We start from the raw sequence: 137,099 nt of genomic DNA on the forward strand, positions 1-137,099 counted from the left end.
TTTGTTATTCAAATTGTTTCCATAATTTTATTATTTTGTCTATCACTTTATTCGACATTAGTAGCATTGAGATTATTCCATTTTGAATCAAATAAAATTCATTCCAATTTTATAATGTCATTGACTTGACTTCCTTCAAAAGGTTTTTCAAAATTCGATTTTAATAATAAAAATCATTTTGTCTATCAGTTTATTTCATATTAGTAGCATTGAAATTATTATATTTTGAATCAAGTAAAATTCATTCCAATTTTATAATGTCATTGACTTCCTTCAAAAGGTTTTTCAAAATTTGATTTTAATAATAAAAACAATATAGTTAATTATTTTTTATTTGGTAAAAAAATTCACAAAATAATATTTTATTTTTGTTGCTGTTTTTTTTTAAAAAAAATAATATCTTTAATTATTCACGAAATTTTAGTGTTTAATCTAATAAATAATTGAATTTTTTTTTCTATATTTAGTAAAAAACATTTTGGAAAATTACTTCTTATTCAAATTGTTTCCATATTTTGACTTTTTTTGTCTATTTGACTTATCACACATTAATATCATTAAATTTATTCCAATTTTATAACATTCTTGATTTTCTTCGAAAGCTTATTCAAAATTAAATTGAAATATTATGATAACATTTTCGGCACAGGGACGGGGAGTATCCATTTATTTAGAGTTTTGAAACTCCACAAATATTTATTTGTATGATATTTTGAATTAGTTGTCAATTGCATAATAATTAATACATGTTTTTCGGATGAAAGACACATTATAAATGTCATAATTTTATTCTAAATAATTGTATATAATAAAAAATAATATTTCTATTTTGAATAATTGTATACTATTATTGCACTGAAAGAAACAATAAACATATAATTTTTTTGGTAATTAATAGTCATAATAATACTTTCTATAGCAAAAAAAAATAGTAATCATCTATAACAATATATAAAGGGGATAAGGGAGTTTGTGCTGGATTTTTTTTGGTCCATTTTGCCCTTAACTTCCTTTATGGTTTTTTAATTATTCCATAATTGCCCTTAACTTCCTCTTTTTTTTTATGGTTTTTTCATCTATATCTATTCTATATTATAATATATAAAAAGAATACATGAGTTTTGGGGTAGAATTTTCATAATACCAACATTACCCTTGCTTTTTTTTTAATAGCAACAAAAATCTTTTATTAACAAACTCACCATAACATAAGGCGTATCTTTTTTTTTTGGGTACATAAGTTAGAGAGTTCTTCATTACTGTCTTCATCGCGTAACCACCGCAAAGGGTGCATCCTTCTTCGTCCATCCGCCATTGAAGCTTACTGCTCATTCTTATACATGAGTAATTTCCGTCTCCAATTTTTCAGAATTTTTTTTGTTCTTGGGATTAAATTTCTTTAGATTTTAAGAAAAACTAATTGATTATTTGAATATAAAAGAATTTTGTACAATTAAACAACTACAAGAAAAGAACATGGGCCAATTCTATTTTGCTCAATCATTGTTATTTTCTCCTTTTGCCGATCCACTTGTTGACACGGCGGCGGAAAACCCAGAGAGAAAGAAAAGAAGCTACAAACAAGTCACGTGATATTTTTGTAAACTGTATTATTTTGTTAAAATATTTTAAATGATATATTTTTCAGCCGTATGATCAATTGATTTAAACGGTTGAGATTTGGTGTCAAACTAATGTTTGACACCTGGTGTCAACGGATCCTGACTCATAATAATAATAATAATAATAATAATAATTTTATATACACGTTTTTCTTCTTCTTCTGATAGTAATAATAATTTGTCAATGAAATAATATTAATTTAATTTAATAGTAAATTGATGGACATTATATGATGACTTCTGCCATCATATGTCAATGTCAAGGTGCAGATTGATATACGTTTTTTTGATGATTGATTTCTGCCATCACACATTGAACTTCAAATAAGCCCTAAATTGATGGACATTCTATTTCCATTCACTTCAATCTTCATGGTTGACCTCATTAATATTTCCCATGATTTTCGATTGTGAATATCTGCACCATATTAAATCAAATATTCAATCAATGACACCATAAATAGTTGACTTCTAATTCTGGCAGATACTTTTGAAATTAAATTTTAGCGCCAAAAAGAGTGTCACCTCGCATTTATCATAATCCATGTGGCAACTTGTGAGAACATCTTTTCCTATGTGGAAACCTTTGAGAAGATCTTCAATAAAAATTATGTGTGGTACTCATATAAGGAATGTTCTTTTCTTTGGTGTCCTTTTCAATCAAAATTTAATGCTAATTCAAAAATAATTATTCAAAAGGAATTTTTTATTAGTTGAATTATCGATGTAACTATATATAAATTTAACACAATAATTATTTTAAATGATTAAATGATAAAAAAGGTTAGAGTTGCGACTGGCAAAAAAAATAACATGGGAGTGAAAGATCACTCTCCACCCTGCTTCCCTTTTAAAATCACTAAAAAAGTATTATTTTTTATATTTAAATAAATTACATTAAATAAAAAAATAATTTTATAAATAATTAAAAAATCACAAAATGATAAAATTTTAATAATTTATATTTTCCATTGAACATTAACTAAGTTAAACTAGGAAATTATTTTGATCTCTTATATTTTTAGCTATAAATAGTGCTCTTGATTCTCACACATCTCACACCATTTTTGAATCACGGTTGAGTTTTTCAAAAGTTTTCTTTAAATTCTATTTTTTTTTCTCTTTGGGTCGTTTGCATTTTGTTGATAGTGCGTTTCTGAAGTTGTTGCAAAGTTATCAATATTAAGAACAGTTTCGTTATAATTTGTAATTTGCTTCATATTATTTTTAATTGTTATTGTAGTGAGTTAGTCATTTAATTTGTTGGTTTCAGAATCATGTAAAAGGTTCATAATATTCCTTATTATGCTATCTATTAAGAAGTTCGCTAGATCATTAGTTCTACATAAGTATTCGCTATTTTTAAGCGAAAGATAATATATTGAGGAAAATCCTAATATGAACTGAACCTAAAGATAATATTCACTATTTTGAGTAAATTTTAATAATATATTGAGGACACGTAGAGGCAAGAGTAATTCTCTTATTCATTAATTCTATAAAAAAAAAGCTCTCTAATTTATTTCAACGAGAAAAAAAATAGGATTTTTTAAAATTTGCACATTAACAAATGAGATATGTTTAAAAAAATTATATAAATTTTTTTTGTGTCAAGCAAATGACAAACAATTCTACTGTTCATTACTTTTAAATAAATAATATTAAAATTAAAATCGCCCCATTTTGCTTCTCAAATGTGAAATTTTTTCACACGGGGACATGAGATAATTATACTCCTGAAGAAAACAAATGTCTAAAGGAGAGAGATGACGATTAAGAACAAATATATTAACCGTTAGATTAGTTTTTGCATAATGACATTTTTTTTATGAAAATAAAAGAACAAATATATGAACATGTGAGTTGGAAACGGAGAGTGGAGTATCACTCTCCATTATGTCATTTCTCCTTAAAATCTCCAAAATTTGGATCTTTTATCATATTTAAATAAACTATTACATTAAATATAAAATTAATTTTACAAATAATTAAAAAAATCACAATATTAAAATTTTAATAATCCATATTTTTCATGTGTGAAAAAAAATGATCTATATTTTTCATAGAACATTAACCCGGGCGATAGCACGGGTAAGTTATACTAGGAATTTATAGTAGCGCAGAAGACAGTTTCTTTGGAAATCATAATACAGTTTCCCAAAAGTGAGTTTGGAATATGCTCAAGAGCATGAGTGGAGTAGTGCACTACTACAAGAATTAAAACCCCAACTTCTTTGATTAAAATACAACAATTAAGGTTGTATTCGGTAACACAAATAAGCTAGTTTATAGCTTATTATATCAGTTTATAAACTTGTTTAAAAAAATTAGAGGTGTTTGGTAACAAACTTTTTTTACTAGATGATAGCTTTTTTTCAGATGCTATTTCAAGTAGCGTTTGAGCTTATAGTTTATAGTTTTTTATACTTTATTCCATTTTTACCCTTTAATTTAATAACTACTTATTCTAAAAAAGAAACTACTCACTATCAATTATGTCATTTTATATTTATTAACCACTTTAAAAGCTAATTTTATCAAACACTTCAATTTCAATTAGCTAGTTTTTCAACTATCAGCTATAAGCTAGCTTTTCAGCTATAAGCTACCTTATCAGCTATCAACTAGTTTATAACTTATTTTTACCAAACCTAAAGTACAATTTAAATAAGATAAACATTTTTTACAATTGATTTTTTAGCATGTTATGTTATTTTATTTTATTTTTTATTTATTTTTGCTTCCAAAGCAGAGATCTACCCCCAAACAACATGAACAAAACGTAATGTACCATGTCAATATTTCTCTCCCCTTGGGACCTAATCATGATATACTGTTACTATTAAGCATCCATAGCAATTTTAGAAAAACTTCCACACAATGCGATATTAAGTTACATGTTCTCAAGGATATGGCTATAGCTCATGCAAAGTGAACTAGTAGTATGTAAAGTACATTGTGATCTTAAACTACTAAAGCATAAGGAAGACATACTTGTAGATTTAAGTTTTAACAGAAAACTGAATGACCCCAAAACCAATATTTTTATTTTGGTCTGCTACATCCATGACACCGGTTTTTAACTATAAATTAAATTTGTGTCTGCCTCGAGTAGATCTTGATGTTCAAAATTAAAAATGAACCAAAGCAGATAAAAATTATCAGGATGATAAACAATGCACCGAATTTCAAGAAGAAACTTCAAGCATTGTTCTTATTTATACCAACACTAGCAAATATATCAAAGATTTTTGGATAAACTTGGTCGGCTTTGAAGGATTTTGCCCTTTACTTTATAGTTGGGCTATGATTGGACAATTAACATCAATTGATTTTATGTAATAAATTGTAGAGTCGTTATCTTCCATTGAAATTTCCTTACAAAATAACTCGAAAGAGTTGCCCCGGAAGGAAATTTCAATAGAATATAATGACTCTATAGTTTATCACATAAAAACACTTAAGAGCTAGAATTTGTTACTCAACTCTAGAAAATGACAAACAAAAGAATAACAAAGATTTTTGTTACTAATATTTTAATTGGATAAACTTGGTCGATTTTGAAGGATTTTGCCCTTCACTTTATAGTTGAGTTATACATTCATGATTGCACAATTAACATATCAATTGTTTCTTATGTAATAAACTGTAGAGTCGTGATCTTCCATTGAAATTTCCTTACAAAATAACTCGAGAGTCGAGTTACCCTGAAAGGAAATTTCAATAGAACATAACGACTCTAAAGTTTATAGAGTAAAAACACTAAGAGCTAGAATCTGTTCCTCGACTCTAGAAAATGACAAACAAAAGAATAACAAAGATTTTTGTTACTAATGTTTTATTTGGATAAACTTGGTCGATTTTGAAGGATTTTTCCCTTCATTTTATAGTTAGGTTATACATTCATGATTGCACAATTAACATTAATTGTTTCTTATGTAATAAACGGTAGAGTCGTTATTTTCCATTGAAATTTCCTTACAAAATAACTCATGAGTCGAGTTAACCTGAAAGGAAATTTCAATAGAACATAACGACTCTATAGTTTATCGCATAAAAACACTTAAGAACTGGAATTTGTTCCTCGACTCCAGAAAATGACAAACAAAAGAATACCAGAGATTTTTGTTACTAGTTTTATTTGGATAAACTTGGTCCGTTTTGAAGGATTTTGCCCTCACTTTATAGTTGGGTTTTACATTCATGATTGCACAATTAACATTAATTGTTTCTTATGTAATAAACGGTAGAGTCGTTATTTTCCATTGAAATTTCCTTACAAAATAACTCGTGAGTCGAGTTAACCTGAAAGGAAATTTCAATAGAACATAACGACTCTATAGTTTATCGCATAAAAACACTTAAGAGCTGGAATTTGTTCCTCGACTCTAGAAAATGACAAACAAAAGAATAACAAAGATTTTTGTTACTAATGTTTTATTTGGATAAACTTCGTCGATTTTGAAGGATTTTCCCCTTCACTTTATAGTTAGGTTATACATTCATGATTGCACAATTAACATCAATTTTTTTTATGTAATAAATTGTAGAGTCATTATCTTCCATTGAAATTTCTTTACAAAATAACTCGAAAGTGGAGTTAACCCGAAAGAAAATTTCAATAGAACATAACGACTCTATAGTTTATCAGATAAAAACATTCTTAAGTCAATTGTGCGAAGATGAACAGGCAACCTTGCCATAAAGTCAGTTCAACAAGCAAAACCATTCAAAGCCAATCAAGCTTATCCAAACAAAACATTAAAACAACCAAAATCTTTATTATGTTTTCGTTTGCAAACTTAACATATATTTTTGTGAAATGAATCAGCTTCTAGTGTCAAGTTCATGCAGATAAACAAATCATGCATAATCTATAACCTAAAGAAAGTAATCAACCATGATCTAACCAAAACACACACACAACTATGAGATGCTAGATCTTAACCGGAAGTAACCGCTACTTCGACAGGCACCTACTACAACCTCAATGCATAGCTGTATCTGCATTGACCCCGTGTAATAGCAATCAAATCACTGAAAAAATAAAGGCTAAATAGTTAGAAAAACATGATATTAATGAACAATATCAACAATTAAAATGAAAGCTTGATTCATTGAATCAAGGGTACAATAAATCAAATGGCATGCATCAGAAATATGATATCAGATCTAAATTATATGCTATTGTGATGAGAATTAGTAAGAAAATCAAAGTTCAAAGACATAAACAAAGCTAAAAGAAAACATTGGATATACCTTAGTAGATGAAACAGTATGCGGCTGTGTTTGCATTAGGGTTTCTTCCATGGTGTGCAACTGCAATGAGTGTGGCTATTTAACAAGGTAGGATTTGCCGCAATAGGAAAACAATAAGAATAAAAAACTGCATCTCACGCGTTTGGGCTTTGGATATTGGTGTGTTGGATTTGGATCATGATCGGGTTATTGTCATGGTTGTCAAGCTAAAACTCAACCCTATTTAACCGACTAGTTAGGTAGAAAATCTCACACTTAATAGGTTGGTTTATCCTTGAATTTATATCGATTGATTAAATTGATCTTTAATTGGTTAAATATCAGTGGCTTTATTAAGTTTGGCGGTTAGACATACAGATGTTCATATATCAAGTTCGGCGGTTAGACATTAAGATATGTATTGAAAAACGATGAGTTGACCTGTCCGGCGTTAAAACACTCATTTCTATTTTGATATTCTATTTGGCGCTAAATCGCTTATTTTCTCTTGTGATCCTTTATTTCGCGCCGGAATGTTCATTTTTCTTTCACATTCTCATCTATTCGCTACGAACAATAACAAAGAAACTATTCATCGTCGTCAATTAGCTTAATTAGGAACGAGAAAGAAACGCTAATTATTATTTTTTATTTATTTATTTTAACCTTAAAGTAAATAAAGTGGATATTATGCGTATATTTATTGTTTTTCATATGATGATCATCGACAAAACAATGTTTATCGTTTATTTGTGTGTTATTGTCTAGTTACTTGCAATTCAAAATAGTCTTTGCTAAAGACAAAATTGACCTAACACGTTCGAGGTCTAATGGGAATTTCAAAAAAAGGGTTTATGGACTTTAAAAATAATATTATTGTAAGTAAAAAGAAGTTCAAAATAATATTTAGTAAAATTTTTATATATTTTTTTGGTACATTGGTAAATTAAAAAAACAACAAAAGGAAAATAGAGACTATGATGATTCGTGAAGCACTCTTAGGGTCTGTTTGGTTCGGGGGTTTTGGAGGGGAGGGGAGGTGAGGGGATATTTTAAATTAATTGTGTTTGGTTCAATTTTTAGGAGGGGAGGGGAGGTGAGAGGAGGTGATCAAAATACCTCCAAATCCCAATTTTTGCTTCCCCCCAAATTGGGGGGATTTGGAGGGGAGGCGAGGGAAGGAGAAATATATCATTACCATTTTAATTATTTTGACATAATTGTCCTCATAATTATTTTAAAATGCCAAAATTATCCATTTTTTAGTTCTAATTTTTTTTTCAATTTTTTTTTATTGTTACGCATGTCTTTTTATATTCATAAACTGTTGTGCTAATTTTTTTTTGTATTACATTGTTATCTTGTAAAGTTCATATAATTTTTTGAATCAATGTTGTTATTTTTTTTATAGAAAGTCAACGTTGTTACTTACTTTTTACCTGCATCATATTAGTTAGTATTTATATGCACTATTATATTTTTTAAAATATCATTAAGTTTGTTACGTTATAACTTATAATATACAAGAGTTTTTTTTTTTATTTACAATATTAGTATTAGTACACGATCTTTATACTTATAAATAAATATTACTTTTTTTGTACAATATTAGTATCAGTACAAGGTTTTTTTTGTTAATAATTATCAAAAAATTCTTTTAAATATATTTATAGGTAATTTAAACTTATAAATATTATTTTTGGGTTAGATCAATCATAAAAATTGAGAAAATATTGTGGATATATAGGTTAATTCGCACCAAGTAGCTATAAAATTGTCAAACCACATGAAAATTATAAGGATAAAAAAGTAAATTAGTTTTAAAATCTCTCCCCTCCCCCTCTTGAACCAAACATATATCTAATTAAAATCTCTCCTCTCCCCTCCTCTTCCTTCTTTTGAACCAAACATATGTGTAAGTACAAATTTCACCTCCCCTCCCCTCACCTCCCTTCCCCTTCATTAAAATACCTCCCCTCCCCTCCCCTCCCCCTATGTTGAACCAATGGTCTGTTTGGTTCAATAGAGGGGATGAGTGGAAATATTTTAAATTTTTTGTGTTTGGTTCAATTCTTAGGAGGGGTTATGAAGGGAGTGGAGAGGAGCGCAACAAAATCCATCCTAAATTCAATTTTTGATTCTCTCCAAATTGTGGGATTTAGAGGGGAGGTAGAGTTCTACAATTTTAATTAAATTGACAATATTAACCCTAATTTTATGTTAAAATCCAAATCTATCCATTTAATCATCTTTCTTTATTGTTCATGCTACACCATTATTTTTATTCATCTTACGTATTTTGCTTTAGCACAACCAAGAGTCTCCCATGTTCCAACAACTTCAGCACAGCCACACTAGCAATGCAAAATAGTTTCTTCGGTAGCTAAACATCTAGGACAATATTATATTAATAGTGAGGCTTATATATGATGAAGCATAGAAAGAGTCACAATATAATCATGGCAAGCACACCAACTAAATAGGCTTATTTGAAGTTGACTATCTTGGATAGCCACATTATTCACTGTTTTGCACAACAACTCGTCAGACAACCAAGGGGAAAATCAAGAAGTTTCATCTCAAAACCTGTAGGTAAATCCATCAAGAAGGCCAACTTAGCTTTGGAAAAAGAGTTCCAAATGGGAGAGCCAAAGGATATCAACCCAACCTTTATTGATCTTTTGTCGCATATCCCAAATCATCTTACCTAAATGGTTGAATTTGCATTAGTAGAAATGTTTACACCGAGACCACCATCTTTCTTTGCTTTAGTGACAACGTTCTATGCAACTAAATGAATCCCTTTAAAGTCACTATGTTTGATCTAGTAGTAAGGGGTTTGAATAGTACGTTATATGTTCTGTGTTCGATCCCAAACTCATTGTAAATCAAAAATAAAAAATAAAAATAAATGAATCCCTTTATTGGAGTTGTCCTTCCAAATAAATCTTTTTGTCAAATGAGGTCAATTTAAAAACAAACGAAGGAAGCCAACGTATTTGTATATAGTATGTAGAAATGGAATTCATACTTTAATATATTTATTCAAACTCTATTTGTTGCGATACAATAACATTTATCAAAATTTAGCTATTTGTGAACTCCAAATATTTGGTTTAGTGATAAAAAGATAAATCTTAAATTTGATAGATTTTGGGTTCATGCTCTACCGGTGATTTTGGAGGAAGATAAATGTAAATATATTTGTAAGTGCTATTTGAACTCTAAGTTATTCCAATCTTGAAATGGGGAATCACCCCTCACACTAGGTTTTTTTACTATCAACTTTTTTTAAAACTATTTATATATATAAATAAAATGCCTATTTATAAATAAAGTATTTATAGTCCCTGTATGTTTAACTCAGTTGATAGAGACATCGCACAATATGTGCAGGAGTCAGGGTTCGAACCCCGGACACTCCACTTATTCACTTTTAAGGTGAATTTTCTAGCCAATAGGCTACTTGACAAAAAAAAAATCTATTTTTTACAAGAACAAAATAAAATTAGCCTAAGTTTTCAAAAAAAAAAATAAAATAAAATAAAATTAGCCTAAATGCACCTCTAACTCCTTTTAACCTTTAACTAGTTCAACTAGTTGAACTATTCATCTCACTCGCATTTTTTGTCCCATTATTTTCAAAATATTAAATTTTGATCTTTCATTTTAAAAACAAATTTTTTTTGTCCGCAAATTTAACATTTTTTGAATTTTAGCCTATCATCTCTTTTTTGGGTTAATTTTTATTATTCATTTAGGATGTTTTTCTATTGTTACAAATAGAGAAAAAAATTCATTTAGGATGGGGGACGATGTTGACTCACACTGCGTCGGTAAAAATATGTCTAATAAACATTGTCACGTCATAAACGAATAAAGTGTATCATAAGAAGTTACAATCAATGTGAATATATCAGCGTTCATGGGGTCGGAAGGGCCAACACTTGATTAGATTTTAAAAAGGAGGTAGATGTGACTTTACGAAGTCAATATTTCAGTGAGCATTAATCGTTAGGACATCTTTCACAGTGAAAGTTGTCTCGACTAAATTTATATGATCACTATCTCCTAGTTGCTACATAGTATTGAGAACTAATATCATCCTGATCCTCAATCCATGTGATTTAGTTAATCAATCGTCAGAACATCTTTCACAGTGAAAGTTGTCTTTGATTTTTTCTACTATATAACAAAAAAGAAGATATTTGGAAACTTTTTTAATACATTCATCATACATCATACATTTATTTCACTTATCAAAACCAAAGAACTATTCCTCCAATTATTATTATTTTGGCTTTTATCACTGGTTTAATATGGTTCGGGGGTCAGTTCTGGCATCAAGTGATATATATTTTTTTTTATAATGACTATTCCTCCAATTTTAGCCATCACTGTTATTTTCCAATTTCAACCAAAATATAGATAGGCAAATGCTAAATAGTGCCCTCGGGGCACTCTTTAAGCCCTTAAATAGTAAGCTTTTATAGAATTTTTATCGGAATGCGTAAAGTCAACGCATTGAAAATTGTAGTGTTTAACTTTTTGAATAAAAAGTTCCTTTAAATGAAATGCTTAAAGAGTGCCCCCGGGGCACTCGTTAGCAAGACCCATATAGATAATAGATAAAGATAAAATGAGGAGACACAACTCAAACCAATGAAACCACTCTTCCTTATTGTTTCTCTGTCTCAATTCATAGTACCTGAATTGTTTAAAATGTGAACCATTCAATCGGCTGTAAATAGAATTTCTTAAAATGTGAACCATTCAATCGGCTTCATGAATTGTTTTTAAAAGGATATTTTGGTGATACATATTTGTGGTTGTTGGTAGCGATAGAAATGATCAAATACTGCTAGTAAGACTAGTTACAATGGTTTCAACACAAAAACACATTCAACACCCATTTTTTCACTCCACATCATTTTCTCTTTCTTCCATAAATGGATGAGTCCCTATATATAGATTCAATTTGGTCCACTGACGGATTTCAAATAATTATTGTATAGAGTTAATTATCAGATAAGGATTGGGTGGTGGACACAATAATTAAAGCAAACACATAGTACAAATACTTAAAACAAACATTACACTGACATATCACAATAATTAAAGCAAAGACTACACTGACTTATTCAATCACAATAATTGAAGCAAACACTACAGACAAATATTTAAAGCAAAAACTACATTGATTGAAATTAATTATGGGAACAGTTCTTGGGTCAATGTGTCCAACATGGCTTTCTTCCGGTCATCGAGATTCTCTTCAGAACTTAACTTCAGATACATTTTCATTTTCTTAAGTCTGTTTTTCTCTTGTTGATTGGAAACTACCATTGCCAAATGTTTCATATCTTTCTCCTTCATTTTCATGTAATTATCCCATTCTTTGTCCACCACCTCTGTGGGTGTGGAAGCTTTCTTTTTTCCCTTCTTTTTGACTGCATCCCTACCTATAGGACGAGCACTAGATCCTACAGAGTTTGAGCCACATGCATCACTCTCGTGAGATCTCTTAGATTCACTACTTCCAGATCCTACTTGACTACTATAACGTGGTTGATCACGGAGAGCATTCCATTCTTCCATTAAAGTGAACCGAACATTCTTCCCACATGCATATATTTCCTGCGCTTTTGCCAAAACATCATTCTCGGACCAACCACTTCCTTGGAGACGCTTAGCGCCATCATAAGCGCCAATCCATTTACCCAGTATTTTGTTCATATAATTAAAACGGTTTCGATCGGCATGCAACTCCATCACGCGGAGGATCGAATGAGCAATGCTCATTACAATAGCCAGCAATTTGACCCCAATATGTTTCACCTTTCTGGTTTTTCCTGACAACACTGCTTGTTCCAAATTTGATCCACCCACTAATTAGCACCAAATTTTGTTCAGTGTTCCATGATGGTTGCTGGTTTTTCTTGCTCTTAGGAGTTGAATCTTCATTAGCAATAGTTATTTGTGTTGAAAATTCGGGAAAGTTAGTTGTACCACCACTCGAAAAAATTTCATTAACCATCGGCATGTAACCATTAAACGGGGGTGTTTGAGATGAATTTCTCAGCATAGTTCCATAATATGGATGAAAGTTTGGAACAAAGAATGATTGGTTAAAATTTGGTGTTAAACCAAAATTAGGTGTGTTTTGAGGATGTTGGTTGAAAAATTGATTTGAATTTTGATAATTGTTGGGATTTTGATAATTGTTGGGGTTTTGATAATTGTTGGAGTTTTGATAATTGTTGGGATTTTGAGAATTGTTGGGATAATTAGAAGAATTGTTGGGATCCATTTCACCAAAAGAAAGACTAATTAGAAAGATAATAATAAATTAAGATAGTGAAAAATTTGGTTTTTTTTTCTGTGTCCAAATGAAATGAACTAATTAAGTCTCTATTTGTAGAGAAAAAAAATCACGAATTTTGGTAAAAAATAAAAAATTAATTTGCAATGAGATAATTGAGTTCAAAGGATAAAAATCATAAAAATCCACCGGACCAATCAGCAGCAGCCACGTGGCTGCCTTTTATCCAAAGCAGCTTCTCTCACCGCACTCCTGCCTTCCGCACTCGCCATGTCCGCGCGTGTTGCGCACGCGCCAGTCCTGGCCAACCAAAAATCTCCACGCGTCCCCCCATGTCAGGATTCAACATGTTGAATGGATTCAACTTCTCCCTCCGCCAGCAAGGCTTCAACAGCTTCCCCACAATGGTTTCATCACCCATATTCACCTTCAACACCCACAATTCAACACCATTGTGAGTAGTCTAACAATAGATGTCAAAGGGTGACAACAACATAAGCATTTTTGTAACGAAGGATCATTGGATAACACATCCTTTTTAAATTGTAATCCCTCCGTCCCATATTATAAGAAAAAAAAAATCATTTTTTCATGTCCCAAATTATAAGCAAAAAAACCAATTTTTATAATTTTCAAGATAGATTTTTACTTAATTTACTCTATCTTAATTTTTTTATGTATTCAGGGACATGTTTGTCCCGTGTATGATAAACATTTATCCCACGATTTTATTTTTATATTTATTAATATATTTCTCCTGTATTTTTCATATAGAGTAAATAAAAATAGATTAAAATTGAATGAAAGATAAAAAAAAAATGCTTGTTTCTAAAATTAAAATAAAGATAAACTTTTGTTTATTTAGTGGGAAAAAAAATTGAAAATCTAGGTCTAGTTGAGTTATTTTTAACAAAATATCTCATCTTACGTTTTAAGTCAAAAAAAAATCTCATCTTACGTTCATGTGTCAATTTATTACATTGCAAATTTTAAGAGTAAAATAATAAAATTACATAAAAGGTAGAAAATTTTGAAGATTATTAAGATCGATGAGGACAAATTAACAAACTTGATAGTAATTAATTTTTTAAAATTATATTAGCAGTAGATATTTCTTAAAATAGACTCTTTTTTTGACAAACTTAAAATGCATTTTTAATTACCAATTTTTTTTTTGTCAAATAGCCTAGTAGTTAGAAATTTAACCCTTAAAATGAATAAGTGGGATGTCCGAAATTCAAACTCATATTCCAACATATATAATGCCGATATCCCTACCAACTAAACTAAACTCAAGAAAAATATTACCAAAATATTTTAACAGATACCATTTTAACATTTCCAATTCCAGAAACAAGATGCTTCACAGAAGGTTAACAGATACCATTTTAACATTTCCAATCCCATAAACAAGTTTTGAAGAAAATTCTATTTCATATTAATATTGGTGATATATATAGAAAGCACCATTTAAGTATCAAACTAGTTTTGATTACAACATTGTTTACCTCCCAACACTATCTATATAAAGAGTGGTGAGACTTTGACAAAATTACACCAACCTTGCTCGATGACAAAAGGATGCATTTTCATATCAATAATAAATCTTCAAAAGTTTGTTGCAAAGATTCCAAATTCAGCTAATACCATAACCAGACAGTTTGAAGTGTAAAAACAAAAATTACTACAGCATTTGCATGTACATAAACCTGACAATTTTCATTTCTTACCCTTTTTCTTGTTTTTCTTGGATTAGCTTTTCTTCCCCTTGGCCTTTACATGTCCTGAATTACCTGCACCTTGAGAATTATCATCTTTTGATTCCTTCAAAATATTTTGCTTGTGTTGGTCATCATTGCCTGCTTCAACGCTGGCTTGTGATGGATCTGACTCAACATTGGTATTACTCTTTTGGCAAGCCGAATTCAGTTGATACAAGATGTGTGATACTTTTGATCGTCTCGAAAGAATTTTCTTTGAAATTACAATTAGAGTGTTCTTCTCGATCATCGAATCGCTGGAGAAGAGACAACAAAAAGATTAATAAGTTAAGCAAAAACAGAAAATCATATAGCAATCAATGTCTTAAAGAGCTGATAAGTATTGGAGAACAACCTAAATATTGTTTACAATTATTTCTGACAAGTTACTTATATAACTCACCTCATGCTCATAGCAGCTCGAAGCTGCTTCATTTCATCAAGCAAGCACGCCAACTCCTCCACAACATTTTTGTTTCCCATCTTAATAGGGCTTGACAAATTCAAAAGTTGAATATAATGATCCAAAGCATCCTGGAGAGAATGGAAAAAAGTGAAGGAAAGAAAATCTTGTTATAAAAGAATATAAATATTAACTGTTTGATATAAGCACATTTTATTCGTACATAACAAAAAAATTGGCTGACCTTTATCATTAAGGAATCAGGTGAAACACTATTAAAACATGACACATCAGTTGCAGACACGAAATTTTCCAGCCGATTCCAAAAGCAGTCAGCATTTATAGACCTGTTAATTTCATCTTTTATCTGTCCATCTGATGCCTGATCTGAGACAGAAGTAGAGCTTTCATTTGGAAGGTTTGAAGAAAACTCCTTAGATGTTGAATCCAAGGCTTCTGTTGTGGTGTTCTCTCCCACACTGTCAACTCTAATTGGAAATAACATTTCTAATATGAGCTCTCTTTTTTGGCATATCGTTAAATCCACAAACACAGCTTCTGAACACACAATTTCGGGAGAATCGTTCTGAAGCTTAGCAATCACCAAGGGGTTGCCAATCACATTAAATGCCTCAGCAAAGACTTCCAAACCCATCTGTTTCTTTCCTTTTTGAAGAACATTGCAGAATTCTAATGGCAGATGACAGGTTATATATCTCTTCCCCAACAAATTGCGAAGTATTTTGATATAATTCTCACTTCCAGAGCCGAGATGAAGCAAACACATCGAAACAACACATCGCAGGAGAAGTGATGGAAAATAATTCTTCACATCCAAGTTTGAATTTTTAATCCAGGTTATGGTATCATCATGATCACAAACAAACACCTGTAGGATTGTGCCAATAAAATCACGGGCAATGTCTAATTCATCAGACATGAAGGTCAAATTTGAAAGGGAATTTTCATCCTGGCAAATAAGCCACTCAGTGAAAGATGATTTTGTCGCATACATGAACCCCTTCCAGCAAGATGTCAACAGCAGTAGCCGTTCAACAAGATACATAAAGCAACTAGGAGATATATAGTCAACTTGCTGTTTCCAATTCACACTGAAAGTATATTGCAAAGCTACGTAAAGCTTAAAAGTGCAATGCATCTCTAAAACTGCTTTATTGTGCGATTCATCTCCTGAATACAACCGTATGCTTTGAATGAAATCTTTCCAGGGTTCGTTGTCTTCAAACCTTGAAATAACTGGTACAAGCACATCATCTTTTACATTAGCTTTACAAAGAACCATAACTACTGCCCTTCCAATTTGACCATAGGTCAATGGATCTTTCCGTTTAGTGTTTTCACGGATGACTTCTTTCATAATATCTTGCCAAGCTTCGGTTATCCTTTGATAAACCATTTCTTTTTCCAGTGATTTCTTCCAGTCAAGGGGAACTACATGGTGGAATAAACACTCAATTGGCAGTCTGTAACTTCTCTCCAATGTTTCCAAGTTACTGTGGCCGTGGCTAAAACATTTGGACTTGAGAAGGAATTTTGAAACCTCATAGATATGCAATAAAGACTGTACTTGACAGAATTTGGAAAAAGCTTTAATAACTGAAAACTTGTAGAGTGCATCTAGGTTGCGCAAGACATCCATGCCAACAGAAAGTAACTCTGAACTCCAATAACTCTGAGCAGAAGAAACTAAAGGTTGAACATCAACAGAGACTATCTTACCATTCTTCTTTAGCAATCTATCTCCTAGTTTCATCACCCAGTTAGCATCAGGGATGAGCAAAAGGTAAATGTCATTTAGATTATAAATACGCTTCAGAACACCCAAATAATTCAATGCAAACTTTACATAACTGCTGTGCTGATGAAGCTGCTCTTGAGTTTTGAAATTTGAAAGGGATTCCAGCATACGAACAATGTTATCCTTCCAACATGTCCAACAATAAAACAATGTCTCCACAGAAAATTGATTCTTCATAATCATGCCATCGACCGAAGCATCAAATATATTCTCTTGCCAGACATACTTAGAGGAGTTCAACCAAAAATGCGAATCCAGCAGTTTCCTCAAACATAGCACTTCCCCTCTGATACTACTATGGATGCGTGAAGATTGCAACTGATTCATTATTTCAAAGTTGTTGTCATGCTTATTTGACAGTATTTCTGCTTCTGTAAATGCAAGCTCATAAAAGTTGCTTGACACTTCCTTTGCAAATGTCAGCGCTCGTCCCAAAAGCTCGGCCTTAGGTGTAAACTGCTTTAAGGGCCATGCTTTGCTTCCTCCAGACCAAAGAGATTTTGCAAGTACATAGAAAAACATAAGTTCATATGCTTCCAAGAATTCACCAGCTTTACCTAGCAAATCAGCCTCGCGAAGAATATCACCCATCATCTTAGCAATATTTACAGCCTCCATAAAGTTTCCCGATTCCTCTTCTAATTCAAGAAGCTCATCAAGTAAGCTTAATGATTGTAAGAATCCACGCTTCAAATCCATCGAATGAAAAGCTCTAACAAATTTCATCATGGATTTGATATCTTTGTTGCCAAAATATTTCCGGGCACAATTTTCCAGAAAATTCTGTTCAATTGCGTACAGATCACGACTATTAGCACTTTCATTTTGTTTCCAATGCTGAATGTAATGTAAGCCAGTGTCAAACAATCCACCTTTTGCACAAATATTCAAACAATCCGAGAAGAAACTTCCTCTAGCATACACTTGAGCTGCCATTTCATGACAACCAGCTAAATAAAAGCAATCGCCTGCCCTTTTCAAATCGGGCTCTTCACATTTTTCCAAGTAAAGCTTCCCTGTTAGCAGAAATAAGATTAATTTTGAAGAGTAAAAGTTCATAATGCAAAAACTATCCTAAAAAAAAGTTAAGCATTATTGAAAATAGTGAATAGTTTTAATTAAATAGTCAATTAAATAGTATCAGTAACTAAAACAAAAGTTAGGCATTATTGAAAATAGTGAATGGTTTTAATTAAAGATTTGTCTGGAAAATTTAAGTCTATAACAAAAGCTATATTTAGATGTAAGGTGTAATTTTTAAACGAATATGCATATATCTATTGTATCTTGAAGCTCTTAGTCATAAAAATAATCTTGGTACAGATTATATACTAGTACAGATTATATCTTGAAGCTCTTAAGCAAAGCATGTGGCTTAATATACAATTCCCTTCCATAAATGATTTCAGGGATGATTATAATAGGTAATAACATCTAAAAAAATTCAAGCGAGCTTACTTTGATACTTGTTAGTGTAAATGAATTATCAGTGCTTTATGGTAAATCTAATCATTTTTTAACTACATGAAATAGTTCTTAAAAAGGGTAAACTAAAGAAACAGTAAAATGAGGATTGCAAAACTTGGAAGAAAGATGCCCTGCTATATTTACAATACAACAAAGATGCGAACATAAGCCCTCTGACCCTTTCTCCCTAAACAACCTTTCAATAAAGATGGGAGCATAGAAGTGTAGTCCTGTTGTTTAGTGTTCAACTGTTAATGTTAACATTGAAGAAGAAATTTATTAAGCATCCCAATACCACAACACATAAAATCAAAATCAACGAGAACAGCTTCCAAATGTTGGTGTCCAATTTTATATCACAGAAACACTCGTTACAAATATTTATTACGTGTTTTGATTTGTATATTTATTAGTTAAATTAAATGAACTTTCTTCATTTTATATTCTTGAGAAGATTCAAACTACCGTCACAGCAATCACCGCAAATGAGCATAAAGGTACACTTACTATTTATGTTCTAATATGATATCCTAATACTTTTCAATATCCTACCACCGCAAATGCTAAAGCTGAATTTCATACCTGCTCTTTCATAGTCCCCCAAATCAGAAAAACATTGGGCAGCAGACTCGGCCATTCCTATGCTTTCAAAAATTTCAGCAGCTTCCCTAAGCACTGCATTTGCATCTTCAGGATTCAAGTCATGTAAACGGTTTGCAGTTGCCCTAAGGCCAGCAGCCTTAGACTTTTTTTCCCAATAAGAGTCCCCGGCTCTTTCAAAACACATTGTAGCCATCTCAAAGTTATTTTGATAATATAACTGCAAAGAATCAGTCACAATAATATATCATTTGGAGCAACAGAATAGTAGACAAAAGAGGCAAATCTAAAACCTTGGCATTATGCTTTACACATAATAAAAGTATAAAATTATTAGCGATATAGCATAAAAGTATAAATCACAATACTAGGAAAGCGAAATGAATATAATGGTCGACTATTAAAACAACCTTTTTGCCACGTGACTTCCATTCTTCTGGACTACTTGCAACTTTCATTGCCTGAGCAAGTGAATCATCCAGTTCTTTGAACTGTACAAGACATTTCCTTTTCCAATAATCAAACATAGGTCTGCAATATTCTTCTGTAGTCTCGCATATCCACAATCTCTGTCTTGTACGAGTTATAGCCACATATAGCTGCTTCAGCTCTGAGCACAAAATATTGTGTTTGGAATCATTGAAACTTGGAAAAGACTTGGATTCTGTATGTTCCAACATATCTTGTTCATTCATATACTCATAAATCACCCTCCATCGATTTTGCAAAGGTGAAGTGCCAAAAAAGTTGTACAACAATACATCCTTCAAAAGAACACACATGGCCATTAAAAAAAATAAACATAACATTTTTACAAAAATGAATCAGATTAATATAATGATTTTTAAACTACCTGAAACTCTAGCCCTTTGCACTCCACAATAGTTAGAACAAGAGCTTGTTTCCCAACATATTCCAAAATTTCTTTTCGCGCATAATCATCGCGTACCAAAATTACTTGCTCCGCTCCAAAGCCAACAATTTTCCCGCTCTGATGTCCAGTGTTGCCAAAAATAGTTACAATTGCATTTTTTCTGCTCCCACACTCAAGAATAACTGGAGCTTCCCCGTATATCAAACTGGTCTCAGGCTTCAAAACATCAATAGAATGAGGGAAAAATCGGAAAAGAAGCTCAATGGTGCTCTGTGATAATTTCAATACTCCAGCATGAGTCCGAAAGTTTTGATTCAACAAAAATGTTTCTGAAACTTTCATTTTATCTTTTCCTTTCTTATAAGCACTGCTTTTTGATTCTTGCACAAACTTCTTGTAAAAGAGAGATTTTATATCCTGGAACCTAAAATCAATTCCCCTTGCTATGGTTTGAGCAGTATCCCCACAAAAAACAAAGCCCTCATCTACATTTCGACACACATATTTAAATAAAGCAATTTGACTCATGGTTAGATCCTGCACTTCGTCTATATATACAAAGTGAATTTCATCACCCTCATATTTGTTAATTCTGAGTCGGCGATGAATGTCAGCAACAATATCAGCCAAATCAAAATCCCCTTTATCCATCTTCATTTTTTCATAACTTTGATAAATATCATATATGATTTCCCTTTTCTGCTTGCTTAAACTTGAGGATCGGTTTTCAGACAAGGAAAGATAATCTTGACGGCTTAACTTCCCTTCACCAGGCTCCAAAGATTGCATGCCCCCTTTTATATGAGACACTATTTCAGTGAACACTCTGGATGAATCTAGTGTCTTAGTATATTGGGAATTGAAATGTGGCCAATATAACGAGTCAAACCTCTCATAAGTCACCTGCTTCTTCCTTATAAAAGTCTCAAAAGCAACAGATCTTACACCAATGTTCTCACTTAGAGAAGATAGATCACTAAATCTTTCAAAATAAGAATTCCCCACAGTCCCATCAAGCATCATTAGAAATTTCTGAAATGTAATCACAAGTGGATATGATTCGGCAGGAATATTAACAAAAGAATCTGGTAAATTCTTAAACTGTATTGATGTATCAACATCAACTATATCTTCCTCAATAGAACAGCTTTCTGCAGAAATATCCCCACCACAGATGAATCTGTATGTACATCATAAGTAATATTAGACACCAATTAAATACTAAATAGAAGCCTCTAAAATAAATGAAATTAAAGTGAACTCAGCAAACACACATGAGGGACATAATTATTTCAAAAGACATGTGATACTATAGTAGTTACTAAAATTAGAGAGTTACAACAGTGTATCTTTAACACCATTACCTAAATTATTGTAATTAGGGTGGCAGGTAACAAAGTGGGTTAGTAGTCAAAAGATACAAAGCTAAAGATTGAAACCTGTGTATACACCTTATCGTGCATTTCACCACTGAAATTACAATTCATGAACCAAAAGTTTGGGTGAAATCATTTATATTTAAACAATGAGTAGAATTTTTATTCAATAGTAAACATATTTTGGTCTAAAAATCCGTATTATTAAAAAGAATATTGGTTGGTAAATATGTATGATAAAACCCACAAAATCAACGTAATAAATCACAAAATAATTACAAGGAAACTATAAAATGATGTAGGCAACCAACAAAAATTATATGAAAATGAAATCAATTAAACAGAAATTGTCAGCACAATGATAATTAACGTGGATATATTAAAGGTACAATAACACAGGTTAAATAATTACAAGAATTCAATAAGGTCCGTATGTTAAAGTTACATACCTTTTCATTCTAACAACCTGATGTTTCACTGCTTGACAAAGTTTAGGACTCACTGTTACAAATAGTTGGTGTAAGACAGGCCTGTCATTCACAGTAGAACTGTCTTTATACTCTTTATCATAATTCAAACAAGGAACTTCAACACTCTTAATTCCATATGCTTGTTCAAGAATCGCATGGTGCAATTCCTCCTTTTTAAATAACTTCATGGTCAAAACAGTGGTTTTCCCGGTTCCAGAGCGACCCAATACAAATGTACTTCTAGGAAAGAGTATTATATCATGTTCTTCATCTGATACTTCAAAAGGAAGTTCCAGTTCATTACTATTACTATCTGAGAGAAGGTGGCTAACCACAACAGATGATAAAGAATAGAATTTCATCAGCAAAAAACTCTCCTCAACCTTCGAATTCTCAACATATATTCTTTGATCGCAACAACCTGATCCAGCTTCATTTCCATTATTATCAAGATTCTTAATTTTGATGATTTCTGTTGATTTTTCCCAAATCATTGGGACCTCCATCTTCCTAGAAAAGATGTAAAACACAAGCTATTAGTCAGCTAAAGCTTTTTAGGTGTAATAAAATGCAAATCAAAGTACTTACCCATCAAAACATTGCTCACTGCAGCGACTTATAAAATCATCAGTATAGCTTCCAAAAATACTATCAAGACGCTTCACTACTTTAGGAATATCCTCTGGAGGAAGAACATCCCATATCCTTAAAACTTGAGAGAAATTCGATTCTTTTACTACGTCCTTTGAACAAACAACAAAGAGACCTTCAACTTTATATTGCTTTAACATCTGGGACGAATTTCCACACAGCAAGTCTACTTTTATCCTTTTTGGTCTCCACCCAGTAGAGAGTTTGAGTAAGAGGCTAATGACCGACTTCTTTGTCCTCTTTGATGGAAGATTTTTAAAAGACTTTAGAAAGTTATCACTGAAAAGAACCTGCACAAACATAGAAGGAGGAATATGAACTGAAGGTCAAGAAAATGATCACAATAAGTAATATTACAAGATCGGAAATCCAAATACCTTCCATCTAGAGTTTCTAAAAATGACACTGTCGGCATTAAGCAAATCATCAAGTTGGTCCAGCTCTTTCTTGGCATCCCATATACTTTTTGCTAAATCCTTGTCTTCGTCAGCATTAAAGAAACATTGACGTTTTTTAGCATCAAGCACCAAAGATTTCCATACGTTTTCCTGACTTACTAGGGTCCTTTCATTTCCCAATATCCATAAACAATGCCTGTTGAATATGAAAGCAATAGAATTGAGGCCAAAAAAAATGAACAAAAACAAATGCAATTGTAACAGTGCATAGTAGGGTCTACCTTGCCCTTGTAAGAGCAACATTAGTTCTCTGGTTATTGGAGATGAACCGGAGTGAAGTACTGCAATCAGTTCTAACTGTTGATAAGATGATTATGTCTTGCTCTCCACCCTGAAAACCATCAATTGTTTTTACTTTCACATCAAAACCTTCGTGCTTATCATACTTCTGTCTCAGCATATCCTGAATTGCAACAACTTGGGCAGCATATGGAGACACTACACCTATACTGAGGTTCTCGTTTGAGTCAAACCATGCTGCATCATTCCAGGTAAAAGCATTAAGAGGGGCATATTTTTCTATTAGAAAATATGTTCACTCTAATGAAGCATTAAATCTTTTTGATAATATCATGTACCTTTTTGTCATTTGATCGAGGGTTCTTATAGGAAAAAACCATTTAAAATATAAAACATTGTTTTCCCGAGACAGTTCATCACATTATAAATACTAACATCACTTTAAAAAAACACTAAAAAAAATTACTCCTCTTATTAACCTGCTATGCGAGGAAAATGAAAACACTAACATGATACACATTGTTAATACTTGAAATGTCACCTAAAAGCAAATTCTAGGAATATTTTCTCTACAGACTAGTATAGTCCTGTGCAGGGAATGAGTAAATTCTAACATGACAAATCACAGCAGAGGATTTATATACACATTACACATACAAACCTCTAAAGCAATTTCTGATTATTTTCATCACAACTGCCACTTCAACCATATTTTTCCGGCTTCGTCCAGCATCATCAAACTCTTCGGTGCCACCAATTATATTTATAAAGGAATATGGACCAAACATTGGCCCTGGGAGATATTGTTTCCTGTAGTTCTTTGCGATAACATTTGGAGCATCCAGAATTTGGTTCAAATAGAAGCATGAATTAGGAAAGGAACTAATTGCTGGATGCATCCTGTACTGTATATTGAGGAGGTGATTTGGATGACCCAATGTGCTCAGTCTCGCAAATAAACTTCTTCCAAAACCGACTTCAGAAGAAACCTTTAGACATATCAAGGACGAGAATTAGTATTAATTATCAATAAAATAAAAAACTTAAACATTTGTGAAAATGTAGGTACTGTGGTACTAAATTAACTAAATAAGACATTTTTAGAATACATACACTACTTTCAACCAATGCTGGAAGCTGCCGTTCATCTCCAACAAGAATAGCATGGTTTATGTCTGGAAGTAGTAGAGGTATGATGGATTCACATTCCTTCAACTGTGCGGCTTCATCAATCACTAAAACATCTAGAGGTTCCATGGGAACAGAATGCAGCATAAAGGAGCTGGTAGCAGTGGAAAATATTAATGAAGACGCTTGTAAACAGAACTCTCTGATTGACTCTTCAGTCACAACATCTGGAAGGTCGAGGGCACCAAGTGAAACTTTAAGGGTTCGTAATAGAGAAAGGCATTCAGTTCTGCTCTGGTGTAATGAGTATTCAGCAGCACTTACTACTACCGACTCAAAAGAACTATCTTGACTCTCTGGAGGAGAGAAAAGTTCTTCAAGTTTTTCAGAACAAATATTATTTTCAAACAACAAAGCTTGAAATGAACCGAGTGAGTAAATAAGACGGGCCAAATCTTTCAAGTTATGTTCCATAATACAACTTCTGGCTATATGAGTACATAAAATGGAAATACAGTCTCTGAGGGGCAAAGCTATAGACAGAAACCTTTGTCTGACAAACTCGATGAAAGATTTGTGCATCCCCACACCAGATTCTGAAGGATTGTCATCTTTTGATCCGTTAGAATTATTAACATCAATTTCTTGTTCCTTTCTCATCTCATTCTCAATGAATATATGATAATCGGAAACACAGTTTTCCAGAAGAGTAATCATTGAACCAAAACAATATTTCCAACCATTAGGTGGGGTGAAACACAGTATGAGCTGCTTGGCACGATAGTCCAAATATATCTCTTCAATTTCTGCACCAACTTTGAGCCGCTCATGATTCCCAAACAATAGCATGTCTCCTAAATTACAGAACAAAGCATCGGAATTTCCATCAAATGATTCTCTCACCATGCTCAAGACACGCGATGCCACTTCCTTAATGGCAATATTAGTTGGAGCACAAACAAGAGTCCTACAATTCATTTTGAATAAAGCAAAAAGCAGTGTGCCCAAAGTTTTTGTTTTTCCGGTTCCTGGTGGTCCCCAAATAAGATCTACGGTAGACTTATGATTGCAATGAAAGGAAGAAAGGCAAGCAGAAATTGCCTTGTTTTGCGACTCATTCAACTCAGATGACAACCTTTGATATGTTTCATCATCTCTAAGAGCGTCAGTCTTTGGTGAACAGTAATCACAACTTTCGTCAATCTGCACCCCAACATTCATCGGCAAAAACTAAATGTCAAATTATGTCATACTTAGAAATAGTCACAGACTCAATAAAAATAAACAAGAAAATGTAATTCACATATTCATAAATAATTAAGCAATAATACTTCTAACCACATACTTTCTGCAAAAGTGTTACAAATAACTATATAAAACAATCAACAATGAATATCAAAATAACAACCATATAAAACAGATACTGTATTCTTACAATGCATTAATCAGCTTACAATAAAAACATTAAGGTTGTTGCATTATAACAATGAACTTCACTACAGTAATTATGCTCTCAAGTTAACAATCAACAAAAATTAACAATCAACTCAAATCCTTAACATAAAGACAACTTTCTTACCACATCACTAGCGCACAAAATCCTCTCAATCAGCTTTGAATCTCCATTCATATGCAGTGCTTTCCATATCCTTCTATTAGGCGTTATATTCGTCAAGAATATAATAAACAAAGACTTTTGCCCCATTTCATCAATGTCAATGTCCTTAGAAGCAATCACTTTAAAAGTAGACATAAGTTTAGTATCATCATCATCCTCCTTAATCTCCTCATCAAGAATCCCAGCAGACAACACAAAACTCCACATCTTTCCTGACCTTGTTAAATCATTAACATTTTCGGGTTTAAAATCGGCCAAAATAAAAACATCTCCAAACAATGTTTTGTATAACTCTTTTCCATGACCAGCAGACCTATTTTTCCAAGTATCAGTTTTCACAACATAGTGATTCCTACCATATGAATGTGACAGTTTCTGTTCAAGAGAAACCACTTCAGCATAAGGTGAACTAGACAAAATCTCCATACAAGAACATAGTTGTGCTCTAGTATCATCCAACAATGGATACACAAAAGACTGAAAATATTGTTCAATTGATTTGAACGATAAATCAATATGATCCACCTACAAAAAAAATTAATTTTTTTCATTAAAAAAATAAATAAATAAAAAATAAAGATAGTGTGTGTGATAGAGTAAGAGAAGAAAGATGAAACCTTGTGCTTGTAAAGATCTTCGTTGAAGATGTCTTGAAGAGACCAAGAAAACATGGTGTTAATGAAGGTGTGATCATTATAGTAAGTAGGTTTCTTCTTCTTCTTTCTTGAACTTGAAGTTGAACTTGAAGGATTCATTGTGTTTTCTTCCTAATCAAAAATTTGAAGAGGTTTTGAGTGAAGTAAGTAGAAACTTGAAAATGGAGAACACACAAAGTGAACTTTACTAGTTGCCTAGTTGGGCATTGCTATATGGTGCGAATAATTTTTCGCGTAAAAGACACGAACAGTGCAATTTGGTACATTTGGCTTTCAAACTCTGCTTGTGTTCTACTTTTTTTACAAAAAAAAAAAAAATTAAACAGTCAAAGTATAATATACACTCATCTGCTACTTTTCACCTCTTGCTTGACCGTCTCATCTACAGCAAAATTTTTTGGATACTCATTTTAGTGACAATTCATATTAAATATTTTTATATTCATATTGCCTTTATTTTAGTATTTTTATATTCATATTATGTTGGGACATATTGAGGTAGCAGCGGCAGATTGCTCTTTTGGATGATAAAAAATGCAAACAACGGAGCCTAGCTAATAGTGCATTCGCGTGATTTCGACGAATTCGGTTGTCATACCAAATATTATTATCCTTACTAGTTAGACCAAATGCATTTCTTAATGACTAAGAACAGGAATAGAGCAAATAAAAAGGTCTCTCCTTTCTTTCTCTTTTCCCGAAATGATTTTGGTACGGTAAAGATTTGAGTGGGATAGTGTGTGTGTTTTGGAAAAATAAAGTAACTTTTCAAATAAGGATAAGTTTCTTTACCGGTGTAAAACTATTTTTTTTAACCCCACACTTTAAGATAAGATAGATAATTACGATTATTGAGGTTTGAACTTCGGTCACTGCATATATAATGTAATGTCTCTGCCAACTGATAAGTTTGTAGTACTTAGTAGTACCATTTAACCTATATTTTTCTCCTATTTTTTTTCCTTAGAAGTAGTTAAGGCAAACAACAATTTTTCAAAGCTTTAGTAAGAATAAAACAGCTTCTTTAAAAAAACATATCTTTTAATCTTATTATAATAAAAAAAAAACTTTTAACTTTTTTAAAATAATTTATCAAACAACTTTAATTTTAGTTTTAAATCTATTATTTTTAGCTTTATGATTAAAATAACTTCTACACCTAAAAAAAGTTGGGTCAAACGGTACCTAGAACTATTTTACATTGAGGTATATTGTATGTGCATTAAACTCTTATATTAATTTTATTAGATTTTTTGCGTTTGTGTTTGCTTTTTCCGATCGTTTGGTTGCTACACTCACACACTGGTATGAAGAATTTGGGTTTAATGTCTAAACTCTATAATACTCCGGCTCTAAATATAAAATGCAATATCTCTATTAAGTGAGTATTGTACCATTTTTTAATTAAGAAAAATGTAAAACTTTATGAAAATTAATTTTTAGATTTAATTAAAAAAATTAAGAAAAAAAAACAGACCGTTTCGATTCCTTCATTAACAAGTTTGTATGATTTTTGTCTCATCCGTAAGTTATAAAGTTGTAACCAGCAACATCGCCACGTCGAGGTGGGTCGTTTCTTTTCCTTACCTTTTCAACTTCTCAGCCAAAAAACGTTTTTCTTTTTCTGTGGTGACATTGGTTTTTTTTGGTGGTGCTTCACACCCAAAGCAAACAAAATATATTAGTATTCTAAGCGAGGAATCTCTCCATTTTCAATTCTTTTCATTTCTTCAATTATTATATAGTTTTGAGAATATAAATGCAAAAATGTGATATTAAGTGAGTCCAAATATTTTTCATATACCCTATAATATTTAAAAACTTTGGTAATGGAAGAAATGGAAATAATGAGAAATGGAAAGGATCCCAACTATGAGCATACTATTAAAGAAATTAAAAAATAAAAAATTTAAGTTGAAAATAATAATTTTAAAAAGTATTCAATTTTTAAGACAGTATTTTCATTTTGAGTTTATTGACGGATTTGAAATAAACAGCTTAGTTACTTGTCTTAGGCCTCGTTTGGATTAGCTTATTTTTGAGCTTATGCAAACAACTTATACAATTTTTATGTATTATTCTAAGTTTCTCAAGGTAGTTTATGAAAAAATAGTTTATAAAAATACAATTTTCACTAGTGTGAACTTATAAAATAGCATAAAACTTAATTTATATTGCATAAGCTATTTACGTAAGCTCAAAAATAAGCTAATCCAAACGGGGTCTTAGTGCGTTTGATCTGCTAAAAAATAAGGGACTGGATAGACAACTTCTGTTGTACTGTGTTTGGTTTTAAATCTGTTCCTGGTACTGGACAAACTGGGAGCCAAGGAACAGAACAAAAACTGAAATTCTTATCCCCCACAGAACCACGGGACAACTTTTTGTCTTCAGCACAACTTGTCTAAAATACCAAAATAACATTTTTTTTCACCAAACATCGTACGACACAAATTTGGTTCAATGTCTTAAACGTTTGCTCTGTGTTATTCTGTCTTGTATTGTTCTGTCCAATATTTATATTTTGCAGATCAAACAACCCTTAGTTATCTTATCTATAATTGATTATCAAAATTAATCATAGGTAAAAAAAATTTGGTAAGTGATTATAGCTAAATTTATGAATATATAACTAAACTGTCAGGTTTTTTTAATTCATATTTATAATATTATAAGAATTTCTCCTATAAAAATTTATAATTTTTTAACACAAAATTAATTATATACTATGAATTTTTAAACACAAAGCACTAAAAGATTTATATTTAATTCATTTATAAAAAAAAATAAAAATCTACGGGAGAGATTCCTATAATGATTGTGGAAAAAAAAAGTAAATTTTGAATGACATATAACATGCACAAAATGATTGACAAACATGAATAAAAAGGTGGCTTCTAGGGTGAAGGTTCTATCAAATCCCTCACCGGTGAGGTATTTAAAATATATCAATAGATCAAACGGATGGTTTAGATTTATTAAAAATAAAATTGAGAGCATTTACTCATTGTGACATACAATCTTTCCCCGTCATCTTCCTCATTTATGTCCATGCTCTAACTCAAAATATGCAGAAAATTATAACAAAAATAATGCTTGCAAACATCAAATTTCCAATTATCATGGATTTGGACATTGAAAAATTTCAAAATAAAACAGTACGCAATCAGGAAAATTGATATGGTGTAAAGGAGATAACCACCAACAATTCAAAGTTATAACAATAGGTGTGATTTTTTTCTCAGAAATCAATAACAAATTGATGTTTCAAACACCTTGTAATTGTAATATTCCCAGGTTTTTATCATCAATTTCATCCTCAAATGTATAAATTCAGATTAAAAAAAGAGATTATTAAAAAGAAATTGTGAAGCACTTAAATGGTGAAATTATTTTAGGGCTCTTGTAGATCTTGGCATGAGAAATTGAAACAAGATATTAGAAGTGAAGATTCAACGTGATAAATGTAGAGTTTCTCTCTCAAAATCCATTTCATTCTTACTACAAAACACCTTATTTACTGAATTAATGTAGGGTAAGAGAAAGACTTTATCAAGTGTGGTAATGTCTATTTGTATAACGTACACTTAGATTAATCTAACGGTTAAGTTAAATGGTACACCGGTGAGGGACTTGATAGAGCTCTCACCTTAGAATCCACCGAATAAAAAATCATGATGAAAAATATTTGAGAGATAGAACTTACTAAAAAAATTATAAAAATAAAATTTAAAATATTTATAAGAATAAAAAATATATATAATCCTTCATTTTATTTTTCGGTGAAAATTAGTTACCACTAAATTCAGTTAAAAAAAAGAGTTTAATTAATATGCACCGATAGTGTAAAATAGTTTTACATCATCGTCTAATAAATAACCATCATTTTGCCATGTCATATCAAGAAAGTGGGGTGAAATGGGATGATGTGGCGGAAAACATGGTTGGTATTAGTTGATAGTATAAAATTATTTTACACTGTCGGTGCATATCAATTAAATCCTAAAAAAAGAAGAATGAGAATTCATTTTATTTCTTAAATCAACATGATCGTCCTTTATTATTTCGTGCAAGGTGCCTTGTTCACGATGAAAATGTTGTGTGAGAGGGAAAGCAGACACGTGGCACTCATAATTTATAGTAGCGCAGAAGACAGTTTCTTTGGAAATCATAATACAGTTTCCCAAAAGTGAGTTTGGTTTGGAATATGCTCAAGAACATGAGTGGAGTAGTGCACTACTACAAGAATTAAAACCCCAACTTCTTCGATTAAAATACAACAACTCTATTTGGTAACACAAATAAGCTAGCTTATAATTTATTATATGAGTTTATAAGCTTGTTTTCAAAAATTAGAAGTGTTTGGTAACTACTTTTTTTACTAGCTTATAGCTTTTTTTCAAATGCTATTTCAAGTAGCGTTTGAGCTTATAGCTTATAGTTTTTTATATTTTATTCCATTTTTACCATTTAATTTAATAACTACTCACTCTAAAAAAAAAGTATCAACTATCAATTATGTCATTTTATATTTATTAAACACTTTAAAAACTAATTTTACCAAACACTTCAATTTCAATTAGCTAGTTTTTCAACTATCAACTATAAACTAGCTTTTCAGCTATAAGCTAGCTTATCAACTATCAACTAGCTTATAGTTTATTTTTACCAAACAGAGCCTAAATGTACAATTTAAATAAGATAAACATTTTTTACAATTGATTTGTTAGCATGTTATGTTATTTTATTTTATTTTATATTTATTTTTGCTTCCAAAGCAGAGATCTACCCACAAACAACATGAACAAAACGTAATGTACCATGTCAATATTTCTCTCCCCTTGGGACCTAATCATGATATAGTGATATACTGTTACTATTAATGTTGTGTTCGGATTTAAAAAAAAAAAAACCCGTTAAAAATAATTTTTAGAGCCACTGAAGAGATTACTGGGTTGAGTCGCGGACTAGGTCGCTCTCTTTAAGACGTTTCGTGGCACTGCCCAAAATTGTGCAAGCAGACTATCAACCACGTCGTCCCCAGGATAAAACAGCCCAGTTACAACTGTATACCGATATGCTACTGCACGGTAGAAATCGGTCAAAGAATACACCTTCTTGAATGGTACTACAATACCACTCGAATTGATGCTACGACATCAATCTATGATTCATCGGTGATTCAGTGGTACTACAATACCACTCAAATTGATGCTGCGACATCAATCTATGAATCAACGGTACTACGATATCACATGTGGTACTACAATACCACAAGTATTGATGATACTACAATATCAATCAACATAATGACACTAAGGCCATTCCAATATGGTACTAAGACCATTCTCAAATCAAAGGGGTAATGGTACTAAGACCATTCTTTATTTGAAGGAACTAGTGATTACTTAGATCACTCTCAAACCAATTAACACTAATAATAATATTATTAGTATCACATATAATACATAGAATAAAAATTGTTTTTCTATAAACAATTAGGAACAAAACATGATGCAAATCTAATTTTGCATAATCAAAGAAAGAAACCAATTATTACTTTACTATGGACGACAGATAAAAATTTTAATGCGCTGAAAATGATTTTATACTTTCAAATAGTTAAAAATATAAGAACCAAGTGAGGAAAATTCTCGTTTCATCAACAAATAGTTTTACTTCTATATCATGTTCCCAAGTAATCAAATTAATATTTCAATGCCTTTAGCAAGGAATTCAACATGACTTTTGTATATTTAGATAATGTAACATGAATAAAAGATAATCTAAATATGCAACTAACCTCACGCCCAGTATATTGCCTACAGTCAAAACACGCATGATAATAACCAAGGACCGTAGCTGGATCAGCAATAGAGTGCAGTGAAGGAAAAAACATTGTTAGCAGCCACCAATGGAGCATAGCTATAGTATATAGTGCAATGGCCTTTCTTGTGCTCTTTTCTTAAGATGAGATATGGTTTTTTTTTTTTCTCGTTGGATGCAAAATCTCCCATATCACAATCTTAAGGAACATGGTTTTATGAGTTTAGTGTACATGTCCATGGTTTAATATTTTCGGTTACAAATTGATGGATAAATAAATCACAATAATGCTATTAAGTTACACTTATTTATTTCCTCAAAATACACACTAGTATGCTATAACACACTAGTATGTTCTAGTACCCGATATGAGACTCAAATATTTTATTTTCAATTCACACACCAAATGTGAACTTTGTTCCAACAATCCCCCACTTGAATTTAAAAGAAAATTCCAATATATCGTAGGACACTTCTAAAAAATTGTGCATAAGCAAATGTGTCTATGACTTGAACCTTTACATAGCAAGTAAGAGCCCGATTTAGTAAGAGTGACACTTGTCTTGAACTCTATCTCGGATTTTTCTCAAACCCGCACACAACCTTTTCTTAAGGTGTATCTTTATAGCCCGTGCTTTAATGGCCCTGCACGTGTATCCCAGTTTCATGAACGCTCTAGGAATTCGCCTCTAAATTCCATAGGAACCGGCCTCAGTTCCACATTCATATAGGTGAGTCTATCAAGAGTACTCCTGAAGCTCGGTACTCCACTCATACAGAGTATAGATCTCATTAAGAGTATTATTATCTCATCCTTTCGCTTTCAGGAATCATGCTTTTCTTATTTTTACTTGCATGATCATCTTTAACTCCTCACAACTTGTTATTACCCATTGAACCTATTTCTTGGGATCTCCAGTCATTTAGGTTGGGTTTCCATCATGAGAAATTCATTTAGGCATTTGTCCCATCTTTCCAGATGTATTATCGACTTCCTCTTTAGCTATTCCTTTCGTCAAAGGATCTGCTAAATTTTTCATCAGTGTGATCATGACCCATTCTTACAACACCTTTAGAGACTAACTATCTCACTGTGTTGTGCTTTCTTTTTATTCGACGTCTTTTACCATTATAATAATGGTTCTCAATTTATGCAATAGCCGCGGTACTATCGCAACGGATCAACACATCTGGCATAGATTATTCCATAAAGGAATCTCAAATTGCAAGCAACCAACTTGCTTCTTCACTAGCTGTGGCTAATGGTATCATTTCAGACTTCATATTGGATTAAGCCAATATAGTATGTTTCTCTGATTTCCAAGATACAATTTCTCTACTATATATTCCAAATATATAGTCACTAATTGTTTTGGAATCATATAATAATGTATTCCAATCTACATCATTGTATCCTTCAAGAATATCAGAAAATCTCTAATAATAATATGATATGAGATTCATGGTCATTTTTATCTCATGAATCTCTCAATAGCATACCAATGCTAGTTCTTCGGTTTACTAACAAACCGGCACAACAGTACCACAACATATGCAATGCTACGACATATGCAATGTCGGGTCAAGTACAATCAGTGACATATCAAATGCGGCAACATATATATGCTTTCATATTCTGATTGTCTTACACTTTCACCAGTGTTCTTCCATAGTTTTTACACTATGATCGTATAGTATGCACAAACAAATTTGCTTCCGTAAATATATTTCTTTAAAACTTTCTCATCATAGTGAGATTGATTTAAGGAAATTTGCATTCATGGATCAATAATCTCAATATCCAAGATTACATTTACTTCGAAATTCATTTGACAATCATCAAATTGTCAAACTTTTCATGTCATTTCATATGGCTTGTTTAAGACTCTACAAAGTCTTATCCAACTTATCGACTTTAGTTTTTATGCCCATGAGTTAAAAAAAATTTAGGTTGTTCCATAAAAAATTATTCTTCCAATTCACTATTTAAAAAAGTAATTATAACATCCATTTTGCCTTATGGATATTATTCTTGTAATTGGAGAAAACATGTTGAAAAGATATATATATGTTTTCATTTCTAAAATTTATTTGTATAATTCAATTTGTACTCATGAGGCAAGTCTACTAAATGTCAAGTCTTATTAGACAATAGATAATTCATCTCATTATTTACGGCTACCACCATAAATCAACATAGAGAATCTATCTCATCATTTACGGCTACAACCATAAATCAGCATCCAAGAAAGATAGTTTCTTGGAGGTTCGTTGGATCCTTTTCTAATCTATAAACCATGTAATCAGGTTCATACTTTTTAGCAACTTTTTGCTATCTTACCTCTTTGAGGTTCTATTACATCTTGTTCGATGTTCTCATTACTGCTTCTGATCACTGGAATGTGATCAGGTACAATGCCTCCACTAGAGCCCCCACTATTTCCCAATTTTAAAGAGAAATTCATTTTCATATAAATATTCTTTTGATTCTATGATCATTTTAGCATTTAGGCTACAACCTACAAGCTTTGATGATAACTGTGTATCAACAAATACACATTCATGGGCTTTACTAGTGAGTTTAACTCTCTAGGAGTCGAGAATTTGAACCTACGTCAAATTACTCCAAGTTCAAAAAATAAGACAAGTTAAATTGTCTTTTCTACAAAATTTCACAAGTGAATTTTGTTCTTGCACTTAGTAACTCTATTTAGCACAAAACAATCAGTTAATTGAATTCCCCCACTAATGAGATGCAATGCCGAAATTAAACATGACTATAACAACTACCTCGGTAAAAGGTTCTTTATTTTTATTTTATTTTTCTTTACCGTTCATCTCAAAAAAGAAAGCTGTAGTTGTTTCATGTATAATTTCATTCTCATTAAAAAATGTGGGAATCATATTTTGTGCCTTATAACAAAATGAAGTTACTTGACTTTCTTATTGAACTAATTTTCAATTTCAATTCCAAAGAATTGAAACATGTCAAGAACATCATTTATCACTTTTATTTTCCATAAGATTTATGAAAAATAATCTCAACATTCATCAACAAAAGTGATGAGTATCTTTTTCTGTTTCTAGTGTTGTTGTTCGAGACAACAAGCACTTCGTTATTTTTCTGATCTTGCTTTACAACCTTTTCTTTCAAAAGAAGACAAGTTATCAGACTTTCAAGTGCATCTTCTTTAGACTTTTTATCATTTTTAAACTTGTTCAATTGTTTCAAATACAATGGAAATATAATCCTTCAATACGTTAGCAACTCTTTTATTGTTCTAAAAATATGATTTATTTTGTTGCTAATGTTTGAAGTGATTCCCTTTAAACCAAAATGGTTTCCCATAGTCAGCGACATAATAATATGAAACAGTAATTTCTTCGGTAGTGATGGCAGAAAGAAACGTCTTAAAATTGTTGTGTTCGGATTTAAAAAAAAAAAAACCCGTTAAAAATAATTTTTAGAGCCACCGAAGAGATTACTGGGTTGAGTCGCGGACTAGGTCGCTCTCTTTAAGACGTTTCGTGGCACTGCCCAAAATTGTGCAAGCAGACTATCAACCACGTCGTCCCCAGGATAAAACAGCCCAGTTACAACTGTATACCGATATGCTACTGCACGGTAGAAATCGGTCAAAGAATACACCTTCTTGAATGGTACTACAATACCACTCGAATTGATGCTACGACATCAATCTATGATTCATCGGTGATTCAGTGGTACTACAATACCACTCAAATTGATGCTGCGACATCAATCTATGAATCAACGGTACTACGATATCACATGTGGTACTACAATACCACAAGTATTGATGATACTACAATATCAATCAACATAATGACACTAAGGCCATTCCAATATGGTACTAAGACCATTCTCAAATCAAAGGGGTAATGGTACTAAGACCATTCTTTATTTGAAGGAACTAGTGATTACTTAGATCACTCTCAAACCAATTAACACTAATAATAATATTATTAGTATCACATATAATACATAGAATAAAAATTGTTTTTCTATAAACAATTAGGAACAAAACATGATGCAAATCTAATTTTGCATAATCAAAGAAAGAAACCAATTATTACTTTACTATGGACGACAGATAAATATTTTAATGCGCTGAAAATGATTTTATACTTTCAAATAGTTAAAAATATAAGAACCAAGTGAGGAAAATTCTCGTTTCATCAACAAATAGTTTTACTTCTATATCATGTTCACAAGTAATCAAATTAATATTTCAATGCCTTTAGCAAGGAATTCAACATGACTTTTGTATATTTAGATAATGTAACATGAATAAAAGATAATCTAAATATGCAACTAACCTCACGCCCAGTATATTGCCTACAGTCAAAACACGCATGATAATAACCAAGGACCGTAGCTGGATCAGCAATAGAGTGCAGTGAAGGAAAAAACATTGTTAGCAGCCACCAATGGAGCAGAGCTATAGTATATAGTGCAATGGCCTTTCTTGTGCTCTTTTCTTAAGATGAGATATGGTTTTTTTTTTTCTCGTTGGATGCAAAATCTCCCATATCACAATCTTAAGGAACATGGTTTTATGAGTTTAGTGTACATGTCCATGGTTTAATATTTTCGGTTACAAATTGATGGATAAATAAATCACAATAATGCTATTAAGTTACACTTATTTATTTCCTCAAAATACACACTAGTATGCTATAACACACTAGTATGTTCTAGTACCCGATATGAGACTCAAATATTTTATTTTCAATTCACACACCAAATGTGAACTTTGTTCCAACAATTAAGCATCCATAGCAATTTTAGAAAAACTTCCACACAATGCGATATTAAGTTACATGTGCTCAAGGATATGGCTATAGCTCATGCAAAGTGAACTAGTAGTATGTAAAGTACATTGTGATCTTTAACTACTAGGGCCCGTTTGGTGCGCATGATAGGATAGAGATATGATAGGATAAGAAGCTGGATAAGGATAGGATATGATAGTGACAGGATAAGCACATATCCTGTCATGTGTTTGGTGCACACAGGATAATAAAGATGATATTATTATTTTATCATATCCTGTGTTTGGTGAACACTTGATATTGACATGATATGATTAAATGAAAGAATTATTCTCGTAAAACAAATATATTTTTTATTAAAAAAATATATTTTTAATTAACATAAAATAAATTTAAAAAAATTGCAGAAATTGAAATTGTATCAAATTAAAATTGTCATTGTCAAACACACGGTAGCAAGAAATCAACGAAGCAACAAAACAACGATAAAGCAACAATATTGTCAAATATTTTTATCAAACCGTACTTAAACTACCCTATCAAAGACTTAACAAATTGAAGACGAGTACCACCATGACAACCCATAAATATGTGCAAACGATGTGGCACATATAATATTTTGTCAGCAGCAATAAAACGCTCTTGTTCCATTATCTCTATTTTCTCCAACTCAGCCATAAGGTTTCTTGAATCATCAACCAAATCTTTACCAAATCCTAGACGATTTGCAGCTTCACACATATTTTTTGAGCTTTTTTCAATTGTAGATCCGAAACTCTTTCCTAACTCAGATATACTCTGAGCAATTATACTTGCTCCTTTGTTTCTTTTCCCAAATTGAATTTTCATGATGTCAGCCTTTCTTTTAAATTGATTAATAGAAGGTGACTGAGTCATTCCTATTTCATTCTCCTCGTCATTACCTTGATCTTCATCTTCTTTATCAATCTCTTCAACATTATCAGCAGGGGGTGCAGCACCTTTACCAGTAGCACGATCTTTTCCAAACGCATGAGCAAGTTTGTCAAAGAGTGAAATTGGAGCATACCTATGATCTTTGGCATTTGGATGACTCTACACAAGAATAATAAATATATATTGTCATGTAATCATAAGAAGCAAACAAAAAAAAAAGAAAAATAGAAATATTAACAAAGACTAACCTTGACAATTGACATACTCATTCCACACTTCATCATCCACCTTAATAATCTTTTTCTCTTCATCCCAACCAAATCCACTTTGATTTAACATATCATAAACTATTGCATAAGTTGTAGCCTCTTCATAGTAGATTCAATATGTGGCTTTACCTTAATTCCACACCCAGGAAATTTTTCTTCCAATTTTGTCTCAGCCGATCTTAAAGTGTGCGCTTTGAACTGTCCATTATCACATCTTTGACCGTTGTTCACAGCTTCAATGAGTATATCAAGAAAGGCTTCAACCTCCAAGTCAGACCATGGTCTACGATCTCTCTTTCGTTTGTTGTTTTGTTGCATGTTGATATGAGATTCCATTCCTAGTGTATAATTAAATTATAAATAACAAAAATAGGAACAAATTATACCAAAAAAAATAGACAATTTCAAAACAAAAAATAAACAAACAATACTAAAATAAATCAACCATTTCAAACCGAAAAAAGTGGGAACATCCAAGTCACAAAAAAATATGCATTAACAGAATAAAAAGTAGTCTAACTCCTTGTTGAAATCTTAAATAAATAAACTAATAATAAAATAATCAATTCATGTGGCTAGCAAGCCATTCATTCCATGATTCTGTTGCTAAGTCTTCTCTCCAAGTAGACCATGCATCACTTCCCTCAATTGTATTTATAGGAGCAGCGTGTGCAATATCTTCATTATGTAATTGTGCTTCCATATTCATGCCTAATTGTTCTTCCATCGGGTCTGTTGGCATTTCTCTTCTAATGAAATTGTGTAGCAGACAACAAGCATTTATAATGCGAATTTGAATTTTTATTGGGTAGAAAGAGCGACTCCTAAGTATAGTCCAACGCATTTTTAGTAATCCAAAAGTTCTTTCTATCACATTTCTTGCCATGGAGTGTTTCATGTTAAAAAGTTCTTTCTTATTCGAAGGTGTGTAGCCATGTCTCCATTCACTCCGATGATAACGACACCCTCTATATGGAGCAAGAAATCCTTCACTATTTGTATACCCAGCATCCACAAGATAGTAGTAACCTATAATAAAATAAACTTGTCAAATGAATATACTTTCTCACTATTAAATTTTTTAATCAATATAATTATTCTAACCTGTTGGAACATGTAAACCATTCGTCCTAGAAATAGCATCCCGCAATACCCTCGAGTCTGATGCTGATCCTTCCCATCCAGGCATCACATAAATAAATTGCATATCCCTAGAACATACACCCAAGACGTTGGTAGATATATCCCCTTTTCTATTACGATATCGAGGCTTGTCAATTGCTGGTACATTAACTTGGATATGTGTTCCATCTAGTGCCCCGAGACAATTCTATAAGCAATAAATGTCCAGTTAGATATTGAATACTTTATGGGAAAGAACATAACATGGATAAAATTTAAAAATATATTATAACAAAAAGTACCTTAAACAATTTCCATCTATATCATCCAAACAATCTTCTGGGACAGGTTCAGGAGCTTTGAGAAGTGTTTCGTGTAATCTTAAGATTCCATTCAACACTAAATTAAAATACCTACTAACAGTTTCCCCCGATCGTTTAAATAGGAACTTAATTACACGGTTCTTAGAATGATGTGCTAATATGTGTAAGAAAATAGCCACTTGTTCTTCGATACATACGAGTCCATCTTCTTTCAATTTACCTTCATTACGGAGGAGACAACACAATATACGAAATGATCTAATATCCATGCGAAGATGATTAACACATACGGCATCATCTCTATTGATCAAACACTCTAAAAATTCTCCCCTTAATCCTTCTCTATCAACCGGTTGTTGTCTAATGCAATTATTTTCATAAAACCACATTGAAGAATGACTCACTATGATTAAAATTGTAAAACAAAGATCAATCATCTCTAAAAATGATTGCTGCAAAATTTGATATAACATCAAATTTTGTTGTCTCTGTGAATCATCCATATTACCTATTCATAGCAGAACATAGCAGAAAAAGAACCAATTCATAACTTTTCAGCTATAAGTTACCAGCTATAAGCTAGTTTTTCAGTTATAAGTTGGCTTATCAGCTATCAACTAGCTTATAACTTATTTTTACTAAATAGAGCCTAAGTTCTTCTAGTTTAATCAAGTTTTTGTGTACGATAATATATTGAGTTAAAAATTTTCGGGAGAATTTGTTCATTTGGGTCTCACGAGACTCGATGGATTAGCATCTAGGAACAGAGGATACCTGGTTTATGTAATAAAAAATAATCTTAGAACTCAATTTTTTTAAATATAAAAAATGTTATTTTTAATACAAAATTTATATTTTTGTTTGTGAAATGCATTCAAAAGTACTTTAAGTTTTGGGTTTGTAATATATAAGTTTTAAGTTTCTAATTTATTGTAATGTTACCTTCAAGTTATTCTCCATTACAACAATAACTTAATGAGGCAATAGTAAACACTATATTTTAGCTTTCAAGAAGCATCGGTCAGTGCAAGTTAACAGTTATTATTTTAGTGTGTGTTTGGTTCCACTTCTAGAGAGGCCAAAATTGATTCTAGCGTGTAGAATTAGTTTTGACATATTTATAAGATGTTTGCTTTTGGATCGTAAAATTGATAGCTTTTGAGTCTGGCCAAAATCTTGAAGGCTTTTTATGTATGTTGAAGAGAGGGTACACCCATTTCCTTTAATAATTAACAAAAATAAAGTGGTTACCAGTATATTATTATAAATTACATTATTATTTATATTATAATTTTAATCCAAAATATCTAAACATAAATTGATAAGAATATTAAAAAGTTTTTTTTTTACGGAGAGAATATTAAAAAGTTGGTAAATATTAAAAGTTCAAAATAATAAAGTTAGATGACATGCAAAAGGATTTTTCTATTATATGCAAATTTATACATATTAAAAAGTTTAAAATAATAAATTTTTATTTTAAAATTTGGGCATTTTATATTAAATGTATGATTTTTTAATAAATAATTGTTGTTTTTTTAATACAAAATTACTAATTTGAGTTGCTTTAACATGTGTAATGTTATTTCAAAAAAAAAAAAAAAAAGTGTAATGTTGCACATGTTTGACAAACTCAAATAAGAATAATGTATACGAATTTATCGATGCCCATTATGATAATTCTACACCCAAAAACAATTTTGTTTAACATTATCCAAACAACATGGATCGATAAGAATCAAAATCAATTCTGTCAAAATCAATTTTGTCCATCGTAGAACCAAACACATACTTAGTGTTTTTATAACGGCAGTTGGAAGGCTAACAGTACAATAAATTAGAGACTTAAAGATTTATTTGTTACCTAAAAAACTTAAATGATATATAAGTTAAAAGATCTTTGAAAGCATTATATCTTTTCGTAACTTGTGGCTCCAATGTATTCAGGGTCATTTAAATTTAAGTTTATAATAGATTGATAGAGAAAGACTGGATATGCGATTTAAAATTCGTCCTTTTAGTTTTTTGAGTTTCAAATTGATCATTAATTTTGTAAGAGATTACATTGTTACCCTTTTAATGACTATTATAAAAATGTTCATGTGATCGTTTATTAAGTGACATGACGCTATATGCTTACGCAATCATTATAGAAATGCTTACATGCCCATTAGCTAGGAGGATCTATACGTGGCTTGAAGGCTATAAATAGAATTTCTTAAAATGTGTTGTGAACCATTCAATCGGCTTCATGAATTGTTTTTAAAAGGATATTTTGGTGATACATATTTGTGGTTGTTGGTAGTGATCCAACTGATCAAATACTGCTAGTAACAATAGATGTTAAAGGGTGACAACAACATAAGCATTTTTGTAACGAAGGGTCATTGCATAACACATTCTTTTTAAATTGTAATCCCTTCGTCCTATATTATAAGAGAAAAAAAATTATTTTTTTATGTCCCAAATTATAAGCATAAAAACCAATTTTTATCATTTTTAAGATAGACTTCTACATAATTTACTCTATCTTCTTTTCCTCATAATCAATAATCAATAAAAACTCTTTTTACATCTTTCCGTGAAATTATTTCAACAAAAACACAAAAAATTATCCTTAAAATTATCATATTTTACTTTTCTTAATAAGTGTGAATTTTTTTTTATGAAACGGAGGGAGTATCTAATATGAATTATGTATCAGGGACATGTTTCATGTTTGTCCCGTGTATGATAAACATTTATCCCACGATTTTATTTTTATATTTATCAATATATTTCTCCTGTATTTTTCATATAGAGTAAATAAAAATAGAGTAAAATTGAATGAAAAATTAAAAAAAAAATGTTTGTTTCTAAAATTAAAATAAAGATAAACTTTTGTTAATTTAGTGGGAAAAAAATTGAAAATCTAGGTCTAGTTGAGTTATTTTTAACAAAATATCTCATCTTACGTTTTAAGTCAAAAAAAAATCTCATCTTACATTCTAGTGTCAATTTATTAAATTGCAAATTTTAAGAGTAAAATTACATAAAAGGTAGAAAATTTTGAAGATTAGCCGTAGATATTTCTTAAAATAGACTCTTTTTTTGAAAAACTTAAAATGCATTTTTAATTACCATTTTTTTTTTGTCAAATAGCCTAGTAACTAGAAATTTTACCCTTAAAATAAATAAGTGGGATGTCCGAGATTCAAACTCATATTCCAACATATATAATGCCGATATCCCTACCAACTAAACTAAACTCAACAAAAATATTACCAAAATATTTTAACAGATACCATTTTAACATTTCCAATCCCAGAAACAAGATGCTTCACAGAAGGTTAACAGATACCATTTTAACATTTCCAATCCCATAAACAAGTTTTGAAGAAAATTCTATTTCATATTAATATTGGTGATATATATAGAAAGCACCATTTAAGAATCACCGGCATGATCAATCCTCTAGTATCAAACTAGTTTTGATTACAACATTGTTTACCTCCCAACACTATCTATATAAAGAGTTGTGAGACTTTGACAAAATTACACCAACCTTTCTCGATGACAAAAGGATACATTTTCATATTAATAATAAATCTTCAAAAGTTTGTTGCAAAGATTCCAAATTCAGCTAATACCATAACCAGACAGTTTGAAGTGTAAAAACAAAAATTACTACAGCATTTGCATGTACTAAAACCTGACAATTTTCACTTCTTATTCTTACCCTTTTTCCCTCCCTTGTTTTTCTTAAATTTGTTTTTCCTCCCCTTGGCGTTTCCATGTCCTGAATTACCAGCACCTTGAGAATTATCATCTTTTGATTCCTTCAAAATATTTTGCTTGTGTTGGTCATCATTGCCTGCTTCAACGCTGGCTTGTGATGGATCTGACTCAACATTGGTATTACTCTTTTGGCAAGCCGAATTCAGTTGATACAAGACGTGTGATACTTTTGATCGTCTCGAAAGAATTTTCTTTGAAATTACAATTTGAGTGTTCTTCTTGATCATCGAATCGCTGGAGAAGAGACAACAAAAAGATTAATAAGTTAAGCAAAAACAGAAAATCATATAGCAATCAATGTCTTAAAGAGCTGATAAGTATTGGAGAACAACCTAAATATTGTTTACAATTATTTATGACAAGTTACTTATATAACTTACCTCATGCTCAAAGCGGCTCGAAGCTGCTTCATTTCATCAAGAAAGCATGCCAACTCCTCCACAACGTTTTTGTTTTCCACCTTATTAGGGCTTGACAAATTCAAAAGTTGAATATAATGATCCAAAGCATCCTGGAGAGAATGGAAAAAAGTGAAGGAAAGAAAATCTTGTTATAAAAGAATATAAATATTAACTGTTTGATATAAGCACATTTTATTCGTACATAACAAAAAAATTGGCTAACCTTTATCATTAAGGAATCAGGTGAAACACTATTAAAACATGACACATCAGTTGCAGACACGAAATTTTCCAGCCGATTCCAAAAGCAGTCAGCATTCATAGACCTGTTAATTTCATCTTTTATCTGTCCATCTGATGCCTGATCTGAGACAGAAGCAGAGCTTTCATTTGGAAGGTTTGAAGAAAACTCCTTAGATGTTGAATCCAAGGCTTCTGTTGTGGTGTTCTCTCCCACACTGTCAACTCTAATTGGAAATAACGTTTCTAATATGAGCTCTCTTTTTTGGCATATCGTTAAATCCACAAACACAGCTTCTGAACACACAATTTCGGGAGAATCGTTCTGAAGCTTAGCAATCACCAAGGGGTTGCCAATCACATTAAATGCCTCAGCAAAGACTTCCAAACCCATCTGTTTCTTTCCTTTTTGAAGAACATTGCAGAATTCTAATGGCAGATTACGGGTTATATATCTCTTCCCCAACAAATTGCGAAGTATTTTGATATAATTCTCACTTCCAGAGCCGAGATGAAGCAAACACATCGAAACAACACATCGCAGGAGAAGTGATGGAAAATAATTCTTCACATCCAAGTTTGAATTTTTAATCCAGGTTATGGTATCATCATGATCACAAACAAACGCCTGTAGGATTGTGCCAATAAAATCATGGGCAATGTCTAATTCATCAGACATGAAGGTCAAATTTGAAAGGGAATTTTCATCCTGGCAAATAAGCCACTCAGTGAAAGATGATTTTGTCGCATACATGAACCCCTTCCAGCAAGATGTCAACAGCAGTAGCCGTTCAACAAGATACATAAAGCAACTAGGAGATATATAGTCAACTTGCTGTTTCCAATTCACACTGAAAGTATATTGCAAAGCTACGTAAAGCTTAAAAGTGCAATCCATCTCTAAAACTGCTTTATTGTGCGATTCATCTCCTGAATACAACCGTATGCTTTGAATGAAATCTTTCCAGGGTTCGTTGTCTTCAAACCTTGAAATAACTGGTACAAGCACATCATCTTTTACATTAGCTTTACAAAGAACCATAACTACTGCCCTTCCAATTTGACCATAGGTCAATGGATCTTTCCGTTTAGTGTTTTCACGGATGACTTCTTTCATAATATCTTGCCAAGCTTCGGTTATCCTTTGATAAACCATTTCTTTTTCCAGTGATTTCTTCCAGTCAAGGGGAACTACATGGTGGAATAAACACTCAATTGGCAGTCTGTAACTTCTCTCCAATGTTTTCAAGTTACTGTGGCCGTGGCTAAAACATTTGGACTTGAGAAGGAATTTTGAAACCTCATAGATATGCAATAAAGACTGTACTTGACAGAATTTGGAAAAAGCTTTATTAACTGAAAACTTGTAGAGTGCATCTAGGTTGCGCAAGACATCCATGCCAACAGAAAGTAACTCTGAACTCCAATAACTCTGAGCAGAAGAAACTAAAGGTTGAACATCAACAGAGACTATCTTACCATTCTTCTTTAGCAATCTATCTCCTAGTTTCATCACCCAGTTAGCATCAGGGATGAGCAAAAGGTAAATGTCATTTAGATTATAAATACGCTTCAGAACACCCAAATAATTCAATGCAAACTTTACATAACTGCTGTGCTGATGAAGCTGCTCTTGAGTTTTGAAATTTGAAAGGGATTCCAGCATACGAACAATGTTATCCTTCCAACATGTCCAACAATAAAACAATGTCTCCACAGAAAATTGATTCTTCATAATCATGCCATCGACCGAAGCATCAAATATATTCTCTTGCCAGACATACTTAGAGGAGTTCAACCGAAAATGCGAATCCAGCAGTTTCCTCAAACATAGCACTTCCCCTCTGATACTACTATGGATGCGTGAAGATTGCAACTGATTCATTATTTCAAAGTTGTTGTCATGCTTATTTGACAGTATTTCTGCTTCTGTAAATGCAAGCTCATAAAAGTTGCTTGACACTTCCTTTGCAAATGTCAGCGCTCGTCCCAAAAGCTCGGCCTTAGGTGTAAACTGCTTTAAGGGCCATGCTTTGCTTCCTCCAGACCAAAGAGATTTTGCAAGTACATAGAAAAACATAAGTTCATATGCTTCCAAGAATTCACCAGCTTTTGCTAGCAAATCAGCCTCGCGAAGAATATCACCCATCATCTTAGCAATATTTACAGCCTCCATAAAGTTTCCCGATTCCTCTTCTAATTCAAGAAGCTCATCAAGTAAGCTTAATGATTGTAAGAATCCACGCTTCAAATCCATAGAATGAAAAGCTCTAACAAATTTCATCATGGATTTGATATCTTTGTTGCCAAAATATTTCCGGGCACAATTTTCCAGAAAATTCTGTTCAATTGCGTACAGATCACGACTATTAGCACTTTCATTTTGTTTCCAATGCTGAATGTAATGTAAGCCAGTGTCAAACAATCCACCTTTTGCACAAATATTCAAACAATCCGAGAAGAAACTTCCTCTAGCATACACTTGAGCTGCCATTTCGTGACAACCAGCTAAATAAAAGCAATCGCCTGCCCTTTTCAAATCGGGCTCTTCACATTTTTCCAAGTAAAGCTTCCCTGTTAGCAGAAATAAGATTAATTTTGAAGAGTAAAAGTTCATAATGCAAAAACTATCCTAAACATGACAATCAATTAAAATGTCTGTACAACAAAATAAGTGAATTCCCTAAAAAATCAAATGGATTCATCAACAAAAAAAAGAAATTACATGCACTATGGAACCTGGTATAGGCAAGCCTTACATGTTTTTGCCTTCAGCAAAGGATGTGTGGGAAGCTGTTAAGGAAACATACTCTGATATCCAAAACGCCTCTCAAATCTTTGGTTTAAAGTCACGATTATGGCATGCTAAGCAAGGTGACCGGAATGTAACTACTTATTACAATGAGCTGCTGACCTTGTGGCAAGAGTTGGATCTTTGTTATGATGACAATTGGAAATGCGCAGAAGATAGTGTTTTATTTCTAAAGAGGCAAGAGAATGATCGTGTGTTCATGTTTCTCGCTGGGCTGAATAAAGACCTTGATGAGGTAAGAGGTCGAGTTTTGGGAAAGGTTCCATTGCCAACTCTTCGTGAAACTTTTGCAGAAATAAAAAGGGAGGAGGCACGACAAGGAATTATGATGGGCAAGACACCTCGCATCTCTGAATCTGAAGGCTCAGCTTTGGCAACTAGAAACCCCTACGAAGGAAAAAAACCAGACGAAGTTCCTCGATGTGATTACTGCAACCGCGAATGGCATACGCGTGAAGATTGTTGGAAGCTCAAAGGCAAACCTCCTAACTGGACTCCTAATTGGAAGAAGAAGAAAGGTGGTCGTGCATTCCAAGCAAGTAATTCTGATCAAGGACAACAATCTACTTCAACTCAGGGTCCATTCACTACGGAACAACTAGAGAAACTGTTCAAACTCCTCGAGTCTCAAACTCCCTCTTGCTCTGTAGCAACAAAAGGTAACTCTGTTTTTCTTAGTGTCAGTCCCAATCATACTTGGATAGTAGATTCCGGTGCCTCTGATCACATGACAGGTGAATCCGCTTTGTTCTCTTCATATAGTCCATGTGCAGGTAATCAAAAAATAAAAGTCGCAGATGGCTCTTTTTCAGCCATTGCCGGTAAAGGGTCAGTTGTGTTGTCTCCAATGTTAACTCTTAAAAATGTCCTTCATGTTCCCAACTTGTCCTGTAGTCTAATGTCCGTTAGTAAGTTAGTCCAAGATATAAATTGTCAAACTAATTTTTTCCGATCTCATTGTGTCTTTCAGGATTTGAACTCGGGAAAGATGATTGGCAGCGCTGAGGAGAGTGGAGGACTCTACTACTTTGACATTGGATCTGCATCACAACTACCTTCTGAAACAATAAGTTCCTGCTTTGAGTCTTTTTCTGTTTTGAATAATCATGATGACAATATTATGTTATGGCATTTACGATTAGGTCATCCTAGTTTTCCCTATTTAAAACACTTGTTTCCAAAGTTATTTCGTAATAAGGATATTTCTTTTTTTAAATGTGAAGCATGTGAATTTGCGAAACATCATCGTTCCCATTTTGCAATACAGCCTTACAAACCATCAAAACCTTTTTCTATTATTCACAGTGATGTTTGGGGCCCTAACCGTACAAGTACACTATCTCTTAAGAAATGGTTTATCACCTTTATCGATGACCATTCAAGGGTATGTTGGGTGTACTTGTTAAAGGGGAAATCTGATGTTTGTCAGGCTGTAAAAGATTTTTGTACAATGGTGCAAAACCAATATCAAACTAATGGCAAAGAATATTTTAACGCTAATTTGAGTGATTTTTTTCTTAAAAATGGAATTATACATCAAAGTTCTTGTCCTAATACTCCCCAACAAAATGGAGTTGCAAAAAGAAAAAATAGACATTTATTGGAGGTAGCTAGAGCTTTACTTTTCTCAAGTAAAGTACCAAACTATTTGTGGGGTGAAGCGGTTTTGACTGCTGCCTATTTAATTAACAGAATGCCTTCAAAAGTTCTCAATTTTCAAACTCCAATTGATACTTTCAAAGAATGTTTTCCTAGTACTCGTGTTTCAAATGATTTGACATTAAAATTTTTTGGTTGCACAGCCTTTGTACATGAACATAAGAATGTTGGAAAACTCGAACCACGTGCTATAAAATGTGTTTTTGTTGGATACTCCCCAACCCAGAAGGGATATAAATGTTTTGATCCAAAAAACAAGAAAATATATGTCACTATGGACGTTACATTTTTTGAAAACAAATATTTTTTTGATGATACTCATCTTCAGGGGGGGAATTTAAAGGAAGACTCGTTTCAAACCGGGGACATGAGTTTTTTTAATAATTTATCTTTGCCGGAATCAAAAAGTTCTAAGACTTACAGTTTTGCACCAACAGAAAATGGCCATGATTCTTTATTTGAGCCTACTCCTGTTATGAGTAAGGAACTTGGTGAATCTGAGCCTACATTTTCTCATGAAGAAAATCATGAGAATTTTCAAAGTAATAATGATGATCTAATTGAAATGCCACAAAGTAGTGAGTCATCTAAAGAGAATAGGTTTGAAGCAGAAAACAACATTTGGAAAGGAAAGGTTTTTGTGAGAAAGAATCACAAGGGAAGTGATGAGTCCACATCTCAACAGTGTCATGAATCTGAACCGGGGAATGATCAACCTCCTAAAAACCGAAAAGGTAAGTCTATCTCTGTTTCTGAGAGTCGTATCTTGTATCCCGATATAGATGATCCAGTTGCTGTTAGAAAACCTGTTAGATCTTGCACTAAACATCCCTTGTCTAATTTCATATCATATTCAAAATTGTCTTCATCATTTTCTGCTTTCACCTCAAAATTGTCTAGTGTAGAAATTCCAAAAAATGTACAGGTTGCTCTAGAAGTTCCAAAGTGGAGGGAAGCTGTACTTGAGGAGATGAAAGCCCTTGAAAAGAACAAAACTTGGAGTATTATGACACTACCGGATGGGAAGAAGACAGTTGGATGCAAATGGGTGTTTACTGTGAAGTATAATTCAGATGGGTCAATTGAAAGGTATAAGGCTCGATTGGTAGCTAAGGGGTTTACTCAGACCTATGGTATAGACTACTCAGAGACATTTGCTCCTGTTGCTAAATTGAATACTGTTAGAATTCTCTTATCTGTTGCAGCTAACCTGGATTGGCCCCTACATCAGTTAGATGTTAAGAATGCCTTTCTCAATGGTAATTTAGAAGAAGAAGTATATATGGACATTCCTCCTGGTTTTGAAGACAGGTTTGGATCAAATGTATGCAAACTAAATAGGTCTTTGTATGGATTAAAGCAATCTCCTAGAGCTTGGTTTGAAAAATTCACTCAGTCCATGAAGAAACAAGGGTACGTTCAAGGGCAGGCTGACCACACCTTGTTCACAAAGTTCTCCCAAGATGGGAAAGTAGTTGTCCTGATTGTTTATGTCGATGATATTGTTCTTACCGGAAATGATACAGTTGAAATGGGAAGAGTAAAAGAGAAATTAGCAGCAGACTTTGAAATCAAGGACTTAGGATCCATGAGATATTTTCTTGGTATGGAGGTTGCTCGATCAAAAGATGGTATTGTTGTTTCCCAGCAGAAATACATCATCGATTTATTGAAAGAAACGGGAATGAGTGGATGTCGACCGGCAGATACCCCTATGGATCCTAATGCAAAACTTTGGGAAAAAGGTAATGTTCCTGTTGATACCGGAAGATACCAGAGATTGGTTGGGAAATTGATTTATCTGTCACATACCAGACCAGACATTGCGTTCTCAGTTAGTGTAGTAAGCCAGTTTATGCATTCTCCTTTTGAGGAACATCTTGAGGCAGTCTATAGGATACTGAGATATTTAAAGGCAACTCCCGGAAAAGGATTATTTTTCAGGAAGACTAATGAAAGAAATGTGTCTATCTTCACCAATGCTGATTGGGCAGGTTCGATTACTGATAGAAGATCAACTTCTGGATATTGTGCCTATGTTTGGGGTAATCTTGTGACATGGAGGAGCAAGAAACAAGGAGTTGTAGCAAGAAGTAGTGCAGAAGCTGAGTTTAGAGCTATGGCTCAAGGTATATGTGAAGGATTATGGATCCATAGAGTCTTAGAAGAACTTAAGATGAAAATTGAGCTTCCGTTGAAATTGTACTCTGACAGTAAAGCTGCCATTAGCATAGCTCATAACCCTGTTCAACATGACAGAACCAAGCATATTGAGATTGATCGACATTTCATAAAAGAGAAGTTAGATGCTAGAATCATATGTTTACCTTTTGTAACTTCAAGTCAACAAACTGCAGATATCTTAACCAAAAGTTTGGCAAGACCCACCTTTGAGCATTTGATAGGCAAGTTGGGCATGACAGATATCTATGCACCAACTTGAGGGGGGGTGTTGGAATATATTTAGTTTCCTAATTTGTTATTTTAAACATATCATTATTTCCTTTAATTTCTCCTAAAATCAAGGAGATAGCCAGTTGTACTTTTATTATAAATACCAGCCTTGAGCTGAGGAATAAATCAATAAAGCATTCTCTCATATTTTTAACAGGCATTATTGAAAATAGTGAATAGTTTTAATTAAAGATTTGTCTGGAAAATTTAAGTCTATAACAAAAGCTATATTTAGATGTAAGGTGTAATTTTTAAACGAATATGCATATATCTATTGTATCTTGAAGCTCTTAGTCATAAAAATAATCTTAGTACAGATTATATACTAGTACAGATTATATCTTGAAGCTCTTAAGCAAAGCACGTAGCTTAATATACAATTCCCTTCCATAAATGATTTCAGGGATGATTATAATAGGTAATAACATCTAAAAAAATTCAAGCGAGCTTACTTTGATACTTGTTAGTGTAAATGAATTATCAGTGCTTTATGGTAAATCTAATCATTTTTTAACTACATGAAATAGTTCTTAAAAAGGGTAAACTAAAGAAACAGTAACATGAAAATAACTTTCTAATTATTATTCTAAATTGAGGATCGCAAAACTTGGAAGAAAGATGCCCTGCTATATTTACAATACAACAAAGATGCGAACATAAGCCCTCTGACCCTTTCTCCCTAAACAACCTTTCAATAAAGATGGGAGCATAGAAGTGTAGTCCTGTTGTTTAGTGTTCAACTGTTAATGTTAACATTGAAGAAGAAATTTATTAAGCATCCCAATACCACAACACATAAAATCAAAATCACAAGAACAGCTTCCAAATGTTGGTGTCCAATTTTATATCACAGAAACACTCGTTACAAATATTTATTACGTGTTTTGATTTGTATATTTATTAGTTAAATTAAATGAACTTTCTTCATTTTATATTCTTGAGAAGATTCAAACTACCGTCAAAGCAATCACCGCAAATGAGCATAAAGGTACACTTACTATTTATGTTCTAATATGATATCCTAATACTTTTCAATATCCTACCACCGCAAATGCTAAAGCTGAATTTCATACCTGCTCTTTCATAGTCCCCCAAATCAGAAAAACATTGGGCAGCAGACTCGGCCATTCCTATGCTTTCAAAAATTTCAGCAGCTTCCCTAAGCACTGCATTTGCATCTTCAGGATTCAAGTCATGTAAACGGTTTGCAGTTGCCCTAAGGCCAGCAGCCTTAGACTTTTTTTCCCAATAAGAGTCCCCGGCTCTTTCAAAACACATTGTAGCCATCTCAAAGTTATTTTGATAATATAACTGCAAAGAATCAGTCACAATAATATATCATTTGGAGCAACAGAATAGTAGACAAAAGAGGCAAATCTAAAACCTTGGCATTATGCTTTACACATAATAAAAGTATAAAATTATTAGCAATATAGCATAAAAGTATAAATCACAATACTAGGAAAGCGAAATGAATATAATGGTCGACTATTAAAACAACCTTTTTGCCACGTGACTTCCATTCTTCTGGACTACTTGCAACTTTCATTGCCTGAGCAAGTGAATCATCCAGTTCTTTGAACTGTACAAGACATTTCCTTTTCCAATAATCAAACATAGGTCTGCAATATTCTTCTGTAGTCTCGCATATCCACAATCTCTGTCTTGTCCGAGTTATAGCCACATATAGCTGCTTCAGCTCTGAGCACAAAATATTGTGTTTGGAATCATTGAAACTTGGAAAAGACTTGGATTCTGTATGTTCCAACATATCTTGTTCATTCATATACTCATAAATCACCCTCCATCGATTTTGCAAAGGTGAAGTGCCAAAAAAGTTGTACAACAATACATCCTTCAAAAGAACACACATGGCCATTAAAAAAAATAAACATAACATTTTTACAAAAATGAATCAGATTAATATAATGATTTTTAAACTACCTGAAACTCTAGCCCTTTGCACTCCACAATAGTTAGAACAAGAGCTTGTTTCCCAACATATTCCAAAATTTCTTTTCGCGCATAATCATCGCGTACCAAAATTACTTGCTCCGCTCCAAAGCCAACAATTTTCCCGCTCTGATGTCCAGTGTTGCCAAAAATAGTTACAATTGCATTTTTTCTGCTCCCACACTCAAGAATAACTGGAGCTTCCCCGTATATCAAACTGGTCTCAGGCTTCAAAACATCAATAGAATGAGGGAAAAATCGGAAAAGAAGCTCAATGGTGCTCTGTGATAATTTCAATACTCCAGCATGAGTCCGAAAGTTTTGATTCAACAAAAATGTTTCTGAAACTTTCATTTTATCTTTTCCTTTGTTATAAGCACTGCTTTTTGATTCTTGCACAAACTTCTTGTAAAAGAGAGATTTTATATCCTGGAACCTAAAATCAATTCCCCTTGCTATGGTTTGAGCAGTATCCCCACAAAAAACAAAGCCCTGATCAACATTTCGACACACATATTTAAATAAAGCAATTTGACTCATGGTTAGATCCTGCACTTCGTCTATATATACAAAGTGAATTTCATCACCCTCATATTTGTTAATTCTGAGTCGGCGATGAATGTCAGCAACAATATCTGCCAAATCAAAATCCCCTTTATCCATCTTCATTTTTTCATAACTTTGATAAATATCATATATGATTTCCCTTTTCTGCTTGCTTAAACTTGAGGATCGGTTTTCAGACAAGGAAAGATAATCGTGACGGCTTAACTTCCCTTCACCAGGCTCCAAAGATTGCATGCCCCCTTTTATATGAGACACTATTTCAGTGAACACTCTGGATGAATCTAGTGTCTTAGTATATTGGGAATTGAAATGTGGCCAATATAACGAGTCAAACCTCTCATAAGTCACCTGCTTCTTCCTTATAAAAGTCTCAAAAGCAACAGATCTTACACCAATGTTCTCACTTAGAGAAGATAGATCACTAAATCTTTCAAAATAAGAATTCCCCACAGTCCCATCAAGCATCATTAGAAATTTCTGAAATGTAATCACAAGTGGATATGATTCGGCAGGAATATTAACAAAAGAATCTGGTAAATTCTTAAACTGTATTGATGTATCAACATCAACTATATCTTCCTCAATAGAACAGCTTTCTGCAGAAATATCCCCACCACAGATGAATCTGTATGTACATCATAAGTAATATTAGACACCAATTAAATACTAAATAGAAGCCTCTAAAATAAATGAAATTAAAGTGAACTCAGCAAACACACATGAGGGACATAATTATTTCAAAAGACATGTGATACTATAGTAGTTACTAAAATTAGAGAGTTACAACAGTGTATCTTTAACACCATTACCTAAATTATTGTAATTAGGGTGGCAGGTAACAAAGTGGGTTAGTAGTCAAAAGATACAAAGCTAAAGATTGAAACCTGTGTATACACCTTATCGTGCATTTCACCACTGAAATTACAATTCATGAACCAAAAGTTTGGGCGAAATCATTTATATTTAAACAATGAGTAGAATTTTTATTCAATAGTAAACATATTTTGGTCTAAAAATCCGTATTATTAAAAAGAATATTGGTTGGTAAATATGTATGATAAAAACCACAAAATCAACGTAATAAATCACAAAATAATTACAAGGAAACTATAAAATGATGTAGGCAACCAACAAAAATTATATGAAAATGAAAACAATTAAACAGAAATTGTCAGCACAATGATAATTAACGTGGATATATTAAAGGTACAATAACACAGGTTAAATAATTACAAGAATTCAATAAGGTCCTTATATTATAGACAACACTATTAGTACATTCCATTTTAATAGTAATTTATCTAACAAGACAGAAAAGTTGATAGTCTGATGATAAAGTTACATACCTTTTCATTCTAACAACCTGATGTTTCACTGCTTGACAAAGTTTAGGACTCACTGTTACAAATAGTTGGTGTAAGACAGGCCTGTCATTCACAGTAGAACTGTCTTTATACTCTTTATCATAATTCAAACAAGGAACTTCAACACTCTTAATTCCATATGCTTGTTCAAGAATCGCATGGTGCAATTCCTCCTTTTTAAATAACTTCATGGTCAAAACAGTGGTTTTCCCGGTTCCAGAGCGACCCAATACAAATGTACTTCTAGGAAAGAGTATTATATCATGTTCTTCATCTGATACTTCAAAAGGAAGTTCCAGTTCATTACTATTACTATCTGAGAGAAGGTGGCTAACCACAACAGATGATAAAGAATAGAATTTCATCAGCAAAAAACTCTCCTCAACCTTCGAATTCTCAACATATATTCTTTGATCGCAACAACCTGATCCAGCTTCATTTCCATTATTATCAAGATTCTTAATTTTGATGATTTCTGTTGATTTTTCCCAAATCATTGGGACCTCCATCTTCCTAGAAAAGATGTAAAACACAAGCTATTAGTCAGCTAAAGCTTTTTAGGTGTAATAAAATGCAAATCAAAGTACTTACCCATCAAAACATTGCTCACTGCAGCGACTTATAAAATCATCAGTATAGCTTCCAAAAATACTATCAAGACGCTTCACTACTTTAGGAATATCCTCTGGAGGAAGAACATCCCATATCCTTAAAACTTGAGAGAAATTCGATTCTTTTACTACGTCCTTTGAACAAACAACAAAGAGACCTTCAACTTTATATTGCTTTAACATCTGGGACGAATTTCCACACAGCAAGTCTACTTTTATCCTTTTTGGTCTCCACCCAGTAGAGAGTTTGAGTAAGAGGCTAATGACCGACTTCTTTGTCCTCTTTGATGGAAGATTTTTAAAAGACTTTAGAAAGTTATCACTGAAAAGAACCTGCACAAACATAGAAGGAGGAATATGAACTGAAGGTCAAGAAAATGATCACAATAAGTAATATTACAAGATCGGAAATCCAAATACCTTCCATCTAGAGTTTCTAAAAATGACACTGTCGGCATTAAGCAAATCATCAAGTTGGTCCAGCTCTTTCTTGACATCCCATATACCTTTTGCTAAATCCTTGTCTTCGTCAGCATTAAAGAAACATTGACGTTTTTTAGCATCAAGAACCAAAGATTTCCATACGTTTTCCTGACTTACTAGGGTCCTTTCATTTCCCAATATCCATAAACAATGCCTGTTGAATATGAAAGCAATAGAATTGAGGCCAAAAAAAATGAACAAAAACAAATGCAATTGTAACAGTGCATAGTAGGGTCTACCTTGCCCTTGTAAGAGCAACATTAGTTCTCTGGTTATTGGAGATGAACCGGAGTGAAGTACTGCAATCAGTTCTAACTGTTGATAAGATGATTATGTCTTGCTCTCCACCCTGAAAACCATCAATTGTTTTTACTTTCACATCAAAACCTTCGTGTTTATCATACTTCTGTCTCAGCATATCCTGAATTGCAACAACTTGGGCAGCATATGGAGACACTACACCTATACTGAGGTTCTCGTTTGAGTCAAACCATGCTGCATCATTCCAGGTAAAAGCATTAAGAGGGGCATATTTTTCTATTAGAAAATATGTTCACTCTAATAAAGCATTAAATCTTTTTGATAATATCATGTACCTTTTTGTCATTTGATCGAGGGTTCTTATAGGAAAAAACCATTTAAAATATAAAACATTGTTTTCCCGAGACAGTTCATCACACTATAAATACTAACATCACTATAAAAAAACACTAAAAAAAATTACTCCTCTTATTAACCTGCTATGCGAGGAAAATGAAAACACTAACATGATACACATTGTTAATACTTGAAATGTCACCTAAAAGCAAATTCTAGGAATATTTTCTCTACAGACTAGTATAGTCCTGTGCAGGGAATGAGTAAATTCTAACATGACAAATCACAGCAGAGGATTTATATACATATATTACACATACAAACCTCTAAAGCAATTTCTGATTATTTTCATCACAACTGCCACTTCAACCATATTTTTCCGGCTTCGTCCAGCATCATCAAACTCTTCGGTGCCACCAATTATATTTATAAAGGAATATGGACCAAACATTGGCCCTGGGAGATATTGTTTCCTGTAGTTCTTTGCGATAACATTTGGAGCATCCAGAATTTGGTTCAAATAGAAGCATGAATTAGGAAAGGAACTAATTGCTGGATGCATCCTGTACTGTATATTGAGGAGGTGATTTGGATGACCCAATGTGCTCAGTCTCGCAAATAAACTTCTTCCAAAACCGACTTCAGAAGAAACCTTTAGACATATCAAGGACGAGGAATTAGTATTAATTGTCAATAAAATAAAAAACTTAAACATTTGTGAAAATGTAGGTACTGTGGTACTAAATTAACTAAATAAGACATTTTTAGAATACATACACTACTTTCAACCAATGCTGGAAGCTGCCGTTCATCTCCAACAAGAATAGCATGGTTTATGTCTGGAAGTAGTAGAGGTATGATGGATTCACATTCCTTCAACTGTGCGGCTTCATCAATCACTAAAACATCTAGAGGTTCCATGGGAACAGAATGCAGCATAAAGGAGCTGGTAGCAGTGGAAAAAATTAATGAAGACGCTTGTAAACAGAACTCTCTGATTGACTCTTCAGTCACAACATCTGGAAGGTCGAGGGCACCAAGTGAAACTTTAAGGGTTCGTAATAGAGAAAGGCATTCAGTTCTGCTCTGGTGTAATGAGTATTCAGCAGCACTTACTACTACCGCCTCAAAAGAACTATCTTGACTCTCTGGAGGAGAGAAAAGTTCTTCCAGTTTTTCAGAATAAATATTATTTTCAAACAACAAAGTTTGAAATGAACCGAGTGAGTAAATAAGACGGGCCAAATCTTTCAAGTTATGTTCCATAATACAACTTCTGGCTATATGAGTACATAAAATGGAAATACAGTCTCTGAGGGGAAAAGCTATAGACAGAAACCTTTGTCTGACAAACTCGATGAAAGATTTGTGCATCCCCACACCAGATTCTGAAGGATTGTCATCTTTTGATCCGTTAGAATTATTAACATCAATTTCTTGTTCCTTTCTCATCTCATTCTCAATGAATATATGATAATCGGAAACACAGTTTTCCAGAAGAGTAATCATTGAACCAAAACAATATTTCCAACCATTAGGTGGGGTGAAACACAGTATGAGCTGCTTGACACGATAGTCCAAATATATCTCTTCAATTTCTGCACCAACTTTGAGCCGCTCATGATTCCCAAACAATAGCATGTCTCCTAAATTACAGAACAAAGCATCGGAATTTCCATCAAATGATTCTCTCACCATGCTCAAGACACGCGATGTCACTTCCTTAATGGCAATATTAGTTGGAGCACAAACAAGAGTCCTACAATTCATTTTGAATAAAGCAAAAAGCAGTGTGCCCAAAGTTTTTGTTTTTCCAGTTCCTGGTGGTCCCCAAATAAGATCTACGGTAGACTTATGATTGCAATGAAAGGAAGAGAGGCAAGCAGAAATTGCCTTGTTTTGCGACTCATTCAACTCAGATGACAACCTTTGATATGTTTCATCATCTCTAAGAGCGTCAGTCTTTGGTGAACAGTAATCACAACTTTCGTCAATCTGCACCCCAACATTCATCGGCAAAAACTAAATGTCAAATTAGGTCATACTTAGAAATAGTCACAGACTCAATAAAAATAAACAAGAAAATGTAATTCACATATTCATAAATAATTAAGCAATAATACTTCTAACCACATACTTTCTGCAAAAGTGTTACAAATAACTATATAAAACAATCAACAATGAATATCAAAATAACAACCATATAAAACAGATACTGTATTCTTACAATGCATTAATCAGCTTACAATAAAAACATTAAGGTTGTTGCATTATAACAATGAACTTCACTACAGTAATTATGCTCTCAAGTTAACAATCAACAAAAATTAACAATCAACTCAAATCCTTAACATAAAGACAACTTTCTTACCACATCACTAGCGCACAAAATCCTCTCAATCAGCTTTGAATCTCCATTCATATGCAGTGCTTTCCATATCCTTCTATTAGGCGTTATATTCGTCAAGAATATAATAAACAAAGACTTTTGCCCCATTTCATCAATGTCAATGTCCTTAGAAGCAATCACTTTAAAAGTAGACATAAGTTTAGTATCATCATCATCCTCCTTAATCTCCTCATCAAGAATTCCGGCAGACAACACAAAACTCCACATCTTTCCTGACCTTGTTAAATCATTAACATTTTCGGGTTTAAAATCGGCCAAAATAAAAACATCTCCAAACAATGTTTTGTATAACTCTTTTCCATGACCAGCAGACCTATTTTTCCAAGTATCAGTTTTGACAACATAGTGATTCCTACCATATGAATGTGACAGTTTCTGTTCAAGAGAAACCACTTCAGCATAAGGTGAACTAGACAAAATCTCCATACAAGAACATAGTTGTGCTCTAGTATCATCCAACAATGGATACACAAAAGACTGAAAATATTGTTCAATAGATTTGAACGATAAATCAATATGATCCACCTACAAAAAAAAATTAATTTTTTTCATTAAAAAAAAAAATAAAAAAAAAAATAGTGTGTGATAGAGTAAGAGAAGAAAGATGAAACCTTGTGCTTGTAAAGATCTTCGTTGAAGATGTCTTGAAGAGACCAAGAAAACATGGTGTTAATGAAGGTGTGATCATTATAGTAAGTAGGTTTCTTCTTCTTCTTTCTTGAACTTGAAGTTGAACTTGAAGGGTTCATTGTGTTTTCTTCCTAATCAAGAATTTGAAGAGGTTTTGAGTGAAGTAAGTAGAAACTTGAAAATGGAGAACACAGACAGTGAACTTTACTAGTTAGACCAAATGCATTTCTTAATGACTAAGAACAGGAATAGAGCAAATAAAAAGGTCTCTCCTTTCTTTCTCTTTTCCCGAAATGATTTTGGTACGGTAAAGATTTGAGTGGGATAGTGTGTGTGTTTTGGAAAAATAAAGTAACTTTTTAAATAAGGATAAGTTTCTTTACCGGTGTAAAACTATTTTTTTAACCCCACACTTTAAGAAAAGATAGATAATTGCGAATATTGAGGTTTGAACTTCGGTCACTGCATATATAATGTAATGTCTCTGTCAATTGATAAGTTCGTAGTACTTAGTAGTACCATTTAACCTATATTTTTCTCCTATTCTTTTTCCTTAGAAGTAGTTAAGGCAAACAACAATTTTTCAAAGCTTTAGTAAGAATAAAACAGCTTCTTTAAAAAAACATATCTTTTAATCTTATTATAATAAAAAAAAACTTTTAACTTTTTTAAAATAATTTATCAAACAACTTTAATTTTAGTTTTAAAACTATTATTTTTAGCTTTATGATTAAAATAACTTCTACACCTAAAAAAAGTTGGGTCAAACGGTACCTAAAACTATTTTACATTGAGGTATATTGTATGTGCATTAAACTCTTATATTAATTTTATTAGATTTTTTGCGTTTGTGTTTGCTTTTTCCGATCGTTTGGTTGCTACACTCACACACTGGTATGAAGAATTTGGGTTTAATGTCTAAACTCTATAATACTCCGGCTCTAAATATAAAATGCAATATCTCTATTAAGTGAGTATTGTACCATTTTTTAATTAAGAAAAATGTAAAACTTTATGAAAATTAATTTTTAGATTTAATTAAAAAAATTAAGAAAAAAAAACAGACCGTTTCGATTCCTTCATTAACAAGTTTGTATGATTTTTGTCTCATCCGTAAGTTATAAAGTTGTAACCAGCAACATCGCCACGTCGAGGTGGGTCGTTTCTTTTCCTTACCTTTTCAACTTCTCAGCCAAAAAACGTTTTTCTTTTTCTGTGGTGACATTGGTTTTTTTTGGTGGTGCTTCACACCCAAAGCAAACAAAATATATTAGTATTCTGAGCTAGCTAGGATCCTCTCAATTTTCAATTCTTTCAATTTCGTTTATTATTATATAGTTTTGAGAATATAAATGCAAAAGTGTGACATTAAGTGAGTCTAAATATCTTTTATACACCCTATAATATTTAAAAACTTTGGTAATGAAAGAAATGAAAATAATGGAAAATGGAGATGATCCCAACTATGAGCACACTGTTAAAGAAATTAAAAAATAAAAAATTTTAAGTTGAGAATAATAATTTAAAAAGTATTCAATTTTTAAGACAGTATTTTCATTTTGAGTTTATTGACGGATTTGAAATAAACAACTTAGTTACTTGTTTTATTGCATTTGATCTGCTAAAAAATAAGGGACTGGACAGGACAACTTCTGTTGTACTGTGTTTGGTTTTAAATCTGTTCCTGGTACTGGACAAACTGAGAGCTAAGGGACAGAACAAAAACTGAAATTCTTGTCTGCCACAGAATCACGAGACAACTTTTTGTCCTCAGAACAATTTGTCTAAAATACTAAAATAACTTTTTTTCCACCAAACATCGTACGACACAAATTTTGTTCAATATCTTAAACGTTTGCTCTGTGTTATTCTATCTTATATTATTCTGTCCAATATTTATATTTTGCAGATCAAACAGACCCTTAGTCATCTTATCTATAATTGATTATCAAAATTAATTATAGTTAAAAAAAAAAATTGGTAAGTGATTATAGCTAAATTTATGAATATATAACTAAAGACAAAACTTACATGCATTTCTTACTTTTCCACTCATAAAGAGATGGTTATTTGTGTTTTTTCATTTTGAAAAAATAAAAGAAAATTTTTTTTAATAAAAAAAACTACCTCTTTGTGAGAGGAAAAGTAAGAAATGTATGTATGGAAATGCATGTAAGTTTTATCCTATAACTAAACTGTCAGGTTTTTTTAATTCATATTTATAATATTATAAGAATTTCTCCTATAAAAATCTATAATTTTTTAACACAAAATTAATTATATACTATGAATTTTTAAACACAAAACACTAAAAGACTCATATTTAATTTATTTATAAAAAAAAAAAAAAAAAATCCACGGGAGAGATTCCTATAATGATTGTGGAAAAAAAAAAGAAAATTTTGAATGACATATAACATACACAAAATGATTGAAAAACATGAATAAAAAATCATGATGAAAAATATTTGAGAGATAGAACTTACTAAAAAAAATTATAAAAATAAAATTTAAAATATTTATAAGATTCAAAAATATATATAATCCTTCATTTTATTTTTCGGTGAAAATTAGTTACCACTAAATTCAGTTAAGAAAAAAAAAAAAGAAAAAAAAAAAGAGAATTCATCCACTTTCGGGCAAGGTGCCTTGTTCACGATGAAATGCTGTGTGAGTCTGTGAGAGGGAAAGCAAAGCAGACACGTGGCACTCATAATTTATAGTAGCGCAGAAGACAGTTTCTTTGGAAATCATAATACAGTTTCCCAAAAGTGAGTTTGGAATATGCTCAAGAACATGAGTGGAGTAGTGCACTACTACAAGAATTAAAACCCCAACTTCTTTGATTAAAATACAACAATTAAATGTACAATTTAAATAAGATAAACTTTTTTACAGTTGATTTTTACAATTGATTTTTTAGCATTAGGGGTACTCGCGGTTCGGTTTGTATCGGTTTTGTGACAAAAATTCATCCGATCCAAAGTTAAAATTACTCGCGGTTCGATTTGGTTTTGGATGACTAATTAAAAAAATCCGATCCAATCCGATCCAATTTTGTGTGGTTTAATTTGGATCGGTTATTGGATATCCAAATTACAAATTAAATTTTATATATGGTACAATAGAACGGTTCCTTTGTATATAAGTTTACTGACAAGCTACCACAGCCAAAACACATAGAGAATAAAAAAGATACATTACTTGATTGCCCAAGAATTGATTTGATGTCAAAATCATTAAAAGTTAACAAAAGGGTCTTGTTAACATGTGCATATATGGCACATGATAAGTATCTTAATATAGAAATTTAGCATTTAATGATACAATACATTTAATGCTTGAAAAGTTAAAATGCACAAATTCTAAAGCATAATTTCTATTTTTATTACCTTAACATGTGCCATATATGCACATGTTAACATTCTCCTTAACAAAATTACAAAGGGTAAATACAATACTATTTTCAATAATAATAGAAAAGAAATTAACAGAAGGCCCGAAGTTCCAAAATTCCTTCACCTCTGCTTCTTCAACAAGAGCTTAGAAGATTTTATGTCAATGTTCCAATTGGATGAAGTTGTATACTTGCTTCAAGGCATGCAATAATCCGATGAAGTTGATGTTATAACATGCTAACTAGCACTTGCCTAAGAGCTAGAATTTGTTCCTCGACATGAACTCGACTCTAGAAGATGACAAACAAAGGAATAACAAAGATTTTTGGATAAACTTGGTCGGCTTTGAAGGATTTTGCCCTTTACTTTATAGTTGGGCTATGATTGGACAATTAACATCAATTGATTGTATGTAATAAATTGTAGAGTCGTTATCTTCCATTGAAATTTCTTACAAAATAACTCGAAAGAGTTGCCCCGGAAGGAAATTTCAATAGAACATAACGACTCTATAGTTTATCACATAAAAACACTTAAGAGCTAGAATTTGTTTACTCAACTCTAGAAAATGACAAACAAAAGAATAACAAAAATTTTTGTTACTAATATTTTAATTGGATAAACTTGGTCAATTTTGAAGGATTTTGCCCTTCACTTTATAGTTGAGTTATACATTCATGATTGCACAATTAACATATCAATTGTTTCTTATGTAACAAACTGTAGAGTCGTTATCTTCCATTGAAATTTTCTTACATAACTCAAGAGTCGAGTTACCCTGAAAGGAAATTTCAATAGAACATAACGACTCTAAAGTTTATAGAGTAAAAACACTAAGAGCTAGAATCTGTTCCTCGACTCTAGAAAATGACAAACAAAAGAATAACAAAGATTTTTGTTACTAATGTTTTATTGGATAAACTTGGTCGATTTTGAAGGATTTTTCCCTTCATTTTATAGTTAGGTTATACATTCATGATTGCACAATTAACATTAATTGTTTCTTATGTAATAAACGGTAGAGTCGTTATTTTCCATTGAAATTTCCTTACAAAATAACTCGTGAGTCGAGTTAACCTGAAAGGAAATTTCAATAGAACATAACGACTCTATAATTTATTGCATAAAAACACTTAAGAGCTGGAATCTGTTCCTCGACTCTAGAAAATGACAAACAAAAGAATAACAAAGATTTTTGTTACTAGTTTTATTTGGATAAACTTGGTCCGTTTTGAAGGATTTTGCCCTTCACTTTATAGTTGGGTTTTACATTCATGATTGCACAATTAACATTAATTGTTTCTTATGTAATAAACTGTAGAGTCGTTATTTTCCATTGAAATTTCCTTACAAAATAACTCGTGAGTCGAGTTAACCTGAAAGAAAATTTCAATAGAAATTAACGACTCTATAGTTTATCGCATAAAAACACTTAAGAGCTAGAATTTGTTCCTCGACTCTAGAAAATGACAAACAAAAGAATAACAAAGATTTTTGTTACTAATGTTTTATTTGGATAAACTTCGTCGATTTTGAAGGATTTTCCCCTTCACTTTATAGTTAGGTTATACATTCATGATTGCACAATTAACATCAATTTTTTTATGTAAGAAACTGTAGAGTCATTATCTTCCATTGAAATTTCTTTACAAAATAACTCGAAAGTGAAATTAACCCGAAAGGAAATTTCAATAGAACATAACGACTCTATAGTTTATCAGATAAAAACATTCTTAAGTCAATTGTGCGAAGATGAACGGGCAACCTTGCCATAAAGTCAGTTCAACAAGCAAAACCATTCAAAGCCAATCAAGCTTATCCAAACAAAACATTAAAACAACCAAAATCTTTGTTATGTTTTCGTTTGCAAACTTAACATATATTTTTGTGAAATGAATCAGCTTCTAGTGTCAAGTTCATGCAGATAAACAAATCATGCATAATCTATAACCTAAAGAAAGTAATCAACCATGATCTAACCAAAACACACACACAACTATGAGATGCTAGATCTTAACCGGAAGTAACCGCTACTTCGACATGCACCTACTACAACCTCAATGCATAGCTGTATCTGCATTGACCCCGTGTAATAGCAATCAAATCACTGAAAAAATAAAGGCTAAATAGTTAGAAAAACATGATATTAATGAACAATATCAACAATTAAAATGAAAGCTTGATTCATTGAATCAAGGGTACAATAAATCAAATGGCATGCATCAAAAATATGATATCAGATCTAAATTATATGCTATTGTGATGAGAATTAGTAAGAAAATCAAAGTTCAAAGACATAAACAAAGCTAAAAGAAAACATTGGATATACCTTAGTAGATGAAACAGTATGCGGCTGTGTTTGCATTAGGGTTTCTTCCATGGTGTGCAACTGCAATGAGTGTGGCTATTTAACGAGGTAGGATTTGCCGCAATAGGAAAACAATAAGAATAAAAAACTGCATCTCACGCGTTTGGGCTTTGGATATTGGTGTGTTGGATTTGGATCATGATCGGGTTATTGTCATGATTGTTAAGCTAAAACTCAACCCTATTTAACCGACTAGATAGGTAGAAAATCTCACACTTACTAGGTTGGTTTATCCTTGAATTTATATCGATTGATTAAATTGATCTTTAATCGGTTAAATATCGGTGGCTTTATTAAGTTTGGCGGTTAGACATACAGATGTTCATATATCAAGTTCGGCGGTTAGACATTAAGATATGTATTGAAAAACGATGAGTTGATCAGTCCGGCGTTAAAACACTCATTTCTATTTTGATCTTCTATTTGGCGCCAAATCGCTTATTTTCTCTTGTGATCTTTTATTTCGCGCCGGAATGTTCATTTTTCTTTCACATTCTCATCTATTTGCTACGAACAATAACAAAAAAACTATTCATCGTCGTCAATTAGCTTAATTAGGAACGAGAAAGAAACGCTAATTATTATTTTTTATTTATTTTAACCTTAAAGTAAATAAAGTGGATATTATGCGTATATTTATTGTTTTTCATATGATGATCATCGACAAAACAATGTTTATCGTTTATTTGTGTGTTATTGTCGAGTTACTTGCAATTCAAAATAGTCTTTGCTAAAGACAAAATTGACCTAACACGTTAAAGGTCTAATGTGAATTTCAAAAAAAGGGTTTATGGACTTTAAAAATAATAATATTGTAAGTAAAAAGAAGTTCAAAATAATATTTAGTAAAATTTTTATATATTTTTTTGGTACACCGGTAAATTAAAAAAACAACAAAAGGAAAATAGACGCTATGGTGATTCGTGAAGCACTCTTAAGGGTCTGTTTGGTTCAATAGAGGGGATGAGTGAAAATATTTTAAATTTTATGTGTTTGATTCAATTCTTAGGTGGGGGTATGAAGAGAGTGGAGGGGAGCGGAACAAAATCCCTCCTAAATTCAATTTTTGATTCTCTCCAAATTGTGGGATTTGGAGGGGAGTTAGAGTTCTACAATTTCAATTAAATTGACAATATTAACCCTAATTTTATGTTAAAATCCAAATTTATCCATTTAATCATCTTTCTTTATTGTTCATGCTACACCATTACTTTTATTCATCTTACGTATTTTGCTTCAGCACAGCCAAAAGTCTCCCATGTTCGAACAACTTCAGCACAGCCACACTAGCAATGCAAAATAGTTTCTTCGGTAGCTAAACATCTAGGACAATATTATATTAATAGAGAGGCTTATATATGATGAAGCATAGAAAGAGTCATAATATAATCATGGCAAGCACACCAACTAAATAGGCTTATTTGAAGTTGACTATCTTGGATAGCCACATTATTCACTGTTTTGCACAACAACTCGCCAGACAACCAAGGGGAAAATCAAGAAGTTTCATCTCAAAACATGTAGGTAAATCCATCAAGAAGGCCAACTTAGCTTTGGAAAAAGAGTTCCAAATGGGAGAGCCAAAGGATATCAACCCAAGCTTTATTGATCTTTTGTCGCATATCCCAAATCATCTTACCTAAATGGTTGAATTTGCATTAGTAGAAATGTTTACACTGAGACCACCGTCTTTCTTTGCTTTAGTGACAACGTTCTATGCAACTAAATGAATCTCTTTAAAGTCACTATATTTGGTCTAGTAGTAAGGGGTTTGAATAGTACGTTATAGGTTCTGTGTTCGATCCCAAACTCATTGTAAACCAAAAATAAAAAATAAATGAATCCCTTTATTGGAGCTGTCCTTCCAAATAATCTTTTTGTCAAATGAGGTCAATTTAAAAACAAACGAAGGAAGCCAACGTATTTGTATATAGTATGTAGAAATGGAATTCATACTTTAATATATTTATTCAAACTCTATTTGTTGCGATGGAATAACATTTATCAAAATTTAGCTATTTGTGAAATCCAAATATTTGGTTTAGTGATAAAAAGATAAATCTTAAATTTGATAGATTTTGGGTTCAAGCTCTGCCGGTGATTTTGAAGAAGATAAATGTAAATACATTTGCAAGTGTTATTTGAACTCTAAGTTATCCCAATCTTGAAATTGGGAATCACCCCTCACTAGGTTTTTTTTGTTATCAACTTTTTTTAAACTATTTATATATAAATAAAATGCCTATTTATAAATAAAGTATTTATAGTCCCCGTGTGCTTAACTCAGTTGATAGGGACATCACACAATATGTGCAGGAGTCAGGGTTCGAACCCCGGACACTCCACTTATTCACTTTTAAGGTGAATTTTCTAGCCAATAGGCTACTTGACAAAAAAAAATCTATTTTTTACAAGAACAAAATAAAATTAGCCTAAATGCACCTCTAACTTCTTTTAACCTTTAACTAGTTCAACTAGTTGAACTACTCATCTCACTCGCATTTTTTGTCCCATTATTTTCAAAATATTAAGTTTTGATCTTTCATTTTAAAAACAAATATTTTTTGTCCCATTATTTTCAAAATATTAAGTTTTGATCTTTCATTTTAAAAACCAATTTTTTTTTGTCCGCAAATTTAACATTTTTTGAATTTTGGCCTATCATCTCTTTTTTGGTTTAATTTTTATTATTCATTTATTATGTTTTTCTATTGTTACAAATAGAGAAAAAAATTCATTTAGGACGGGGGACGATGTTCACTCACACTGAGTCGGTAAAAATATGTCTAATAAACATTGTCACGTCATAAACGAATAAAGTGTATCGTAAGATTTTTTTTTTTGAAAAGGCCAAAATGGAATATATAAAGAACAATAGAGATCACAGTAGTCTACAAGAGCATCATAAGCGTCCATGGGGTCGGAAGGGCCAACACTTGATTAGATTTTAAAAAGGAGGTAGATGTGACTTTACGAAGTCAATATTTCAGTGACCATTAATCTTCAGGACATCTTTCACAGTGACAGTTGTCTCGAATTTATATGATCACTATCTCCTAGTTGCTACATAGAATTGAGAACTAATATCAATATATCATCCTGATCCTCAGTCCATGTGATTTGTTAATTAATCGTCAGAACATCTTGCACAGTGAAAGTTGTCTCTGCTTTTTTCTACTATATAACAAAAAAGGAGATATTTGGAAACTTCTTTAATACATTCATCATACATCATACATTTATTTCACCGACTGAAACCAAAGAACTATTCTTCCAATTATTATTATTTTTGGCTTTTATCACCGGTTTAATCTAATTCGGGAGTCAGTTCTTGCATCAAAGTGATATTATTATTATTATTTTTTATAATGACTATTCCTCCAATTTTAGCCATTACTGTTATTTTCCAATTTCAACCAAAATATAGATAGATAAAAAATGAGGAGACACAACTCAAACCAATGAAACCACTCTTCCTTATTGTTTCTCTGTCTCAATTCATAGTACCTGTTATGTTTATGCAAAGAGCTCTAATTATAGACAATAAAACGATAATTATGACTTAATTACAATTTGTTAACGATCTATTAGCCTTAAATAACTCCTTTGTTTTTCTGTAATAGCAACAAATAACTAACCACACATTTTATGCCACATTTTCTTAATCTGTTTTCATTGCGTTTTTTTCTGTGCGGTCTAAAAAGTTTTGAAAGAAAAACAAATTTTAATCTCTAGGCAAGGAAGTTTCAACGTTGTTGGAATGTTTTTTTTTTTCTTCATTCTAACCACCCTTTATCTTCAAATGGGTTATTCTTCTTTTTCTTATTCATGCGTTAAAAAATTCACATAATCATAAGCTATCATCATTTTTTTTTTGAGTATGTTTATTCAATAATTGAATAAAGAAACAACGTTAAACTAATAGAAAAATTAAAATGGCATCATCAGAAGTTGAAATTGCTTCTTTTAATTTATCACAAAATCAGAAAACTCAAAAACCAACATGGGTTTCAAGAGTTGCTAAAAACAATAACAACCTTGGAACTCTAAAGTTCAACAAAAGATTTCATAATGTGTTTAGTGAGCAAGATGATTCTTCATTGTCTGCATTGGTTAGTCCAAGGCACTCGAAGATCGTTGATCGATGGGCGACAAGACAGGCTCAAGAAGTGGTGACAAATCTTGGAAAAAAGAATAATGAGGATGCAGTTAAGGTGTTTGATAAATTTTCTACAAGATCATCAAGTTTCAATTATAGGAGAGGCAGAGAAGATTCTGTTTCGCCTCCTCGTTCTGATGGGTCGTCTGATAGCGAAAAAGCATCGGGCCTTGGTGCTTCTTCCCTTGTTAGGATTTGGGAAAAAAGGCTCAACAACCAATCCAATTGCACAAAACAAAATGTACCATTAGCCGGAAGAACTAATTCGGATTCGAGCTGTAATGACACTAATGCATGTTCTGTGGAAGATCATGGTAGGGTATCAGAAGAAGAGGATTCCTCCGATGAACCATTTACATGTTGGGAATATGATAAAACAAAAGTTAGTACTGATCAAAATTGTTTACCAAAAGTGAAATGTAATTCAGATGCTGTTGAAAGTGAGAAGAGCAAGGTTGCTGATATTATAAAGAGACTCTATGTTGACAATGATCAAGAGTTAAGTAATGGTGCGGCAAGTTCTCCATTTAGAGAGCGTGATTGTGTTTCCACACCGAAACAATTAATGGAACATAAAAGTTTTGGCAAGGTCAGAAGCCACCCACGTATTAGGGGGCGCCAAGCATTCAATGATTTGATGACGCATTTTGAGTGTGATCGACATGGAGAGCTCAACAATCTTGCAGAACGAGGCGCGGTTTCTAAGTTCACACAAAGAGGTCGTATTCAGGTAAATGTTGCTTCTCTATTTACTTCATAACTTATTATGTAAGTCGTGTCAGGTGTCTATGTCAGTGCTTCATAGATGTGAACTAAAACTAAAGATATCACATAAATCGAGTTTATAAAGTTTAGATAATCTTCGCGTAGCATGTAGTTTTTGCGGGGTTGAATAATTTGAATTGTATTTTATTTTTTCATTGCAATTCATTTTCTTGGTATTGAATTGTGTATGCAGTCATTGCTTCGACTTAGATTATTACAACGTGGAGTAGCAGTTTTTGATCCATCTCGCCCGAAATCAACAAGACATGGAGGGAATAAACATCAACAAGGATCAACAGGACATGAAGGGAATAAACAACAGCAAGGATCAGTAATTATGCAACTAAGGTGGGATATTTTCTTATAAAATATAACACTAGCCTCTTGTTGCTTTAGTACATCGCGAAAGTAATGATGCAGTTATATTTAGATCATCAAAACAAAACAAAACAAAAACCTTGCTAGATTCATAATTTAACACTAGTCACTAGTGTTTGAACTTTGAAATTATGTGGCCTAAATATTTTAATTGAATGCAGGGAAAGATTTGACACAAGAGATGAACGGAGAATTTCATCCCTGAAAGAAGTCACTGTCATCCATTGTAAGAAACATACACAAAATCCTGTGTCTCAAACTAATGCAGGTGTAAAAGAAGAAGAGCATCTAAGTTGTGGTTTTGAAGCTCAAAATGATGATCCAAAAGAAACTGTTGAGGAATCTTCATCAAAGGTTGATTCAAATGCAAATGAAATGGTTGATGAAGTAGAGGCAAGAGACCAACAATTATATGATACTATTGAAACCGACTACAACGAGATATTAGAAGAGAAAGAGTGTAGTGAGTATAATTATGATGAAACTAGCGCAAGTTATGACTGGATCAGTTCTATTTCTCGGCCTAAAAGCTATTGGGAGGAACTCAGGCAAGAATGGTATAGGGAAGTTCTTGACTTTGGTTCAGGCAATGATGAGAGACGCGAACTTCTTCAAAGGTATTTAAATTATTGTGTTTTAGTATATTTCACATTTTCCTAATGCAATAAGTTTTCATTGTAATTTCACTGAGTTAATTGAGCATAAAATAAAATGTTTTTGCAGAAAAACAGTTTCAACTGTCCTTTGTAGCGATTTTCGAGAAAGGATGGATAAATTGATGAAGTCTCACGTGGGAACACAAACACACTTAGTCAGTAATCAACACGACGAGGAAGATCCAGAAGAGAGTATGGAAAAATTGATGGCATTTTATTATGATCGCTTGCGCGTTAGAGGCAGTCCCGAAGAAGATGGAAAAGATAGAAACGAAAAAGAAGTGTCAGAGGAAGATGAATGCATCAATAGCGGTTCAGATCATGAACTTGGTGATTGTCATAGTGGTTCAGATCATGAACTTGGTGATTGTTCACCATCAATACATACACCATCATCAACAACATGGAGTTATAGAGACACTGACGGCGGGGATGATTCTGCTAGAGCTGCATTTGTATCTTCACCATTGCATTCTCAACCTTTCTATCCAGATAGTAGGCTATCTTCACCCGCAAATCAGCCTTCAATTGTGAGTTTTATTATACTCTTAAACCTTGATGTAACTAAACAATGTTAACATCTCTTCATGTATATATAATGACAGTGTGTGTGACACTATACTTTTGTTGCTTGTAGGAAATGGAAATCATATACCATTTGCGAGGGCAAATGGAACTACTTTATCAAGAGATGTCCGAGCTAAGGAAAACACTAAAAAACTGTACAGACATGCAGATGCAAATGCAATTACAACAATCCCAGAATCAAGCAGTTCACAAAGGTATGTGATTATATCTGCTAAACTATAATGTTGATAATGATGTATGTGATTTTTATTTTTTTATCTCACTTTATGTCCTTTGCTTTTTCTTTTTCTTTTCCTTCTTTCAACAATAACCTATGAAGCGCGGACACTCCTCAGGTCAGGCGTGTCTCGGTGTCGGACACCGACATGACACCGACACTTATGATTACACAGAATTATGTCATTTCTTCAAATTATTATCAGTGTCAACGTGTCTGTGTCCGGTGTCCGTGTTTGTGTTCATGCTTCATAGACAATAACTTCATATGTGTGAAATTGATTTTGATTGCTCCCATATGTACATTTCAACTTGTATATGAAACATGATTGCAGTTAAAGGAAAGAAAAGCAGTAACAAGAAATCAAAGAAAGGAAATTGTTGCATTTGCAATGAAAATAAAGTAAACTCAGTTTTATACAGGTATTAATTTATTTGCATCTAAATTTTTTGTTAAATATAATTGTAAAACACAATAGTACTCATAATGTCTCTCTATATTTCCTACAGATGTGGTCACATGTGTGCATGTCTCAAATGTGCCAAAGAGTTGCAATGGAAAAGTGGAAAATGTCCAATATGTCAAGTTGAAATAATAGATGTTGTCAAAGTACATACTAACACATAATCTTTACATAATGGACAGAGTCTATAGCTATAGAGGATTAAGTCCTCAAATTTGGTAAATTGAAAGAAAGGAATTTACCATTTTCTATTGAAAAGAAGAGAATTGAAAAGAAGAGGATCAAGTCCTTTTAATTGAGAGAGTATGTAAACTTGTTCTTACCTCTCAACATCTTTTTTTATTTTCTTCCAAATTCAAACACTCATTTTTAGTTTCAATAATCTATTTTAACCCTAATTAACCAATACTTTATTAGGTTCTCAATGGATTTGAAAGAAGCCATGTTGTGTAATATTAATAGAATGGTGAAATTGTGATTTCTCCTATGACATTATCATATGTAATTGGTGTTTTTCTAAGGAGAAATATACGAGGATTTTGTCCACGTGTGATTTATGTTTATTCCATAGTTTCTAAAATCAAATGTTCCATTAACATAAGTCAGAAAAATATGTTCTATTAACAAGGCAAATGCTTTGTGCACAACCCAAAAATGCTCTCCTGCACTATGTTTTAAGACCAAGTCATATGAAAATTAGTTTATTTGTTTCATCCTTAACATCTATAAGATTTATATATATATATATGGAATACTTATAGAACATATTTATTGCATATTCGTGCATGAAAGTACATATTACATTTGTATATTATAAAAAAATGTTATGATAGCTACAAGAACAGAATAATTTAAAGACAAAAACTAACAAATTATCAATCCACCGACTTTTAATTTGGCTTAATAAAAAATTTCAATAAAAAAATTTGACTTGATATGTTTGTAGCAATAGAAAACTTTTTGTTTTTATCTGTAAACCGAATATCCTTCACGCGACAATAAAAACTAATATATCGAGTCTTATATGACCCAGTCACTCAAATGAACGGAAAACTCTCGCTAAAAATTTTAACTATCATCGATCAACCAATCCACAAATCAATGCAACATGTTTTGGTCCCAAAAAATTCGCCCTAGCAATGGTCGTACCATCTTGCAACTAGTTTTGATCCCAAAAAGGTATGTTGTGCCCAACTCCAACACATTGTATGTGACTTTCTTTAGTTGAGTTTCAAACGCTTCCCCAAACATAACCCGAATTATGACCGATAATCGAGTAAAAAATTTGCTATGAGGATAATATTTAACTTTGTATAATTTACCATCTAGGTACTTAGAATTTGTAAAAAATTTCAAAGATTGTTTAGTACTAAGCATCACATAATTAAAAGCATTGCCAAGACTTTTAAACTCGATTTCTCCTTTATTCTTATGAACACTTACTCTCTCGTCCAATGAAATATCTTTAGATTGAAATCTATTGTCGTTGACTCCACCAGAACAAAATTTACCATTTTCTCAAATTCATCAACAAGTAAAAATAAAGAACACACTTATTTACCATTTTCTCAAATTCATCAACAAGTAAAAATAAATAACATACTTATAATAAAGGAAGAAATTGTCAAAGATATTTTTCCACACTATCTAAAACTTTATTGTTTTTTGGTAGACCATATGAATAAATAGATTGTTTGAGTTCAAAATGCATATATATAAATTGCGATGTCAGAATCAATTGAGCTATATAAGTTCGTAACTTTATCGTTTTAATCAAAATATTATAAACAATTTTTAATATGACATCAATAATTATTTTTTTATTACAAAAACAACTTTTTTTTAACCAAACAAACTTAATTCATATCATTAACTAATAAATGTTCAATACATAAGGGAATAATCTCAAATATCTGGAAACTAGCCCAAACATTGACCGCCCCAGCAAGAGTATGAGCAACCAAATTCGTCTGTCTTCTAACAAACTTAACCTCAAAGTTTACAGAAGATGACAACTTAAAGTAGTTATTAGTGCGTCACTTTAATTAATAAAAATAAGGGTCATGCTAAATAGTCTTCCGGACACTAATTAAGCATAATAAAAAAGGAAAAAAAATACATCTTTAAGACATTGATTGCATAAATTACAAGATAAAATTTTCATATGAAAAACCTTAACTAATGTCCGATACACCGTTTAACATTTTACTAAAACCAAATAAATAATCTCCTCCAATTTTTCTCTCGATAAAAACCAGAGAAAATGTCAATTTTCTTTTTTAAGCAGAAATTGTCAATTTTTTTAAAGAGATGAATTAAATGTACTTAATTTTTTTTATTTTAAAAAATATTACTACTTTTTTATTACTAGAGAAAAACAAAAAATAGGTTTTGTAGAGAGGTGAAGAACAGAATAGTTCAGACCGGAGTGAGATCAACAAAGAGGAGGAAAAATGGTACTAAGCGCGACGGCGATCGGAGCTTTATTGGGTTTGGGAACTCAGATGTACTCCAACGCTCTCCGCAAACTCCCTTACATGCGCCGTAATTCATTTTCTTCTCAATTTTTTGTTAATTTCATTTTCAATTTCTCTTAATTTTGTTTGATTGATGCGAATTGCGATTGTGTAGATCCGTGGGAACATGCAATTGGAATGGGATTGGGCGTTGTGTTCGTGAATCAGCTTCTCAAATGGGAAGCTCAAGTTGAACAAGACCTTGATAAGATGCTTGCAAAAGCTAAAGCCGCTAATGAAAGACGTTACATTGGTTCGTTTCTGTTTTACCCTATTTTGAAATTTTATCATTTTATTTTGCATTTAGATTCTCAATTTGTTCAATTATTATGGTCTTTTATGTATTAAAGTTATTGTTACCTTAATGTTGAGTAATTAGGATGATTTAGGAACTTGATTTGGGAATGTGATATTGAGGAAATTGGAATCAGTTTTGTTTTGGTTGGTTGTGCCTTAATCTGTTTGTGTAATCAACTGCTGCCATTTTGAAGGTATTGAATGAAAATGAAAAAAAGAAAAGAAGAATTAGGAGTCTGTTTGGATTGACTTATTTGAGCTTATTTACTACCATAAGTTTTGCGAGACTGTTTCAGAAAACTTATAAAAACGGCTTATGACAATTTTCATAAGTTTTTTTTTTTCAACTTATTTTCATAAATTCTCTAAAAACTTATTTTCACAAGTTCTCTAATCTAGCTTATGAAAACAACTTATAGCATAGACAAAAATGGTTTAAATTTATTTTATCTTTTGCTATAGAAATAGCTTATCTGTGCTTATACATAAACGCTTATCATGATAAGTGCTTGTGCTATAAGCTGTTTATCCAAATAGGCACTAGGTAGATTTAGTTGACGAAGAGGCAACTGGCCTTTACAATGGTGATTGCAAGATTATGACATGTAAGGGATGGCAGTGGCACTTGTGGAATGATCAGAGTTACCAGCTCTGCAATTCTCATCACTAAGTGGTATGGTATATGTGAATGATATACGTTCTAATATACTAATTGGTATGCATGCTGGTAAAATATAAAATTTCATGAGTAAAAATTAACTTCAACTTAAAATATTAAAAGACTCAACTTACATAAGCATTTAAACAGACTTAGTAAATATAAAATATTAAAAGACTCAACTTACATAAGCATTTAAACAGACTTAGTAAATAAGAAGACAGTGACTAGAAGGCTAAATAAAAGAATCTTCTACAAGGCTAGAAGATGCGAAATAGACAATGGGATCAGCATCAGTGGAAGAGGGGGTTTGGACGAGTTGAGAGAAGCTTTTATTAAGAGTATCACCAAGAGACAAAAAAGAAATGACAATTAGTTATGTTTTAAAGTTTTTCTTTAATAGTTCTTTTGTTTTTCATTTTATGTTTACTTTAAATATGTTAAAATGTTTATGCACATACTGTCTTTTGATATTTTAAGTTAGTTTCTATTAATGAAATTTTATGTTTTACGTCTTGTAATTTATACTTTTAACAAAATGAAAAAAGTGGTAGCTTACCAATTCGAATATTAGAACTTTATGCGAACCCAAATCACGCATTGACTATGTATACTCCTGTACAGTGTACCCAATACTTAGGAGGTAGTGTACTGAGCATTCATACCACATATTGAAGAGAATTGTGTATTTGGCAACTTGATATGTAGAAGAGTGTGATATTTTAAATTAGTGGCTTGAATAATGTGGCAATAAAGATTTTGTTTGTTTCTGATGGTGGATTATTTATTAGAACTCAGCACCCTAGTGAAGCTAGTGCACTATAAAGTTTTGAACTTGAGGTAGATATCAGACAAAACTGCATTTGTGGTTCTTTTAAGTTATTTGTTGTATCAGATAGATCCTTTAAGTTATTTATTTGTTCTGGGCTGTTTATTGAAAAAAATTGTTTATTAGGTTGAGGATGACACATCCGCAGCCATATAGGCTTTTTTATGACAGAAACTCAAAAAAATGTGCAAACGTTTTGAAACTTAAAGAACCTATGCCGGACAAAAAAAGTTAAATGATCAATCTAGTATAAACACACAACTTAAAGGAACGCAAATGCAACATTGCCTAGATACTATGATTTTAATTCATTGACATGACTTTGTATTTTTTCTAATTCATAGTGACATTTAGGTGATTTGTTCCACTTATTAATGTGATTTATCTGAAGCTTCATAGAACTAATTACTCTGGCAAGAAATTCTATCATCTGCATTCGTTCTTAATGTGTTGTTGAATTTTTTTAAGCTGTTATAATGTGAATATCTTTAGTGGCCATATTGTCTTGTTTGTTAACTATTCTCTTTGAGCTTTTCAAGTCAAGAATTTTTTTCCTGACATTCGAATTGTATCATTTTAGTATTTTTATGGTAATTTCTGAAGCAAGTTCTTGTCAGCAAGCCAAGTGTCTCTGCACTAAGTGTTTTTGGACTTTCAGCTGCTCCTATAGCTGAATGCTTTGGATATGGTGTTTTTTGGATTGTCATTTTCTTTGGCATTTTTGGATTGTATATTTATTTTCATCATTGCATTTTAATTATTTGCAATGTTTTATTGCAGATGGAGATGACGATTAGTGCATGTTTTCAAGGATTGCAGCAGTTGGTGAAAATAATGTAATGCAATGTATGTGTTACCTTTGTTGTATGGTGTCATGTTGCTATGTTTGTAAAGCTGTTGTGCCATTTCCTGCTGATCAATCTATTTTTGTCACAAGCCTCAGCAGGAGTGAATCTTTTTAGACAATGTTATGGGCTTATGACATCATTAACATTATGAATCAATTTGATAACTTCTTTGGTTTATTATCACAGTAACTGTGACATCAATACTTCTTATCTAATGTGCAATGCATACCATGATTTTGGTAATTTGGAAAATGACACAACCCTTTTGGACCAAACATTTGGAAAATACTTCTGGCCACAATTATAAGCAAAACTTCACTTTTCAGATTCATTGAATATTTATGCTTATAATTGTGGCCGGAGGTAATTAGAGGCTAAAATTATTTTCATAAGGATGCAATGTAGCATGTGGGTTGTTGCTTGATACACAAATTTTTTTAGCCAGAATTTTGTCAAAATGAGTTCATAACTGTTGAACAGCGAAGTAAATGTATGACCATGACCTATGTTAATTCACTGTCTTAGACTCTTAGTAAATTGATATTGAACTGATCGAAAATATTAAAGCTGAATACTGTTAGTTTTCACTACGCTAAAATGATCGACTTTCCATCCCTGCAAAATGAGTTTTTTTGTGCATTTTGAAATATAACTGAATTGCTGCCTAGGGAAAAGACACTTTTCCTTGTATTATTGTGAAAGCAGTACATTAGCACCTGGTTAATGTTTTTATAAAGGTTATTACCAGACTATCTAGTGAAGAGATTTTCAGTTTGAAAACTATGGACAGAATTTTGATGCCCTTGATGACTTGATATTCATATCATGGTTGCTTAATACTATCTTTTTGTTAAGTTTCTTTTCCTCCATTTTTTTTTTCGTTTACTCAAATTTCTTTTCATGTCCTGTGAAAGTGTGAACCAGAGGCTAGTTTCCACACAGCAAAATTGTTAAAAGGTGTAATAGTAGGAAAATAATAGATGGTAATAAGATGTAAAATATGAGTTATTCTAAGAAAGATAAGATTAAATTTAAGATCATCATTCTCTCTAAAAACATTTAACACAGTTCTTCAACGAAACATCTTTTGATTTTGTCTCTTGTTTGAAAGACATGGAACAAGTATTCTAGAATCCAAAATGAAAATTAATGGAAAATGCTTTCAATTTTGGCTGTTAGTTGTAACATTTACTTAGTAACAACAACTATGCAATTGTTTCTATACACACAATCTAAATGTGAAAAAAGAACATTAAATGAACAAAAAAAGTATCATGCACATAAGTCTGGTAATATTTGGATTTGTTTCATTCCTTCGTAAATAAATTTACTTGTGATGATCCAATTTCATCTTCTCAAAGTCCATGGTTCTGTTACTGAATACATGGAGGAGAAGATCACATACTTTCCTTGAAGATGGTCTCTCCTGTGGTGTAGCTTTGGTGCATTGCAAAGCTATCTCAAGCACTTGGAAAGCAGCAAACAATTCACTAGGGAAAAGAGGTTTCAGTTCAGGATCTATCAATTTCTCACGGGTAGAGCCATGCATATCAATATGCATCTCCACCCATCTCACCATGTCCATATCAGCTCCAAAAAAGTCACTTGTTGGCATTTTACCACTAACAAGTTCCATCAGAACTATTCCCAAGCTGAAAACATCACTTTTTTCTGTTGAACGCAGGGAGAACGCGTACTCTGCAAACAAGACAATGTCAAACAAGTTTACTCATTAGTTGAAATTAAACTAAATATAATTTCAAATAAAAGTTGATTCAATTTCAGCAGTTTGATCAATACCTGGTGCCATGTAACCACAAGATCCTGCAAAACAAGAATTCGACTCAGTATTAGAGTCATAACTTTCAATGAGTGCTTTTGCTAGTCCAAAATCTCCCAAATGTGCCTCCATTTTGGAATCTAGCAATATGTTGCTGGATTTGATGTCTCTGTGAATGATCTTTGGTGCACAATCATGATGCAGGTACTCCACTCCTTGAGCCAATCCCACAGCAATTTTAAACCTTGTCTCCCAATCAAGTCTCTTCTTTAATTTGCTTGCATTTCCTGGTTTTCCATGTAGCCAATCCCATAAACTTCCATTTTCCATGTACTCATATATCAGTAGATTCCAACCCTCTCCTTTGTTTCTATTGCTACAGAACCCTATTAACTTCACCAAATGTCTATGCTTTATTCTCCCCAGTGTATTAACTTCTCTTAAGAAGCTTTTGTTCAACAGAAAATCGTCTTTTGATGAAATCTTCTTAACAGCAACTATCTCTCCAGTGGTCAATTCAGCTTTGTAGATTTTCCCTGAACCTCCTGAACCAATCATGAAGTCGTCGTTTAGATTGTTTGTTGCATCCATGATATCTTCCCAATTGAAATCCCTCTTTCCAGCAGCTCTTAGCTGGAACAGTGGCCGTCTCTGCGCTTGTGATGAAGAGGAAGAGTAGACATAAGACGTGACTTTGCTGTCTTCCCTTAAATAATCTTGCTTGTTTTTGCAGAAGATTCTCACTGAAAGTATCAATAGTGCAATTGCAGCCGAAGTTGAAAGGGCAGATATTATCACCACGGATGACTCACTTAGGCCTGAAGGCTCGCTGCCGGAAGTATCATCACTGTCGCAGCGGTCTTGAGAGCTTCCACAAAGATGTTGGTTCCCTTCAAATGCTTCATCTGGCCACCGGGAGAACTTCTTGTCCAATTTCCCTTGAAGGTTGTTGTAAGAGAGATCAAGCTTTTCCAAACTGCTCATTTCACCAACTTGTGGAGGGATTTTTCCTGTAAGTTGATTGTGGGAAAGATCAAGTGTTTCTAATTTTGACATAGTCCCTAGAGAAGGTGGTATGCCACCTGAGAGATTATTGTAACTGAGGTCTAAAATGGTTTGTAGATTTTGAAGTTTTCCAATCTCAATTGGCATCTCACCATTAAAGCTATTCCTGGAGAGTTGGAGCTCATAAAGCTTGCTCAGCTTTCCTACCTCTGGAGGGATCGGTCCGGAGAACTTATTACGGTCAAGTCGGAGGACATTAAGATATGCAAGATCACCTATATCAGATGGGAGACTTCCATTGAGAAGGTTGTCATTCAGAGAGAGGACTAATAATTTGGAACATTTGAATAGGCCTAATGGAAGAGTTCCCGAAAAATTATTGGAGGAGAGCTTAATCTCTCCCAATTGTGGCAAACTTCCAAGCCATGCTGGTATTTGTCCATAAAGATGATTACTGTTTAAATCAATGTAAGTCAGTTTATTGCACAAAGAAAGCTCAGCTGGTATTGGTCCGGTAAGCGAATTTCCTGATAGGTCTAACAATGTCAGATCGTGGATTTTTCCCAATGTCCTTGGAATTTCGCCAGAAAATTTATTGTTGCCTAATCTTAGCCTATAAAGGGAGGGTGAGTTTCCCAGATGAGGCGGAATTTCGCCATCAAACTCATTGTCGGTAACATCGAAAGAAAGAAACGATTGAGAGCTACACAATGCCACTAGACTACCATTAAACCTATTCTTTGAAAGATTCACTCTAGTCAAGTTTGCTACATTTATCAATTGGTGAGGAAGGTTACCTTCAAGAGTATTGTTGTAGAGCATGAGCTTCTCCAATGACTCAAGGAATCCAAATGTTGGAGGAATTGCACCAGAGAGCTTATTGTCAGCCAAATCAAGGATACTCAGTTTATGACAATTCCCCAAGGTGGCAGGAATCTCACCAACAAGCTCATTTTGCCTAAGGTGAAGGAAATTCAATTCTTTCAGCATTCCAATAGTGATGGGAATTTCTCCCTTGAAACTGTTTCCAAAGAAATCAATCATTTGTAAGCTGGAACAGTTACCAATCTCCATAGGTATAGACCCTGATAATCTATTATCATAAAGATATAAAATTTCCAACTTCCCAAGCATTCCTATCTCTTTAGGAAGATCACCCTTCAAATTGTTGTGATACAAAGCAAGTGTCTGCAAGTTGCTGAAGTTCCCTATAAAAGGAGAGATTGAACCAACCAAACTATTGTTGTTTAGCAAAAGATCAGTTAACTCCACTAAACCATAAAGCTCAAGAGGTATGGAACCATTGAGTGAATTGTTAGACAAGTCAAGTTGTTTCAGTGATTGACATTGACTCAATTCAGCTGGAATTTCACCATAAAGTCCATTTTCTGATAGCATCAAATGTTCCAAATTTGTTGCATTGGAACATATTGTTTTTGGTATGACGCTATTAAGGTTGTTACCAGACAGAACCATGAAACCTAGCTGACGCATGTTGCCAAACTCCTCTGGAATTCCTCCACTGAGCTTGTTCATAGACAAGTCAAGATTTTGAAGATTACCCAGTTGAGCTAGAGACGGTGGAATTGTGCCCTCAAGCTGGTTCCCCATGAAATTGAGGTAAACGAGTTCACTCATATCACCGAGTTGACTCGGTATCTCCCCTGTTAGGCTATTGTTGACAAGGTTGAGAAGTTGTAGATTCTTGAGTTGACTCAGTTCACTTGGAATTGAGCCATTGAGATTGTTGTTTGCAGCAGTGAACACGGTGAGGCTTGAGCAGTTTCCTAACTCGGATGGAATCGGACCCATCAACTCGTTGTCCTGCAGAACAAGATTCTCCAAGAGACTGAGTTGACCGAGTTCAGGTGGAATCGGTCCAGCGAGTTCACATGAAGCTAGGCCAAAACTGACCAAGTTAACCAATTTCCCAAGAGACGCAGGAATCATACCAGTTAACCCATTGTCACCGAGTCGCATGACTCGGAGACTCGTGAGCGAGCCAAACTCAGTGGGAATAGAGCCATTGAGTTGGTTAGAAAACAAAAGCAGAGATTCCAATAAAACAAGGTTAGAGAGATTTGTAGGAATGGGACCCACAAGACTATTTGAAGAAAGATCAAGGTGGAGCAAGTTTTTCAAACGACCGAGTTCAGGTGATATTGACCCAGTGAGTGAAGAGTCAGAAAGGTTGAGTCCAACCATATTCACCGAGTCATCAACCAAAGAGTTCAAACCACATGAAACCCCTCTCCAACTACAGTAATCAGTGTTATCTTCTGACCAATCACTCAAAACATTTTCTGGGTCTTGGACAAAAGATTTTTTCACTTCCAAAAGTATTCTCAAAGTTGTATCTTTATCTAAATCTTCTTGGCCAAGGACTATTAGAAATGGCATTGAAATGAAACACACAAGAAGTAAAACTACTATAAAAAATGTTGAAGTCTTCATTATAGCTAAGACTCAATTGAAATGATGAAGATGGATTCTTAGGTGGTAGAGTTGGAAGATATATGTATGTGTGTATATATTTGTAGGCAGAGCAGATAGATTGCTGCACAAAGAGTGTCATGCATTGAAAATGGTTACTTGATGCATCATGCATGCATATTGCTAAAAAAAGAATTGAAATGAGCGACATATGAGATATGAAAACATAACTACAAAGTCAACTCATGAATTAATAAGGTGATTCTGAGAAGGTCAACAAGGGTGATGAAAACATCATGGGAAGAGATAGAAGGGTATGTTAATGAAACAGTAGTCAAAGATAAAAATATGTTCTGTTGTGAATGACAAAGATATAGTAGTATGAGGTTTGAGGAATAGTTGTTGTAGCTGATTTGGTTTATGAAGTGTCGTAGCTGAAAATGAATGAGAAAGTGATTAGTTCAATAACCATTTTTAAAAAAAGTTCATTTGGCATTGTACTTTACAAAGTCAATGTAGCATAATCACTCTTACGCAAGCCTGTTAAATTAAGTTCCAACTAATCCTAGCTCTGAGCCTCTGATTATGTTTTTAAGGAATTATGTTTATGTGTAACTTGGACAAAAGATATGAATTGAATTATGTAATCTTTGTCGTTTTTTCTGGTTTGAGTTACCAAACCTGATGTCTTTTTGCTGAGTTTAATATTTCTTAATGGTTGCAAGTAACCCTTTTGCCTACTCCATAAGCCTTGCCTTTTTCTGTTTTAGTCTTGTTTGATCACTCAATAATGGTACTGTTGTGTTAATAAATGTTTAAAAATTGCTAATTAATGTTATCTTATTATTGGGGGTTGTTTATGTCCAGGGTTCCTATCCAATCCAAAGTTAAGCTGAAATTATTTGGATGGACAAGCTCATAAGTCAAAATTAATTTTGAACATATCTGCTTATTGAATTATTATGAGTGTGGAACATGTATATATGCTATGCATAAAACTTTTTTACATATGTATCCAATTAAATTACACTATAGTACCACTTTGTAGGTTAGTTAAAAATATTTCCTCATAGATTTACATGATTTGATTTGATTAGGTACATGTGTAAAAAAACTTTACATAGCCGATGCATTCAAATTAAATCCATATAATATTGCCACATATGCAATTCTAACCATATCAGCCAAAAAAAATAAAATAAATTAAAATGAACAAAATACGTTGTTGACCATGATATACTATACGGATCAAAAATAACTCTAGCTCATTATGATTCAATGGAGATAATTGTCTAATCTTATATAACCTCTCACTATATTCACGACTTCTAATATGAGACTCCAAATTAAATTCATAAAGTCCTCATTGCACATAAAAATTGATAACATATTACTATCTTCGATCTTTTTTATAAGAAATATCCGAATCAATAAACACAATAAATATTTATTTTATGAAAAGGATCGAGAGTGTTAAACAACTCAACTGGAATGGAAAATCCAATCATACTACTAGTGGCACATTTGTCTTAAAAACTTATCCTATAGACTATAGTTCACGGGTATATTGTCTATAGCTAACAGAGTAAATCATTTGAACTTAATTATACATCATGATCTTTTCTTTTAGTTTAAGGAGGTAAAATATACACCTTTATCTTTCTTTTTGTTTTGTAGCATGTATGGCTTTTTGTTCGTATTTATCTTCCTAACACTTAGGTATATATAATAAAGCCTAGCTATGAGCATCTGCATCATATTGCATTTGCATGTGAACCTTTTCTTATACTGTAGTCAGTTCTTCCCTTCTAAAGTCATATACTATAGTTCTCTAAATATATTTAGTCATTGTAATATTTTTCAAAAAGAGGACGTGGATGGATTTGGCATGGCTTGTTTTAATTTAAAGAAGCAGATAAGAATATTTTGGTTGAACATTAGAGTGTGTCACTGTCACACCCCCAAAGATCATCTAGACCGATAAACAATAGAATGACATGCAAAATTATATTGTCTTTCTTTTGTTCTAAACAAAGAATCTTCTATGTGCAACTGCACAAATTAATTTTTCATGTTGGATATATTTAATGATAGTTATATATGATTGTAACATGATAAAAGAATCGGTTATGAAATGACCTAAATATGTGTTTATAAAGTAGAGACAATCCTTACTTTACAAGCCAGTTTTGTAAAGATGAGTTAGACCCAAAACTCAATTATAAGAGGATTCAAAGAGAGGGGTCTCTCGACCTCCACGGTCACCATTATTGCAACGGAAAAACCGGAATATTTTCACTGCTAGTGCACATGAAGTCCCCAGTGGTCCAAACCCAATTTCAAACATGTAGTTAAATTGATCAGAAGTAGAACAATAGTAGATTCACACAACAAATAGAAAGGAAAGTACTAGTATATTACTATGACTGACTGGTTTATGTAAGACTTTCATTCGGCTTTTAAAGGATTCATTTCGAACGGTTTATTAGTTACTGAAGTCTGTGTTCTGTGTTCACATTTTGATTGTTTGAAATTGAATTTATGCACTTATCCAAGTTACTGTAAATGTAATCTTATTATTTTAAAATTTTTCTTCTGTGGATGGATTACACTGCTGAAAGTATGATCATTCTTCATTGGATTGTAATTTCAAAACCATAAAACATGTAAATCAAGGAAAAAATTATTAATCTAAGCTCCAGTCTCCAAGGAAATTGAAGATAATTTGACTGACAGAGACTTGTAAATCATGCTTTACTAACAAACTCCACATCAAATAAGAGTACTGAATCCGGAGGAATGACACACGAACCTGCATCAAAATCAGGTAAAAATTCTGCTTAGCTAAGAAAAATTGATGTAGAAAAGATAATCAAAAGTACTCCAAAAGATAAGGCAATGTATAATTTTTAGATTACTAGTATTCTGATTAACTGCCAAGCTTGTGTTTAAACAGTTAACATTCTAGATTCATTAATAAAGCAAAAACATTCTAGCCTACTGCAGCTTAATATGCTTTCCTTGGTTCAAGCTCCTCGACATAGTTTGCTGCTCTACACATGTTTCACTATTGTTTTATTCTACTTTCTAAGGTTTCATATGTTATTTATGATCATAGGATGTGCAGACTGCAGTGTATGTTATGACATGATTTTTGCAACATACTTCCTTTCTTTAAGAACTTTTTTTCCTGAAGGCCTGGTATCCGGCCCAAGAACTGACTAATTCAAGGGATACCAATCCCACTGTCCACTTGGGGGGTGCCCATTTAAAGTCTCTGCATGGACTGTCCCAACCCAGGAAGTGACACTGAGAGGATTCAAACCTCCTTTCTTTAAGAACTTAATTTAAGAATTCCAATTTAACTATGTAATTAAGAAATATCTTTTGTATGTTTTATACCTAATAATTAAGTACATACAACTACACGTTTAAAGAGATATGCATATCAATAGCCTCAAAACTAGTTATACTAAGTTATCATTAGGCTCAAAATTTCAAGTGTCTGTTTCGTTACAAACTATTACTATTCCTCATAATCAGTTTCCATTTTTCTTCTTAATTCTGCTAAAGCAAATTTAATTACTGTCGCAACTCGCAACCATGCCTATCAAGTTTTGTATATTGAAAATTAAGCAAATCATAGATCAAGTAGCTAGAAGCCACTAACCAGTAATCCATTCTATAGTGACACTACCAGTACCAATTATTTAAAGATAAAACACCAACATAACCTTTATAAGAATTACTTCAACATATTGCAACATAACCAAGAGCAATCAAAATTTGATCTTTATTTTCCACACAAGTATATGGACAATTTTTTTTATAATGATGGCAATTGGCAAAGTAAAAAGTATTGCTTAGAAGGGGAAAAAAGAGTACTTACCTCCTCTACAACCAGCCCCTCTTGAACCATATCCAAGTTCCGGAGGAAGCTTCAATGTACGTTTACCTCCTATGTAAGAAAAGAATAAATAATTTAATCTCAACATGTCAACTCATAAACAAAATGAATTTACAATGACTGAAAAAACAAAACAATTACCTGTAAGCATAGGAGGAATTCCATCACCTCCTAAAATGCCTTCATCCCATCCTTTGATAACCTATATCATTCATGAAAAATTTGTTAATATTGAACATGGCTTGTACATCAGTAGTGAACACTGTAACACCTCAGTTGAAAGACACACTAAATGAAATAAACATAAAAAATATACTCTAAGGTTTCTAATAATAATTTCCTAATTTCACCAATCAATATTGTTGGGCCTCGCTGGGTTGAATCGACACATTGGGCTCAGAGCAACCACACAAGTGACTTTTGACACCACACTTTCACCCAAAATCTTAGGTTTATATTATAACCACAAAACATCCATATAAAACCATGGATAAAATCTTAGGTTTATATCATAACCTCTCACTTATATGTTACTCAACAACTCTTCCAACCAATGTGAGACTTTTAACTCGCGCTTGTTATACTCAACAAATATCTCAAAAGAACTTAACTTTGTGCTTATTAACAAGATAATTTGTTATTTGCATAGCTTATACTTTTATGGTTAGAACTTATAATATGGTTTTAAATTGCAATCCAAAATCACAATTGCTGCTGCTATACAAAAGGATTTCAACTGCATTGGCTGCATTTTCTAGTAGGTTCATATCATAACCAAAACATCAATATAAAAGCATGGATAAAATCATGATACCTCTCCAACACCAACGCGAAACGTAAGTGGCTTGCCTCGATCGTAACTGCTATCAAAAACTTTTCCATTCTCCAATCTCCCAACATAATGTGCCTAAAATCATCAACATATTATCAATCAAGTTAAACAAAGGACAACAAATACACAAGACAAAAAAAAAATGGTTACCTTAATAAGTTGTCCCTTAACAGCTTGAGAACCGGTGCCAACAACTTTATCACAAAAGGATAGGCCTGAAGGAGAAACTGTTAATTCACATGGAACCGCTTCTGCTGCTGTTGCAGTGAGAGGTTGTAAGAAAGAATGAAGAAGGCCAAAACTCATGGAGAGGGTTATTGCTTCTCTTCTGTTCAATTGATTCTCCTTTTGTACAAGAAGTGGTGGTTGTTGAACAGAAGAACATTTTGTTGTTGTTGTTAGTGAAGTTGATGATGATGCAGAATGGTTACGTTTTTGGAGGTGCAATGAAGTGAGACAAGTCCCAACTGAATATGGTGCCACTGAACTCATCTTCCACTGAATTCAGGATATGGACACGAGTCCGTTTTTGGGTAAGTTAGCAAAAGTATGAAATACTGTGGCTCAAATTGTTTCATCTTGTTGCCTAGTACAATGGGACCCAAGCATTAACCCTCAATTTTTAATCCAAACCACAGTTTTATTAGTTGAAAATGCAACTCATGGTGGGACTGACCAGGCCGGGCAAACTCATGGTTCTATCCCCAAATGCGATCGGGAGCGACCGAAACCTGAATCCAAAATCAGATTAGGTTGTACAATGAACTGGATACGATGGTGAAAATAAAAAACTCTCAATTGCCCTTACTTAAGATGTTGCCATGTGTCCAAAGTAAGGCAATTGGTGTCCAAAATTTTGATAACTAAACTAAAAGTACACAACTAGTCAAACCATCTAAGCCATATGACATTTTGTGAGTGGAAAAGAAATGTATCATTGAGATTGGACCAAACCATCTAAGTCAACCACAAGCCTTCAAGTTACAAATGAACCATATGACAGTGACATCACTGATTTTGACTCTTTTTCCTTCTTCCAATTTCAGTTCCCAATGTATGACACCAAATTTCAAATTCAATTTTTTTCCCTCTCTTCACTTATTCAAAATTCTATTATATCTTCTACACAAATTTTCATTTCATTTCCTCTTTCCTTACACATCTTCTTTCTTTGTTTTCATTATTTCTTTCTCTACTCATGTTAAACTACATTTTTTTTCTAATAGTTTGATTCTGTTGTGTTTTGCTGAAAAATTTAAAGATACTTTTTTTTATCTAACAAACAACAACAACATGAAGAACTACATCACAGACAAATTACATCAAGATCACGCGGTATGCAAAAAAACCTTTTATAATTCTTTTTCAAATTACATGTAAAATATTTTTTTATTTACAAATATAGTCCGTAAAAAAACCAGTATGTAAAATATTTTTAAAAATTGGCCATTCTTACTAATGTAAATTTTAACTGATATAAATTTTAACGATATATGGGACAAATTATCACCAATAAAAATTTTAAAATAATTATCATATGTGAGACAAGTTCTTACTAATAAAAATTTCAAAAAAACTATTTTACACGGGGTAAATTTTAACTGATATATAAATTTTAACTATCATATATGAGACAAATTATCACCGATAAAAATTTTAAAATAATTATCATATGTGAGACAAGTTCTAACTAATAAAAATTTCAAATTTTTTTTTTACACGGGGTTATTTCTAACTCATATATATATTTTAACTATCATATACGAGACAAATTATCACCGATTAAAATTTCAAAATAATTATCACATGTGACAAAAGTTATTAAGACATTGGTGAGTGTATGTCTCTAGAAATAATAGCCCAAGGGGGTGTGGGGAGAAATAATTGCAGTGTGAGTATCAGTCTCTAGAAATAATAGCCCAACTCAATTGGATACATCGTCAAAAAATAACAATTAAGCCCAACAAAAAATCATTCGTTTGAAAAGACAATTCTACCCTTTTAGGTTTTCGACTAATACAAACCCCTCCTCTCACTATCTTCTTCACCGTCTCTGCTTTTTTCCTTCTTCCATTCATTTTGACGCTAAACCCTAATTCAGGTAATCGAAAAATTTCTCCTCGAATTCTTGCTCTTAATCTTATATATTTCAATTTCAATTTTCATATAGTAGTATAATGCATGAAATTTCAATATAGTTAACCTATTGTTGTAAATTTAGAGATTAAATTAATTTGTAGTTAATTTGGAATATTGTTAATATTTGTTCGTTTGAACCACAGTGTTGAATTGAAGTTGAAAGAGGAAAATGGCGAAGTCAATGAGATCAAAGAGGGAGAAGAGGTTAAGGGCTATTAGAAGAGAGATTGTTGAACCTTATTATGAGAAGAAAGATGAGGCTAAACTTGCTGCTCAAGAAGCTGCTCTTGCTGCACCTAAGCTTCAGGTTCCCGTTCCACCAAAGACTGACATGGAAGTTTCCACTTTTACTATCAACAACAATAGCATGGGTAATTTAGTTTATTCTTGAAATTTATGATGTGGTATTTTTGACTAGTATCGATTAAATGTTCTTATGTCAATTTGCGGTTATAAATTATAATGACGCTGTGGTGCTATAGTGTTGTGGAATTTTAATGAACTAATTGTTTTGCAAATAGTATAAAGTGTTGTCACTTGTCACTTGTCAAATAGTAACTATAGCTGCGCTATTGTGCTATAGTGTAGTGGAATTTGAATTTTGGACAAACTTGTATGTTATGTGATCTGCGATTGCAGCTCTTCTGATGAAGACTACGGGTTTGTTTCGGAGTTTAGGAGTGGGGAGTTTTGAGAAAAAAAAGGAAGGATGAAGTGGAAAGAATGGAGAAATTTGGGTGGGGGAGGACGTTGACGGGTTTATATGTTTCTTCATAGTACATAATCTCCCTACTGTGGGGGAGCTCAAAAATTGTGTTGGAGGGCTTGGAGAAATTCTCCAGATACAATCAACGTTATTATAATACTCTCGATATTAAAAATATATTAATAATAAGCATTCCTCTTCCAAAGCACTCTCACAAAACGTTACAAGAATTCTCCGTTTTTCTCCCCAAAGCCCTCCCCTGCAAACTTCCAAACAGAGCGCTATGTGTTGTAATAGTTTTATAATAAAATTGTTTAGTTAAAGAAAAAGTCCAAATTTTTGCTCTTTTTTTTATTTATTTTTTATTATGAATTGGGATTTGGTTGATTGGTAAGAAAGTATAATATCATGCATTCATGTGTTTGTTTGTTTTTGAATTTTTAAAGATGTGGATATGGGTGACGAAGACAAGAGCAAAGCTTCCTTGAAACCTGTTGGCAGGATAGGGAAGAAATTGAAGAAGAAATTGAAGATGGCTAAAGGAAGACGCCGCCAAGGTAATGGAAAGCCAAGTAGGAAGCGTCACATATGACTCCAATAGAGAGTTCTAATGGTAAGTATCTTATTTATCTCCTCCACATTCTTAGTTTTTATCTTGCCATTGCATGTTACGTACATAGTTGATTTATTTTGGTGATATACCATCACTGTATATTTGAGAATCTCTACTTGACTACTTCAATTTGTAAATTTTTAATTTAAACATGGAAAATGCTAAACAGTGCCCCCGGGGCACTAGTTAAGAATGCAAAAATAGTAATTTGGCATTGGAATTTGTGCAGTAGACTTCTCGAAAGTTTAAAAAGTGTTATTTTCTTTTCAAAACTTTCTAATTTTGGTTTCCTTAACCAGTGCCCCGGGGGCACCGGTTAGCATGACCCTTTAAACATATGCTGCTGCTCCAGAAATTTATATAGCTTAAGATTATGTGCTTAGACTTTCAATGGCTTTCTCATAATCCCTAAATTCCAGTAGCTTAGCCGCCTCCACCCCCGCTTGCTATGAGCCTCAAAGTTGAACTAGTTAAGTTTCTATGACCTCATTTTGCTGCTATTTACACCTTGAAACTGCTTAGCAGAAGAATGTTAGACACTGTACTTTACCACATTCAGTCTGTTTTTCACTTGGCATTATTCATTGACAGTTTGTATCATGTGATTCAGTAGCATAATTAGATACATATTTATATATATATATATATATATATATATATATATATATATATATATATATATATATATATATATATATTTTAAACTAGTAATCTTTCTAATTGCAGTATATTTGACCTGTCACACCTTGGTAATGAAACTTGCTTTTGTGAAATTATTTATGGTATCGCTAAAGATTATTAAAGAAGGGTGTTACAATTGTATTATTTGCCTAAAACAGGAAGTATTAAAGACAAAGCTTTTCTTTGACAAAAGGTTATTTCAAATTGAGTACTGTAGTCTTTTTTCTTTTCCTGTATACCACACTTTGGTTTGGCAATTAATGATTGGGGTGTTTCTATCATGAACCTCTTTTAACCCTGCAACATATCTGTTTCAGCATCATGCAAGTTCTTTAGCATGTGCTATGTGGATTGACTGTTTGACTAATTGCTTTCTTACCTTTCCCTTGTAGGTGTTGCTAAACTAGTTAAGAGATCTTGTGCTCTTAATTCATGAACACTGTTGAATTTTTGATTAAATCACGTGAAGATCGTTCAATTATCTTCGTTATGTACTTGTACTTTTATTAACTTGGGTTTTAGGTATTGAGGTACAACATTACCGAGAAGTAGTTAATGTTTATGACTCCGTTGGACCATGGAGATATATAATATAGTTTCTGCACTATCAATGTTCTTCAGTGTTGAATTTGATAATACTATACTAGTTTACAGTCCTCATTGTTCTAGTTTTCTCAGATTGTTGTTACTTTATCAATGTAATTTTTAAGAATCTTCTAGTGGTATGTTTCATTTTATTGAGATATTGGTAGCATAGAGATATCAAAATATAACTTTAGTTAGACCCACAATCACTTCTGAAGGTTTCAACATCCTCACAACCGGATTGAGTTTGGATTTTCTAACTTGCACAACTTCTATATAATGTGAACCCGATTCTATAAACCATCATGTAATTATTAGATGTTTGATGCACCCAACAATTTGATCGTGTTTCCACATGATGCTCTGATAAGTATAGCATTTTTATTGTAGATTGATTGATTTTCAAAGTTGGATATAAAATTGAGTGTAAATTTGGGCAGACGACATTGTCATGTGGGGAGTTTTTCAAAGTTGGATATAAAATTGGGTGAGTAAATTTTCAAAAAATATAATTCACCCGTAGATGAGGGCATGAGGCTGAGGGCCCTTTTTGTGTCGGTTTGGGAGTAGAGAGAAAAAAGAGAATTACTTTTCCCACCCTAATGCCTACTCACGCCGTCACGCCCTCTACGCATTTTTCATTTTTTGTTACTTAAATAGCGAACGTTATAAAAATGAGAAATTTTGAAGAAAAAACACTATCAAGATTACGTCTGTCATTTAAGTAGCAGACGTTATAAAAATCTTGGTAGGGTGTTATAAAAATCTTGGTAGGGTGTTTTTTTCTCTTATTCGCTAAAATCCAGTTGTTGCTCCATAAATGATGTTCCATATTTAGAGTCTTGAAACAATCCTTTTTTATATATAAGCTGTACATTTGAGAGTTTGACAGAATCCGCTACTTAAGTAGAGGACGTTATAAAATCTTGGTAGGGTGTTTTTTTCTTCTCAAAAATCTCATTTTTATAACACCCGCTACTTAAGTATCGGATGTTAGCGGACATGAGTATTTTGGTAATTTCGTAGGCACGCCCCATAATCAGTAAGATGACAAAAGTAAATCTCGAGAAAAATAGAGTGAATATCAAGTCCTGTCCTCTCCCCTTCAAAGTACTTCTCCCAAAACGACTCTTAGATCTGTTTGATCTGTAAAATGTAAGTACTGAACAGAACATAATCGTGCAAGACAAAACAACATAGAACAAACATTTAAAGTAGGACTGACAATGAACCGAACCAACTCGAAAATAGTCCGAGACTCGATTTAATAATTATCTCGTTGAACTTGGTTTATGAACCAAATGAGTCGAACTTGAGTTGAAAATTAAGCTCGATAAATAAAAGACTTGAACTTGAACTATATATAGTTTGACTCGTTTGGTTCATGAGCAACTCGATAGATATAATAGTAAACTTTTTTTGTATATGAGACCAATAAAAAGCTCTTATAAGAGATAATGATATACACTATGTATCTATTACTTTCATATATAGTGATTAGTGAGTATCATACGTGTTAATATATGTGGATAATTCAAGTCCACATTCCAATATTATCCGGATGAAACACAATATAACACTACAACTTTATCATACAAAATGAAAGCATTGGTTACAGCTTGGTTGAACTAAGTATCAAACCACTATTTCATATATGATAGTAAGTTTATACTAGGGCTGACAATGAATCGAACCAACTCGAAAATAGTTCGAGACTCGATTCGATTCGATAATTAATTCGTTGAACTTGGTTCATGAACCAAATGAGTCGAACATGAGTTAAAAATTAAGCTCGTTAAATAAATAAGTTGAGTCAAGCTTAAGCGAGTTCGACTCGACTCAACACATTTCCAGCCCTAATTTAAGGTATTGCTCATTTTCTTTGTCTATTTGTCTCTTCTTTCTTTTTTTTTTTTAAAAAAACAAAACACGCTTTAAATTTTTCTTTCTCTCTTCTTTCGTGTGTGAAAGTGAAAGGTAGAAAAATTTAAGAGTGAATAAATCTGAATAGTATGGTGCAACGAATCTTACGTGCGATACTTATTTTTTGAACTAGTGCTCAAAAACAAAACCAATGTTGCCAAAATAACATTATTCTCCTTTCATTTATATAAAACAGCACTAAAGACAAACACGTATATTTATTTTCCTTGTAATAGGAAAAAAAAAAGAAGAAAAAGACAAACACGTATATAAAAGTTAAAACAGTCATATACTCATATATATAAATTAAAAGTTCTCTAGCATCTTCTTAAGGATGATATGATAGCGTGTGTATAATTTTTTAAATCATATCATTGATGGAAATACCTATATATCATACTCAACTAATTATTGTTTCCTTTCATTTACAATGTTCGTAACCATAATCTTACTTAATGTACATTATATATATTATTCTGATAATGAAATGATCATAAAAGGCAAAAGCAAAATTACAACGAATATTATCGATCGTTTACAATAAGTGTTGCCGGCAAATGAAAAATCTTTTGTTTAACTTTTGAGTTCTTGCTTTCCTTAGGTTAGGTTAGTAAAAAAGAAGAAAATTCCAAATGCAAAAACATGTTTTAGCTACTTGAATTGCTCATTACAAACAAAAAAATACATGCATATATGTCATTGGCGGAAAAATCTATTTCGTTTATAAATGAGGCGGAAAAATCTATTTCGTTTATAAATGAAAATTACATGAATTTTGTATAAGAAAAAAATATTTCATTTAAGAAATCCATCCACTAATTGAAATTATCTAACTATAAATAATACTCTCTGTGTACTGCAATCAGTGACACAAATGTTCCTTTCATTTATGTTTTAGTGGTAAGAGTTTTGGTCTCATCAAATAAAGTGATTAAGAGTTCGATATCTAATTCTTGTGTATGTAAAATAATTCGGTTGAGTGGTGAGAATCCACCTTATGTGTTTCAATGATTTTTCGACGGAGATTAATCGCAGCTTATGAAAACTTCGTACCAATAATATAACAACAAAAGAAAATGTTACTTTCAATTAATAAATGTCAAGTAGTCTAACAGCTAAACTTATACTTTTTAAAATGAATTAATAAATGTACCATCATTCAAATTCCAATCCTACATATTAGCACATACACTATCTCTAGATTCTTTATACCAAGACACTTTACCAAATTGTCCTTATTATAAGAAAAAGTTTATTTTTTAGATTCATAAAATGTTTGATGTAATTCAGAGTAAATATAATTTTAAAAACACAAATAGAATATTGACTATAAGATCCTATATCCACGGGTATCAAATTTCTATAGTTTCTTTTTATTGGATAGGAAAATAAATCTTGAGTGACATATAACTAGAAAGACTCATAGCTAATGTCTTAAAATTTGAGTTAAAATATGGTGTGCAACAAGCCATTAGATTTAATTTAGTGATGAGAAATTTAAATAATATGCATGTTATCTTGGGTTTGATCCTCAACTCAATTATAAACTAAAATAAAAATAAAAATGGTGTGCAATTCAATTTTGTGTGATCACTCAAAACACAATGTGACGATCCTTCATTCATTCAAGACATATAATCTAACAAACCAAGATTTTAGCTTATATAAGTTGATTTTATTTCTTAAGAATCAACAATAAATGATCAAGTCTTAACTTGTTAATGAGCTTCGTACGGAAGAACCCAAGTTCAATTCCTGAGTGAAATAATTTTTTTGTTAGACTTTATTTACCTCGCAGTCAAACTTCGGATTCCTAAGGCTCCCTCCCTTCTCCTGGGAATCAGAGGTTTTAATTAATATTTTATTTTATAATAGTTATCCTTTATTTTTAAAAATCATTTTACATTTTAAAAAACATTAATTTATATAAAGATGATGTAATGCAATTGACAAGATGATGCAATAGAATTTTCTATAAAGAAAAATAAAATAATAAGTGTAGAAAGTGAAAGTCTTTTGTGTACATATACCGTTTCATTTCATCTAATTTGTATGATCCAAAGTGCATTGGGAGTATGGCACTGGCATACAAAATGTCAACCCCTAAATAAATTGCATAGCACGGACCTTGCAAGGTGGACGAATAAATTATATAAGCATTTGAGAAGCACAAAATAAAATCACACCAAATTATGGACATTCTTTCCTTATTGTCCTACTCTCTCTTTTATCTTGTTCTATTTTTCACTTTCAACCTTCTCTTCAAATCAAGAAAATTCAATAACCTCCCACCAGGTCCACTTTCTCTTCCCATAATTGGCAACCTCCACCACCTAAAACGTCCCCTCCACCACACCTTCAAAGGGTTGTCCAAAAAATATGGTGATGTCATTTCTCTTTGGTTCGGTTCACGTCTCGTAGTTGTTGTTTCTTCACCATCTATAGTCGAAGAATGTTTCACAAAAAACGACGTTGTCCTAGCAAATAGACCCCGTTTTCTTTCGGGAAAATACATTTTCTACAATTATACCACCTTAGGATCTACATCTTATGGTGAACATTGGCGCAACCTCCGTCGCATCACAGCCACCGATGTCCTTTCAAACAACCGTATCAATAGTTTCACGGGAGTTCGAAGAGATGAGACTCATAGGCTTATAAAAAAGTTAGCCGATGAATCGTCTAGAGATTTTGTTGAAGTAGAACTACGCTCTAGGTTCTATGATATGACTTTCAACAACATTATGAGAATGATTTCGGGTAAGAGATACTATGGAGATGATTGTGACATGACGGATGCAGAAGAAGCAAAAGAATTTCGAGCAATGGTGACGGATTTGTTGAAGTTGTCCGGGGCTAACAATAAGAATGACTTCTTGCCAATACTAAGGGTTATTGACTTTGAAAATTTGGAGAAGAGGCTAAAGAAGATTAGTAATAAAAACGATACGTTTTTGAGAGGACTCATTCAAGAACATCGCAACAAAAAACAACATACAAATACTATGATAGATCATCTTCTAAGTTTACAAGAATCACAACCTGAGTACTATACCGATCAAATCATCAAAGGCCTTGCCCAGGTACTAATGATTTTCTTCGCTACATATGCATATATATAATTTTTTTACTTATTTATCGATAATATGATCGTTACTCTCTTTTTCTTATACCCCGCATTTACTTAATTTGATCAAGTTGGTTTGCTATGTATGTAGGGTATGCTTATTGCGGGAACAGATTCATCCGCTGTAACTTTAGAGTGGGCATTATCTTGTGTATTAACCTATCCAGAGGTGCTTGAGACGGCAAGGTATGAATTAGAAACTCATGTAGGCCACGACCGTTTGTTGGATGAATCCGATCTTCCAAAACTCCCTTACCTTAAAAATATTATTTACGAGACACTTCGGTTGTACACTCCTGCTCCATTGTCATTGCCGCACTCTTCCTCCGACAAGTGTATTATCGGAGGATTTAACGTTCCACGCGACACTATATTGTTGATCAATGCTTGGGCTATTCATAGAGATCCCGAAAGATGGAGTGAAGCTACGAGTTTCAAGCCTGAGAGGTTTGAGAAAGAAGGAGAGTTAGAGAAGTTAATTGCATTCGGGTTAGGAAGAAGGTCTTGTCCAGGTGGAGCATTGGCTATGCGCGCAATAGGCTTAACTTTGGGTTTGTTGATTCAATGCTTTGAATGGAAAAAAGTGGATAACAAAGAGATTGATATGAGTGAGGAAACTGGATTCACATTGTCAAGATCAGTCCCATTAAAGGCTATGTGTAAAGCCCGTCCAATCATAAAAAAACTTGTGGAATAATTGAATAGTAGTTGTATAAATAAAATAAAATATGTAATTTTCATTAATATCAAATAATAAAAAGGAATACATTTTTATTTGAGTGAATCTAATGGTCCGTTTAGTACGACAAAATGAAAATAAAAAAAAATAAAATTACACAAACAAATAAATGAACTTGCAACAAGTTATAGAAAACTTATTGTGCATACTGCCAATATTACACTTATTGAGCACCACATCATACTTGATAGATTTGACAAAAATTACAAATGATATAAATTACTATTATGAGTACATAATACATATAGTTTTAATTGGATAATCTTTCAAGTGTGACACAAATTAATTACTTCAAAAGCTTGTTAATGACAGGACGAGTTTTACACATGGCCTTTAAAAACACTAATTTTTTTAATGAGAATCCATCTCCTTCAGACATATCAATTTTGTCATCACTTATAAGTTTCCAATCAAAGCATTGAATCAATAATGCCAAAGTCATACTAATTGCACGCATAATCAAAGCTTCTCCTGGACATGCCCTTCTTCCCATCCCAAATGTAAAACTTCTCTAACTCTCCTTTTTTGTCGAACCTCTCGGGTTTGAAAGTCGTGGCGTCACTCCATGTTTTAGGGTCTCTATGAATGACCCAAGCGTTGATCAATATTATGGTGTCTCGTGGTATTTTGTATCCTCCAATGACACACTCGTCTAAAGTTGAGTGTGGTACTAACAAAGGAACACAACCGAAATGTCTCGTTGATGACATTTCTAAGGTAAGTGAGTTTTGGTAGGTCTGATTCATCTACCAAACGATCTTGGCCTACATATGTATTCAATTCATCTCTTAGCTTCTTCAATACCTCTGGATGGTTCAAAATATTAAGTTGTATAATTGTAGAAAATGTATTTTCCCGATAAAAATTTAGGTCTATTTGCTAGGACAACGTCGTTTTTTGTAAAATATTGTTGGAATTCGGATAAAGAAGATACGACAACAACGAGACGCGAACCAAACCAAAGAGAAATTACGTTGCCGTACTTCTCAGTGAGTCCCTTGAAAGTACGGTGGAGGGGGCGTTTGAGATGGTGGAGGTTACCAATTATGGGAAGAGAAGTTGGACCCGGTGGGAGGTTTTTGAATTTTCTTGTTTGGAACAAAAGTCTAATGATGAAAAATATTGAAAGATAAAAGAGAGAGTTGCACAACAAAGAAAAGATCCCCATGTTGAATTTTTTATTTTTTTTGGTTTACAATAAGCTGAGTATCGAACTCATGACCTATAACGTACTATTCAAACCCCTCACCACTAGACCAAATCTAGTGGCTTTCCCCATGTTGAATTTGTTAATAACTATTTTGTTTTTAATAAAAAAAACTATTTTATTTTGGCTCTCTAATGTGTGAGCAACTATACCAAATTATGTTTGATATTAATTAATATTTATAGAGTCTGTGAGTAGTGTTAAATTGGCTACTCTAATTTCAAATTCTTGTTGATACAGATGATTTATTTGGTCTGATTTATCTTCTCAAGCGTGACATTTTCAAATTTAAATTGGAGGTACGTATGTAGTGATGAAACAAAAAAGCAGCACGTATGCAGTGATGAAATAATATATGTAGTATGTACAATAAAACTGAAAAATTGGTATTAAAACAAATTTTTATTTAAATTTACCAAAATAATTTGGTTCTATCAGAAAATCGGTTAATTTGATCTAAATGATATAAAATTATATAGATTTAATTATAAAGCTGACTAAAATTTATAAAGTGATAACATCCCTCACTTTATAAGTGAGTTTTGTAAGGTTAAGATAAGACCAATATAAAAATCTAACCATATGCATATAATTGTTGGTGGAAATGGAAAAATCTATTTCGTTTACAAATGTAAACCGCATGCATGAATTTTCTATAAAAAAAATCACTTTTATTTTTGTGACTAATTAATATAACATTTTTTTTTGACAACTAACATGTTTTATTTAAGAAATCAGACCTAATATAACATGTTTTAAATTGGAGGTACGTATGTAGTGAAATAAATTAAGAACACAATGCATTATGGTGAAAGTGAGTGAGTGTTCTTAAATTCTATGTGGCTTATTGTAGTAATGTGGACCTAAATTTTTTTTTTTTTTTAGTGTTAACTAGAAGTTTAGTGATAAATAAAATTTAATAAAAAATTGTTCAATTCATTATATAAATTTAGATTCTTTCAAAAATTCGTTATTGAATAAAGTTTGATAACCACAACTTAACCAATTTTTTAACTATATCCTCCTTGCATTGGACTTTTGCCCTACTATAGAAGCAGAATACATTTATTGAAATGGAGGGTACTAATAGCAATTTCATTTCTCAATTCTGAATATATAACCCAAATGTTTGGCAAGCCCAAATATTCATCTATAGTTGTTGTCCATAGCGACCTTCATCATAGCTGGTGGGCCATTTCATAAACATATATACCCTTACACCATTGTATACCCCCCCACAGTTTTTAATTTTATAATAAACTATTTAAAAAAAGATTATTGTGCCAATTTATTATTTTTTTTGAAAAATTATTGTGTCAATTTTTATTTTTTACTTGTGTAAAAAACTATATTGAAAATAATACGTTTACGATAATTCTTGTATAAAAATGTCCATTGGTATCATACAACTTTTTATGTAATATGAAATATGGAGTAGCTTTTTTTTTTTGGACAAGAAATATGGAGTAGCTTATATATTGTTATTTGAACTTTTAATTTATTAGGTTGTTTAGTTGGAACTTAAAGTCTTTAGTCTTTTTATTCTATTATTCAATAGTATTATTATACATTTGAAAAAAAACAAATGAGATAAAGAAATTTTTCTTGTCAGAGTTTTTATTGTTCTTTTCTATTCTATTATTCAATAGTCTTTTCTATTCTATTATTCAATAGTCATAAGGAAAATCAAACTCCCAGTCTCATTCCCTTGTTCAGACGGACATCTCCTAAACTAGAAAGACAAAAATAAGGGCAGGAAGTAACTATAATTTTTTGCACAAACTCAAGGAGGACTAGTTCTAGAGTCATCCCCTACAAGGCTACGATTAATATGTTTGTACTATTGATATTAGAGGATTGGGTGGGGTGGAGAAGCGAAGAATATAATCTCATTTGTTCAGTTCAGTTCGAATATAACTTTTTTTTTTCAGTTCGGTGACACATTAATGTGTTAGCAACAAAAAGAATATGAGAATTATTTTTGTCGTCTTATCAATTACTTGCGTGTCATACGCCTTTTTTATTTTACCCTTTTGCTACTTAATTAGTATCAGACATTATAAATTTTTTTTTTATAAATGTCGTCCGCTATTTAAGTAACGTACGTTATATAAAAGTATGGTGTTTTGGGGGAGTAACCGCTACCTAAATAGCAGATGAAGATAATTTGATAAATTCATAGGCCGCGCGAGGAAATGAATAGGATGACAAAAATAATTCTCAAAAATTATAACCTCATTGAAAACTCCCCGTGACCGGTAATTCACTCACACTATTAACGGTAGTGGATTGGTAGAGCAACCTAATTCACCACAGTGCAAAAGAAATGTTACATTTTTTTTAAATTTATTTATATAAGCAAAAAGAAATATTACAGTAATAATAACCGATTAAAAAAATAAAACTTAAATGAAAATATTTTTTTTAATAGGTTATTACATTAATATGTTTATTAGTTTCATGCAAAACAACTTAAATGAGAAACCTAATTATGAAATGTTATGCGTTTTATCCTGATAAGTTTAACTCAATTGTTAAGGAAACTATTATCTAACTAAAAAAAGTTACGCATTTTATCCCCAAAATATTTTCTATTTTTCAAACATTCTATCCACCTTCTAGAAGGGTTGCAAAGGTCTTACACATGTGCTTGAAAAAACATTAATTTATATAAAGATGATGTAATGCAATTGACAAGATGATGCAATAGAATTTTCTATAAAGAAAAATAAAATAATAAGTGTAGAAAGTGAAAGTCTTTTGTGTACATATACCGTTTCATTTCATCTAATTTGTATGATCCAAAGTGCATTGGGAATATGGCACTGGCTAGGATGACAACGGGCGCTCATGGGTGTGGGTTTGACACTTACCAAACCCACACCCGAAATCATCATCCAAACTCAAACCCAAAAGTTGTTCGGGTGGCAAAACTACACTCACGCCCACATCCATTGGGTTCGGGTTTTTTTCACCCAAACCCAAACCCGCAGCACATTTGAAAATAATTTATAAATTTAAGAAATTAAATTCCAACATAGACTTTGAATTAAATTACAACTAAAATTAAGGTCTTCCAAGGAAATTCAAAATAGACTTTCAAGAAATTACAACATAGACTTTCAAGAAATTAAATTACAACTAAAATTTAAGGTCTTCTAAGGAAATTGAGAGAGACTATGAGGGTGATTAGGTAATTATAAAATATTTCGGGTGGGTGTATGGGTTTCGGGTGTGGGTTTCACTGATACCAAACCCACACCCATATTATCGGGTGTCACCCAAACCCAAACCCAAACCCAGTCAAATCGGGTTTCGCCCGTTAACTTGGGTTTGGGTTCGGGCGGGTCTCTCGGATTTGAGTTTTTTTTGCCATCCCTAACACTGGCATACAAAATGTCAACCCCTAAATAAATTGCATAGCACGGACCTTGCAAGGTGGACGAATAAATTATATAAGCATTTGAGAAGCACAAAATAAAATCACACCAAATTATGGACATTCTTTCCTTATTGTCCTACTCTCCCTTTTATCTTGTTCTATTTTTCACTTTCAACCTTCTCTTCAAATCAAGAAAATTCAATAACCTCCCACCAGGTCCACTTTCTCTTCCAATAATTGGCAACCTCCACCACCTAAAACGTCCCCTCCACCACACCTTCAAAGGGTTGTCCAAAAAATATGGTGATGTCATTTCTCTTTGGTTCGGTTCACGTCTCGTAGTTGTTGTCTCTTCACCATCTATAGTGGAAGAATGTTTCACAAAAAACGACGTTGTCCTAGCTAATAGACCCCGTTTTCTTTCGGGAAAATACATTTTCTACAATTATACCACCTTAGGATCTACATCCTATGGTGAACATTGGCGCAACCTCCGTCGCATCACAGCCACCGATGTCCTTTCAAACCATCGTATCAATAGTTTCACCGGAGTTCGAAGAGATGAGACTCATAGGCTTATAAAAAAGTTAGCCGATGAATCGTCTAGAGATTTTGTTGAAGTAGAACTACGCTCTAGGTTCTATGATATGACTTTCAACAACATTATGAGAATGATTTCGGGTAAGAGATACTATGGAGATGATTGTGACATGACGGATGCAGAAGAAGCAAAAGAATTTCGAGCAATGGTGACAGATTTGTTGAAGTTGTCCGGGGCTAACAATAAGAATGACTTCTTGCCAATACTAAGGGTTATTGACTTTGAAAATTTGGAGAAGAGGCTAAAGAAGATTAGTAACAAAAACGATACGTTTTTGAGAGGACTCATTCAAGAACATCGCAACAAAAAACAACATACAAATACTATGATAGATCATCTTCTAAGTTTACAAGAATCACAACCTGAGTACTATACTGATCAAATCATCAAAGGCCTTGCCCAGGTAATAATGATTTTCTTTGCTACATATGCATATATATAATTTTTTTTTACTTATTTATCGATAATATGATCATTACTCTCTTTTTCTTATACCCCGCATTTACTTAATTTGATCAAGTTGGTTTGTTATATGTACGTAGGGTATGCTTATTGCGGGAACAGATTCATCGGCTGTAACTTTAGAGTGGGCATTATCTTGTGTATTAACCTATCCAGAGGTGCTTGAGACGGCAAGGTATGAATTAGAAACTCATGTAGGCCACGACCGTTTGTTGGATGAATCCGATCTTCCAAAACTCCCTTACCTTAAAAATATTATTTACGAGACACTTCGGTTGTACACTCCTGCTCCATTGTCATTGCCGCACTCTTCCTCCAATAAGTGTATTATCGGAGGATTTAAAGTTCCACGCGACACTATATTGTTGATCAATGCTTGGGCTATTCATAGAGATCCCGAAAGATGGAGTGAAGCTACGAGTTTCAAGCCTGAGAGGTTTGAGAAAGAAGGAGAGTTAGAGAAGTTAATTGCATTCGGGTTAGGAAGAAGGTCTTGTCCAGGTGGAGCATTGGCTATGCGCGCAATAGGCTTAACTTTGGGTTTGTTGATTCAATGCTTTGAATGGAAAAAAGTGGATGACAAAGAGATTGATATGAGTGAGGAAACTGGATTCACATTGTCAAGATCAGTCCCATTAAAGGCTATGTGTAAAGCCCGTCCAATCATAAAAAAACTTGTGGAATAATTGAATAGTAGATGTATAAATAAAATAAAATATGTAATTTTCATTAATATCAAATAATAAAAAGGAATACATTTTTATTTGAGTGAATTTAATGGTCCATTTAGTACGACAAAAAGAAAGAAAAAAAATTTACGCAAACCAATAAATGAACTTGCACTAAGTTATACAAAAACTTATTGTGCATACTGCCCATATTACACTGATTGAGCACCACATCATACTTCATAGATTTGACAAAAATTACAAATGATATAAATTACTATTATGAGTACATAATACATATAGTTTTAATTGGATAATCTTTCAAGTGTGAATCCATCTCCTTCCGACATATCAATTTTGTCATCACTTATAAGTTTCCAATCAAAGCACTAAATCAATAATGCCAAAGTCATACTAATTGCATGCATAACCAAAGCTTCTCCTGCACATGCCCTTCTTCCCATCCCAAATGTAATCATCTTCTCCAACTCTCCTTTTTTGTCGAACCTCTCGGGTTTGAAAGTCGTGGCGTCACTCCATGTTTTAGGGTCTCTATGAATGGCCCAAGCATTGATCAATACTATGGTGTCTCGTGGTATTTTGTATCCTCCAATAAAACACTCGTCTAAAGTCGAGTGTGGTACTAACAAAGGAGCAGGAGTGTACAACCGAAATGTCTCGTTGATGACATTTCTAAGGTAAGTGAGTTTTGGAAGGTCTGATTCATCTACCAAACGATCTTGGCCTACACGTGTATTCAATCCATCTCTTAACTTCTTCAATACCTCTGGATGGTTCAAAATATTAGACATCGACCACTCTAAAGTTACAGCTGATGAGTCAGTTCCAGCAAGGAGCATTGTCTACAAGAGAAGTAATACGACGAAGATTGTGCCAATGGTCACCGTATTCTGTAGAACCTAAAGTTGTATAATTGTAGAAAATGTATTTTTCCGATAAAAATTTAGGTCTATTTGCTATGACAACGTTGTTTTTTGTAAAACATTGTTGGAATTCGGATAGAGAAGATACGACAACAACGAGACGCGAACCAAACCAAAGAGAAATTACGTTGCCATACTTCTCGGTGAGTCCCTTAAAAGTACGGTGGAGGGGGCGTTTGAGATGGTGGAGGTTACCAATTATGGGAAGAGAAGTTGGACCCGGTGGAAGGTTTTTGAATTTTCTTGTTTGGAACAAAAGTCTAATGATGAAAAATATTGAAAGATAAAAGAGAGAGTTGCACAACAAAGAAAAGATCTCCATGTTGAATATTTTTTTTTGGTTTACAATGAGTTGGGTATCAAATCATGACCTATAACGTACTACTCAAACCCCTCATCACTAGACCAAACCTAGTGACTTTCCCCATGTTGAATTTGTTAATAACTATTTTGTTTTTAATAAAAAAAAACTATTTTATTTTGGCTCTCTAATGTGTGAGCAACTATACCAAATTATGTTTGATATTAATTAATATTTATAGAGTCTGTGAGTAGTGTTAAATTGGCTACTCTAATTTCAAATTCTTGTTGATACAGATGATTTATTTGGTCTGATTTATCTTCTCAAGCGTGACATTTTCAAATTTAAATTGGAGGTACGTATGTAGTGATGAAACAAAAAAGCAGCACGTATGCAGTGATGAAATAATACCTATGTAGTATGTACAATAAAACTGAAAAATTGTTCAATTCATTATATAAATTTAGATTCTTTCAAAAAATTGTACAACTTAACCAATTTTTTAACTATCCTCCTTGCATTGGACTTTTGCCCTACTATAGAAGAGGATATAGAATGACTAAAGAAATAGCAAGTGACGTTGGTTCAGTGGTGATTGACGTCATACTTGATAGAGAGTATAGTGGTTCGATCCTCCGCAACTGCGATTAGGAGAAGACTAAAATCATTTGATGCTAGATCTGATACCGGTGGTGAAAACAAAAAGAAAAAAGAAATAGCAAGTGAAAAAATGCAGTTTGGAGATTATGTGCATGTTCTTCATGAAAGTCTTATTAACGAAGGTAAATTAATCGTCCATCATGGAGTATGAGGAAGATTTTGATGAATTAGTAAAGGAAGCAGAATACATTTATTGAAATGGAGGGTACTAATAGCAATTTCGTTTCTCAATTCTGAATATATGACCCAAATGTTTGGCAAGCCCAAATATTCATCTATAGTTGTTGTCCATAGCGACCTTCATCATAGCTGGTGGGCCATTTCATAAACATATATACCCTTACACCATTGTATACCCCCCCACAGTTTTTAAATTTATAATAAACTATTTAAAAAAATATTATTGTGGCAATTTATTATTTTTTTTGAAAAATTATTGTGTCAATTTTTATTTTTTACTTGTGTAAAAAACTATATTAAAATAATACGTTTACGATAATTCTTGTATAAAAATGTCTATTGGTATCATACAACTTTTTATGTAATATGAAATATGGAGTAGCTTTTTTTTTTACAAGAAATATGGAGTAGCTTATATATTGTTATTTAAAAAGTGGCAAAGTGTGAGAGCATGTTAAGATGTGAATTTTTTGTATTGTTAAGATGTTAATTTGCACTTGTAATAGAGATCCCTATAAAAAAAACTGTCTCATTTTCTCATAAATGTCATAATCCCCACTCGAAAGCCAAAAGTCATAAAGAAAATCAAACTCCCAGTATCATTCCCTTGTTCAGACGGACATCTCCTAAACTCAAGAAGGACTAGTTCTACTGTTCTAGAGTCATCCCCTACAAGGCTACGATTAATATGTTTGTACTATTGATATTAGAGGATTGAGTGGGGTGGAGAAGCGATGAATATAACCTCATTTGTTCAGTTCAGTTCGAATATAACCTTTTTTGTTCAGTTCGGTGACACACTAATCATATGTTAGCAACAAAAAGAATATGAGAATTACTTTTGTTGCCCTATCAATTACTCGTGCGTCCTACATCCTTTTCCTACTTAATTAGTAATAAACGTTATAAAAATATATATATATATTTTTTTATAAATGTTGTCCGCTATTTAAGTAGCGGACGTTATATAAAAGTATGATGTTTTTGGGGAGTATCCGCAACGTAAGGATGATGTATTGGATTGAGATTTCAAAGGATTTTAAAAGATTTTTTTGTGGAAAAAGAATCTTGTGGTATTCAATCAAGACTTTTATAAAATATAAACAAATCTTGTGGTATTCAATTAAGACAATTAAATTATTTTTTTCAGGGCAGCGAAATTAGTGGGTATTCAATTGAGATTTCTCATGACTTTTAAAATGTCTCTAGGTATTCAAAAGTGTACCGATTTTGATGAATTTTTTTGTTAAATGGATTTTGAAAGACTTTTTTGTTGAGAATATAAATATTTTTGTCATCCAACAATCCCACTCAAACCCTTAAGACTTTTCTTTTCTTCTATAGACTTTTTTCTGTTGGCAAAATTGGAGTTCACCTTCTTTCTTTTACAACCTCCTATACTTTTCAATCGTCTTGTTGAATGACTATTATATATCATTCCAGTTTAAAATCGTTCATCGTATACATCCATACGCAAGAATAAACAACCAAACTATATATGGTTCATTTCAATGGAAAATTTCTGTAACATAATTTGCAACTTTTTGCAACCAAAAGAATAAACGATTCTTAAAATAATTTGATACAAATTTCTCATAAAAAAGAAAAGTCTTCGTTGTTTTTTTCATTGTATATTGATTCGTTGATTCTAGTATATTGCAATTTCTGATAATTCGATACAACCTTCTTTTTGCAATTTCATCATCGTGCTTTTTTTTTTTTTATGATTCATAATTTTTTTTTTCCTTTTTTGTTTTGTTTGATTCATTGATTTTTTTAAGGAATAATTCATTTTCATTGATTATTAATTATTGATTGATTCATTATTTAGAAGAAATTTGTATCAAATTTATTGAGTCATTAAAATCTTAAAAGTCTACATAGTACCTCAAAATCTCAAAAGTCTGTGTTATAAAATCTCACGAATTCTTGTGTTAAGAATCTTGATTGTAAAAGTCTTTCAAAAAAGTCTCACAAAATCAATACAATCTCACAAAGTCTTTTAAAATCTTCAAGATTTTTTTTGTCAAAATAGTCTTTTGAAATCTCAATCCAATACACTCCCTAAGTAAAAGATGAAGATATTTTGATAAATTCGTAGGACGCGCGAGGAAATGAGACAAAAATAATTCTTAAAAAAATATAACCTCATTGAAAACTCCCCGTGACCGGTAATTCACTCACACTATTAACGGTAGTGGATTGGTAGAGCAACCTAATTCACCACAGTGCAAAAGAAATGTTACATTTTTTTATTTTATTTATTTATATAAGCAAAAAGAAATATTATCGTAATAATAACCGATTAAAAAAATAAAACTTAAATGAAAATATTTTTTTTAATCGATTATTACATTAATATATTTATTAGCTTCATGCAAAACAACTTAAATGAGAAACCTAATTAAGAAATGTTATGCGTTTTATCCTGATAAGTTTAACTCAATTGTTAAGGAAATTATTCCCAGACTAAAAACAATGTTATGCATTTTATCCCCAAAATATTTTCTGTTTTTCAAACATTCTATCCACCTTCTAGGAAGGCTTGCAAAGGTCTTACACATGTGCTTGAAAAATGGACAAGAAAATACATAAAGTCAAATACACCTTATCACAGAACTAAAATTACACCAGTAGCTAGTGCGTTTGATTCGTAAAATAGCAATGATTGGACAGAACAGTACAAGACAGAAAAAGATAATACAGAACAATAAAAAACTGTACCGGAGAGATATACAATGATAATATTTTTATATTCGAAAATAAAATGAGTATTTTCGTATTTTTTATAGTTGTACTCTATTTTTTATAGTTGTAGTGTGGACAAAAAGTTGTCCTGTAGTTTAGTGAGAGACAAAAAATCTTATTTTTGTCATATCCCTTGCTACCTAATTTATCCGGTCTCATGACCAATTTCAAATCAAACAGGATACAATAAAAGTTGTCATGTTCAGTTCCCTATCTTTAGGGGATCAAACGCGCACACAAGACTCCAATCAAATGAAACAAGACACGTACACACACCAACACCACTACATATCCAGAATTCACACCAAGACAAACTAACAACACAAATCAAAATAATTCTCCCAAAAAACACTCCACGGGTATTCGTTTTTTTTTTGTTACAATATTATTCGTATGATTATTGTTTAACAATAACAAGTACTGATTTCTGTCAAAATATTTGTAGGATGCATAAGACAAAGTCTTCTTTTCTAGTTGAATTTTCTCTATACATGACGTCATCGAAGTTATTATTCCTCACCATATGATGTATATACATGAGAAAAGTTTGACATTTCAAATGAAGACTAACCTTTTGTCTAATTTATTTTTGACTAAAGACTAAACCTTTTATAAAGAATTTAAATGAAGACTAAACATAACATACACATCCCGCCACTTTCAGTAGTAGCTGTGAACCATACCCACCAACCTTAAAAAACATTTAATAATAGTGGGTAGCGGACCTAGGGGTGGGCCGAGGTGGGCCACGGCCATCCCCACCCCAATTTTTTTTCTTTATATTAATTTAAATGTATAATTAATGATTTAATGTCACTCAGTATACATATTTATACAAATATTAATGTAAATATTAATTTAGAATTTATTATTAATGATTATAAGTAACTCGGTACACATATTAGTTCAAGTATTAATGTAAATATTAGTTCATAATTAATTGAATTTATAGTATTAGATAAAATTGACAATTGAACTAGCATATATAAATATGAAATGACATTAAAAAAATATGTTCGCGAATTTTAATACCAACAACATTGTGCATTTTGGTTTAAAATTTGACATTTCATCTTTACATTCAATGTTGGAGACAATAAATCACCTTTATGACCAAAAATCACAATTTTTAGAGTAAAAATATAGATTGTTGGTACCAAAATGGTAACACCAAAAAATTCAACTTAAAAATAAATTGACTATTTTTCGGGCCACCCACAATATTTTTTATGGTTCCGCCACTGATAATAGTCACTAATAATATTGATATTATTAGGTTTGATGAAGCTTGAAGTAATATAATGTCTGGATTCGTCCCTGGTTAGTGTGCATTAACATTCTCAAACTGGATCCTCTCAAGTGAAATATAGACAACACAAATAAAACACAGGAAAACTTAAATAATAAAATTAAAATCCAAAGGTGATCAAAGATCTCATTAATTAACACTATCAGTACAATTTGCAAGAGTAACTCCTCCGTCAAGTTTGACTACTTTCAACTTAAGAACTCTTGGGTTGTTTGTAAGGACGACAATGAGTACGATATGACATTCCAATTTACATATTCGTAATTTGAAAAATTACTTGTACTTATACTCGTACTTGTGTGGTAATAACTTTAATGCTCGTCGTATTCGAATACCTAAATTTCCATACCCGTACATATTCATATTCGTTACCGGCACTTTAGCGGTAGGAAAAAATCTTTTTGTGGTCTTTTATCTAATAATTTTGGATAGCAATTTTGTCATTTTGTTTCTGTTTAGGTCATTTATCTTATAAAAGGTGCATACTATTTTTTTTTATTTCTGTTAAAAAAACATTGATGTGTCAGTTACAAACCAATATATCATATTGACTCAAATAATATTAGACGATGTTCTATAAAAAAAAAGATATATTTTACATTTTTATTTGACCACATTCTAAAATATTTTACATTTTATTTTTAAAAGAGATTTTATATTGTCTTTATGTATGAATGATGATATTGTTGTACAATTGTTTATTTTCACTTCTTGACATACAAATTTTGTCTAATATGGGGAATTTTTTATTTTTTTACGGTTACTAATCAGGTAAATTCTAATATGGACCATTTGAAGAAGTGGTCTATGGTGGACCAATATTTAAAAAATATTTAAAATATTATCGATAATATATGTTGATGTGTGAAAGTATAATTTAATGGTTATTATCATTTTTATAATTGAAATAATGACTTAATGGTTATTATCATTTTTATGATTGAAAGTATAACTCGTACTGCAATGACGTTAATAATGTCATTTTTTTGCCGTAAAAATGAGAAGAGTCGAAATTTTTATTTTTAAAAAATATTATCGACAATCATTAGAATTTCTGATGATTTTAAGCATTGGTCCACGGTGGACCACTTGTTAAACTGGTCCACCGTAACATTAGTCTACTAATCATTATATTTCTAAACAAGTCGCTTTGGCCGTAACATTAGTCTACTAATCATTATATTTCTAAACAAGTCGCTTTGGCCGAGTGGTTAAGGCGTGTGCCTGCTAAGTACATGGGGTTTCCCCGCGAGAGTTCGAATCTCTCAGGCGACGATTTTTTTTTCTTTAAAAAAAAATCATTATATTTCTTTCTTTCTTTATATCTTCAAACTATAGAAATAGTTAATTTCTTTGTTATCTCTCTTTCTTATTTAGCCTTAAATATATATGCACATAAATAAATATATATTTATAATATGCAAGTGTTAGGCAGGGTGAGAGTACCCATTTCTGCACCCATACTCGATTAATTTTGCGGATAACTATCCGTACCTGTGCCCATATCCATAATGCGGATTTTTACTCTACTCATTGTGGGTAGTTTTTACGGATACCCATTGGATATGTGTCCAATTATCATCCCTAATTGTTTGGTACAACAAATATAATTATATAAAAAAAAATTATTATTAGGAATATTATTTCTAAAACTTTGTTTGATAAGTGTTTGGTATTCTTAGGAAATTCTTTAAAAATTTCAATAATATATAATTTCTTTAATAAAAGTCGAAAGAGTTATTCACTCTTTCGTTTTGGCGGGTATAAGTCATGCTATTTACTAACTCTTATTGGAGATGCTCTTAGTTTTCATTTTGACATATTAAATTTCTTCTATTTGGAAATATAAAAAATAAAAATAAAATAAGTAATTAGGGAAGTAGGTGGTTATTGTTAATTAATATATTGTATTTTATCTCAATTATTGTGTGTGATAATTAAATTTTTTTTGCTATGTTTTATCTCTATATGAATTAAAGATTCTCATTCTTTATGGAAATATAAAATATAAAAAAATTCATACCTAAAGAATAATTTTTATAAGCATGTATAAATAATTCAAATGTTAATTCCTTACCTATTTTTCTACAGATGTTTATGGTAATATGAAACAAACACACTAGTTGGCTTTTTTGACTTAAATTTGTTTGTTTGTAGGCAATTCTTAAAGTTGTTTAGTTGTAAGAGATTAATTACTTAAGTTTTTTTTGGACTTATTTGGATCCTTTAAGTTGCATTATAATTCCACCATTATCTTTTGTCACACATATATATTTCATTATAAAAAAATACACATCTGTTTGTTATATATGCTACTAACTACATAAATAAGATGCATGAAAAAAATTAAAAATAAATAAGATTGACCAATTATTGTTTCCACGAGCTTAATTTAAATGGTAGTGAAATTACATTTTATATACATGAGTCGGATTTCGAATCCCAAATACTTTACTTATTTACCTTTAAAATAATATATAGTATTGATCTAACAAATAGTAGCCAAACTAACATAAACAAAAGTTAGCACATGGGTACTATACTAATGTTACTCAATATTATATAGACAAAATATTCGAAAAAGAAGAAGAAAAGAAAAATATTATATAGACAAAGACATATATATATCAGTTACTCTGTAAGATTAATTGTTTGTTGTTTCTGTTAGGCTTCTTATTATTGACCAAGAAAGAACAAAAATAGCTACGTACCTACTTATTTTGGCTTCTTATCAAATCATTGTACTTATTCTATTATTCATCCAAGTTGCAAGAGCTAGTGTGCCGAAACAAACAAAAATTGTGCCATAGATAATTAGATTTTCTAAGTAAAAAAGATTTTTTTTTAATTTTTTTTATAGCATTGAATATACAACTTTTATATTATAATTGTTTTCTTAACCATGACCCCATAGCAATGTCCATAATACATGCAACATTAATTGGACAATATTCTTTATTTTTTTGGATTTTTTTTATAAACAAATCTGAATTATAAGGAGTACAAGGTGTACTCTACCCTTACGATTTAAGAACAGACATCTTGTATGCTTTGAAAGCACATTAAAGAATTATTACACCAATAAAAAAAAAAGATTTACATTGCTTCCTACTCGGCATATAAACCAAGACCCCGATATAAAGATAATTTGATCTAGTAAAAAAGAACATTAACAAAAGCACTTCTAAGTAAAATGTTATTACACATATGCCAAATACACCGATCAGATTTTTTTTTTTAATACTTAATTGGACAATCTTTTACTAAGTACAGTACAACAGAAACTAATTACTATACTTGAAAAGCATTGGACAATCTTTTAAGTGCGACACAAAATTAATTACTTGAAAAGCTTGTTGATGACTGGACGTGTTTTGCACATGGCCTTTAAGGGTACTGACTTTTTCAAGGCGAATCCATCTTGCTCTACCATATCAATTTTACCATCACTTGTAAGTTCCCAATCAAAACATTGAACCAATAAGGCCAAAGTCATGCTAATTGCACGCATGGCCAAGGTTTCTCCTGGACAAGCCCTTCTTCCGATACCGAACGCGATCAACTTCTCTAACTCTCCTTTTTTGTCGAACCTCTCGGGTTTGAAAGTTGTGGCTTCACTCCATAGTTTGGGGTCTCTTTGAATAGCCCAAACATTCATCAATACTATAGTGTCTTGTGGTACTTTGTATCCTCCAATAATACACACTTCTGAATTCGAGTGTGGTAATAACAAAGGAGCAGGAGGGTATAATCGAAGTGTCTCATTGATAACATTTTTAAGGTAAGTGAGTTTTGGAAGATCTGATTCATCTACCAAACGATGTTCGCCTACATGAGTATCCAATTCATCTCTTATCTTTTTCAGTACTTCTGGATGGTTCAAAATATTAGACATCGACCACTCTAAAGTGCCAGCTGTTGTATCAGTACCAGCAAGGAGCATGGCCTGCAATTTCAACCAGTTTTATTTTAAGTGAAAACACATTAATAATAGATTTCAATGGACATATATTGTCGTCGTAAAACAATTTTACACTAATATCCAACGTGATCACGTAATGCGATGCCCACTAATTTCAACAAATTAATGAATTTTTATTGACCATATATATATATATATATATATATATATATATATATATATATATATATATATATATATATATATATATATATATATATATATATATATATATATATATGTGTGTGTGTGTGCGCGCGCGCGCGTGTAAAATAGTATTAAGTCATGGTAGGCAACTACCTTGTAAAATTTTGACAATTATTATATACTTACCAAAACGAGACCTTTGATGATTTGATCGGTATAGTATTCTGGTTGTGATTCTTGCATATTTAGAAGATGATCTATCATAATATTTGTACGTTCCTTCTTGTTGCGTTGCTCTTCAAGGAGTCCTATCAAGAACTCATCACATTTTTCACCAATATGTTTCACTTTCTTCTCCAAGCTTTTAAAATCAAGAAACTTAAGCAAAGGCATGAAATCAGTCTTATTATTCGCTCCTGACAACTGCAACAATTGAGCTACCATATCCCTAAATTGACTTGCTTCTTGAATATCCGACATGTCACAATCTTCTCCATAGTACCTCTTTCCAGAGATCATTCTCATGATGTTGTTAAACGTCATATCAAAGAACCGAAAAGTGAGTTCTACTTCTGCAAAGTCAGTAGATGAATCTTCAGCCAACTTGGTGATCAACCTCTGAGTCTCGTCCCTTCGGATTCCAGCAAAATTGTTGATCCGATGGTTTGAAAGGACATCAAGAGAAGTAATACGACGAAGGTTACGCCAATGTTCACCATAGGATGTAGATCCTAAAGTGGTATAATCGTAAAAGATATATTTTCCTGATAAAAATTTTGGTCTATTTGCTAGCACAACATCGTTTTTTGTAAAACATTGTTGGAACTCAGATAGAGAAGATACGACAACAACAAGACGTGATCCAAACCAAAGAGAAATCACGTCGCCATACTTCTCGGTGAGTCCCTTAAAGGTACGGTGGAGGGGGCGTTTGAGATGGTGGAGGTCACCAATTATGGGAAGAGAAAATGGACCTGGTGGCAGGTTATTGAATTTTCTTGATTTGAACAAAAGTCTCATGATGAAAAATATTGAAAGATAAAAGAGAGAGTAGAAGAAAAAGGAAAGGAACCCCATTGTTGAGGTTTGTTAAAAACTAGTTGACTTGGTTAATAGTGAATGAGTGAGTGACTCAGTGATAGCAAATGAAGTTTGGGAGTAATTATTTATAGAGATTCATTGGAGGGTAGTTGGCCAGGACGTAATAATGTATTAATATGGTGGCTTGCTAGGTTGCCTTTCAAAGTTGGTGTGCCATATATATATATTCCACAAATTCTGTCTTATTTATGATTTGATTTTACTACACCTTTTTTAACCTACTCCCTCAGTCCAGTCCAATATTATAAACAGAAAAAAGAAAAATAAAATGTCTTAAATTATAAGTTGTTTATTAGAAAAAAAATTGTACCAAATTATAAGTCGCTCTATATTAACAATGAAATATTTAATGTTATTTTATCTATTATACGTTAATTATTTATTAATATCTCTTCTTTAAATTATTCAATTTAGTTTTTCCTTATCATAAATGAAGGACAATTTTGTAAATCATCAACCCATAATTTTTTTTCATTCAACATTAATTTTTTTGAAGCAACATTAATTACATTTCTTAATATGCGTAAAAGTGACAAAATGACTTATATTGTTGTACGAAGGGAGTAACTTTTATCATTTTAAAGATTTACGTTTACTTATTCTCATGAAATAAAATACAAACTGCATTTAATTTACTCTCTCTCTTCTTTTCCCCTGATCAATAACCAATAAAAATTATTTTTACTTCATTCCATGAAACTTATTTCAAGAAAAACACAAAAAGTCATACTTCAAATTATCATATTTTACTTTTGTTAATAAATGTTAAAATATTTTTTTGGTTATAATATGGAAAGGAGCGAATAAACATTTTATTAATTTTATATTCACCCCAATTTCAATTTAATGTTGTTTTATATTTTCGATCATCATTTAATAACATTAGTATTCTACTCGATCCTTACAACTGCGATCAGAAGGTGACTAATTCTGACAAACAATGACACATCATCAAATTTGAATTCAAATATATGAGAGATTTTAAAAGGAGGCGACTAAATTTTTTTTAAACGATAAATATAATATTATTAATAATCAGATCTATGTACAAGACAAACATAGATCTGTAAAAGAGAAACTACAAAAATAAAAGCGCCATATATATGTGGAACACCGGTGAAAATACCAAAACAGACAACACCTAATACTAGTTTGTTGTAACATACAAGTGTGTAATTTGAACAAATAAATAAATTAAGTAAGTTACAAACTTTACTTTATTTATTATTCATTATAAGGCAATAATTGTGCTTAAAAAAAAGCTGTGCTATATACAGCGAAGGAATATCCCACGAAATTTTGACTCTTTCTTGTTTTCATTTCACTTATTATTTTTGACAAATCATTAACAATCATTGATCTCCTCTTTTTTAATTGTTTTTCCACTAAATCTAAAGAACTACTTCCCCCACCCAAAACTTGCTATGCTATCCAACCAACTACACATGAAGCAAAACTCCACAAAAAAGCAAACTTATAGAGATAATGGAAGGGAACAAAATCAACTAACAAAGAAATTAGAAGTATGGAAGGGAACCAAGAAACAAAAGTGAAGAAGAGAAGACATGAAAAAAGAGGAGAGAAAAATGGTGTTTGCTGAACATAAATGCAATGGTAATTTGTTTGAAGATGATAGAGCAATCACTTTGTTTTCACATAATAGACACTAGAGATGGAGACGTGTGTCATTTGGAGAGAGAAAGAGTAACTAGTTAACATGATGTGGTGTGGAGAATGAATTATCTGAATTTAAAAAATAAATTGAGGAAATAATGTTTGTATATGAAATATTGGATAAAAAGTATCTGTTAATATTTTAATATAAAAAAAATAAGAAATGTTGATCAATGGTTAAGATGTATAATTAAATTGAGGAAAAAAATTTAGAGGATCCTTTCTCATATGTTGTGTATACTGAAAAAAGCAAAAAAAAAAAAAAATGCTGTGCACATGATTCATGTAATTTCGTGAAGTATTCCTTCGCTATAAATATCATTTTCCTAAAAAAAGAAAAAACCTCCAACGGACAAAAAGAAAAAAAGAGTTGCAGCAAATGCTTGTATTTTTTGTTTATAACCCTTTAGTTCCTATAGAAAATGGCCCTAATTGTCCAGAGTTCGACCACGAGGTAAGTAAAATTTGGCCAAGAAATTATTCCACCATGAAATCGAACCCGGATTCTCCTGAAATTCGTGCTTTAGCATATGCTTGTATTGTATCACAGGAATAAAAACTGGTCTTTTTAGCAGCGCAATTACTTAACAATGAAATTTGTCATTGTGAACACGTGAGTTTGAGTTCCTTGATTTTTACTAAAAAATCATGGTGGCTACAAAATACGAGGAAGACCTTATTTGTTTGGAAACTTGGAATTGTCTTTTATGTTGGTTTTCATTTACTGGCCATACTGCAATTCTGTGGCAGGCTCAGATTAGTTAATATCTGTTATTTGGCTCTTATTATGTAGTGATGCTATGTCATGAAACTCATCATAGAATTTGATATTAGTGTGAACATGATATAGATATAAAACTGTTTTCTGATGAAACATTGAAATAATTGTCAGAATTATATACATGACTATAATTGTATGTCAATTGGAAATAAAACTGAAGCTGATCATAGGTCATTTTGTATATTTGTTATTGGACGTAAATCACTCAATTTGCTTCATCAACTTAACGATCCAAGAATACATTTTAAAGCTGTAAATCAATATTCCATGAATAACAAAATTAACAAGTTAGATTCTTCCCGTGAGGGATGTTAATTTTGTTGAGAAAGCAATTCAATCCTTCCAAATGCTGCAACAGATGTTGGAGCATCTGTCACCACATTTGTCTTCACTGTTTGTATTGTGTTTGTTACTTGCTTTGCAAGTTAGTATTTGATGTTAGTTAGTTGTAACAGTTAGTTATAACTACTTTGTGTATTGTTGGTTAGTTGCTAACTAACTATGTCAGTTAGAGTTAGTTAGCTTGTTTGTTAAGTAATTGTACAATTTGTAACTCTATAAATTGTACCAAAGTCAATAATAAAATCAATGCTTTTGATAATCTCTTTCTCTCATCTCTATCACCCTCTTCCACTCTAACAAGTGGTATCAGTTAGCCTTTAGGTTTTCGATCAATTCCATTCCCTTTACACAGAAAATTCGTTCTTTCTTGTTCCATTGTTCATTGATTCATCACGATGAACAATAACAGTAATTCTTTGCCTGCAAATCTTCCGATTCTAGATGGAAAGAATTGGGATCAATGGTGTGTGAAGATGAATGTCATCTTTACCTATCAAGAAGTTGAAGAAATCATCAGTACTGGGTTTGAGCCTCTTGCAGCAAATGCGACTGAAGCTCAACAAACGGCTTTCAGAGAAGTGAAGAAAAAAGATAGTAAGGCTCTGTTCTTGATTCATCAATGTGTAGATTCATCGAATTTTGAGAAGATTTCTGGTGCTAGAACAGCTAAGGCAGCTTGGGATATACTCAGTAATGCTCATGGTGGTGGAGATAAAGTCAAGAAAGTGAAGCTTCAACACCTTCGAAGGCAATATGAATTGCTAGGCATGATGGATAAGGAATCCATTGGTGAGTATTTTACTAGATTGCAGACTTTGGTTAATTCAATGAAAAACTATGGTGAAATTGTATCTGATCAGCAAGTAATTGAGAAGGTTCTCAGAACATTAAACCCTCAATTCGATCACATAGTGGTAGCAATTGAAGAATCCAAAGATCTTTCCACAATGACTGTGAATGAACTGCACAGTTCACTTGAGGCACATGAACAGAGGCTTCAAGAAAGGAAAGAAAGGAAAGATAACAAGGCAAATCAAGATCAGGCTTTGTATGCAAAGAATGGAGGTTCTTGGAACAAGAATGGTAAGGGAAAGAATAAATGGAATAAGAATAAGGGAAAGAGTGATGGCAGTCATGATCAGAATCATCATAATGGTGAGGAGGATCATTCTGAATCTTCAAAGAATAAAATCAAGAATGGTGGAAAGAAAGGTGATAAGAGCAAGATTCAATGTTATAGTTGTGATAACTGGGGTCATTATGCTTCTGAGTGCAGAAGCAAGGGAAAGAAGAAGCAAGAGAATGAGGCAAATCATGCAAGACACAATGATTCAGATTCAGATGGTGTTTTGATGATGGTGACTTCAAACTCAGAGAATGATACCTCAAAGCTATGGTACCTTGACACTGGCTGCTCAAACCATATGACAGGTCATAGAGATTGGTTATTGGAATTTGATGAAAATTTCAAAAGCAAAGTGAAGTTTGCAGATGGCAGCACTGTATCAGTAGAAGGCAAAGGCAAAGTGATGGTTCAGAGGAAGAATGGTAATCACACTTTTGTCACTGTATGTACCATCTATGAAGCACAACCTGTTGAGCCTTGGACAGTTACTTGAGAAAGGGTTCAATTATTCCACAAAAGATCACAGCATTGAAGTATTTGACCCTAAGAACAAGTTGATTCTGAAAGCTCCATTGTCAAAGAATAGAACATTCAGAGTAAATCTTCAAGCCTCTGCATTTCAGTGTTTTTCAAGTTTGATCACTGAAGATGAGAAATGGCTGTGGCATTACAGGTATGGACATTTGAACTTTAAAAGTTTGAATCACTTGTGTAATAAGAAGATGGTTGTAGGGTTACCACTGATTCACACACCAGAGAAGTTGTGTGAAGGTTGCTTTGTAAGCAAGCAACCCAGGAATTCATTTAAGAGTTCAGTGTACTCTAGGTCAAAACAACCACTTGATGTAGTCCATTCTGATGTGTGTGGACCAATTGAAGTTCCAACTCTAGGAGGTAGCAAATATTTTATGACTTGTGTTGATGAATTCACCAGAAAAGTCTGGATTTATCTGCTGAAAGAAAAGAGTGAAGTATTTTCAATGTTCAAGAATTTATGTGTACTAGCTGAAAGACAAAGTGAACATAAGCTAAAGGTACTCAGAACTGATGGAGGTGGAGAGTACAATTCTAAGGAATTTCAAACTTACTGTACTCAGAAAGGTATCATTCATGAGGTAACAGCTCCCTACACACCTCAACATAATGGTTTAGCAGAAAGAAGGAATAGAACTCTGCTCAATATGGCTAGATGTATGTTGAAGGGTAAAGGTTTACCAAAGTGCTATTGGGGTGAAGCTGTCAACACTGCAGCATATGTGTTGAACAGGTGTCCTACAAAGAGATTGAAGGATAACACACCAGAGGAATTATGGACAGGTCACAAACCAAGTGTGAAACACTTAAGAATCTTTGGTTCACTGTGTTACAGACATATTCCAGATGAGAAAAGAAGAAAGCTAGATGATAAAAGTGAAAAGCTGATTCTCATTGGATATGATGCTACAGGTGCCTACAGAATGTATAATCCCAACAATAAGAAAGTTGTGATTAGCAGAGATGTGATTGTTGATGAAAAATCACAATGGAAATGGAGCTCAGAAGCAAACAAACAAGTCACAATGCAACTGGAAGATGGAGTGAATGATGCTGCAATCACACATCAACCAGTAGATAATCAAAATCAAGGCACACATCATGAAGAAGATATGCATACATCAAGTGATGATGATGATAGAATTCAACTATCATCAGTGCCTGCTCAAGCTCCAAGGAGATCAACTAGAAACAAATTTCCCTCTGTCAGGCTTAATGATCATGAAATCACCTCAGATAGTGCAGTGAATGAAGATGGTGACTTGGTACATTTAGCATTCATGGCAGATGCTGAGCCAATTAACTGGAAAGAAGCTGTAGTAAGTTCAAAGTGGAATGCAGCAATGAAAGAAGAACTCCATTCAATTGAAAAGAATCACACATGGAAATTGGTTGAGCTACCTCCACAAAAAAAAAGCTATTAGTGTGAAATGGGTGTTCAAATTGAAAAAGGATCCAGATGGCAAGATAGTGAAACACAAGGCAAGGTTGGTTGCAAGAGGATTTCTTCAGCAAGAAGGAATTGATTACACTGAGGTGTATGCACCAGTAGCAAGAATGGAAACTATCAGGTTAGTGATTGCAATAGCCAGTTCATACAATTGGTCACTATACCATATGGATGTAAAATCTGCTTTTCTCAATGGTCCATTGGAAGAAGAGGTTTATGTACTGCAACCACCTGGGTTTGAAATTGCATCAGAAAAGAACAAAGTGTATAAGCTTAACAAAGCTTTATATGGCCTTAAACAAGCTCCAAGAGCTTGGAATAAAAGGATTGATGAATTTCTGCAAAAGGAAGGTTTTGTGAAGTGCACTGTTGAATTTGGTGTATACATGAAGGGAAGTGATATCTCAGATGCTATTGTCATTTGCCTGTATGTAGATGATTTGCTGATTACAGGTCACAGCACAACTAGCATTGAGAAATTCAAGGGGAGATTGAAAAGTGAGTTTGAAATGAGTGACTTGGGCAAACTAAATTACTTCCTTGGATTAGAATTTCACTATGCTTCAGATGGTATTGTATTGCATCAGAGAAAATACATTGAAGATGTATTAAAGAGATTTCAAATGGAGAATTGCAAAGCAGCTGAAACTCCAATGGATGCAAATTTAAAATTGTCAAAAAATGAAGATGAACAAGCAGTAGATGCTACTTTGTTCAAGCAGGTAGTTGGCAGCTTGAGGTTCATCTGCAATTCAAGACCAGACATTAACTATGCAGTGGGCTCAGTAAGTAGGTTCATGAGTAAGCCTAAAACTTCTCACTTGATTGCAGCAAAAAGGATCCTAAGATACCTGAAGGGTACACAGGATTATGGTCTAGCTTTTCCAACAAGCAACAGTGAAACTCAAATTGAACTTGAAGGTTTCTCAGACTCTGACTGGTGTGGAGACAAAGATGATAGAAGGAGCACATCAGGTTACTGGTTCAGGTTCAGAAATTCACCTATCTCATGGTCTTCAAAGAAGCAGAACATAGTGGCATTATCTAGTTGTGAGGCTGAGTATGTAGCAGCAGCACAAGCAGCTTGTCAAGCAGTTTGGCTTGAATCCTTACTAGAAGAATTGAAGATCAACTATGTGAAGCCTATGAGATTGAATGTTGACAATAAATCTGCAATCAGCTTGGCAAAGAACCCCATTGCACATGGAAGGTCAAAGCACATTGAAACCAAGTATCACTTTCTAAGAGACCAAGTCAGCAAAGGCAAACTGAATGTGATGCATTGCAGGACAGAAATTCAAATTGCAGATATCCTTACCAAGCCACTGAGGGCTGATAGGTTCAAGGAGCTAAGGAGCATGTTAGGCGTTGTGAAGACAGAGAAATTGAATTGAAGGGGAGTGTTGAGAAAGCAATTCAATCCTTCCAAATGCTGCAACAGATGTTGGAGCATCTGTCACCACATTTGTCTTCACTATTTGTATTGTGTTTGTTACTTGCTTTGCAAGTTAGTATTTGATGTTAGTTAGTTGTAACAGTTAGTTATAACTACTTTGTGTATTGTTGGTTAGTTGCTAACTAACTATGTCAGTTAGAGTTAGTTAGCTTGTTTGTTAAGTAATTGTACAATTTGTAACTCTATAAATTGTACCAAAGTCAATAATAAAATCAATGCTTTTGATAATCTCTTTCTCTCATCTCTATCACCCTCTTCCACTCTAACAAATTTCGTCTATAAATGGGGATCTCCGCAGGGATTGTCCCGTTTGGGGATCCGAAAACGAAGAATTGCCCATGTGGGGATGGGGATAAGGAGAAAGTTCCTTGAGAAAATCATGCATTTAGAAGGGATAATGATCTGACCGAAATTAGCAGCATATTCATGAAAAAGAGAAGCAATCGTCTGAGCTTAGTTCCTTTATAAAAATCATTATGTCATCAGCAAACAGAGCATGACGCGTTGACAAAGATATAATAATTGGAGAAAATGACAATCCATGTAACTATAGACGATTAATGGGAAATGTTACTGGGATGTGTCAGTGTCACACGTTAATGCCTGACACCGACACATATTCGATACTGGGACACGTCTTATCAGTAGTGTCCGTGGTTTATATAGATGATTACTTTCAGCTGTCAAGAAGTACAAATCAAATATTTCAGACTTTGTTTGCGAATTGATTTTTAGAAGAGAGGAGAAAACTTACTTTTCTTTTTTAAATTAAGAACGTGTCATACAGTAATCCATAGAGTTTAAGAACACCAATTAGTTTTCTTACATATTTTATCATCACCAGACTTTCTTTAAACAAAATGTTTCCTATGAGATTTGAATACAGTCCCTTAAAGTTACAAGATTAGGCAATAATGGTTGTACTAGCTAGCACTTTGGAACATAACATATCCAGTTTTTGATTTTGTTATTTGCAGTCAAAAAGCTCATTCAATTTGTCTAAAACACAAATTTGTTTCTGTGTGAAAACTAGTTCAGTCTCGAAAACGTATACAAATATAGAATGCTTACTGCGAAAGTATGTTCACATGTTAAATTCACAACTTGAAAGGCTCCAAGGAAGAGTAAAAACGTAATAAGAAATCTTTTTGAGTAACATCTTTATAGATTCGTGGGTTTTCTTCTGAAAGCAGTTCCTTAATAGGACCATAAACCTTTGATGCACTTTTACCTTGGGAAGTACCATTCACAAAGAAGCTTGCTACAGAAATTCTTGGGCCTATGTTCTGTGCTAAGACTCGGTGATAAGCACTTACAAACCTGTCATTTGTGATAAGCTGCAACAGTATAAAAGAAATTGATAAAACTATTTTCAGGAACTTTTCCTTAAAAGATTATGTATAACTTCAATGCAATGCAATGAACAAAGAGAGATATGTTGGAATGCACAAAGTTTAGATACACATTTTTACGTAGTGTAAAAAATAGAAGTGAATCTTAAACTGCAAAAGTCACAAAAGTGGTTGATAGAGATCATCAGAAATCACGAACCTCGGTGTCATCCCACCACTTATCGACCATAAGGGTGGAATTTCTTGCCACTAGAGTACTTGACAAAAAAAGAAGAGATTATCTGTAATCAGTGAAAGTCGTAGCATGGAAAATATAATTCTTGTGCATATGACATTTTCAACACATTTGAAAATTTAGGTCACATTCCCACACCAAAGTTTTCTTTCTCTGGGCCATTTGCAATATTTAGGCCTAAGTTTACTTAATGAAAACACATTCTATTTTTATTTTCTGAAACATGTATTCATTCTAACTTGCTAATTAGAAGATGTAACACTCTTGAAGTGAAGAACTGTGATGGAGAGATGGTGCATTTATATATGAAGGGACAAATTTAAAAAAGTACAGTTAAGGAAAATTTTGTACATGCATTACCTGCATATTGGTGGTAATACTTTTGGTTCGAATGTACCAGCTGGAGCAACACGAAAACTAAATGTATCTCTCCAAGCAAAAACTTGGGCATTAGAGTAATACTTAAATCTTTCCTTTGAATCATGATGTCGACGCGTGCAAAACTCTTTCCTTACATTAGCATCTTGTTCGTGAAACCTACGGACCCCATCAATCATTCCATCTAAGACAGTAACAGGAATTCCATGATTAATCACCTGAAAAAATCCCCACTCGTGGCATGCACTTCGAATTTGGTCAATTACCTGCACACGTAGAAAAGGATTGGCATGTATGTTTTTCAGGTAATTACAGCACTAGAAAAAACACAAAAAAGTGGAATTAGTTGATAGGTTTTTTTCTTCTTCCAGTGTTATATGGAGAATACTCTATTTTTGTTCTTCTATATATATATATATATATATATATATATATATATCACTCCCACTGGATAATTTTCATGTTTTTAATAAAAAAAATTTCTTTTGGAGGTTGTCTATTTCATTTTTCATTTTATGTTATTTTGAATGTTGTATATATTTTTCTTTCAATTGTTTATGAGATTGATTTTATTTAATTTACTTGAGTATGAAAATACGATACATGTTTAAGAATATGTTACAAAGGCATAGTGAGGTGGGAAGTACTCCCCATTCCTTGTTCCCCGATCAACAAAACTAAGAGATTCTCTCTCCCTCCCTCTCTCTCACATCTCTATCTCCTATGACACTTTAGGGACTCCATCAATAAAAACTACTTGTAAATTTTATACTACTTTTCAAATGAATATTAACATACTTTGGTCATTGTCCCACAAAGAAACAATATTCACGAATAAACGTCAAATGAAAAAATCTATATATGTATGGATCTTCAATCATATTGATAAATTAGCATTCCCGAAATGGTTCGAACGAAGGTTTATGGAAAATTTAAAATTGGAATTATAAAAAAAAATTCCATAAATTAATTATAAAAAATTAAAATTATAGTAATTTATTTTAAGTTTCCCATGGATTTCATCGGCCGGATGTAATCTAGTGAAAGTGCGATGTACACAAAATATGGAAAAATTTCCGTAGTCGAAATTAAAATTTTAATTAGTCAATGTGTATTTATAATAGTGGAGTGGTAAGTGTTTCATGTTTTCTATGACATATCAATGAGAGATTCTCTCTCTATCTCTATCTCTATTTCCATCTCTTTCCTGTCTCTGCTACAAGACTCTATAGAGAATTCATCAACATAAAACAATTGTTAATTCTATATTAATTTTTTTTTAATAAATATCAATAAAATTCTCGTGCTCAGTTATCACTATCTTCGACTTACACTTTTTATTATTGGGGGTCACTTTTGATCGTGCTAAATAAAATATGAATAATGAAATATGAAATTTTGAAATATGAAAATATGGATAACCTTTGCAGTCGATATTCAAATTTTAATTAGTCAATGTGTATTTTTAAGAGTCGGGTGGGAAGTTTTCCATTTTACACCACTGAGACTCTCTCTCTCTCTATTTTTATCCCTCTTTTGTCTGTGTTATAGTACTCTACAGCTGCTCTATGAACAAAAAATAGTTGTTAATTCTTTATTATTTTTCTTAATGAATATCAATAAAATTCTAATGTTTAGTTCTCACTATCATCTAGACACACTTTTCATCATGAGGATCACATTTCGTAGAACATAGAACACGTATCCAACTATGGGGATCGTTTTCCTAATAAACATAATTTTTTCTTTATTTACTTGAGTTCCTATTTCATGTGGGAAAACTTTGTTTCTTCAGCTTCATTTTGAGATGACAGAGAATTGAGATTTAATGGATGTACCCAAAATCACAATTCATTTGTCTGCAAGTGTAGTAAAGTTTTTATTTGGATCGCAATCGAACCTAGTAATATTTTTGCCTCTACAAATTTTTGAGGCAAAATCTTTAATTGTGTTTCAAATATACCAGACACTGATGATTAAAAAAGAGTAAAGAATCAACATGATAAGTTAAAGAATCAACATTGCCTCCTGAGCTTTAACTGTTATACACTATTTGTTCAGGAAAAATAAGCAACTTAAAGAAGAATTGGACACACAAAAGACACAAATAATGACAAAGTCAACTTTAAGATAATTAAATTCATTTTTTCATAGAATTTTACGCTCATTTCTGGAGCGTTCTATTCTAACCAACAAAATTAAAAGGTATAGATAGATAGATAGATAGTCTCACAAGAAACATTTGTTCCTGAAAAGGAGGAAGACTAAGAACACTATATAACCTTCATTTTATCTTGAAAGAGGAGTTAACGTGTTTTTACTTTTGTTCAAGTGACATTATGAATTTTTTTTAAGTTTAACTCTATCACCTCCACAACCTAAATTTTCTGGCTCTGTCATTGTCAAACATCATGACTAGGGTTTGAACTCCGGTCACTTCACTTTGGGACTGGATTGTCTCCCGTGCAGTTTTCACTGCAGGAGGTCCAGTGTGGAATCCAACCATTCACTTTTTAAATAAAAAAATTAAAATTGAAGTGATAATAAAATGTAAGGCTGAGATGTTACTGGACAGAAAACTGCACTCGAGAGGATCCTTTCCCCTTCACTTTATATTTGTGAGTTTTTGATAACTTTGTCATTTCGTCTATCAATAAAATAAAAAAATGACATCTCATATACGTTTTTATATGCATATATTAAAGTTATAGAAAAATTGAAACATGGACTAAATATTTTAAAGGCTTAATTAGTCTATTAGTCCCTTAAAGACATTTTAGGTTTTACAATGGTCCCTTAAAGGAAAAAAATGTCTGGATTGGTCCCATAAAGAAAAAGAGGCCCGGATTGGTCCCTTAAAGACACATATTTTTGTCATATTGGTCATTTCCGTTAAATTTTAACTCCAAATATAACAAAAAATTCCAATGGTTAAAATTTTAATTAAATATTAATAAGGTTTTTGGTGGACCACTTACACTTAATGACATCTACAATTCAGTCTACTAAAACTAACGTTTTTTGTAAAAAATTGATGGAAAGGACCAATTGAGAAACGGATGTGTCTTTAAGGGACCAATCCTGACATTTTTTTCTTTAAGGGACCATTGTGAAACCTAAAATATCTTTAAGGGACAAAAAAAACTAATTAAACCTATTTTGAAAAATTCTATGAAAGACTGATATGCTTAGAAATTTTCTCATATGATCGAGAAGAAAGATATATATATTTTTTGTTAGCAAGATATAGAATTTTCTTTTTTTTTTTTTTGACTAAAGATATAGAATTTTCTTATACTCATATATTCAAATGGTAATTTTTCTGGTCATCCAAACTTGGTAAGTCTTATAATAATTTTCTTAGTACTTCGTAGACAATGGTTGCTGTTTTGTTTTGACTCGTAGACGGAAGAAATTCTACAAAACGTACGTAAAACTAAAGTAGTCATCGTTATATGGTCAACAATTTAAATTCTTAGCTGAAATTAATAGCCAGCAGACTGAAATAGGTTTAGCTAATGTCTAAGTACGTAGGATATAGTCGGCCTGTATATAAGTAAGATTATTTTGTTTTACACATTAAGAAATTTGTTATTTTTATTAAAGTATTTTTTATAAGGTAAATTGTAATATGGATCACTTCTTCAAGTGGTCCATGGTGGACCAGCCATTAATAACGTTATAACGAATACAAATTTTACAAAATTCACTTCTACGAGATTAACGGTTTATGAGTTTTTCAAAAAATACCGTTAATCTTGATAGGTATCAATAACATATCAAATGATTTTTAATTTTTCTAAATTTTTTTATGGATGATCTATACGATATAAACTTTCAATCCAACGGTGGATTTTATAAAATTCGTATTCGTTATAATAATATTGATCAATTGTCCATGGTGGACCATTTGTGAAGGTGGTCCACCGTAGCATCAATCTTCTTTATAAATTACAATACATTAAATTTGCATCGAGGTTTGTAATCATTGTCAAAAAGTGGAACAATTAATTAGGATACTTTTGGAATGATAGCATTTAATAAAATTATTTTTTTATAACTTTTACTTATTTTTGAGCCCAAAATATTTTGTTAACTTTTGCTTATAAATAAGGCAAGAAAGAGTATAGTAGAACAAAAGGTTAGTTAATTTAAAAGGGTTAGGATGAGATGAGTAGTTCAACTAGTTGAATTAGTCGATTTAAGGGTTAAAAAGAGTAGGAGGTCCATAATCCAAGTTTCGACAAAGTCGTGTTTGATTATAAGAACTTATAAGCAAAATATAATTGCTTTGACAGAGTCGCGGTTGTGTTTTAAGCTTTTAAAGGTAAAAGATCAACTTCCAAAGTAAATTTGCTGAAAACTGATAATAAAGCACAAGCAAAGTTTAAAGAGATTTGAAAGTAAACGGTTTTCGACATAAATAAGCAAACAATAAATATGCAGTAAACTTGAATAAAAATGCAAGTTTGAACAAACATGGAAAAGAAATTGATTCAATTAAAATGACAAGAAAAATAGTGCACAAAATCATACATTGGCCCTTAACATGGGTTCTTTGAATAATTTACAAAGAATTTTCTCGTAAGTGATTTACATAAAATCTCTATATATAGACAACAGAAACAATAAATGCCCCTAACGTCTTATATTAAGACTTCAACGCTTGTCTTGCTACGTATCCTTGTATTATTGATTGAGTATCTGACCAACGTTCTGAATCATTTATCGAGTCGGATGAAGACTTTAAGTAATTAATTAGAAAATATTATAAGTCCGTATATACAGTTCGTAGGAAGAGTTTGAAGTAACATCATCTGATAGAGAAGATCTTGGAATTTTGTTGATTATTTATTTATTTTTTTTGACAATTTTTGTTGATTATGGTGAATATCATAATATTCACACATTTATTTGATACTTCTCTTTGTGATTCCTTTGACACAATCAAACTGATCAGATAGTGTTTTCTCTCTTGCCTTCTCAGCTTTAGACTTGTAAATACTCTCTAATTAAGACTATTCATATACACTTTTCTTTGTTAAAAATATCATGTCTAAATTCCAGGATAACAATGACAAGAGCGATGCCACAAATACCGTTAAAAATATCATGTTAAATGATTATTAAGCTTGAATTGACTTTAATCTTTCAGGGTTCTATTAACACATGTCTTAAGGGCACGTGTTAAGGTATATAAAATTATAAATTTACATTTAATAATACCAAAAAAAATTATTAATGTTTAAAAAGTATAATGTATAAATTCCAAGAAAATATTTTTACATTTACATTTTTATTTAATTAAGATATGTGCTTTAAGGGCACAACATTTTCCAAACTTTCCGCCCATCTTTATATATTCTTGTTTTTTATTTTTTTTTATCTATAATCAAACAATTTTTATGAACTTTCCTATTTATTTTTTTGTCTCGTAGTCTAGTGATTCGAAATTCTATCCTTAAGGTGGATATATGAGATGTTCAGGGATCGAATCTCAGCTTCTGCATATAAAATGTGATGTTCTTTAACAACTGAGTTAAGCTCAAAGGAACTGAACTTTCCTATCTTGCGTAAGAATTTCACCTGAGCTAAGCCCTGCATATAAAATACTAACTCTATTTTACTATAGATTTGCTACGAATTACCTACAAAGGAAGTGTCGTAGCTAATCCCGTATTTTCATGTGGTATACCTTAGAGATCGTAAGGTTTTTGTGTAGTATACTTTTGACCTAGGAAGCACCGACACCTCTATGATTAGGCGTGTCACGGTGTCCGACATGTGTCGGTGTCCAACACTCGTATGACACTCGTCCGACATGTGTCGGATAGCTCATATAGGTGTCAGAAAATATTCAATTTTTTCTTTAGTTTGACACTCCTTTGATCGGTGTCCGACACCTGTAAGACACTCGTATGACACGTGTCGGACAAGTGTCCCAAATTTTTTTTTTCTTTGTTTATACTCTCCTTAGGCACATATCAGACATATCTACAAGAGTTAAAGATGTGTAGAAACAACAATATTGATCAATGAGGGATTGAAGACATTACATTTTGATTACGATGTTTATAGTTTTTCGATTGTCGATGGATAAATAAAGGTAAAATATTATCATATCTTGTTTTAAAACTTTCTTAAAAAAATAACTTGCTCAAATTAGATTTACATGTATATATTTTGATTCTCAATTTATATGTTTTATAAATATGTGTCGGTGTCCTATATTTTTTACATTAGTGTTGTCGTGGTGTCCGTGTCGTGTCGCGGTATCCGTTTCGGAGTCCGTGCTTCATAGCTTTTGACATTTCTTCATTTTTTTAATTTTTTTTGTAATTTTTTTGTTTTTATATATTTATATATAATTTTGTCATAAAAAAAACAACATAATCAAACAATTGATTGTTTTATATTATTCAACCTAGTTGCAATTCGATGAGAGGGACTACATGGAAATTATTAACTTGTCATATATAGATAAGTACGTAGATGTGCGATTTTTTTCTAAAAAAAAATAAAATAACAAAGCCTATTCCTTGTAGAAAAAATAATATAACTCCAAATACAGAATTAACTAAAAAAAATATGATCTGAAGACAAAATTTTGAAAATTACTAATGAAATGCAAAGAAAAAGTTACACTGATTGATTTGAGCAAGCATATAGGAGTATAATACTACTTACTACCATATCCCAGAAAATGAACATATAATTATCATCAAATTTTAATCAAAGAACCGTACTATAGTACTATCGAATAGAAAGTGAATTAACTAGTACTTGAGAAGCTTGTTGATGACGGGACGAGTTTTACACATAGCCTTTAATGGTACCAATTTTGTTAAGGTGAAACCATCTCGCTCTGACATATCAATCTTCCCATCACCTGTAAGTTTCCAATCAAAGCATTGAACCAATAATGCCAAAGTCATGCTAATTGCACGCATAGCCAAGGCTTCTCCCGGACATGCCCTTCTTCCCATCCCAAACGCAATCAACTTCTCCGACTCTCCTTTTTTGTCGAACCTCTCGGGTTTGAAAGTCGTGGCTTCACTCCATGTTTCAGGGTCTCTATGAATGGCCCAAGCATTGATCAATATTATGGTGTCTCGTGGTACTTTGTATCCTCCAATAACACACTCGTCTAAAGTCGAGTGGGGTAATAACAAAGGAGCAGGAGTGTATAAGCGAAGAGTTTCGTTGATGACATTTTTAAGGTAAGTGAGTTTTGGAAGATCTGATTCATCTACCAAACGATCTTGGCCAACATGAGTATCTAATTCATCTCTCACCTTCTGCAATACTTCTGGATAGTTCAAAATGTTAGACATCGACCACTCTAAAGTTATAGCCGACGAGTCGGTTCCAGCAAGAAGCATGCCCTACAATTTCAATCCAATTTGATAAGTTTTATTTCAAGTAAAACACATTAATAGTAAAGTTTAATTAACATTTAACACATATTAATGTTAGAGTTAAACAAGTTTACTCAGTATCCAACTAGATCACATCACATCACGCAATTACTTTCAAAATATTTTTACAAAAGTGAGGTGATAAAACAAATTTGAATTTAGATTTTATGCGATCAAAAGTTCTATGTTCACTTACATTTAATTTATTTTAAAGTTCAATTTTACTCTTACCACCTATTATACTATCTTTCTCCATTCTCCTAGTATTTTTGCACTAAATGTAGGTGAATGTGGAATTTTTGAATGTAGAGAATCAAAATCCAACAAATTTGTATGTTTTCATTGATCATTAACTAGTAGTAGTAAAACATTAATAATTTTATTTATAACTTACCAAAGCGAGGCCTTTGATGATTTGATCGGTGTAGTACTCTGGTTGCGATTCTTGCATATTTAGAAGATGATCTATCATAGTATTTGTACGCTCCTTCTTGTTTCGTTGCTCGTCAAGGAGTCCTTTCAAGAACTCGTCACATTTTTCTCCAATATGTTTGACTCTCTTCTCCAAGTTTTCAAAATCAAGAAACTTAAGAAATGGCATGAAATCAGTCTTATTGTTTGCTCCTGATAATTGCAATAGTTGAGATACCATATCCCTAAATTGACTTGCTTCTTGAAGATCAGACATGTCACAATCTTCTCCATAGTACCTCTTTCCAGAGATCATTCTCATGATGTTGTTAAACGTCATATCGAAGAATCGGGAAGTGAGTTCTACTTCTGCAAAATTAGTAGATGAATCTTCAGCCAACTTGGTGATCAACCTTTGAGTCTCGTCCTTTCGGATTCCAGCAAAATTGTTGATCCGGTGGTTTGAAAGGACGTCAAGAGCAGTAATACGACGAAGGTTACGCCAGTGTTCACCGTAGTCTGTAGATCCTAAGGTTGTATAGTTGTAGAAAATGTATTTTCCTGATAAAAATTTTGGTCTATTTGCTAGGACAACGTCGTTTTTTGTAAAACATTGTTGAAATTCAGATAGAGAAGATACGACAACGACAAGACGTGATCCAAACCAAAGAGAAATTACGTTGCCGTACTTCTTGGTGAGTCCTTTAAAGGTACGATGGAGGGGGCGTTTGAGATGGTGGAGATCACCTATTATGGGAAGAGAGTTTGGACCAGGTGGAAGGTTTTTGAATTTTCTTGATTGGAACAAAAGTCTAATGATGAAAAATATAGAAAGATAAAAGAGTGAGTAGAAGAACAAGGAAATGATCCCCATTGTTTGGATTGTTAATTGCTTTTTGGTTTTTGAACTATAAGTTGTTTGTTGATGAATGAGAGTGAGTTGTGAATTGCAAATGAAGTTTGGTATTAGTATTTATAGAGTGAGAAGAGTAGTAGGGCAGTGTAGAGTATTATTATAAGTGTTTGGGGGCTGGGCTGCTATGACTTCTTTTATTCAAACAATGAAGTGATGAACAGTCAATCATGGCTAGTATTTTATTTGTCTCTTGATAGTATTTTATAAGGTTTTTTTTTTATCATACAAATTTGCATGTTAGAAAATTCAAAATAATAAATTTTCATTGAAACTTGTGTATTTTATGTGATTTTTTTTTTAATAATATGTTTTACATTTTGATTCATTTTAATATGAATAAATATTTTTGTGATAACCATTAATTTTAATCTATTACTATATTTTAATTTAAAATTAATAAATAAAAACTTAAATTTGGTCACCATTTTGAATTTGTCTGAAATTTTTATTTTATTTTAACATAAAATAAGATAGTTGTTTAAAAAAAACGTAAAATGAGAAAATAGTATAGTTTAAGTATCTTAAAGTATATCTTAACTAAAATATAGAATGGCTGCTATCTTATGTACCCAAAAACAAAAAGAATGGCTGCTATCTTTTAAGTAGCATTGTTTGTCTCTGGCCACCGTACGTGTAGAACATAACATTAATTGCTACAATTATTTTATCCTATACTACTCCCTCGATCCTAAAACTTTGGTCTTTTTTTTTCATAGTTTTACACATGAATTTAAAAATAATATAGTAGATTGATAAGTTAAGTTTTTTTTTTACCCTACTTTATTAAAAAAGAAAGAATTTATTTAATAAACGTTTTAGTTTTTGTAAGGATGCGAAAGATAATTAATCACCATTAATTGTACATTAATTTTTTAAAAGAACTAAAATTTTGAGACAAAATGTAAAACATATTAATATTAAGAGTCAGGATCCGTTGACACCAACTAGTTTGACACCAAATGTTACACCTCTCAATAACGTTTTAACCGATATAAATTTTATAAAATCCACCGTTGGATTGAAAGTTTACATCATATAGACCATTTGTGTAAAATTTCAGACAAATCCAAAATCATTTGATATGCTATTGAGACACATAAAGATTAACGGCATTTAAAAAAATACAAAAACCGTTAATTTTGATGTATCTCAATAACATATCAAATGATTTTGGATTTATTTGAAATTTTACACAAATGATCTATATGATGTAAACTTTCAATCCAACGGTGGATTTTATAAAATTTATATCGGTTAAAACGTTATTGAGAGGTGTAACATTTGGTGTCAAACTAGTTGGTGTCAACGGATCCTGACTCTAATATTAATATGTTTTACATTTTGATCCATTTTAATATGAATAAATGTTTTTATGATAATATTTTTTAATGACATTTGATAACAATTAACTTTAATCTATCATATTTTTATCCAAAATTAATTTTAAAAAACTTAAATTTGTTCACCAATTACAATTTTGTCTGAAATTTAATTTAATCTTAACATAAATAAGATAATTGTTTAAAAAAACATAAAATAAGAAAATAGTATAATTTAAGTATCCTAAAAGAAAAGAAAGAATAATGTAGTTTATTAACATATAGAATGGCTGCTATCTTTTAAGTAGCATTGTTTGTCCATGTAACAATATTGCTTCTAAGGTAACATGCTTTACTTACATTTTGATCCATTTTAATATGAATAAATATTTTTAATTTAACTGGAATACCCGTGATCAAAGAAATTTTATGGAATTCCCCTCTGTCTACCTGGATCAAATGCAATATTGATGGAGCTTCCAAAGGTAATCCTGGTCTTTCCTCTTGTGGTGGCATATTCAGAAACAATGCAGCTGATTTTATTCTTGGTTTTGTCGAACCTTTAGGAATTTCTACTTCTTATCAAGCTGAATTATGTGGTGCTATTAGAGCTATAGAAATTGCCCATCAGTTCAATTGGCATAATCTGTGGCTAGAGTCAGACTCTGCATCAGTGGTCTCGGCTGTTAGTAATGTTGTTGATACTATTCCTTGGTCATTAAAAAATAGATGGCACAATGTAATGGTTCTCTTCAGGCAAATGAACTGTATTGTCACTCATATATTCCGAGAAGGAAACCAAGTTGCTGATACACTTGCTAATCAAGGTCTTACTTTACAATCTATTACTTACTGACATGAAGCACCTATGTTTATTAGGGATAGTTATGTAAAAAACAAGTTTGGCGTACCTGTTTTCAGGTTTTGTGTTTCTTAAATGGAGTCTTGGTCTAGTCCCCTCCATTTATATCTACTTGTTATTTATATATTTTTAATTTAACTTCTTTTTATTTTTTTTGGATGGAAGAAGATTAATTAGGGGTTATGAGGGGTGCCAACATATAGTTGGAATGTCTTAGAATTCCTTTAATGTTATTAAGCTCTTAATTGAACGAAGAAAAAGTAACATTTTTTTAATGGCATTTTTTTATAACAATCAACTTTAATTTTAATCTATCATATTTTTATCCAAAATTAATTAAAAGAAAACTTTAATTTGGTTACCATTTAGAATTTGTCCAAAAAAAATTAATTTATTTTAATTACTCAATTTATGATGTGAACAAGAAAATACAGTAACAATATATGCATTACAAGTTTTATCATATTAATTAAAATACACTAAAATGTTAATTAAGGGAGGAAAAATTATATTTTAACATAATATATTTTGCTTAAAAAACAGAAAATGTATATTTTAAGATAAAATAAGAAATTAAAATAGGATGATTTAAATATCCCTTAAAGAAAAGAGTGTAATTTACTAAAATATTGAATGGCTGCTATCTTTTAAATAG

At 32.2% G+C, this 137,099-nt stretch overlaps 12 protein-coding genes, 2 long non-coding RNA genes, 1 other non-coding gene and 5 pseudogenes across 15 annotated transcripts; 6 read left to right on the forward strand and 14 right to left on the reverse strand.

Annotated features, from left to right (window-relative positions):
- Positions 1-5,644: 5,644 nt before the first annotated feature.
- LOC123916545 lies at positions 5,645-6,971 on the reverse strand. Its single transcript, XR_006812203.1, has 2 exons — positions 6,882-6,971; positions 5,645-6,659 (listed from the first exon to the last, which is right to left on the reverse strand). It is a non-coding gene; the product is annotated as an uncharacterized LOC123916545 (long non-coding RNA).
- Positions 6,972-12,071: 5,100 nt separating this feature from the next.
- LOC123914600 lies at positions 12,072-13,116 on the reverse strand (annotated as a pseudogene).
- Positions 13,117-14,746: 1,630 nt separating this feature from the next.
- Positions 14,747-27,086, reverse strand: LOC123916546. The gene is made up of 14 exons (XM_045968018.1): positions 26,664-27,086; positions 26,008-26,571; positions 24,414-25,631; positions 23,962-24,289; positions 23,282-23,537; positions 22,980-23,196; positions 22,540-22,892; positions 21,931-22,461; positions 20,085-21,285; positions 19,642-19,995; positions 19,214-19,451; positions 15,590-18,180; positions 15,346-15,476; positions 14,747-15,199 (listed from the first exon to the last, which is right to left on the reverse strand). The coding sequence occupies exons 1-14, from the start codon at positions 26,799-26,801 to the stop codon at positions 14,935-14,937; spliced, it is 8,385 nt and encodes a 2,794-aa protein (XP_045823974.1). The 5' UTR covers positions 26,802-27,086; the 3' UTR covers positions 14,747-14,934.
- A 10,637-nt stretch (positions 27,087-37,723) lies between these two features.
- Positions 37,724-38,842, reverse strand: LOC123917338 (annotated as a pseudogene).
- Positions 38,843-38,939: 97 nt separating this feature from the next.
- LOC123916619 lies at positions 38,940-40,494 on the reverse strand (annotated as a pseudogene).
- A 2,827-nt stretch (positions 40,495-43,321) lies between these two features.
- Positions 43,322-60,244, reverse strand: LOC123913829. The gene is made up of 14 exons (XM_045964703.1): positions 59,891-60,244; positions 59,241-59,804; positions 57,647-58,864; positions 57,194-57,521; positions 56,512-56,767; positions 56,210-56,426; positions 55,770-56,122; positions 55,161-55,691; positions 53,239-54,439; positions 52,796-53,149; positions 52,368-52,605; positions 44,353-46,943; positions 44,109-44,239; positions 43,322-43,962 (listed from the first exon to the last, which is right to left on the reverse strand). The coding sequence occupies exons 1-14, from the start codon at positions 60,026-60,028 to the stop codon at positions 43,653-43,655; spliced, it is 8,430 nt and encodes a 2,809-aa protein (XP_045820659.1). The 5' UTR covers positions 60,029-60,244; the 3' UTR covers positions 43,322-43,652.
- Positions 60,245-64,488: 4,244 nt separating this feature from the next.
- On the reverse strand, positions 64,489-65,810 carry LOC123916158. The gene is made up of 2 exons (XR_006812067.1): positions 65,637-65,810; positions 64,489-65,414 (listed from the first exon to the last, which is right to left on the reverse strand). It is a non-coding gene; the product is annotated as an uncharacterized LOC123916158 (long non-coding RNA).
- A 3,500-nt stretch (positions 65,811-69,310) lies between these two features.
- Positions 69,311-73,612, forward strand: LOC123916563. Its single transcript, XM_045968043.1, has 7 exons — positions 69,311-70,564; positions 70,793-70,947; positions 71,139-71,594; positions 71,701-72,163; positions 72,271-72,415; positions 72,773-72,860; positions 72,948-73,612. The coding sequence occupies exons 1-7, from the start codon at positions 69,611-69,613 to the stop codon at positions 73,063-73,065; spliced, it is 2,379 nt and encodes a 792-aa protein (XP_045823999.1). The 5' UTR covers positions 69,311-69,610; the 3' UTR covers positions 73,066-73,612.
- A 1,657-nt stretch (positions 73,613-75,269) lies between these two features.
- On the forward strand, positions 75,270-78,250 carry LOC123918465. The gene is made up of 3 exons (XM_045970527.1): positions 75,270-75,445; positions 75,533-75,670; positions 77,982-78,250. The coding sequence occupies exons 1-3, from the start codon at positions 75,355-75,357 to the stop codon at positions 77,996-77,998; spliced, it is 246 nt and encodes an 81-aa protein (XP_045826483.1). The 5' UTR covers positions 75,270-75,354; the 3' UTR covers positions 77,999-78,250.
- Positions 78,251-78,889: 639 nt separating this feature from the next.
- Positions 78,890-84,464, reverse strand: LOC123917909 (LRR receptor-like serine/threonine-protein kinase GSO1). Its single transcript, XM_045969829.1, has 2 exons — positions 79,850-84,464; positions 78,890-79,747 (listed from the first exon to the last, which is right to left on the reverse strand). The coding sequence occupies exons 1-2, from the start codon at positions 83,286-83,288 to the stop codon at positions 79,377-79,379; spliced, it is 3,810 nt and encodes a 1,269-aa protein (XP_045825785.1). The 5' UTR covers positions 83,289-84,464; the 3' UTR covers positions 78,890-79,376.
- Positions 84,465-85,823: 1,359 nt separating this feature from the next.
- Positions 85,824-88,761, reverse strand: LOC123918341 (peptidyl-prolyl cis-trans isomerase FKBP13, chloroplastic). The gene is made up of 5 exons (XM_045970363.1): positions 88,157-88,761; positions 87,989-88,081; positions 87,316-87,376; positions 87,157-87,225; positions 85,824-86,079 (listed from the first exon to the last, which is right to left on the reverse strand). The coding sequence occupies exons 1-5, from the start codon at positions 88,496-88,498 to the stop codon at positions 86,015-86,017; spliced, it is 630 nt and encodes a 209-aa protein (XP_045826319.1). The 5' UTR covers positions 88,499-88,761; the 3' UTR covers positions 85,824-86,014.
- Positions 88,762-89,963: 1,202 nt separating this feature from the next.
- On the forward strand, positions 89,964-92,886 carry LOC123918442. Its single transcript, XM_045970499.1, has 4 exons — positions 89,964-90,107; positions 90,289-90,516; positions 91,298-91,464; positions 92,538-92,886. Exons 2-3 carry the CDS (start codon positions 90,315-90,317, stop codon positions 91,441-91,443), a joined length of 348 nt encoding a protein of 115 aa, XP_045826455.1. The 5' UTR covers positions 89,964-90,107; positions 90,289-90,314; the 3' UTR covers positions 91,444-91,464; positions 92,538-92,886.
- Positions 92,887-96,782: 3,896 nt separating this feature from the next.
- LOC123916196 (isoflavone 2'-hydroxylase-like) lies at positions 96,783-98,537 on the forward strand. The gene is made up of 2 exons (XM_045967584.1): positions 96,783-97,736; positions 97,872-98,537. The coding sequence occupies exons 1-2, from the start codon at positions 96,846-96,848 to the stop codon at positions 98,475-98,477; spliced, it is 1,497 nt and encodes a 498-aa protein (XP_045823540.1). The 5' UTR covers positions 96,783-96,845; the 3' UTR covers positions 98,478-98,537.
- A 268-nt stretch (positions 98,538-98,805) lies between these two features.
- On the reverse strand, positions 98,806-99,687 carry LOC123914601 (annotated as a pseudogene).
- Positions 99,688-103,145: 3,458 nt separating this feature from the next.
- Positions 103,146-104,922, forward strand: LOC123915927 (isoflavone 2'-hydroxylase-like). The gene is made up of 2 exons (XM_045967215.1): positions 103,146-104,112; positions 104,252-104,922. Exons 1-2 carry the CDS (start codon positions 103,222-103,224, stop codon positions 104,855-104,857), a joined length of 1,497 nt encoding a protein of 498 aa, XP_045823171.1. The 5' UTR covers positions 103,146-103,221; the 3' UTR covers positions 104,858-104,922.
- Positions 104,923-105,144: 222 nt separating this feature from the next.
- LOC123914602 lies at positions 105,145-106,105 on the reverse strand (annotated as a pseudogene).
- Positions 106,106-112,174: 6,069 nt separating this feature from the next.
- On the forward strand, positions 112,175-112,256 carry TRNAS-GCU. Its single transcript has one exon. It is a non-coding gene; the product is annotated as a tRNA-Ser (tRNA).
- Positions 112,257-114,150: 1,894 nt separating this feature from the next.
- Positions 114,151-116,347, reverse strand: LOC123914423 (isoflavone 2'-hydroxylase-like). Its single transcript, XM_045965571.1, has 2 exons — positions 115,276-116,347; positions 114,151-114,927 (listed from the first exon to the last, which is right to left on the reverse strand). The coding sequence occupies exons 1-2, from the start codon at positions 116,164-116,166 to the stop codon at positions 114,322-114,324; spliced, it is 1,497 nt and encodes a 498-aa protein (XP_045821527.1). The 5' UTR covers positions 116,167-116,347; the 3' UTR covers positions 114,151-114,321.
- Positions 116,348-124,650: 8,303 nt separating this feature from the next.
- LOC123914604 (1-aminocyclopropane-1-carboxylate oxidase homolog 1-like) lies at positions 124,651-126,325 on the reverse strand. Its single transcript, XM_045965801.1, has 4 exons — positions 126,317-126,325; positions 125,501-125,784; positions 125,105-125,162; positions 124,651-124,890 (listed from the first exon to the last, which is right to left on the reverse strand). The coding sequence occupies exons 1-4, from the start codon at positions 126,323-126,325 to the stop codon at positions 124,651-124,653; spliced, it is 591 nt and encodes a 196-aa protein (XP_045821757.1).
- Positions 126,326-132,076: 5,751 nt separating this feature from the next.
- On the reverse strand, positions 132,077-134,285 carry LOC123918669 (isoflavone 2'-hydroxylase-like). The gene is made up of 2 exons (XM_045970786.1): positions 133,331-134,285; positions 132,077-132,903 (listed from the first exon to the last, which is right to left on the reverse strand). The coding sequence occupies exons 1-2, from the start codon at positions 134,219-134,221 to the stop codon at positions 132,295-132,297; spliced, it is 1,500 nt and encodes a 499-aa protein (XP_045826742.1). The 5' UTR covers positions 134,222-134,285; the 3' UTR covers positions 132,077-132,294.
- Positions 134,286-137,099: the final 2,814 nt, after the last annotated feature.

The sequence above is a fragment of the Trifolium pratense genome, linkage group LG3, assembly GCF_020283565.1.
Source record: "Trifolium pratense cultivar HEN17-A07 linkage group LG3, ARS_RC_1.1, whole genome shotgun sequence".
NCBI classification, from domain to species: domain Eukaryota; kingdom Viridiplantae; phylum Streptophyta; class Magnoliopsida; order Fabales; family Fabaceae; genus Trifolium; species Trifolium pratense.

Coding starts and splice junctions, on each gene's coding strand:
- LOC123916546 (XM_045968018.1), bottom strand. CDS start 26,801: ATGAATCCTTCAAGTTCAACTTCAAGTTCAAGAAAGAAGAAGAAGAAA. Junction 22,893..22,979: donor TTAGAAACTCTAGATGGAAG/GTATTTGGATTT, acceptor ATGTTTGTGCAG/GTTCTTTTCAGTGATAACTT. Junction 22,462..22,539: donor AGTGAGCAATGTTTTGATGG/GTAAGTACTTTG, acceptor CATCTTTTCTAG/GAAGATGGAGGTCCCAATGA.
- LOC123915927 (XM_045967215.1), top strand. CDS start 103,222: ATGGACATTCTTTCCTTATTGTCCTACTCTCCCTTTTATCTTGTTCTA. Junction 104,113..104,251: donor TCATCAAAGGCCTTGCCCAG/GTAATAATGATT, acceptor ATATGTACGTAG/GGTATGCTTATTGCGGGAAC.
- LOC123918465 (XM_045970527.1), top strand. CDS start 75,355: ATGGTACTAAGCGCGACGGCGATCGGAGCTTTATTGGGTTTGGGAACT. Junction 75,446..75,532: donor CAAACTCCCTTACATGCGCC/GTAATTCATTTT, acceptor GCGATTGTGTAG/ATCCGTGGGAACATGCAATT.
- LOC123914423 (XM_045965571.1), bottom strand. CDS start 116,166: ATGGGGTTCCTTTCCTTTTTCTTCTACTCTCTCTTTTATCTTTCAATA. Junction 114,928..115,275: donor TCATCAAAGGTCTCGTTTTG/GTAAGTATATAA, acceptor TTGAAATTGCAG/GCCATGCTCCTTGCTGGTAC.
- LOC123918442 (XM_045970499.1), top strand. CDS start 90,315: ATGGCGAAGTCAATGAGATCAAAGAGGGAGAAGAGGTTAAGGGCTATT. Junction 90,517..91,297: donor TATCAACAACAATAGCATGG/GTAATTTAGTTT, acceptor GAATTTTTAAAG/ATGTGGATATGGGTGACGAA.
- LOC123913829 (XM_045964703.1), bottom strand. CDS start 60,028: ATGAACCCTTCAAGTTCAACTTCAAGTTCAAGAAAGAAGAAGAAGAAA. Junction 57,522..57,646: donor CAGCATTGGTTGAAAGTAGT/GTATGTATTCTA, acceptor ATATGTCTAAAG/GTTTCTTCTGAAGTCGGTTT. Junction 53,150..53,238: donor GCAAAGGGCTAGAGTTTCAG/GTAGTTTAAAAA, acceptor GTTCTTTTGAAG/GATGTATTGTTGTACAACTT.
- LOC123916563 (XM_045968043.1), top strand. CDS start 69,611: ATGGCATCATCAGAAGTTGAAATTGCTTCTTTTAATTTATCACAAAAT. Junction 70,948..71,138: donor TCAGTAATTATGCAACTAAG/GTGGGATATTTT, acceptor AATTGAATGCAG/GGAAAGATTTGACACAAGAG. Junction 72,416..72,772: donor GAATCAAGCAGTTCACAAAG/GTATGTGATTAT, acceptor ACATGATTGCAG/TTAAAGGAAAGAAAAGCAGT.
- LOC123918341 (XM_045970363.1), bottom strand. CDS start 88,498: ATGAGTTCAGTGGCACCATATTCAGTTGGGACTTGTCTCACTTCATTG. Junction 88,082..88,156: donor TTAAGGGACAACTTATTAAG/GTAACCATTTTT, acceptor TGATGATTTTAG/GCACATTATGTTGGGAGATT. Junction 86,080..87,156: donor AGGGGCTGGTTGTAGAGGAG/GTAAGTACTCTT, acceptor ATTTTGATGCAG/GTTCGTGTGTCATTCCTCCG.
- LOC123917909 (XM_045969829.1), bottom strand. CDS start 83,288: ATGAAGACTTCAACATTTTTTATAGTAGTTTTACTTCTTGTGTGTTTC. Junction 79,748..79,849: donor TTGTGGTTACATGGCACCAG/GTATTGATCAAA, acceptor TCTTGTTTGCAG/AGTACGCGTTCTCCCTGCGT.
- LOC123916196 (XM_045967584.1), top strand. CDS start 96,846: ATGGACATTCTTTCCTTATTGTCCTACTCTCTCTTTTATCTTGTTCTA. Junction 97,737..97,871: donor TCATCAAAGGCCTTGCCCAG/GTACTAATGATT, acceptor CTATGTATGTAG/GGTATGCTTATTGCGGGAAC.
- LOC123914604 (XM_045965801.1), bottom strand. Junction 125,163..125,500: donor GTATTACCACCAATATGCAG/GTAATGCATGTA, acceptor TTTTTTGTCAAG/TACTCTAGTGGCAAGAAATT. Junction 124,891..125,104: donor AGTGGTGGGATGACACCGAG/GTTCGTGATTTC, acceptor ATACTGTTGCAG/CTTATCACAAATGACAGGTT.
- LOC123918669 (XM_045970786.1), bottom strand. CDS start 134,221: ATGGGGATCATTTCCTTGTTCTTCTACTCACTCTTTTATCTTTCTATA. Junction 132,904..133,330: donor TCATCAAAGGCCTCGCTTTG/GTAAGTTATAAA, acceptor TTGAAATTGTAG/GGCATGCTTCTTGCTGGAAC.